Below are 144,179 nucleotides of genomic sequence, written 5' to 3'. Positions count from 1 at the left end.
TAATAAGGCAAAAATTGAGTACAAAAATAAGCTTGCAGGGAACATAAAAACTGACTGTAAAGGTTTCTACAGGGACATGAAGAGAAAAAGATTGGTGAAAACAAATGAAGGTCCCTTACAGTCAGAAACAGGGGAATGTATAATAGGGACAAAGAAATGGCTGAGCAACTAAATACATACTTTGGTTCTGGCTTCACGAATGAGGACACAAATAAGATACCAAAAATGTTGGGGAATGCAGGGTTTAGTGAGAGGGAGGAACGGAAGGTGATCAATATCAGTAGAGAAATGGTGTTGGGGAAATTGATGGGATTGAAGGCAGTTAAACCCCCAGGGCCTGAAAATCAACATCCCAGGGTACTGAAGGAGGTGGCTCTAGAAATAGTGGATGCATTGGTGGTCATCTTCCAGGATTCTATAGACTGTGGAACAGTTCCCGCAGATTGGAGGGTGGCTAATGTAACTCCACTATTTAAAAAAAGAGGTAGAGAGAAAGCAGGAAATTAAAGACCAGCAAACCTGTCGTCAGTAGTGGGGAAAATGCTAGAATCCATTATCAAAGTTTTATAGCAGAGCACTTGGAAAACTGTGGCAGGATCAGACACAGTGAGCATGGATTTATGAAGGGGAAATCATGCTTGACTGGAATTCTTCGAGGATGTAACTAGTAGAATCGATGAGGGAGAGCCAGTGGATGTGGTGTATTTGGACTTTCAGAAGGCTTTTGACAAAGTCCCGTATAAAAGATTAGCGTGTAAAAATAAAGCGCATGTGATTGGGAGTAGTGTATTGAGATGGATAGAAAACTGGTTGGCAGACTGGAACAAAAGAGTAGGAATTAATGGGCCTTTTTCAAATTGGCAGGCAGTGACTGGTGAGGTACTGCAGGGATCTGTGCTAAGACCCCAGCTATTCACAATATATATTAATGATTTAGATGAGGGAGCAAATTTGCAGATGACACCAGGTTGGGTGGGAGGGTGAGCTGTGAGGATGATGCAGAGATCCTTCAGTGTGATTTGGACAAGTTCAGTGAGTGGGCAAATGAATGGCAGATGCAGTATAACTTGGAGAAATGTGAGGTTATCCACTTTGGTAGCAAAAGCAAGAAGGCAGACTATAATTTGAATGTCCATAAATTAGGAGAGAGGAACGAGACCTGGGTGTTCCTCGTACACCAGTCACTGAAGGTAAGCATGCAGGCGGTAAAGAAGGCAAATAGTATGCAGGCCTTCATTGCAAGAGGATTTCAGTACAGGAGCAGGGATGTCTTGCTGCAACAATACAGGGCCTTAGTGAGGCCAACCTGGAATATTGTGTGCAGTTTTGGTTCCTTAAAAAAAAAAAATCTGAGGAAGGATGTTCTTGCTCTCAAGGGAGTGCAGCGAAGGTTTACCAGACTGATTCCTGGGATAGCAGCACTGACGTATGAGGAGAGATTGAATCGGTTAGGATTATATTCACTGGAGTTCAGAAGAATGAGGGGGGATCTCATAGAAACCTATAAAATTCTAACAGGACTGGACAGGGTAGATGCAGAAAGGATGTTCCCGATGGTAGGGGTGTCCAGAACCAGGGGGTCACAGTCTGAGGATACGGGATAGACCATTTAAGACAGAGATGAGGAGAAATTTCTTCACCCAGAGAGTGGTCAGCCTGTGGAATTTGTTACCACAGGAAGTAGTTGAGGCCAAAATATTGTATGGTTTCAAGAAGCAGTTAGATATAGCACTTAGGGCGAAGGTGATCAAAAGATATGGGGGAAAGTGAGATTAGGCTATTGAGCTGGATGATCAACCATGATCATAATGAATGATGGCGTGGGCTTGAAGGGCCGAATGGCCTGCTCCTATTTTTTCTATGTTTCTATGTCTGTTCATTTTCCAACAACTTCCTCAAATTCCCTGCAATACAGTGTTGATATTCTCTTCATTCCTCGTTCACTTTTTCCTTGAAATCTTCCTTCGATACCACCTCTTACTCATTCATTTCCACTTCAGATGTGCTCTGCTCAATCTCTCTGTCTTTTCCTGATGATCTTCAGCAAACATTGCTCGAGGCAGCACGGTGGTGCAGTGGGTAGCACTGCTGCCTCATGGCGCCGAGGCCCCAGGTTCGATCCCGGCTCTGGGTCACTGTCCATGTGGAGTTTGCACATTCTCCCCGTGTTCACCACCACAACCCAAAGATGTGCAAGATAGGTGGATTGGCCATGCTAAATTGTCCCTTAATTGGAAAAAATGAATTGGGTACTCTAAATTTTTTTTTAAAAGAGCAAACATTGTTCATTTGCTCTCCTCAGCACTTTATCAAGTGTTACGTTTTAAAATATATATTTTTATTAAACTTTTGTCATTTTATACAAAAGTACAAACAGCGGTAACCATAAATTAAAAAGAACAATAAACTAATCAGCGCAACCCCTCACTCTAGAAACGAGTCTCCCCCTTCCCCTCAGTGCTCCACGCGAGGCACTCGGTGGAATCGCCGACCTCCAACTCAACAGGACTCGCCTCCGAGCAACCAATGAGGCAAAGGCAAAGACATCTGCCCCCACACCTCCCTGCAGCTCCCGCACATCCGAGATCCCACATATAGCTGCTAAAGGACAGGGCTCCTTAACCCCAACAAATAGCGACTCGTTCCAGCTTTGGTAAGGTGCATCCTCAACACTACCTTGAGTTGGATCAGGCATAACCTCACTCACAATGATACTGCATTCACCCTATGAAGGGACTCACTCCACAACTCTTCCTCTACATTGGTCACAACTCCTCCCACCATTTGGCCTTCAACCTCTCCACTGAGACCGAATCCTCCCTCAAAATTCATCCATAAATGCCAGACATATACCCTCTTCTGACCTTGAACAGGAGAGGATCCTCTCCAGCAAGGAAGATGGTGGCGCTACTGGGAATGCTGGAAACATCCGTCGAACAAAATTTTTTATCTGGAGGTACCTAAACGAGTCTGAGCCCGAGATCTGGAAATTCTCTTTCGATTCTTCCACGATAGTAAACCGCCCCTCCAGGAATAGATCACACAATCCCTCCAGCCCCTTCCTCTTCCACACCCCAAATGTGACATCCAATCTTGCCAGCTCAAACAGGTGGTTAACTCAAATGGTGGTCAGCCTTAACGCTGACCCCAGCTTGAAATGTTGGAGGAGCTGTCTCCATATTTTTAAAGTGAAGCCAACAACCGGGTTTGACCTTGCCGGAGTAAATGAAAGAGAGGCGGCCACTAATTCCCCCAAACTGGACCCTTTACATGACCCGGACTCCATCCGCACCCAGGTAAGCCCGGGTCCCCACACCATCCCAACACCTTCTCCGTCTTAGCGGTGTAGTAATAAAATGTAAAATTAGGCAGCTCAAGGCCCCCCCCCGACTTTCTGTCCCTCTGCCGAACACCCCTTCAAATCCTTGGGGTTTTCCTGCCCATATTGTCAAATGTTACTTTATCTGTCCAACTGATCCTTTACATTTTCCTCCAAATCCAAATTTCAAAGTTATTCAGCAAGGTGGTCTTGTCTTTCTTCAAGGTCCAAGTCTGATATCAAAACATAACAACACATCCATACACAGGGCTTAATATAAATCCCGACTGTTTTGGGCTCAACTCTCTTTGACAGCACCCTCTAAAGCCATGACTTCAACCACTTAGAGAAGGACAGGAGCAGCTGGCGCACATAACTCCCCCATCTGCAAATTCCCCTTCTAGCAAGGTGGTTAGCACTGATGTTTCACAGTGGCAGGGCCCCGGGTTCGATTCCCGGCTTGGGCCACTGTCTGTGCAGAGTCTGAACGTCCCCGTGTCTGCGTGGGTTTCGTCCGGGTGCTTCAGTTTCCTCCCCCAAGTTCCGAAAGACGTGCTGTTAGGTCATTTGAACATTCTGAATTCTCCCTCTGTACCCGAACAGGCGCCGGAATGTGGCGACTTGGGGCTTTTCACAGTAACTTCACTGCAGTGTTAATGTCATTATTAAAATCACATCTCATCCGGATTTGGAAATATCGTGGGCTCGATTCTCCGCCGGTGTAATTCTCCGTTTTTGCCGGCAGCCCGGGGGTTTCCCGACGGCATGGGGCTGCCCCACAATGGGAAACCCCATTGACCAGCTGGCGAAACAGAGCATCCCGGTGGCGCGCTGAACCAGAATTCTGGCATGGCAGGCTGTAGAATCCAGCCCCATAGATTTCTTCATCATTACTGGGTTAAAATTCTGGAACGCAATGCAGCACCTATGGGCACACCTTCAGCACATCAACAGCATTTGTTCACCATTGATCAACTCAAGGGCAGTTGTGGGTGGGTAATAATTACTGGCCTAGCCCGTGATGCCTAAATCCTCAGGATGAGCATTTTTTAAAATAAAATTTGTCATAGCCTTTAGAATATTTAGTTACTGCACATTTACCACAGTTAATTTGTATACTGCTCTATTTTGCCTGGCAACTTATGGCCAGTGCTCAAGGAACGCAAAGATTCCTGATGTGTTGGGTGTTCTGGATCACAAACAGGTCAGCAACACTGGAAATGGTGCAACTCTATTTTATTATAAGGTTAACTATATTAACATACTTGAACTGTGGGTAAATGCAATACTAGCTTTAACTGTTGACCCTTGCCTAGTCCTAACCAGGTGATGCACTCAGCACATGGTGAATGTCTGTGTTGCAGGCTGTGAGCTCTGTGCTCCGAGCTGGCTGCTACTAGAATGAGTGGGAACTCTCCTGTCCCCTGTCTTTATAATGCGTGTGCTCTCACTGGTGATTGGCTGCGGTGTTGTGTATGCTGATTGGTCCCACTGCATGTCCATCAGTGTGTGTGTCTGCACCATAATATACTGGTGTATATTATGACAATTACCTTCCTCTTCTTTTCATCCATTCAGAGAATGTGGGCGACGCAGTCAAGATTTGAAATCATTTCTCAACCTATTTGCCCTGCCAGGTCTTTTCAGAGGGCAGTTCAGAATCAACAACATTGCTATAGGTCTGGAGTCACATGTAGGCCAGACCAGGTAAGGATGGCAGATTTCCTTCCCAATAGGAGATTAGTGAACCAGATGGGTTTTTCAAACAGGTCCCCATTATTGAGACAATTTTAGATGTATTGAATTATCTGAATTTGAATTGCGCAGCTGCCATAGTGGGATTTGTACTCATGTCTCCGGATCATTAGTCCCGGGCCTAATTGACTATGGGTACAGTAAAATAACCACTGTTCACCCATTCCCTATCCCATGTAAAATATTTCAACCAGACAAAACGTAAGCTCTTGGGGAAGATGGTGCTTTTAACTTTTATTGGTTGTGTGAAGCAGATGTCGTTAGCTCAGCTACCTTTTCAAAACTCCTCCAATTTTCCTGTCCAGTGAAGTTAGTGCAGAGAAAAAATGAGCAGCCAAGCCAATTTTATCGAGTTTTCATATCATCACTATCCAGCACCCATACCGGCCGCTGTGGCTGGGTGCCCAGGCCACGAAGGTCACCAGCTACCCACTCCAGTGCTGCATGCATCTGACTATCTAACACTGAATTTTCTGTCTCCCCACCACCCTCCCCCAGGAGAAGGCGGCCACATTTGCCGGAAAGGGAAAGGTCTTGAGGGAGGACTGTCAGACCTGTGGCCACTCACCACAGCAGAGCAGCAGGCACTGGACCTGGCTGGTAGGCCTGGAGAGAGGGCAGTCGCCAGGATGTACGACGGCAGCGGCCAAGCCCCCAAAACCATCCCACACCTCCCTCTGCACCACCCGCCACCCAACCCACGATCCAATCATGCTTCATGTCTTGTGTCTAGCAGAATCTCCTGGTGACGAGGCAGGAACTTCTGGTGTTCCCCAGCCCCAACCACGACCCCAACCCCATTGGATAGCAGTGAGGAAGAGAACACGGACAGCGACGAGAACCCTCGAACTGTAGCCCGAAACACCCCGGAGCACCAGTCTGTGGACAACACTGACTTCCCGACACAGCTGTCTCCAACACCTTCTACCATCTCAGAGACACTCACCTCGGTTGGGCACTTTAGTAAAGAGGCTCCTGGGACACTATCTGGTGTGCACGACACATGTGCAGTGGTACAGCAGGTGGAGATAGGAACCACCGAGGGGGCGAGCGGTTTGAGGGCAGCCCATTCTCAGAGACTAGCCGCTGTAAAGGTCGGTTTTGGGCTTCTGGAAAGGGCGGTCCCATCGATAGTGGAGATGCAGTCGCAGAGCCAGGGACTACATGAGGAGGTGCCAGCAACCATCCAGTACCTGCAGGAGTAGCTGGAGGAGTCAAAGCGCAGAAGAACAATAATCATAGGGGACTCTATAGTCAGGGGCACAGATAGGTGCTTCTGTGGAGGTGAAAGAGACTCCAGGATGGTATGTTGCCTCCCTGGTGCCAGGGTCCAGGATGTCTCAGAACGGGTAGCGGGCATCTTGAAGGGGGAGGGCAAACAGGCAGAGGTTGTTGTACATATTGGTACTAATGACATAGGCAGGAAGGGGCATGAGGTCCTGCAGCAGGAGTTCAGGGAGCTGAGCAGAAAGTTAAAAGACAGGACCTCTATGGTTATAATCATGGGATTACTCCCTGTGCCACGTGCTAATGAGGCTAGAAATAGGAAGATAGAGCAGCTAAACATGTGGCTAAACAGCTGGTATAGGAGGGAGGGTTTCTGTTATCTGGACCACTGGGAGCTCTTCCTGGAAAGGTGTGACCTATATATGAAGGACGGGTTGCATCTAAACTGGAGAGGCATAAATATCCTGGCTGCGAGGTTTGCAAGTGTCACACGGGAGGGTTTAAACTAGTATGGCAGGGGGGTGGGTAGCGGAGCAATAGATCAGAAGGTGAAAGCATTGAGGGAGAACTAGGGAATAAGGCCAGTATGACTCTGAGGAAGAGCAGACAGGGAGATGTTGCTGAAAACAGTGGGTCTGGTGGCCTGAAGTGCATATGTTTTAATGCAAGAAGTATCACGGGTAAGGCGGATGAACATAGAGCTTGGATTAGTACTTGGAACTATGATGTTGTTGCCATTACAGAGACCTGGTTGAGGGAAGGACAGGATTGGCAGCTAAATGTTCCAGGATTTAGATGTTTCAGGTGGGATAGAAGGGGATGTAAAAGGGGTGGCGGATTTGCGCTACTGGTGAGGGACAATATCACAGCTGTACTACGGGAGGACACCTCAGAGGGCAGTGAGGCTATATGGGTAGAGATCAGGAATAAGAAGGGTGCAGTAACAATGTTGGGGGTTTACTACAGGCCTCTCAACAGCCAGCGGGAGATAGAGGAGCAGATAGGCAGACAGATTTTGGAAACGAGTAAAAACAACAGGGTTGTTGTGATGGGAGACTTCAACTTTTCCAATATTGACTGGGACTCACTTAGTGCTAGGGGCTTGGATGGGGCAGAGTTTGTAAGGAGCATCCAGGAGGGCTTCTTAAAACAATATGTAGATAGTCCAACTAGGGAAGGGGCTGTACTGGACCTGGTATTGGGGAATGAGCCCGACCAGGTGGTTTCAGTAGGGGAGCATTTCGGGAACAGTGACCACAATTCAGTAAGTTTTAAAATGCTGGTGGACAAGGATAAGAGTGGTCCTAGGGTGAATGTGCTAAATTGGGGGAAGGCTAATTATAACAATATTAGGCGGGAACTCAAGAACCTAGGTTGGGGGCAGATGTTTGAGGTAAACCAACATCTGACATGTGGGAGGCTTTCAAATGTCAGTGAGAACAGACCGAGTTTATTCAACCGCTCCTCATAGCTAATGCCCTTCATACCAGGCAACATCCTGGTAAATCTCTTCTGCACCGTCTCTAAAGCCTCTACATCCTTCTGGTAGTGTGACGACCAGAATTGAACATTTGAAGGTGGCACAGTCACAGCATGATGTGGCGCATTCCCCGAGAAAGGTGGCTCACTCCCTGTGCTCCATGGTCGCGAGCACCGAGACCCTGGTTGGGACAGGGGCGAGCCTCCAGGACTGGCAGTGCCAGGTGGCGTGGAGCCTCATGGGTTAGCTCCACTCGCACCCTATCGCATGGAGTAGCGCAGGGGCCATTGGGCACCCTGAGGGAGGAGGAGGTGATGGGGCCCATGTGGTGACCCTCGCAGGGAGGTGCCAGAACACAACAGTGACTCAGAGCCCCCCCCTCCCTCCCCCCCGCCCCCGCCCCCTTCCTGACCCTCCTGCATCACATGGGCAGCGGGCGCCACACTATTTGGAACACCCCAGCAGCGGAAGGCCCGGTTCCCCAGAAGATGGCCTCCAAAGGGACCCAGGTCACTGAGTGGGAATTGCAGCAGGCTGACTCCACTCCTGATGTACCACCTGGGGATCCACCTTGGTGTAGTGTTGGGGCCATTAAGGCCAGAAAGGTAGACACCAGTTAAGTTGGCATGGGTGCAACATACAGTATAGCGTTAGGGGCTAGGGCACAAACCTGCATATATATGCTTCCACAATAAATACCTGTTCACAACATTGCAACCAGCTTTGCTGCTCTGTCAGAAGAGTGTGAGGGATGGACTAGGCTGGGCAGGCTGCAGAGGGGGTGCTGTGGGCTGGGGGGTAAATGGGCAGAGGTTGGGAGTGGGCATGTGCAAGGGGCCACAGTTCAGCCAGCACTCACCATGCCGATGCCGCCTCTGGGACCCCTCCACCCCGCATCACCACCAGCCGCCCCCACTTGCCCCGACCCCACCTCTGCCACCCCAAGGGTTCGATGGGACCGTGTGATGGAATGGCCGGCTCACATGCAGGGATCACCCAGGTGGACGGTGGGAAGTGCTACCGTGGGCTGGTGTCAGCTGTAGTCAAATGATGTGGAGCACCAGAGCTCATCCAGAGCGGGTTGTCATCATTCCCCATTTCATGGACCAGACCCGCTGTTACTGCCAACTCAGGTCACCGTAGTGAGGCAGATAGTAATCACAGAGGGGGTTGGTGGGCAGGGGGGTGTTCATGGGAGTGGATGGTCGGCCATCGGGGTGGGATTTGGGGTGGGATGTTAAGACCGTGCCAATGGCCATGTCCACTAGTTGGTAAATGTGGTGGCGATTAGAGCGTCCCATGGTCGTCAGCCCTGGCAGAAATATTGTGCAGCCTCCTGTGCCACCCTGGGCCCCATGTCCTGCCCTTCCCCAACTTCCTCTGCATCCTCCTCAATGGACAGAAGTTGGGAGAGAGCATGTGCCTGGTTTTGGTCCTCCTCTTCCAGCACGTTGCCCCCCTGCTGCGCGATGTTGAGGAAGATGCAGCAGGCTGCCACAAAATTGATTGATTGGTTGATTGATATGGGAGACTCTCCTAGCGCTATACTGGAGGGTCCCTCCCGTGCAGTCCAGATACCTGACCCATATCTTCAGGTTGGCAAAGCACCACTCGATCACGCTCCTGGTTGCTGCATGGGCGTCATTGTAGCGGGTGTCCTTGTCGATCTGTGGCCTCTGGATAGGTGTCATCAGTCTCGGCCAAGCGAATAACCCTGTCGCTCAAGTGCCAACCCCTCAGCCATGGGTGCGCCTCGAAGAGGTCAGGAACCATCGCGTGTACCAGGATGAAGGCAGCGTGCACACAGCTTATCGGGCGCAGACGTGCATGATGTGCATCTCATGGTTACACACCAGCTGCACGTTCATCGAGTGGAACCCCTTTTGGTTTGTGAAGACTGGTCTGTCATGGGCCGAGCTCTTCGGAGGACATGGATCCCATCAATCACCCCTTGGACCTGGGGAATCTCGGCGATGACAGTTGTAGCCATCGGGGATGGCCACTTCCAACTAGGTACAGAGCAACTCGCAAAGACTGATGGGTAAAATGGACAAGCCAAGAATCAGGCAGGCTCAGAGCCTGAAATGCATATTTGTCAGCCAAGTGGAAACCCGTCCCATTAGCATGTTAATCAGGCCGATTAGCAGGTGATGACCCATCTTCACCAAAACAAAGGACTGGTACTCTAGCAACCGGGACAGACCCAGACATTTCGGCGCCACTCCCTGTCCAAGGGAAATGCAAACAACGGGGTCAATGACCGCTTGGGACATGCCCAGCCATCCAGATTCCCGCCCACTTATTGGCTAAGGAATCGAACAGAGTGATCAGGGATCACCCAATTAGTAAGGCCCAAATCGAAGGACTGCCCAGAAGAGCGCTAAAACCCCCCCGAGTATAAAAGAAGAGTTCGCCTTATGTTAACTCTCTTTTGGCCTTGGTACCCCGGTCACGGCCATTGTCAACTGCAGCAACACCAGAACCAAGTTCGAGTTCAACGCCCACTACCAGACGGATGAGCCCAGCTGAGCAGCAGTTACCACTTCAAATCCAAGAGATCTAGAATTGAACAGCGGCCACTGTTTCCTGACCTAAGCCGGGTGCCCGAATTAAGTACAGGTTGTCTTAGTCGATAAGTGTAGTTAACGAGTAGTGTTTATGTTGCATGACTGATTGTTTGTAAATAAAGTACCCTTGACCTTGAACTAACTAACTGGTGTTTGGCTCTTTGATCGATAGCCGGTTGAAACTTGTGGTGGTATCATTCGATACCTGGCGACTCTGAGCATTCGGACATAGACAATATAGAAAGAAGGCAAATCCACTGTTTGCCCTAATTGGAAAAGAGCCACAGAAAAGACCAAGTAGTAGAAAAAACGCACAACAGTTATTGGCGACATCTGACGGGACTCGACCCAGAAGTGACCGTGTCACTCCGAGAGAACCCACAAAAGCATTTGAATTAGAATCCAAATTGGCAAAGTAAAAGAAACCACAAGCGAAACCAGTATCGATCAAACCTCCAAAATTCAGAAGTATGTAATTTGCATGCATATGAACAAAGGGATATAAACCTGATCGATTTTGTAGCGTGAAACTTTCGGGAGTTGCGTAAACCGGAAAATAGCTTAAGCCGTACCCGTGTTTGCACCACCGCTTTATTCCCCCTTGTTTCAAATTTCCGGTAGAGACAGAAGTAATTGTAGGGATGGCCATGAAGGCAATGGAACGCATTGTGCATCCACATGAGCCCGAGGTCGCAGCGACCAACAGATCAGAACAGTGTCCCGTATGGGAAGAAGAGATCAGGAAGTACCTAAAGGGGAAAGGATGGCCCCTGTGGTCTGAGCTTTGCGCGAATGTAGAGGCAGGTCCTGGAAACATAGGACAGACTTGGCGGGACAGCCTGACCGAGATCCATAAAAAGAGTTTGACTAAGGTTCGTAAGCCGATGGCAATCGTGTCCTGTCTGGCACAATTGCGAGGCACAGAGGAGGTCGTGAAGACGCTCCGCAAGCAGCTAGAGGAGAAGGAGAAAAGCAGAGGAAGAGTTAAGTGAATGTGAGAGATTAAATGTACAGCTCCGGGAGCAGTTAGCAGCGAGGGACAAGGAAATGGATGATGTCAAGAGGGCACATCAATCCTGTCTCACCCACCTTAGCAGCTTCCAAATCCAATATGATAAGGCCTACCAGGACACGCAGCGTGCTGTACTGGTAAGAGAAGAGACAGAGAATCAGGTATAGCAGCTAAAGAAACAATGCGATGATTTAAAAGCAGCCCTCTGAGTACTCCACAGTTCCAACACGGAACAGAGGCAGAGTTCGGTGGACCAAGCCAAATGCAGGCAGCAAATTGCAAGGTTGCAATCCCTGCTATCCGTTCAAAATGGGTTTAGAGACACCTTTGGCCCACAGCTAGACCAGGGAGATGGCCCCGGTTGGCAGGAACTCAGTGAAACAGCCCAACGGTACGTAAGCGAGACCGAGAATCAAAATAGAGCCCCTCAGGCGCCGAAGAGGAAAGCACCCGCACCACCGACTGCACAGGCAGCACCCAACCCAATGAACCCCATCACCACACAGCGCAGGGTTACTACGGAAGACCAACCCGATTTCGTCTACACCACCCCATTATCGATCACCCAGTTATGAGACACCCAAGAGAAGATAGAGACTTTCCACCCCAAATCGGACCCACATCACTTTTTCGAGTTAGTAAAACAACAAACCCTGATGTATGGTTCAGACGAGCCGGAGCAGGTTAAGCTCACAGTTATGTGCTTACACCCCTCAGTTAGTTCAGCCCTTCCCGACCCACAAAATGTAGGAGGAGGTAGCCTCCAAGAAATGAAAATGGCCATCTGAGACGCCATAGGGTACAATAGAGGAGATCCGGTAGACGGACTCAACCGGTGCAAGCGGAAAAAGGGAGAGCATCCAACAGCGTTTGCTGGACGCCTTTGGATCCATTTCACGGCGGTATTCGGTGAGTTAGCCCGCGCCCATTTATCAGCAGACAATACGGCCAAATGGACCCGTACGTTAGTGTCCCATGTGTCATGCGAGAGTGCCTTTAAGAATTGGATGTTGAAAAAATGTACCTTTAACAAATGAAGCTGCTCATATTACTGAAGTGATGTCACAGGGGGGAGCTGAGCTCACTTCTGCTTTTGATTTCAGTTTGAGAAAGCAGCTTGTGTGTGTCTGTGTGTTTCCAGAGAGCTGCAGGAAGAAAAGTCAACCAAGCTGATATATCTCTGCCATAATACAGAATATATATATATTCTATGTCCTGGTGTGTTACTGTTTTGAAGGTTTGAAGCCTTTTGGATGTTTGAAGGAACATTTTGAACAAAGAACAAAGAAAAAAGAAAATTACAGCACAGGAACAGGCCCTTCGGCCCTCCTAGCCTGCGCTGATCCAGATCCTTTATCTCAACCTGTCTTCTATTTTCCAAGGATCTACTTCACGCTGTTCCCCGCCCATTCATATATCTGTCTAGATGCATCTTAAATGATGCGATCGTGCCAGCCTCTACCACCTCCGCTGGCAAAGCGTTCCAGGCACTCACCACCCTCCGGGTAAAAAGCTTTCCACGCACATCTCCCTTAAACTTTCCCCCTCTCACCTTGAAATCGTGACCCCTTGTAATTGACACCTCCACTCTTGGAAAAAGCTTGTTGCTATCCACCCTGTCCATACCTCTCATAATTTTGTAGACCTCATTCAGGTCCCCCTTCAACCTCTGTCTTGCCAACGAAAACAATCCAAAGCTACTCAATCTTTCTTCATAGCTAGCACCCTTCATGCCAGGCAAAATCCTGATGAACCTCCTCTGCACCTTTTTTAAGGCATCCACATCCTTCTTGTAATGTGGCGATGCAGTATTCTAAATGTGGCTAACCAAAGTCCTGTACAACTGTAACACGACCTGCCAACTTTTGTACTCAATACCCCGTCCGATGAAGGCAAGCATGCTGTATGCCTTCTTGACCACTCTTTCGGCCTGCATTGCCACCTTCAGGGTACAATGGACCTGAACTCCCAGATCTCTCTGTACATCAATTTTCCCCAGGACTCTTCCATTGACCTCTTGAATTAGATCTTCCAAAATGCATCACCTTGCATTTGCCTGGATTGAACTCCATCTGCCATTTCTCTGCCCAACTCTCTAATCTATCTATATTTTGCTGTATTCTCTGACGGTCCTCCTCAATATCTGCAACTCCACCAATCTTAGTATCATCTGCAAACTTGCTAATCAGACCACCTATACCTTCGTCCAGATCATTTATGTATATCACAAACAACAGTGGTCCGAGCACGGATCCCTGTGGAACACCACTAGTCACCTTTCTCCATTTTGAGACACTCCCTTCCACCACTACTCTCTATCTCCTGTTTCCCAGCCAGTTCTTTATCCATCTAGCTAGTACACCCTGAACCCCATACAACTTCACTTTATCCACCAGCCTGCCATGGGAAACTTTATCAAACGCCTTACTAAAGTCCACGTATATGACATCTACAGCCCTCCCTCATCAATTAACTTTGTCACTTCCTCAAAGAATTCTATTAGATTTGTAAGACATGACCTTCCCTGCACAAAACCATGCTGCCTATCACTGATAAGTCTGTTTTCTTCCAAATGTGAATAGATCCAATCCCTCAGTATCTTCTCCAACAGTTTGCCTACCACTGACGTCAAGCTCACAGATCTATAATTCCCTGGAGTATCCCTGCTGCCCTTCTTAAACAAAGGGACAACATTAGCAATTCTCCAGTCCTCCGGCATCTCACTTGTGCTCAAGGATGCTGAAAAGATATCTGTTAAGGCCCCAGCTATTTCGTCCCTCGCTTCCCTCAGTAACCTGGGATAGATCCCATCCGGACCTGGGGACTTGTCCACCTTAATGCCTTTTAGAATACCCAAAACTTCCCCCTTCCTTAAGCCGACTTGACCTAGGGTATTTAAACATCCATCCCTAGCCTCAACATCCGCCATGTCCCTCTCCTTGGTGAATACCAATGCAAAGTACTCATTAAGAATCTCACCCATTTCCTCTTTCTCCAGGCATAAATTCCCTCTTTTGTCTTTAAAAGGGCCAATCCTTTCTCTAGTTACCCTCTTGCTCCTTATATACGAATAAAAGGCTTTGGGATTTCCCTTCACCCTGTTAGCCAAAGATATTTAATGACCCCTTTTAGCGCTCTTTATTGCACGTTTGAGATTTGTGCTACTTTCCCAATATTCCTCCAAAGCTTCATCAGTTTTAAGTCGCCTTGACCTTATGTATGCTTCCTTTCTCATCTTAGCTAATGTCATGTGAGGGTACCTTTAATACACAGCAGCTTGAGAAGTTCTGGTCTGGAAAAGAGTTGGGTGTGTGTCTGTGTTTTGCAGTGAGCTGGATCTCTGCCATGAAAGACCATCTCTGGATCATTTGGGTGATTTAAAGTAAAGCCTTTAACCTGATGTGATTTTGTTTAAAGGTGTTAAGTCTCTTGGAGGTTTGAAGGAGCATTTTAAGGAATTATTTACTGTTGCAATATTTTCTGAGTTATCTTTGAAGTTAAGAGATCCAATGTTTATTTGAGATGTTAATGTTGAGTTCATGGAATAAACAGTGTTTTGTGTTTAAAACCCACGTGTCCATAATGGTAATCCCACACCCAGGGAAAAAGCCGTGTGCCAGGAAAAGCAACAAATCCATTGAAGGGAGAGGTTGGTTGAACTCCATGATACATTTTGGCGTTCTGAAAACGCCTCGCCCCATAACAATTGGAGGCTCGAGGGGGATAAAAGTCTATCTATTGGATTGGCTTTTGTGAACTTAAAGACAGTGAAGAATTGTTGCTTATCCGGTGTGGTATTTTAGTTTAAATAGGGAGAGTGTTGTGAACAATGGCTCTTTCAGAGGCTCAGAAGTTTTTGGGGGTGGAGAATGTCACACGTAGTACTTTACGGACAGAAACGAAAAGCAGACTGTTAGATTTGGCAAGAACATTGCAGTTAACATTACCTGACAAAATGCGAAAAGATGAGGTAATTATGGTGGTGGTTAAGCACTTAAAGTTGCCTGAGATAGAGTTTGACTCATTGGAAATGGCAAAAATTCAGTTGCAAATTAAACAAATGGAACATGAGAAAGAATTAAAGCGGCTGGCATATGAGAGTGAGAGAGAGGAAAAAGAAAGAGAAAGAGAGAGGGGTAAAAGAAAGGGAAAGAGAGAGAGAGGAAAAAGAAAAGGGGAGAGAAGAAAGGAGAAAAGAAAGGATAGCCCTAGCAGAACAAAAAGAAAAAGAAAGGGAGATACAGATCAGGGAAAAAGATAAAGAGAGAGAGTTTGAACTTCAGAAAATGGCTATGAAACATGACAATCAGTTAAAATTGGCAGACGTAAAGGGAAACGTACAGTTGGATGATAGTGATGAGGATAGTGAGAAAGAGCGTCATAGTCGAAGACTTGGTGGGAATCTATTTAAATATGTCCAAGCATTCCCAAGGTTTGACGAGAAGGAAGTGGAAGCCTTTTTCATTTCATTTGAGAAGGTAGCTAAACAAATGAAATGGCCACAGGATATGTGGGTGTGACTCATTCAAACAAAGCTGGTAGGTAGAGCTAGTGAAGTGTTTGCATCACTACCAGAGGAGGTATCTGGAACGTATGAGGAGGTGAAGAAATCCATCTTAAGTGCATATGAGCTAGTGCCTGAAGCTTACAGACAAAGGTTTAGAAATTTAAGGAAAGAATTTGGTCAAACATACATGGGGTTTGAAAGGCTCAAACAGAGTAATTTTGATAGGTGGATAAGGGCTTTGAAAATAGACCAAACGTATGAAGTGCTCAGAGAAATTATAATTTTGGAGGAGTTTAAAAATTCAATTCCTGATGTAGTGAGAACTCATGTGGAATAACAGAGGGTTAAAACTGTGAGATTAGCAGCGATTATGAATTATGATGATTATGAATTAGTTCTTAAATCAAAGATTGGTTTCCGAAATCAGTTTCAGCCAGTGAGGGATAGAAACTGGGGACATGAGAAATACTCAAAGTGGTAAAGGTAAAGGTGATCTGATGGGAGACAATAAAGAGAGTGTACCTCAGATTAAAAAAGAAATCCAGGAGGGTGGAAAAGAAATGAAAAGTTTCAAATGTTTTAACTGTAATAAACTAGGCCATGTAAAGTCACAGTGTTGGTGGAAGTGCAATTATCAGAAATGATTTTTGATCAGATGGTTGAAAAAGAACAAGAACAGGTGGAGGATGAGGCGGATATTTTTAGTTCAGGAAAATTGGCGAAGTTACAACAGAAAGATGTAGAAATAAAACGATATATCAGAAAGCATATTTGGAAGAGGATTCTGAGAGTATACCAGAGTGTTATTACTGTAGAAGTGATGTCTTGATGAGAAAATGGAGACTTTTACATATGCAGGCGGATGAAAAGTGGGCAGAAGTTCATCAAGTAGTATTGCTGATAGGGTATAGAAGGGAGGTATTACGTGTTGCACATGGGGTACCAGTGGGAGATCATTTGGGAATAAGGAAAACTCAAGCTAAAATCCAGAATTTTTTTTATTGGCCTGGACTACATAAAGATGTAGTTAAATTTTGTCAATCATGTCACACATGTCAAGTGATAGGGAAACCTCAATCAGTGATAAAACCAGCACCCTTAATACCCATTCAAGCATTTGAGGAACTTTTAACGAGGTTCCTAATTGATTGTGTAGGACCACTTCCTGAAACAAAAAGTGGGAATCAATATTTTTTGACTATAATGAATATGTCTACTAGGTTTCCAGAGGCTATTCCAGTACTTAATATTACAGTTAAATGGATTGTGGAGGAGTTACTTAAATTCTTTACTAGATATGGACTACCCACAGAAATTCAATCGGATCAAGGATCAAATTTTACTTCAAAGTTATTCAAAGAAGTTATGGATAGCTTAGAAATAAAACAATTTAAATCAACTGCGTACCATCCAGAATTGCAGGGAGCGTTAGAACATCAGACATTAAAGACAATGTTGAGGGCGTATTGCCAAGATTATCCAGACGATTGGGATAAAGGAATTCCATTCATATTGTTTGCAATTAGGAATGCACCGAATGAGTCTACCAAAATGAGTCTTCCTTTTGAACTAATTTTTGGTCATGAGGTAAGAGGACCACTTAAATTGATTCAGAAAAAATTGGTGGGTGAGAAATCGGAAATTACACTATTGGATTACGTGTCAAATTTTAGGGAATGATTAAATAGAGCAGGTGAATTGGCTAGACAACATTTGAAAGTTGCACAAAATGTGATGAAATGGGTAGTGGACAAGAAGTCCAAAGTCGTAGTTTTGCCAGTGGGGATAAAGTTTTAGTGTTGTTACCAGTGATAGGGGAGCCTTTAAAAGCTAGGTTTTGTGGACCGTATCAGATTGAAAGGAAATTAAGTGAGGCGAATTATGTGGTAAAAACACCAGATAGAAGGAAGACTCACCGAGTGTGTCATGTGAATATGCTTAAAAGGAACTTTGAAAGGGAAGGAGAGAAAAAGGAGGTTATAATGATTCTAACTCAAAGTGATGAACCAAATCCAGATGACTGTGAATTTGACATACCTCAAATTAAATTGGAAAATTAGGATGTTCTTAAAAATTGGGATGAATTGTTACGTTACCTTCCAGAGAAAATCGAACTGACCTGAAAGAGTTATTGATATCACATGGGCAAGTTTGTAGAGTTAAATTGGGAAGTACTAAAATGGCTATGCATGATGGAGATGTGTGAAATGCTGTTCCTATCAAACAACATCCATATAGACTTAATCCTTTAAAATTGGCACAGGTTAACAGAAAGATTGAGAGTATGCTGAAGAATGGCATAATTGAAGTGGGTTGCAGCCAATGGAGCTCACCCATAGTGACGATACCTAGACCAGATGGTACCCAACGGTTGTGTGTGGACTATAGAAAGGTGAATGCAGTTACAAGAATGGACTCTTATCCTGTCCCACCATTGAAGGATTGCATGGAGAAAGTGGAACAATCTGCTTTTATTTCCAACTTCCGGACATGGAAAGAACATTTAAAACATCGTATGGAGTTCTTCGATTGACTTCAGGGGGCAGGTTTGATGATGAACCTTGCCCTAAGTGAATTTGGAGAAGCCCGAATCACTTTCCTTGCAGAGTTTCCGATACCCTCAAGACGAAGGGAAGTAATGCGATTTCTTAGCATGGGTGGATTTGATCGAACATTTGTGCAAAGGTTTTGTCGCGTGATTACTCCACTGATGGACTTGCTGAAGAAACGTCAAAAATTTAAATGGACAGCGGACTTTCAACAGGCATTTGACTGCCTGAAAGCTGTGATAACCAATGCTCCTGTGATGGAGAATTGTAAGGGACTCTGTGATCAGATTGAACTAAAGTATCTGATTCTAAAGAGAAATGCCGAGGAGTAGAGGAATGGATGGATCGTGCAGAGACTTTGTTCAAAGAGATTGTCAATTGAGGAGGATTTTGGTTGGAGGAAGAAGAACAAAGAAAAATGGACTGTATTATTATACCTGTTTGCGTGTGCTGTTTTTATTTTTAAACGAAAAGGTATATTTACTGTGTACATTTCTTAGTGGATGGTGCAAAAGTGAAAAATGATGTTGATGGGTTTTTTTTCTGGGGGGAGGTGTCATGGAGAGTGCCTTTAAGAATTGGATGTTGAAGAAATGTACCTTTAACAAATGAAGCTGCTCATATTACTGAAGTGATGTCACAGGGGGGAAGCTGAGCTCACTTCTGCTTTTGGTTTTAGTTTGAGAAAGCAGCTTGTGTGTGTCTGTGTGTTTCCAGAGAGCTGCAGGAAGAAAAGCAAGGTGCTGGAGCTGAAGTCAACCAAGCTGATATATCTCTGCCATAAAACAGAAAATATATATATTCTGTGACCTGGTGTGTTACTGTTTTGAAGGTTTGAAGCCTTTTGGATGTTTGAAGGAACATTTTGAGCGATTATTTAGTGTTGTATTATTTTCGGGGTTATCTTTGAAGTAAGGGGTGTTAAGAGATCCAATGTTTATTTAATAGGTTAATTTGAGTTCATGGAATGAACATTGTTTTGTTTTAAAAACCACGTGTCCATAATTGTAATATCACACCTGCGGAACAAGCCGTGTGCTTCAAAAGCAACAATCCATTAAAGGGGGAGGTTGGTTCAACTCCATGATACATTTTGGGGTTCTGAAAACACCTCTCCCATAACACATGCCACAGAGGCAGGACAGAAGGCATGCGCCAGTTATGACGCCTCAGACCCAGCACACAATGAAGTGTGGATTCTGAAACGATTGTCCAGAGCTTGGGAACAGTCAATACAGAAAAAGACAGAACATGAGAGAGTAGACGCCACAATGAACCCAGTAAGGGCACATCAAGACCCCGCATGGGTAAATGAAGGCAGAGATACAGCGCAGCACCCCAAGACACAGGAATGCTATAATTGCGGACAGAAAGGACATTATGATCGTGAATGTCAAGCCCCCCCCCCCCCGAAGCAGCAAAGGAATCAGCACCCAAACCCCCCCCAGAAACAATACCCGACCCATTCACAGCGTTAGCGCCCGAGCAGATAATTCGGCCACGAGTGGCACTGATTGACGTTGTTCGGGCTCCACAACTTGGGTCTGCGATACCCTTTGGGATAAGTCTGGAAGACCGGTAGTTGCAGGCACAGTCCGGGGCACCCCGGAGAGTTCCTTTGGGACACAGGAGCGTCCGGAACCACGTTAAACTCCTCCATCATGTTCCAGGAAGAGATTTGGCCCACTACAGATACCATTACCCTTAGTGTCTTTACAGGTCACCTCCTGCAGGGACACATCACAGCCCCTGTGGACGTACAGCTCGGTAATATTCGGACAAAACATTTGGTTGTTTTAGTAGACTTGCCTCAGGCAGCAGAACACATTCTAGGTATCAATTTCATGAGTACACACAACCTTTCATTCGACTCAGTTAACCGATGCATCTGGAAAATGGCTAGAGCAGTGCGAGCCCCCGCCACGCTCACAGTAGGAGATTATGCCCACAGAATCAGCTCAGTAGGAGAGTACTGATTTGATCCACAAACCATTACCACAGACAAAGCAGTTAGGGAGGTCTTGAAAAGACATAAGAGAGCATTTGCCCAGCACAAGCACGACTGCGGTAAAATCCCAGGTGTTGTAAACATTACAGGTCCCGATCCCAAGCCCCAGAAACAGTACGGCTTCCCCCAGCAAGCCGAGGGAGAGATAGCCAAGGTAATTCAAGGCTTATTAAAGCAAGGCGTGATTCGACCCGTTGCATCGACAAATAATGCCCCGATTTGGCCAGTAAGAAAACCCGATGGATCATGGCGACTGACCATTGACTGCAGAGAATTGAACAAAGTGACCCCAATAGCAGCCCCCACCATTGCCACGAGTCCCGAGACCATGTTGAAACAGCCACTCCAGTCAAAATATTTTTCGGTATTAGACATCAGTAATGGCTTTTGGTCCATTCCACTTGACAAAGCATGCCAGTATAAATTTGCGTTCACCTTCCAGGGACAGCAGTACACGTGGACGTGTCTTCCACAAGGCTTCCACAACTCCCCCTCCATTTTTCACAGAAAATTGGCAAACGGATTATCTGAATTTTCCCACCCTGAATGCCTTTCTCAGTATGCGGACGATTTGCTCCTACAGATTGACACTAAGAGCACATCTCGCTTCTTTCTGAATTATTGGAACTCCTAACAATGTTTGGATGCAAAATTAACCCCAAGAAAGCCCAAGTTCTTCAGGAAAAGATCACTTATTTAGGTACAGTCATCACGCATGGGAAGTGTGAAATAGAACTCAAACGGATTGATTCCATCGTAAATTTGCCCTTAGCCCAAAACGTTACAGCCCTCTGGCCATTTTTAGGACTGGTTGGTTATTGTCGGAACCATATCGACGGATTCGCCACAAAGGCAGCCCCACTCTCCGATTTACTAAAGAAACAGGCTCCATGGAAATGGCTTCCACAGCACACGGATGCCGTGGATGCATTGAAACGCGCCCCGATCCCCACCCCCCATACGCGATAGAGGTAGCGACCACAGATGCATCGGCCGTACTCCTGCAGGAAAGGCACGATCATCTGGGACCCGTAGCCTATGCCTCACGAGTCTTAGATTGGGTCGAACAAGGATTTTCAGCCTGCGAAACGCACCTATTAGCAGTTTTCTGGGTGGTACAGTACTTCGCGTACATAACCGGACTCTACCCAGTAACCATTTTGACCGAGCACACCCCGACACAGCTCTTATTGGACGGCAGACTAAAAGACGGCACAGTAAGCCAAATTCAAGCAGCGCAATGGACCCTACTCCTACAGGGATGCGACATCACTGTAAAACGGACCAAAACGCACATGTTTCTGGCCGATAACTTTCATTATTCAGGGACCCCACATGAGTGCGAGATCATAGCCCCAAAACACACCACAGGACCCTTTGTTCCAAAGTCGGTACCAAGAAAGACAGGTATCGGACCCCAGCCCACAGACAAAGCCCTCAGAATTTTGTAGATGGATCTTTCACAGTCCTTGAGGGAAAAAGGATAACAGGCTGTGGCATTTATGTAAAGGACACGCAGGGACACGCTTTAGAAGAGACAGCTTTAAAGTTGCCTGGACACTGAGGTTCGCAGGCAGCCGAGTTAGCAGCCATCGCTTACATTGTCCAGCACCTCGATTCATTCCCGACCCCTGCAGACATATATTCAGACAGTTTGTACGTCTGCAACAGCCTTATGGAATTCCTACCCCTGTGGGAATCGAAAGGATTTATTTCCGCGGACGGAAAACCTCTACCCTCAGCCCCACTACTCAAACATATCCTTCAGACAGCTAAAGGCAGAGAATACGGCATCATCAAAGTAAGAAGTCACTATCACTCCTCCCCATCCGTTAATGTGAAAGCTGACGCCCTAGCAAAGGCAGTCTCATGACATGGCCACTTTTGGCAACTCCCAGAGAGTGCTCCAGTATACACAGTTCAGGTCTCACAGACCAACATCCAAGACCTAGCCCAGGCACAAAAGGAAGACGAAGCATTAAAGGATATTTTAAAAGGAACCTTCCCAGCCCCCTATGAAAAATGTAGAAATTCTTTGACGGTCCATGAGGGAATCGTTCTCAAAGATGGAGTTTATGTAGTCCCCACCCAGGACAGAAGCAAGATAATTTGCAAGTTCCATGACGGACATGGACATCAAGGGATTGAATCCACCCTTGCCCACCTCCGACCGCTCTGCTGGTGGCCCGAGATGAAAATCGACTTGTCGCACTACGTCGAAAACTGTTTAATTTGTGTCCAAAACAACCCCGATAGGTATGCGAGAAAAGCCCAGCTCCGCCACACCCGCCCTGTAAATGGTCCGTGGACAAACCTCCAATTAGATTATATTGGCCCCCTCCCCCCCTGCAGAAATGGTTACAAGTATGTGTTAGTAGTGATAGACACATTTATAAAATGGGTCAAAGCGTTTCCATTGAGAACAAACACAGCCAAGGCCACCGCAAAGGTCCTAACAGAACAGATTTTTACAATATGGGGACTCCCCCGTAGTATTGAATTGGACCAAGGTTCCCATTTTACGGGGAGGTTCATTAAAAATGTAATGGCGATATTTGGAATTAAACAAAAGTTCCACATTGCCTACCACCCGCAGTCCAGCGGCATCTTGGAGCGCATGAATCGGACGCTAAAGGCCACCCTTAGGAAAATGGTGCAGCAGCACAATACAACATGGGACACAGTGCTCCCATTCGCGCTGATGCTTATTCAGAACACAGTGTCGAACTCTACAGGATATACCCCCCATACCCTCAAGACCGGACGATCCATGAAGGGTGCCGAATACTTATTCGGACTTGATTTGGCCAGCCCCGCAGTCACCGTCCTGACCCATGAGAAAGCAGTCCAGCATATCGTAGAGAATATTAAAGCAGCACAGCTCACTGCAGCTGTTCGACTAGGTGCTAAACGAAAGCAGAGTAAGGCCTGCTGTGACAAAACAGTACACCCAACAGAGTATACAGTCGGACAGCAAGTAATGATCGCCTTGTGCAACCCTAGTTCATTCCTCTCCCCGAAATTTGCAGGACCCTATTCAATTTCAGACAAAGTAAGCCCCTCGGTTTATAAAATCTCGTTTCCAAACGGAAAATCAGGATGGTTCCATGTAAATCAGCTTAAGGTTTATGGAACACAGTGCAGCCACTCGCACCACCTCTCATTGGCGATGGCAGACACTGAGGACCCGCCCACTGACAACCCGAGTTCACCCTCCCCCAGCAGCAGCAGCACGTCCACAGACACGACCTTGACCACGCCCCCCAGAATCAAATTTCACCCTGACGCTTGATTCGGCTGCTAGCGACAGCGACAGTACTACCGAAGCCCCTGAGAGACCCGAACAAAGATACCTCGACCCAGGCCCCAGTCACTACAGGCCCAAAGACCCCGACCACAATACTCTCAGTCCCTTTGAAACAATTTATCTGCTCAATCCGGAACCTGACCCACCACCCGACGATAGCGATACCCCCCTGACAACCTCCCTACGGACCATGAAGCACTGGCACCGTGACAATTCCTGTCGCTTGACGAGAAATGACAAAGTGGACCCCACATCGGCACATGCCGCGTTAGCACGCAAACTCTGTGAAATAGTTTGGCACCCGGGAGATGGTGACAGCTACGTGTCTAACTGCCACCATGGTAACCCCTTTGCACATCTTTTTGAAATGGAATCTTGAGGTGTCCTGATGATGAGAGTCAGGAACCGATGGAGATTTACAGTGTCCTGTACCCTGATGGAGTCTGCCTGCTTTTCTTTCTTTAATTTGTTATTTTTAAAAATGTTGAATGTTTCTTCTTTGTGCAACTACTCGTGTCGATCTCAATGAATTTCTTGATACATTTTATTCTTTCGGCCTCACACCAAAGTTCTTGATGCAGCCATAATTACTCATCTGACTCCACATGGCAGTTAGTGAAACAAGTTTGTCTGGAATCCATATCATTTCAAATTCGTACCGCTCTTGGATGGTCACTCAGGCAGTGGAGTAACTGCACTGATCCCCGCCCTGCCTGGGGACCCCCTATACATTTGGTCAGCCAAGCTTGGGTAGTGGAGCAACGGCACTGATCACCGCCCTACCCGGGGATCCCACCCATTCTTGCCCTGCCGCGGATCATACGCACAACCCCATTCGACTACTTGGTTTCGAAACTCTTTTTCTGTTTTGTTTTTTCGAGTCCTGTGGTTTAAAGAATGCTCTTTGCCACTACTTTTGCCCTTCCCGGCAACCCTTCGGTTGCTATCCCCCCACATACTATTTACATGTAAGAAACACTTGGTTGGAAAAACAAGTTTGCAGAGGACTGAGAAATTGTTCGCCCACTCAGCTCATCGACCACAGGCTACGAGAGTGCTCGCGCTGTGACACGGAATTTTTTTGGGGATGTCTCATCTCCGCAAATGGTTGTTTAAAAAAAATAATTGAGGGAGTCACATATGGTGACGATTATGGGAAAATTGACTTTACGGAGACACAGACGGACATACGAGATGTTAAGCAACATGATGATAACAGACACTATGCTTCTTCCCTTAGAGAGATATGAAGACACTCGACGGTGAAGGAAAACCGAAACAAGATGAAGATGACCCTGATGAGCGGCATCATGATCGTCGCTGGAACAGTACAATTGCGCGCGTTACCCACTTCTATCCCCTTCACCACACAGGCCCCGAACACGATCACCCAACACAACATCCCCAGCCCGGACACTACACCACACACACACACACACAGCCACCGATACCCCCACATGGTGTGAGAACCTCATCAAGTGGTATTTACTGTCCTACACAGTGGGAGCCTTACTAGTAATAACCATATTGTACAGTGTCATTCAGATCATTAGATTGCGGAAATGGAGACGGAGAGCCTCCTGCCCCCCCAGTATATACATTTAGAGCCCCTTTCCTCGGACTCCAGCAAACCCCACACTCCTTCTGAACTTTTTTCTTTAATAAATTCCACGGTTGCTGTTTTTGTTAATAAAGTGTATTTTCTGTGTCTGTGAATGTCAGTGATAGGCAAAAATATGTTGCTGCTATCGGATATTTTTTGTATTGTAAGATAAGTTCTTTGATTGTAAATAGCAGCATGAGTGTAGTCTAGTGAGAGACAGTTAGAGGTTCCCCTTTTACTGAATGTTAAATGGCTACCTAGAGATTCTTAGACATGTGTTGCTCAGGGAAATTAGGTAAATGTTTTTGGACCCATAGGACAGAGTAGAGTAGAACCTGTCCTTGGTTAAGGGTACCCGGCATCCCAAGAGAACAAAGAAGACCCAGTATTGCAGACTCAGAGCCTGAAATGCATATTTGTCAGCAAAGTCCAGACACCATTGAAACTCCGTCCCATTAGCATGTTAATCAGGCCGATTAGCAGGTGATGGCATATCTTCCCCAAAACAAAGGACTGGTACTCCAGCAACCGGGACAGTCCCAGACATTTCGGCACCACTCCCTGTCCAAGGGAAACGCAAACAACGGGGTGAATGACCACTTGGGACACGCCCAGCCATCCAGATCACCGCCCACGTATTGGCTAAGGAATCGAACAGAGTGATCAGGGATTACCCAATTAGTAAGGCCCAAATCGATGGACCGCCCAGAAGAGCGCTAAAACCCCCCGAGTATAAAAGAAAAGATCGCCATATGTTCACTCTCTTTTGGCCTTGGTACCCCGGTCACGGCCATTGCCAACTGCAGCAACACCAGAACCAAGTTTGAGTTCAACGTCCACTACCAGACGGATGAGCCCAGCTGAGCAGCAGTTACCACTTCGAACCCAAGAGATCCAGAATTGAACAGCGGCCACTGTTTCTCTGACCTAAGCCGGGTGCCCGAAGTTAAGTACAGGTTGTCTTAGTAATAGGTGTAGTTAACTAGTAGTGTTTATGTTGCATGACTGATTGTATGTGAATAATGTACCCTTGACCTTGAACTAACTAACTGGTGTTTGGCTCTTTGATCGATAGCCGGTTGAAACTTGTGGTGGTATCATTCGATACCTGGCGATTCTAAGCATTCGGACAGAGACAATATAGAAAGAAGGTAAATTCACTGATTGCCCTAATTGGAAAAGAGCCACAGAAAAGACCAAGTAGTAGAGAAAACGCACAACACAGTGAACCCAGCTGCCCGGGCATCCTGGTGGGCTTGGTCCACATTGAAATTGATATATTATAGGCGGAGCGGTGGCACAGTGGTTAACATTTCTGCCTCACGGCGTCGAGGACCCGGATTCGTTCCCGGCCCCGGGTTACTGCCCGCGTGGAGTTTGCACATTTTCCCCCTGCCTGGGTTCTCCTTGAGCAGCTCCAGCTCATAGATCCTCAGTGCATCCGACAGCGCTTGGCGACTAGGATGAAGGCCAGCATTCCTGGTTGGATTCCGAAGTCCATTGTCTGTAGAGAGTGAATGTCAGACATGCTAGCATGGTGCAACCATGTCCACTGGGCTACACTGCAGACTCTGCTCCTGCATGTCCCCCTCCCTCCCCCATCCCCATCTCCACACCCAGCCTTTCCCCTGGCACTCTGTCCTCCGCACCCGTGTCCCCGTCGGTGCCCAGCACCATGGGGCATCTGGCGCTGGAACATATCCCTGTTGCTGAGGATACTGGTGGCAGGTCCTACCAATGCCAATGGTAAGCTCCGGGCCCCTCTCCCACGCTCTCCTGCAGTGACGACTGTGGGTGGGACGTGTGCTGCCTCACCAGCAAATGGCGGCCGGTTGGTGGGGGGGATTTGGTGCGGTGGAGGGTGGAATGCAGGGGTGGTGGGCTGGGGGTCATTCTGCTCAACCAGGGGCCACAGAGGGTGGTCAGTGGGGTGCGCAGCAAGATCCTGTCTGAAGGCCGGAGCATTCTGCCAGGAGCATGGGGTAGGCCACGGTTTTAGCGTCACGATCGATTCACCGCCCAATTGTCTTTTCCGTTTCAGCGTCGGCCGACAGAGAATCTGGCCTAGTATCTCTGCAGGCTGCAAAAGCAGAATAACTCTCCAGGGACTTCCCCGGTCAAACCACAGTCCATCAGCCGACCCTGAAAAGCATATTCCTTGTCACTTTCACCTGCTGTTTCCTGGAAACAAAACAAAATACTTTAAAAATCCATGACCACTGCAGGAAAACACACACTAAACCCAAGCTTTTAACCCTTAATACTTAGAATTCAATATTCCTAAAGTCTTCCAGTCATCACACAGTGGAGCCAGCAGCTGTGAGCCAATCTAATCAATTAGGAAAGCAAAGAGAGGGCGTGAAATAATATTGGCGAGCAAAATCAAGAAGAACCATAAGATAATTTATCAATACATTAAGATGATAATGAAGGAAAGAGTATGGCCCATAAAAAAGCAATCGGATAACTTATCTGGAGGCAGAGGATATGGGTATTGTTGTTTTTTAAAAAAATGTAGGATATCCAATTCATTTTTTCCAATTAAGGGGTAATTTAGTGTGGCCAATCCACCTACCCTGCACATCTTTTGGGTTTTTGGAGCGAAATCCACGCAAACACGGGGAGAATGTGTAAACTCCACATGGACAGTGACCCAGGGCCGGGACTGAACCTGGGACTTTGGCACCGTGAGGCAACCATGCTAACCACTTGCGATATTGTTCTTTTAAAAAAGTACCCAATTCTGTTTTTTTCCAATTAAGGGGCAGTTTAGCGTGGCCAATTCACCTACCCTGCACATCTTTTGGGTTGTGGGGGTGAGACCCACGCAAACACGTGGAGAATGTGCAAATTCCACGCAGCGAGTGACCCAGGGCCGTGAGGCAGCAGTGCTAACCACTGCGCCACCGTGCCTCCCCTATTGGTATTGTTCTTAATGAATATTTTGTGTCTGTCTTCACAAAAGAGGGGGATGTTACAGACATTGTAGATAAGTAGGAGGAGTGTGAAGGGAGCAATTATTAAGGGGATTTGCATCCTTATAGTGGGTACATAACCAGGGCTGGCTGAAATGGTAAAAGAATTCAGGAAGGAAATAGCGGAAGGTCTGACCACCGTGTTCCAATCCTCACTGGATTCAGGCAGGGTGCTGGAGGATTGGAGGTCTGCTAATGTTTTACTTTGTTTAAATAGGCGCGAGGGATAGTCCAAAGAATTACAGGCCAGTCAGTCTGACAGTAATGGGGAAATTATTGGAATCAGTTCTGAGTGACAGGATAAATTGTCACTTAGAGAGGCACAATTAATCAAGAACAGTCTGCATTGATTTCTGAAAGGAAGGTCATATCTGTCAATTTGGATTGAGTAACAGGGAGGATTGATGAGGGTAGTGCAGTTGATGTGGACTGGAAGTCTCCGGCCATTGGGATTCTCTTTTCCCGCTGCACGCAGCCCTGTTTTCCCTGTGGTGTGGGGTAGCTTCAGTGGGAAATCCCATTGACAAATGGCGGGAGGATAGCATCCCGCCACCAGTTTTTAGTGTGCCACCAAGAAACACGAGACTGGGGGATCGGAGAATCTAGCACATTATTTACGTGGATTTTAGCAAGGCTTTTGATAATGTTCCACATGGCAGACTGGTTTAAAAGAAAGTCCATGGGATCCAGGGGTATGTAGCAAGCTGGATATAAAATTGGCTCAGTGGTAGGAAGCAAAGAGTAAAGGGCATTTTTGTGATTGGAAGGCGGTTCCAAGTGGCAGTCTGCAGGGATCAGTACTGATATTTGCGGCATATTGTAATGATTTGGGCATTACTGTAGGGGGAATGGTCAAGATGTTTGCAGATGATACAAAAATTGGTTGTTCTGTTGATAGCGAGAAGGATTGCTGTAAACTGCAGGAAGGTATTAATGAACTGGTCAGGTGGAACAGAAAAATGGCAAATGGAATTCAACCCAGTGAGGCTATGCATTTGGGAAGGCAAAGGATTACACAATAAATAGTAGGAGAATTAGAGGTACAGAGGACGTGAGAGACCTTGGAGTGTGTATCCACATTTCCCTGAAGGTAGCAGAACAGGTCGATAAGGTGGTTATGAAGGCATATGGATACTTTCATTTAAACACCGAGGCATAGAATATAAGGGCAAGTAGGTTTGCTGGAATGGATAAAATAATAGTTAGGCCATAACTTACGTACTGTGTGCCGTTCTGGGCACCTCATCACAGAAAAGGTGTAATCTTATTGGAGAGGGTACAGAGGAGGTTTATGAGGATCTTGCAAGGACTGGTAAATTGCAGATATGAGGAAAGATTGGTAAGACTGAGGTTGCTCTCCTTGAAACAGGAGGCTGAGGGAAGATATGAGCGAGATGTACAAAAAATGTGAGGACCCTGGGTAGAGTCGATGGGAAGGGCCATTAGCAGAGAGGTGAATAAAGAGGGTGAATAGGTTTAAAGTGATTGGTAGAAAGATTAGAGAGGAGGGGAGAATTTATCTTTCAACCAGAGAGCTATGGGGGTCTGGAACTCAGTGCCTGAAACGCTATAGTGCCAGAAACCCTCTACTATTTTAAAAGGTGCCTGGATATGCAGCTCACGTGCAGTAACCTGCAGAGCTACTGATCAAATGCTGGAAAGTGGGATTAGGCTGGGGGCTCATTTTCCGGCCGGCCTGAACACGATGGGCCAAGTGGCCTCTTTCTGTGCTGTAAACGTTCTATGATTATGGTAAGAACAGAAGCCTACACATTCTGTTGTGAAATGGCTGAAGGCAAAAATGTTCCAGGCACCAAAACACCTCCATTACCAACAATCCAGCTCAAGTCACGATTGACCAGAAGAGGTTGCTGTGCTTGTGCTCTCCACCAGCCATAATTCTATAATCAGTGGGGTATCAGCCAACAAGCAACTATAAGACCATAAGACATAGGAGCAGAATGAGGCCACTCGAGTCTGCTCTGCCATTCAATCATGGCTGATATTTTTCTCATCCCCATTCTCCCGCCTTCTCCCCATAACCCTTGATCCCCTTATTAATCAAGAACCTAGCTATCTCTGTCTGAAAGACACTCAGTGATTTGGCCTCCACAGCCTTATGTGGCAAAGAGTTCCACAGATTCACCACAGATTCCTCCTCATCTCTGTTTTAAAGGATCGTCCCATTAGTTTGAGATTGTGCCCTCTGGTTCTAGTTTTTCCTACCAGTGGAAACATCCTCGCCACATCCACTGTATCCAGGCCTCGCAGTATCCTGTAAGTTTCAATAAGATACCCCCTCATCATTCTAAACTCCAATGAGTACAGACCCAGAGTCCTCAACCGTTCCTCATATAACAAGCTCCTCATTCCAGGGATCATTCTTGTGAACCTCCTCTGGATCGTTTCCAAGGCCAGCACATCTTTCCTTAGGTATGGGGCCTAAAACTGCTCACAAAACTCCAAATGGGGTCTGACCAGAGCCTTATACAGCCTCAGAATTACATTCCTGATCTTGTATTCTAGCCCTTTCGACATGAATGCTGACATTGCATTTGCCTTCCGAACTGCTGACTGAACCTGCACGTTAACCTTACGAGAATCTTGAACAAGGACTCCGAAGTCCCTTTGTACTTCTGATTTCCTAACCATTTCCCCATTCAGAAAATAGTCTATGCTTCCATTCCTCCTTCCAAAGTGCATAACTCACACTTTTCCACATTGTATTCCGTTCTGCTACTTCTTTGCCAACTCTCCTAGCCTCTCCAAGTCCTTCTGCAGCCCTCCTGCTTCCTCAATACTACCTGTCCCTCTACAGATCTTTGTATCACCTGCAAATTTAGCAACAGTGCTTTCAATTCCTTTTTCCAAATCGTTAATGTATACTGTGAACCAACGTCGCAGTCAGACTAAATACATGGATCTCAGAGCAGATGTACCAAATCAAACACATGCTGCAGAGGCACACCATTGTATTTCGGAGTAGACATTTATAGCAGCAAATATATATTAGCTTCAGTAAATTGTGTGAATTTGACAAACTACATCCTGCAAACTACAATAGAAATATTAATTGGCATGTGCAAGTCTTGTTTATACGTAACTGAGAAATATTAAGGAGGTACTTTCTAACGTTGCATTTGAGGTATTGTAGATTGAATCTTACAACTGATATTGAGGCTGTCGCAGGACTTCGTGAATTATTTTTTCTCTTGGAGGTATCTGCTGTCTTGATGTTTCTGTTAGTTTTTTTTTCATCAATCCTTGTAAAAAGTCTCCTGGATTTAAAAAGAGACATTTTTCTTATTTGCCCAGGCCCTACAAAGCCATCACCTGCATGAACTGACTGCGATAGTTCTGTATTTGTCGTTGCCAAGGCAAACATTGTCTCTTCTGAAGCATCCAGACTAACGTCACGTTGTTTGGCCAAAACACGAAGGAGACAGGATACAATGAATATCTTACAGATCCTCTGGAGGGGCACACTGCGGGGAAACATCAAATCTGTCCAGGCAACAGAATCAAAATTTGCACAGACCGAACGTCCTTTTGATCACTGACCTTGTGCCTGTGTGAGCTTCATTGTGACAATGTTCAGCAGAACTGTGTACTGGTGTCATCAGCCCATAGCTTGGCACCATATCCATGGTTACCAGGCTTTAAGACTATCACCTCCCTAAAATGATGTTGCAATAGCTGACTGGTTTGGAATGAGCAAGTCACAGGTTAACTATGAGTTGTTGTCTTATCAGGTATGGTGTCAGTTCTAGGCATTTACACAGCTGGTACAGAGCTAAATATGTGGGCAGTCAACTACAACCATAATTTTAGAGAAACTTTGTGTGGCACAGATCCCTTGTGGGAAATGATTGAATCTAAAGCTATCTATAACAGTGCACCTTGCTTTTCCTGGTTACTGCAACATTACAGATTATAAATAGGGTTTAATCACATTTTAGAGCCAGTAATTTAGGATGGGAGTTTTTTTGGCTGGGTGGGGGGGGGAAGGGGGGGCATGATGGGGAGGGGGGAGTGGGGAGGGGGGAGTCTAGGAGGTGGGGAGAAAGCTTGAATCGTAAGTACTTCAGGTTAGTTCCACTGCTATAGAATTTGTCTACTGTTGGTGGACATATAGAAAGAAAGAAGCAGGAACATGTCCATCTTCAAAATATCAGGGCCTCCCAAAGTGCTTCATAGCCAAGGAAGAACTTTTGAAGTGTAGTCACTGCTGTAATGTAAAGAGCATAGCAGGCATGTTTGAACACAGCAAATTCCTATAAACAGCAATGTGGAAATTGTCATACTATTACAATGATACAAAAGCACCGATCACACTGAAGGAATTGGGAAACACATTGTGGGTTCATTTATTTAGACTAGGCACATGAGAACATTCATACAAAGGTAGAAAGCTTGAAGACATCAGCAGCAGAGCTGTGTGTGGGTATGTGCTCTGCTCAAAAGCAAAAGTGAAACTAAGATGGATGACATGACACACTTCCCTTCTCGCGATGTGATGAAATGAAATGAAAATGGCTCATTGTCACAAGTAGGCTTCAAATGAAGTTACTGTGAAAAGCCCCTAGTCGCCACATTCCGGCACCTGTTCGGGGAGGCTGTTACGGGAATCGAACCATGCTGCTGGCCTGCCTTGGTCTGCTTTCAAAGCCAGCGATTTAGCCCTGTGCTAAACAGCCCCTGATGCCATCCCTGACACAGATATAAGAGAGCTACTCATTGAGCTCATCTTATACCTGCAGAGATACAAATGTTGAGCTGCACAAGACTCTGAATTACAGCCACCTAATTTCAGAGACAAAGTACAAGAGAACAACATACATTTAAAAAGTGCCTTTAACATAGTCAAAAATCCCGTAGTGCCACGGAGATGCTATAGATGGATATGGCCACAGGAGCAGATAGAAGTCCATGAGGGTCACCAGCGCATAAGGTTGTTGGCGGGGTGGGCGTGAGGGGGTGGTGAAAGGTGGGTGAATATGGTAGAAGACCAAGTTAGGCACTTCATGAATCTATTTTTACATCTGCTCACTAAACAGACAAAGTGTGGGTGGTTGAATGATGACAAAACCTTTGAGTGGGTTAAAAAATGGAGTAGAAATGATTTGCAAATATCATGTGGGGGGCATTAGCCTGAAGACCAGGTGCATTAACGTTAATACACCTGGCCAGATTAAATCAGTGAGACTGGGAAAGATGAGTTGTAAGGGAAGAGGTAGGTTTTTTGTGGAGATACAACTCAATATCTGAGACTGACCCCAATGTCTAACTTTTGGTGTGGTATACACTCAGCCATTTTGTTGATGAAATATTTAGGATGCACTATAAAGTTTTCAGAATCTGAAAATCAAAGTGTGTTTGAAATGAATAATCGAGCACGGTTCTGTTACCTAAATTGTCTACAAAACACAAAATGATCTGATAAATCCTTGTGGTTGAGGGTAACAACATGCTTCTTGCTGTCTTCATTAATTTAATCTGACCAAGAGTGATTTTGCACAACAGGTCGTGGTTAGAAGGTAGTGGTTAGAAGAACAACTAGTGGTTAGAAGGTGGTGGGTACAAGTCCACCCCAGAGACTTGAGCACAAAGGCAAGGTTTACATTACAGAGCAGCAGTGATGGAGGGAGTGCATTTTTCAGATGAAATGCAAAACCAAGGCCACATCTTCTCTCTCATGAGGCTGGACATGCCACAATTTGAAGAAAAGCAGAAACATTTTGAATCAACCCCTAGAACAGATGATCTGATAACTTCATTCTTTGCTGTTTGAGCGGTACCTAAATTGGCTACACCATTGCCTTCATGACAACAATGACTACACTTTAAAAATACTTAATTGGGCTGGAACAGACTCTTTGGGACACACTGAGGATGTGAAGGGCAATTTTTAAAAAATATATAAATTCTTCTTTCAGATATGCATCTGTTTCTTTTCTACTTGTAGCAGTAGATTTTACTGATTTGTGTGTGCCATCTTTTGTTATTTTATCACACAACTGTACCAGTCTGCTTTTTGCAATGGCCCACTCCATATGTGAGAGAGTTGCTTAAGGAGATTCAACAAGCCTTTTGAATCCTTGCTCTTGTGGAGAGGCTCATGGAGTCCTGTCGCCCCTGTCCTTTTGTGCGCAACTGAACTCAGGAAGTTGCAAAACGTGGAGCTCTTGGCCTTCAACTGCATCCTGCCTCTGAGTGGCACAGAGCGTTGGCGTACTGTGTGCTGACGCCACCAAATCAGCTTACATTCAAACATTTCTGGTTATGACTGAGTAGAGCAAACACTGATATTCATTGCAAAATAAATCATAGTTCATGTCAAACTTGATTTAAAAAAAAAATGTACCTTAGTATCAATCGGAGCAAGTCAACTTTGGACTGAATCTTGATACGAGCTCTATGAAAGAAGCATAGCAAAGGCACAAGATTCAGTGAAGGCATCAGGTAAGGCAGGAAAATTGGAAATATATGCAAATGTGATGTTGTTTATTGCAAGGGGAATGGAATAGAAAAGAAGGGACATTTTGCTGTAGTTGTAAAGGGCTTTGATGAGACGTCGTCCTGAATACTGTGTACGGTTTGGTCACTTAACTTAAGAAAGGGGAAAATTGCATTTGAAGAAGTACAGAGAAGGTTTATTCTACCCATTCCTGGGATGAATGGATTATCTTATGAGGGAAAGGTTGAACAGGTTGGGCTGTATCCATTGAGTTCAGAAGAAGGAGAGGTTATCTTACTGAAGCAAATAAGATCCTGAAAGGCCTTGACAAGGTGGAACCTGAGGTGATGTTTCCCTTTATGGGACAGACTTGAACAAGGGACATAGTTTAAAAATAAGGGGCGGGATTCTCCGCCCCCCTGCTGGGTTGGAGAATCGCCGGGGGGTGGCGTGAATGCCACCCCGCCACTCCGACACCAGGTGCCAAATTCTCCGGCGGCGGTTTTCGGGTGGGGCAGGGGTCGCGCAGCGATAGTTGGGGGCCGATTGCAGCGGCCGCCCCGGCAATTCTCCGGGTCCCTGATTTGTTATGTTGTAGGTGTAACATAAGCGGCTTCCTTGTGGTGCACTTGACAAAGGAAGGTTCAAACGTGGAGATAACTTCAACATGTTTATTAAACTATTTACATTTCTATTACTCGGGTTCGACACTACTGCTAATCCGACTATAGCTTCCCAGACTGACTAACCAGTTGCTGCAATCCACGTGGTGGGTGTAATATTGAATCAACCCTGTGTCTGTACTCACTGACTGTCTCCACTGGAAAGAGGCAGATCATGTGTGTGGTGTCCTTTATATATGGGTTGGTATAATGCCCCCCTGTGGTCGTGTCACCTCCGTGTGTATCGTGAATGTCTATTGGTTGTGTCCTATCTACTTGATTTATTGGTTGAGTGTGTGTGTGTGTGATGTCTCTTGTGCTCCCTCTAGTGTCCAGCTAGCCTACATGTATTTACATTGATGCACATCACCACAGTCCCGATGGGCCGGCCGGCCACCCGTTTTAGGCCAGCCCAGCCGGTGTGAAATAGACATGATCCATCCCGGCGGGACCTGGCTTGGAGGGCGGCTTGCGGCGTCCTCAGGGGGCGCGGGGGATCCGGCACAGATGGGGGCTCCCACGGTGGTCTAGCCCGTGATCAGGCCCACCGATCTGCGTGTGGGCCTGTGCCGTGTGGGCACTCTATCCCTCCGCACAGGCCTCTGTAAGGCTCCGCCATGACCGGCGCGGAGAAGAAATCCCCTGCGCATGCACCAGAACACGTCGGCTGTCCTGCACATGCGGCAACTCGCGCCGGCCCACGGCGGCCCTTCGTCACCGGTTGGCGCGGCGCCAACCCCTCCAGCACCGGCCTAGCCCCTGGAAGTGCGGCGGATTCCGCAACTTCCAGGCTGCACGACGCCCGAGTGGTTCGCGCCGCTCTAGGCTCCGGTACGGGCCGCCCCGCCAATTGCGGGAGAATCCCGCTCAAGCAGTGGGATTCTCCGTTTCAGAGACTAAGTGCTGACACCGGGACTGAATCATTGGTGTTTTACGGCCACAGAAGCAGCACCGGTCCTGGAGCAATTCAGGGTTTGTTAATGGTCTAGCACTGGCGCCACGTGGAACCTGACCGATTCCAATAAAAAACGGTGTCTGATCCGCCGGGGTCAGGATTGGCACTCTGGAGCCTGACATGCTTCAGGCTCATATCAGCACTCCACTACCCACATTCCAGCAAACAAGATGGCAACCCAAAGAGCAGCACTCCATTTTGCAGATGCAGAGCTTGAGAATCTGCCAGATGCCAGTGGGCACCCTGTTCTCTGGAGTGGGGAGGAGGCTGCCACCCGACGCCATACACCGGTGGCCTGGGTGCAGATGGCAGAAGCGTGTGTGCCAACCACCGGGACCGGCCAGCAGTGCAGGAAAAAGCTCCCCAACCTCCTCAAGGGGGCAATGCCCCCGACACCAACCCCCCAGTCCCACACACCTATAACTCCCCACCCACCGCGCCCTTCCCCCCTCACCCACCAGACCTGGATGGTGACTGAACCCCACACGGTGGTTGTCTGCTCGTACCACATCCTGCCCAACATGCCAGTACCCATGCCGTCCACCATGGCCAGGTTCCCTGGTCACAAAGGCCACCAAGCCCCTGTGCTGTCCATGGCTGACTGCCTAACACCATGCATTTGCTATCTCCACCCCACCACTCCCACTCCCCACCCTGACCCAAGTAGAAGGCTGCACACAAGCACAGGGAGAGAGCGAAGACTGGATGGGGCCTGCTGGACCTGTGGACCTGGTCGATGGGCCTGGAGAGAGCAGTCGCCGAGGCGGAGGTCAGTATCGGGGAACCAAGTGAACTCCTGCTGAGCTGTGGTGTCCCTATGGAACGTGTGGCACCACCCTCACACTACCCTTACACTACCCACACTCCACCTCCCCCACCTGCCCCAGATTGAACGGCACGTTTTCCAGCAGAGGCTTCAGGGTAAGGATGAACCTTCTCAGTCCTTCGTCACCCATCTCCGCATCTTCGCGCAGTCATGTAACTATGACTCGACGGCTGATTCCATGATCCGGGATCAGATCGTTTCCGGGGTCCACTCCAACTCCCTTTGGGAGCAGCTCCTGAAAGTCAAACAGTTGACCCTCTCTGTTGCTATCGAGACGTGCGTTGTCCATGAGCATGCTAAGAATCATTACTCCCACATCAGGGCGGCAGAAACAGCAACGCTGGCCTCCCACGAGATGGAACGGGTGCAGGCCATTGCACAAATGCAGGGCCTGAGCATTGAGGAGAGTGGCCGTTTTGTATGCTTTTCCCGGGTCCCTGCGCATGCGCGCCACGACCGAGTGGACGACGAGCCCGACAACCCGACTGCGCAGATGCGTACGTCGACCGACCGCACTGCGCATGTGCGATGGTGCACGGAACGCGCTGACATCGGTATCATGACGTGTCCAAATTGTGGCTCCGCCCATTTAAAGCGGCAATGTCCGGCAAAAGGACGCCGGTGTCTACAGTGTGGCAAGCTTGCCACTACGCAGCCCTTTGCAGATCTGCTCCACCGCTTAGCAGCCAGCGATCCCAGCTGCGGCGCAGAAGTGTCCGCTCAATACAACAAGGCATGCCAGATTCCGATCCCGACAGCCCAACAGACCCTGATGCTGAGTGCCTCAAGTCCCCACACCGGGTGGGCATCATAACTACACATGCACTGCCTTCCACCACAATGGCGAAACGCCTCTCGATCCTCAGTGTGGATCCCGACGACAGGTGGTGACTGTCCTCAGAGTTAACAAGGCTCGCATCCGATTTAAACTGGACACCGGCGCATCAGCGAACCTCATCTCAAAATCCGACCTCAACACCATCCGCGCCAGACCAAGCATTCTTCCATCGGCCTGCAAGCTCCTTGACTACAATGGCAGTGCCATAGCTGCCAGTGGCTCCTGTCAACAAGGCGATCAAGGCAACACTGAGGTTTGAAATCGTCGGGCCTGACAGAGCGCCCCTGCTCGGTGCTCGAGCCTGCAAGCTCCTGAACCTGGTTCAGCGCATCCACACCATGCCATCATCACCGGCGACGGCCTCGCCTGATGGAAACTTGCAAGCCGCCATAGATGACATTATCACGCAGTACCACAGCGTATTAGATGGAATGGGCACGCTCCCATACCGATATAAAATCCTGCTGAAGCCGAACGCCACCCCTGTAATTCATGCACCACGCCGGGTGCCGGCACCCCTCAAGGATCGTCTGAAGAAGCGATTACAGGACCTCCAAGACCTGGGCATCATATCGAAGGTCATGGAGCCAACAGACTGGGTCAGCTACCCGCAATCAAACTGGAAGGCCGAGAAAGGGGTCCATATTGTAAAGCGGTTGCTGTGCAAAGCTGCAGACTCAGGCTCCGACTTCAACCTGGCGATGCTGGCATACAGGGCAACCCCACTGTCCACTGGGTTGTCTCCAGCACAGATGCTCATGACTCGCACTCTGAGGACCACAGTTCCAACCATCCATGGTCCAGACCTTGACCACCTCACGGTCTTACAGGAAACGCAGCAGTCACGGGCCCAACAGTTGGCCACATACGATGCTCATGCCACGGATCTACCCGAGCTGGCCCCAACTGATCATGTTCGTGTCCAGTTGCCTGAGGGCGGCTGGTCAGCCACAGCTATTGTGATCAAACAAGTGGCCCCAAGATCGTTCCTTGTCCGCATGGCTGATGGCTCCCTGCTAAGGCGCAAGAGACGGGCACTGCGAAGAGTTCCACGGCCGCTACCTGACCGAAGTGCCCCCGCCGCCTACAATGCTTCCTCCGGACCGTATCCTGCCACGAGGCCACCGATATACCAGCAATCCTGCCAGCCCAGGCGACCACTGCAATGGCAGCGATCCTGCCTATCCACGTGCAGGCGGCTCCTGATCCACCTCTGCGGCGATCGACAAGAATTCGGCGCCCACCACAAAGACTGAATCTGTAGACTGATCATTTGTACATTTTGTGACTTCATCGATTTAACCTCTGTAAATATTGTTTCGTTTGCCATGTATCTGCACTATCGACACCTTCCAATGTATATACGTTCATTTTGACACCTTTTGTATATAGTCAGGCATATATATATATATATACGCATACGCACCTTAATATTTATTTATCTAAAAAAAAAGGGGGATGTCATAATATCCACTCATGTATATAATGAGATGCAGACAGGCAGTGATTGACACACAGGATGACCAGTAAGCATACAACACAGTGCAGCCAATCACCAGACAGGACAGTACCACTATAAAGCCATAGGGCACTAGGTTTCCCGCTCTCTCGGGACCCAGCCACTGAGACAGTCAGAGTCCACGAGCTAGCAAGTGCAAACACCATGCGGTAGCTAGTAAGTCTGGTCAGGCTACTACGAGGTCTCCAGTCAGTTCAGTATAGTGTAGGCCCACAGCTGAATATGGAAATCAGTTCTATCGTTGAATAAAACAGTGTTGGATCTTCTCCAGTGTTAGACGTCTGTTTCTAGCTTCTCTGCATCGAGTGCAGTCCACATTGAACCTACCTGCCTAACACATCACACCACACCACCACTCCACCATCACCACCCCACAACCCCCACCCCACCCCACCATTCCCACACTAGGGACTGGGTTCTCCATTCCTGAGACTAAGTGTTGACATCGGAGTAGGCTTTGTGCACTTCCACGACAGCAAAATTGGCGCCTCACCTGAACCAATTCACTGACCATTGAGGGGTTACGATCGGCACCACATGGAACACAATCGATTCTAATGAGAAATGGTGCGGGATTCGCCGGTTTTGCGATGGACACTCAGGAGGCTGACAAGCTGCAGCCCCATATACACACTTCACTCCCCACACACACCATCCCAGCCAACAAGAGGGCAGCAAGTAGAGCGGCTCCACACTTCACCAATGCTGAGCGCAAGACTCTGGCAGACGCTGTGGAGAAGAGGTGAATGACCCTGTATCCCGGGGTGGGAAAAAGGCTGCCAGCTTTGGCTTTTCGCCATGCCTTGACGGAGGTGGCAGAGGTTTGTGAATGCCATGGGCAAGACCGTCTGGACCGGCCAGCAATGCCATAAAAAACTGCACGACCTCATCAGGGCGGTCAGGGTGAGTAGGCAGCACTGTGGTCCCAGCACCAACCCCCACACCTCCCCCCATAAAGTCGAGACGAGAGAGGGCTTCCAGGCCTGGCAGGGCCTAGTGGCGGCGGATCCTCAGGGGTTATCACCGGTCACACCCCAATCCCATGGAGTAGCGCAGGGCTATCGGGCACCCCGAAGGAGGAGGAGATGCTGGAGTCCCTGCCGGTGACTCCTGCAGAGGAGGTGCCGGATCACTGCAGCGCTTCAGACTCCTCTCTCCTATCCCTCACGCATCTGGTAGGCAGGGATCAGCACAGGGCAGCACCATACCATCTGGAACACCTGAGCAACAGCCATGCCCACCCAGACCCGGTTGCCGAAAGACACCCTCCAGTTTGGACTCAGGCTGCAGGACGGGAATTGCAGCAGGCCGCCTCCACTCCTGATATAGCGCCTTGGGATCCACCTCGGCATAGCATTAGGGTCCGTAAGACAGAAAAGTAGACACCAGTTAGGTTAGCACGGGTGTAGCACATAAGATAGTGATAGGGGCTTGGGCACAAACTTAATTTTTACGTTCACATGCACCCCCCCCCCCCCATCACCCCCTCGCCCCTGACCCCACCTCCGCAACCCCAGGGGTTCGGTGGGACTGTGTGAAAGAATGGCCGGCTTGCATGCAGGGTTCACACAGGTGGATGGTGGAAAGTGCTCCTGTGGGCAGGAGTCAGACGTTGTCAAACAGTGGGAGCACCAGAGCTCATCGCAGAGCGGGTTGTGATCACCCTCCATCACGTGGATCAGAGCGCTGTTACTGCCAAACCAGGGCCCGCCACCCATAGTGGGGCAGGTAGGTATCATGGAGGAGGTTGCAAGGGGGGTAGGGTAGTCCCGGGGGGGGGGGGGAGCAGTGAGGATGGGATGGGTGCCCCTGGTCAGGCCCCCTAATCGGTGAACCTGGAGGCGCTTAGAGCGTCCCGTGTATTTTGGCCCTCGCTCACACAAGGGGCGGCCTCCCGTGCCTGCCCTGGCCCCATGCCCTGCCCATCCCCGCCATCCTGCTCGTTCGATGAGGCCTGACGTTCATCCCCCTCCTCCAGCACAGCGCGATGTTGTAGAGGGCACAGCAGGCCACCATGATGTGGGAGACTCTCCTAGTGCAATACTGGAGAGCCCCTCCTGAGCTGCCCAGGCACCTGAACCGCATCTTCAGGATCCCGAAGCACCACTCAATCATGCCCCTTGTCGTTGCATGGTCTCCACGCCGGTCTGTGGCCTCTGGATAGGCGTCAACAGCCATGACTGCAGTGGATAACCCCTGTTACCCTGGAGCCAACCCCTTAGCCAGGGGTGCACCTTGAAGATGAAGGCATCATGCACACTGGGCAGCACGGTAGCATTGTGGATAGCACAATTGCTTCACAGCTCCAGGGTCCCAGGTTTGATTCCGGCTTGGGTCACTGTCTGTGCGGAGTCTGCACATCCTCCCCGTGTCTGCGTGGGTTTCCGCCGGGTGCTCCGGTTTCCTCCCACAGTCCAAAGATGTGCAGGTTAGGTGGATTGGCCATGCTAAATTGCCCTTAGTGTCCAAAATTGCCCATAGTGTTGGGTGGGGTTGCTGGGCTATTGGGATAGGGTGGAGGTGTGGACCTTGGATAGGTTGCTTTTTCCAAGAGCCGGTGCAGACTCGATGGGCCGAATGGCTTCCTTCTGCACTGTAAATTCTATGAGAAAATGAAAAACACTGCCTGGGTATTGGGCACAGGCGTACATGCTGTGCACCTCATGGTCACACTGTTATGGGCCAGGGTTTAGAAAACTCCAAAGTATATTATGGAGTTCACCTGACCTACAACTGTTTATCCATTTTGGTTACGATGAGCATAAGGGCCTGCCTTTCAGGTGTTATTCAACAGAGGCCTTAAGCACTTTGAATTAAAAACAAAGTTTATTCTACGAATTTAGTTAAATTTTTTATAAACACACACAGTAAGCATTTTTATCAAGTACCAACATAAATACCCCACACAGCGACAGTAATCTATGTATAACCCTTCATAAATTCCCCCCTTTAACTGTTCCAATTTAATAACAAGATCCCATAAACCAGTACCCTCTTTTCAAAGGTGTGGCCCAGCACATAGCACTCAAGACCTGGTATGGATGCTCCTGTTTCCTTTCCACAACAGCAGGTTTGAATTTCTTCCAGAAAACAATTATTTGTTTTCAAGTTATCAAAGAGTCTGGAAACAGTTTTTAAAATGCAGATGGAGAAAAAAACCTTCTTTCAACCTGTGCAGAAACAAACCAGTTCAAACTCAAAGCAAAAGTAAAACCATCTCCCAGAGCCACAGCCCAGCTCCACCCACACAATGACATCACTGAAGCCATGTGATAAGACAAAAACATTTCTTAAAGGGACACTCCCATGACAACAAACTATCTGCAAGTTCTTCGAGTGGAACCCCTAACGGTTTGTCAAGACCGGCCTGTCATGGGCCGGTGCTCCTAGGGTGCCATGCATCCCATTGATCATTCCTATACCTGGGGCATCTCAGTGATGGCGGCAAATCCCAGTGTCAGGTATCCTGGTGGGCTCGGTCCACAGTGAATATGAATGATTGTGCCGACCGAGTATATAGGGCTACCGTGATGGCGCGGATGCATCTGTGCACTGTGAGATCCCGGACACTCGGCTCTTGGAAGGACCCCGTGACCTAAACGTTCAGGGCAACCGTCACCTTGACAGCCAATGGGAGCGGGTGTCCTCCCCCATTCCACCGCGGTGCCAGGTGCACCATGATCTGGTAGATAAGTCACACTGTCCCCCTGCGCAGTCGGAGTCTTCGACGGCATGCCCAGTCTGGTAGGTCCTCGAAATACAGGCACTGCCGGTACACGCGAGGTGTCATGTGGTGCCTCCTGCCCACCTCCTCCTCGCCCTGTTCGGCGGCCGGCTCTGCATCCTCATCGGCTGCCTCCTGTTCCTCTGGGGCATATTCTGCTGCAGCACACTCCGCTGCTGCAGGGTTCTCCTCCTCGGGCAGCTCCAGCTAGTACAGCCTTGGTGCATCCCCCAGGTCCGTGGCGACTAGGACCACCATTGCTGGTTGAATTCCAATATCCATTGTCTGAGGGGGTGGACGTCCGACCTGTTAGCATGATGTGTGCCCCTGTGCCCAACCAGGCCCACCGGCTACATGTTGGCCCCGCTTTGCACTGTGGAAACTTTCCCCAAATGTCCCCCACGCCTCCTCCTCCCCCATCCCCGCACCCCTGGCCCCGTTGGTGCCCAGCACCATGAGTTGGCACTGATCTTGCCAGCAGTACACCGTCCGGCCCCGTCCGGCTCCACCTGTAGGGGATACTGTGAGTGTTGCCCTCGGTGGCCTGCGTCATGCCCTGCTGGTGGGTGGTTCCAGTTGAGGGCGGGGTTGTATGCCGGGGGTGGAATGCGGGGGTGGTGGGATGGTAGGGTGGAGGGAGTGGTGCGGGGGTGAGGGGTGGAGGGTTGAGGGTGGGGGCACCCATACGGCCGATATCACTCTGCAGAACCATGCACCATGGTGGGTGGTCAGTGGGTTGTGCAGCAGATAGCTGCTTTGCAATAGAGGTGCGTGCCTGGGCACCGTGGTGTTGTGGGGGGTCACCCTGGCCTCACAGCTCATCCCCTGGTCAACCCGTCACCACCCCCCCCCCCCCCCCCACCTCCTCCCCCTCCTGGCCCTGTCAGGACCCTCTACCACCCGCCCCGGGCAGGACCGACAGCCCACAGTTGCGCCTCTTTATCTCTCTCCCTCATTAGCCACGGTTTTGTCATCAAGACCAATTCTCTGCCCACTCGCCTGTCCCAATTTCGACTTCAATCGCCCATCCCTCTTTGACTGGCTCAGGTGCCAGTGCCTGGGCAGTGTCGTTGACACCCACAGCCATGGCCGTTGTGACTGGGCACTGGGCCAAGCTCTGGAGTGCCGCTGCAAGGTCCAGTTGGTTCTGGTACATAGCTGCCTGTGACAGGGACACCCTGTCATGTGCCTCGTCCACCGGCCGTACAGAATTGCCCCTCTGCTGCACAATGTTCTGAAGGATGTAGCAGGCCACCATGATGTGCGAGATTCTTCTCGGGCTAAACTGGAGCACCCCTCCAGAGTGGTCCAGGCACCTGAACCACATCTGCAGGATGCTGATGCACCACTCGATCATGGCTCTGGTTGTGGAGTGTTGTTGTAGCGGGTCTCCGCGTTGGCCTGTGGCTTATGGATAGGTGTCATCAGCCATGACCACAGTGGCTAACCCCTGTCACTGTACATCCTACCCCTCACCGGGGATGCTCCTCGAAGGTGTTGGGAACCATCAAGTGTGTGAGGATGAATTCATCATGCACATTCCCTGGATGTTGGGCGCAGACATGTGTGATATATGCATCTCCGGGTCACACACCAGCAGCATGCTCATTGAGTAGAACTCCTTTTGGTTTGCGATGGCCACCCACTCTTGTCTGTACTCGTAGGAGGACATGCGTCATGTCCATCACCCCCTAAACCTGGCAATGGCACCCGACTGCCTGGAGTTGGGGCTTGGAGGATGGGGTGGGTGCATCCATAGGGTTGGTGTTGCTCTATGCAACCACAAGCCATGGTGGGAGTTCAGTGCGGTGCGCAGCAGGATGGCTGCCTTGCAGACCGTGGAAATGCCGGCCTGTGCCTGGATACCCCAGTTCCGGGGTCGCACCACGACCCCATGGCCCATCCCCATGGTCACCCGCAGCTACTCCCCCTGGCCCTGGCAGATGCCAATCGCTCCCCCCCCCTCCCTGCAAGGCACCAGCCATGCCAGCAGCAGGACCGGTTGCCCACGGTTGTGCCTCTGGGAACATGTCCTACCTCCTCTCTCTCCCTCAGCAGCCACTGCGCCCATTTCTCGATTTTTAGACTGCAAGTGAACCTCGCCGTCAATAATTTCTCCTGGCGGGGCATCGTGGGAGTCCCGGAGAAAACCGGGACGGGCCCATTAATGATACGCCATCGGCGGTTACTCTACATGTGGCACAGAATGCATTCACACCGCTGTCGAGGCACCGGAGCATGGCATTCCGTCAGGTGCCCGGCGCCAGCCTCGATCTTTGGCTGACGGGCAATTTTCCGCCTGAACGTGCCTCGTGATTCTGGCATCGCTGGACAGAGAATCCTGCCCAAGGCGTCTCCCAGTTAAGATGCAGATTCAGAGAAGATTTTTATCTCCGAGAGGATTGTTAGTCTGGAATTCCCTTTCCCAGAGAGCAGAGACTGGGTCAGTGAATATCTATAAGGCTGTATTAGTTGGATTCCTGATTGAAAAGGAAATCAAAGGATATAGGAGCTGGACAGGAAAGTAGAGCTGAGGTTACGTTCAGACCAACCATGGTCTTATCAAATGATGGCGCAGGCTTGAGGGACTGAATGGCCGACTCCTGTTCACAATTCAGATGTCCGTACACATGTTCATATATCATGGGAGTATCCTCCTCTGAAGGATACCCTTGAGTATGACATAACCACCATTCTTTAATTACAAAATCAATTTAATCTAGTTTTGACTTTGTATCAAATGTGATTTCAGAATCAGGGGCAGGATTCTCCCGCAACTGGCCGGATGGCCCGACGCAGACGCCAAGAGCGGTGTGAACCACTCCAGCGTTGGGCCAACCGGAAGGTGCAGAATCCTCCGCACTTCCGGGGGCTAGGCCAGCGGCGGAGGGGTTGGCGCCGCACCAACCAGCGGCGAAGGACCGGCACGAGTTGGCGCATACGCAGAACCGCCGGTGTGGTTCCGCACATGCGCAGACCGCCCGACGTTTTCCTGCGCATGCGCAGGGGGATTCGTCTCCGCGCTGGCCATGGTGGAGCCCTACAGAGGCCGGTGTGGAAGGAAAGAGTGCCCCCACCGTGGGGGCCACCCCGGGGCCGGATCCCCCCATGCCCCCCCTGAGGACTCACCTAGCCAGCCTACAAGCCAGGTCCCGCCATGATGGACCATGTCCATTTCACACCGGCAGGACTGGCCAGGAAATGACGGCCGCCCGGTCCATCGGGGCCCGGAGAATTACCGGGGGGGGGGCCGCTGCCAACGGCCACTGACCGGAGCGGCATGATCCCCGACCACGGCCGAAAGCTGGCGCCGGAGAATTTGGCAGCCGGCGTTGAAGCGGCGGGGCGTGATTCACGCCGCCTCCCGGGGATTCTCCAACCCGGCGTGGGGTTGAAGAATCCCGCCCCCAGTCTCACCCCAAAAACCAAGAACCAGTGTTTTTATTACAATTCTTAAAGGCACCATAAAGAGTAACAGCCAGGAATATCCTCTGAGCTGCTCACACTCGACATCCATGAAGTTGGGAAACTCCAATGTAGATGTACGAAGAAGGCTTTCACTGCACCTCCAACAAAGTTGAGGTGGTGGAGCGGGAACATGACCCACGGAAATTCTCAATCATCATTTTCACCACAGAAAGGAAGATGTTGCATTTATTTAGCACCTTTCACATCCGCAGAATCTCCCACAATGATTTTACAGGCAATTATGTATTTTGATGTGTACTCACGGTTGCAATCTAGCAGAAACTATTTGATTTCCTGGCCTGTTATCCTTATTCCTTCCTTCCCAGAGGCAAGGGTCTAATTGAACAGCTCCACCAAAGAGCTGGCATAGGTATGACGGGCTGAATGGCTTCCTTCTGTAATGCCTCATGACATGAAGATAGATTTTGTGGGAAGATTCTGCACGTATTGGCAGTTCTCCAGTATGACACTCGAGTGACGACTTATGCATTTCTAGTCAGCGGGAATTATCAGGCAACTTGACCACAGGGAGAAAAACATTGCGGGTCCTGGCTTTAGCATCACCGAACACCCGGACACAAACACACACGCATCACTGCACAAGTCACTGGATAGTAACCAAGTATGGAAATTCATCCTGGTTGATTTTCTTTCCTCTCCCTAGCCACCGGAATCAATCAGAGCGTTTCCACTGTTGCCCCCTCTGTAGCCACAAAAAACACAAAATGTTACCCCAGCTTTTACTTTGGGAAGATTGACGGGTACAGCACATTCTGCTCATGCAGCGCACATGCCGAATGCATTTACAGTTGAAGAAAACCACAGCACGGCATGAACAACCTCCCGGCATCACATAAAGTAATGAGATACCCCCACTTTCACTGTCTCAGATCATTCTGGAACATTAAGAAGCAGGGGCAAATCCTTCACACCTAAATTCTTGCACACCGAAGCTGGTATTGATAACATGACCGTCAGTGCCCAGAATTGCTGTGTCGGTCATGTGGTTCTCATGGAGCATTCCAGCCTACCAGAGGCGGTATTCTACAGACTGCTGAACACAAGAACCCGCAATACAAAATGGCCCAAAACCAGATGCAGAGTCTGAAAGCCAATCTCAGAGACGGTAATTACACCCCTTTCGAGGGCCGAGAGAAACAAGCTTGGGCAGGCCTAAATGGAGAAGGCTCAGTCATCAAGCAATCTCAACGCCCGAGGGGAAGAAAATCAGGTCCCTATAGAACAAGCGGGGACGCCACGGAGATCCCGTGTTCCCACCCTTCCAACAGCGACTTCTTATATAATATATCAGAACGACAAATCAGGAGTTGGCTCAACATCACGGTTGAGGTGACATAGAGATGGCGAACAATTGGTTTTCTTGCTGAACATTCAACCATCAAAACCACGAGAGAATCCATCAGAGGGAGGTTCCAGCCGGCTCTGCCCCAGCACGAGTAAAGCAGGCATATGATGCAAATAATGGTGCAAAGATTTACTATCCACTACAATCCAATTCAGCTTTCTTTTTGTTCCGAGTGAATGAGAGACAGAAACATGAAGGTTAAATTCAAGCTTTGGTAGGGCACATTGCCCAGCAAGCTGCACCACCTCAATGATGAAGGGGCTGTTTAGCACAGGGCTAAATCGCTGGCTTTGAAAGCAGACCAAGGCAGGCCAGCAGCACGGTTCAATTCCCGTAACAGCCTCCCCGAACAGGTGCCGGAATGTGGCGACTAGGAGCTTTTCACAGTTACTTCATTGAAGTCTACTTGTGACAATAAGCAATCTTCATTTCATGAAGAACCATCCAAAAACTCACACTTTACAATCCAAAGTACAAATCTCTTCAACCATGACACAAGAAAATATGCTTTCAATCAAATTGGCACAATTTCTGCAGGAGATGAGAGTGAAGGGACTCCATCCACCATAGTTTCTGACCTATCTCAATTTCCATATTAAACTTGGGTCGCAATCTCAATTGGCACATAAGGGTTCAAGAAATGCCAACTTGGATCACTTCTGAAGTATACCTCTAAAGTCATCAGCTTAAATATCACCAGACTGCAATTAACAACATGCAGCAGTCAAACCAATGACAAAGCTGGGTTTTATCATATTCACCTTTCATAAAACTATCCTCATCATTGTTAACACAGTAAACAATTCCACTGGGTAGATACACCACCTGGTACAGTAATAAAGTCTTACAGAACAGAAAGGCCCCTAGTTTGATCAGAAGTCTCTACTGAATATGTGAAGTGGCAGTAGGAGCACTTTGAAGCCTTTGTCAAGCAGAAGATCATCCAAGGTTTCCACTTATTATTCTGTGTGTGTTTATTATTCTTTTGCAAAGCCAGAATTTATTGCCCATCCCTTATTGCCCTTGAGAAAGTGGTGGTGAGTTGCCTTCTCAAACCGCTGCAGTCCATCTGATGTAGGTACACCAACAGTGCTGTTCGGAAGGGAGTTCCAGGATTTTGACCCAGCGACAGTGAAGGAACGGATGATGTACTTCCAAATCAGGATGATGAGTGACTTGGAGGGGAACTTGCCGTTGTGGAGTTCCTACATGTCTGCTGCCCTTGTCATTTTAGTGGTAAAGGTAGTGGGGTTGGAAGGTGCTGTTGAAGGAGACCATGGTGAGTTGCTGCAATGCATCTTGTAGATGGTGCACACTGCTGTCATTGTGCATGGGTTGACGGACTGTAACCAGGAGACTGTTGAAACACAAGCAACTATACTTCAGCATGAGGCAGCAATTTCAAAAGTGGAGTGGAATTTCTTTGAAAAGTAGATAACTTGAAATTATGCTGAAATAATAAATGGATACAATTGTCCTATTCAAAAGGCCAACACATTCACCAATAATATCTCACCTTGTCATCTAAATAAAGACCTGTACTTACACAGCGCTTTGCATAATCCCAGGACATTCCATGGTGCTTTTCAGCAATTAAGCACTGTTGAAGTCTAGTCACTGTTATAATGTGGAAAATTAGTACATAGCAAGCTTCCATGTGCAGCAATGAGATCAAGATCAGATTATCTGATTTTATTTTAGTGGTGTTGGTACTGGGATGAGTTTTTACTCGGATAGTGATGAGGACATACCTGTCCTTCTTTAAAATAGTTGCCACGGCATCTTTTATAGTCGAGGCAGACGAGGCCTTGGTTTAATATTTAATACAAAAGACAGCCCCTCTGATGGTGCAGCACTCCCTCATTACTACGTTGGTGTGTTAGCATGTATTTTCTGCTCAGGCCTCTGGCGTTGGGCTTGAACACGCAACCTTCGGAGTCAGAGATGCAAATCTTAAGCAGAGAGGGGACCCTATTTCAAACAAATGGTTTCATGCCCCCATGAAGGCTGCAGAAAATGATCTTTTGACAATGAATTAATTGTGTTTTAAAGTTTTCAGCAATTTAATTTCAAGGTCATAAGTATATGTCTGACTGAAATTCAGCTTTTGTTTCAATGTCATTGCTTCAGAAAAAATTATATTTGCGCAGCAAAGGTCTTCCGCCCATAGTATAATCTGTCATGCAAATCATTTTATCTGCAAATAACAGGTGGCAGGCTCTTTGTTTGGGTCATACTCACCTTCATGTTTGCACTGGAGAGGTGTGGGGAGAAACTCAGAAATAAGCAAGCCAAGTTGCAATGTGGAACATTTTGATGTATACTGTGACGCAGAATTGAACTTTGGTGTGTGTGAAACAGGATGTCCACGTCCTGTTCCCAGGTCCGATGTCCCCGGGCAAGTTCGGAATATCAAATGTTATATTGGGAGACGTCTGCTCACTCGGAAGGGTACTCGGAAATGATTTATGATTGGGTTCGGCGGGGTGGGGTGTGAGCATGTTCTACTTTCACCTCTGGGGCTGGATTCAAACATGGTCCAGGGAGATGTGATGAAAGTAATAATAATAATCTTTATTTGTGTCACAAGTAGGCTTACATTAACAATGGAAGTAACTGTGAAAATCCCCGACTCGCCGTACCAAGGCGTCTGTTCGGGTACACTGTGGGAGAATTCGGAATGTCCAATTCACCAAACAAGCACGTCTTTTGGGACTTGTGGGAGGAAATTGGAGCACCTGGAGGAAACCCACGCAGACACGGGGAGAACGTCCAGAGTCCGCACAGACACAGTGACCCAAGCCGGGAATCTAACCCGGGTCCCTGGCGCTGTGAAGCAACAGTGCTTTCCACTGTGCTACCGTGCCACCCATAAAAAGGTGAATGTCAGGAATGAGATGGGGCCTTGGTTTTGCATTTCATGTGAAAGATGGTGCTCTGACGGTGTCTCTCCTACACTGGCTGAGCATGTATTGTTGCTCTTACCGTACCTAAGGCAGACGTTCATCTAATTCCAGAGCTAGTTTTTCCTGGAACAGGTTGCTAGCGGTTTAGTGGTCAGCGGTTTATAGCTTGAGGGACATGGCTGACCAGGAGTCTCTCCCACTCTCACTGCCTGCCATTGGTGTGTGTTGGAAGGATTTTGCAGATTGATACTGTAAGGCCCTTCCTGTTGATTCCCTTTTTAACCTTTTATTTATTTTTGCTGTTATCATTTTTATCCATGGATGCCTATTGCACACATATCTCTAAGTCGAGCAGGGGAAGTGAGGAACTTGAAAGTTACAACATTATACACTGTGCTAGTTCTGGATAGCAAAACTCAGACTTTTTTTGCACCCGATAGATCGGTGGGACTCAGTTTGATTGGTTTTCATAGAATTTACAGTGCAGAAGGAGGCCATTTGGCCCAGCGAGTCTGCACCGGCTCTTGGAAAGAGCACCCTACCCAAGGTCAACACCTCCACCCTATCCCCATAACCCAGTAATCCCACCCAACACTAAGGACAATTTTGGACACTAAGGACAATTTATCATGGCCAATCCACCTAACCTGCACATTTTTGGACTGTGGGAGGAAACCGGAGCACCCGGAGGAAACCCACGCACACACGGGGAGGACGTGCAGACTCCGCACAGACAGTGACCCAAGCCGGAATCGAACCTGGGACCCTGGAGTTGTGAAGCAATTGTGCTATCCACAATGCTACCGTGCTGCTGGTGACCAATGAATTGGCCAAAAGGCCGCATCTTGCCCAGTAACAGGTGGTGATTGGGTCCTGCCTGAGTGGGATGATTTTCAGAGAGCCAGGGGAAACACAGTTGGAGACCCTGGACACTCAGAAAAAAGGACCTGCTCTCTCTCCCTCGTGTTTTCTCCAGAAGAAAATTCTGAAACTGCAGAGACCTGAATGAATCTACAGTCATAGATATCATAGAATTTACAGTGCAGACGGAGGCCATTCGGCCCATCAAGTCCGCACAGGCCCTTGGAAAGAGCACTCCAGCTAAGCCCACACCTCCACCCTATCCCTGCAACCCAGTAACCCCAATAAACCTTTTGTTTGGAAACTAAGGTCAATTTATCATGACTAATCCACCTAACCTGCACATCTTTGGACTGTGGGAGGAAACCGGAGCACCCGGAGGAAACCCACGCACTCACGGGGAGGACGTGCAGACTCCGCACAGACAGTGACCCAAGCCGGGAATCTGGGACCCTGGCACTGTGAAGCAACAGTGCTAACCACTGTGCTACCGAGTCAAAACCATTACAAATTGGAACCAGAAATTTTGATCTGAAAGCCTTATAGGAAGGTGTGCCAGAAACACCCACCTGAAACAGGAATGTCTAGGTCTTCACTTGGCACAGTTTGTTGTGGACTCTCAGTTGACTCTGCCTCTGGTAAACTAGTTCTAGTTGGTAAAAGTTTATCATCGAGTCTTCTCAACACCACATCATCCCGAATTTGACCAGTGTAGGTCCTGTCTGTGCTAAGAAGATGGCAGGTATCTAGTGGTATAGTTCCTTACCAATGCTTCATGACCTTCCTGAAAATCCCAGCATTTAGCCCTGTTCTCACGTTGCAAACCTGACTTTTCTGTTTCCTCTCATCAACTTCCCTTGTCTTAGGCGGCTTCAGCAGATCAAACGCTGTGCATAACTGACATTTTATCATGAGTAATGCTGGAGAACTCCAGATTACCGTATTCCTGCATGTCATCAGGAGTTGGCTTAATTGTTTTGACAATGTTTCTTGCTCACGAGTTACCTTCAGCGAATGCTTCATTGTCTAAACAGACCCTTCAGCCAGTCCATTTGTGGCAGGATGATAAGGAATGGATCGGATGTGTTGATTTCTATTCTCCTTTAGATAATTTGTAACTTCTTGTGAAATGAACTGTGACCCATTGTCACTAACAAGTTGTTCAGGGTATCCGAATCTTGCAAAAATCTCACCCAGTCTCTCTATTGTCCTCTCCAAGGGCGTAGTCTTCACAAGGGCGACTTCAGGCCATTTTGAATGCGCATCTACCGCAATGAAAAACATTCATCCTTTGAATGGTCCGGCATAATCAGTATAAACTCTTTGCCATGCCCCTTCTGGCCATTCCCATGGGTGTAATGGCAGTAGTGGCGGCAGGTTTCGAACCTTTGCACAAGTCAAAAATAAGCCCCCCTTCTCCTCTATTTCAGTATCGAGCCAAGGCCATCAAAAATAGCTTCTGGCTAGCCCCTCATCCCTGCTTTCCCACAATGACCTTCATGAAGATGGTTTAGGACACGTTACCTGAACAATGGCGGAATGACTCAACTTCCGGTGACGGTGATGTGCTGAATAGACACACAAAAGGTGGCTCTCCTCCAGACCAGAACCAAATGGGCACTTTTTGGCATATTTTGCCCCAAACTTTGAAAGCAACTCACCCTAAACCAAGAAAGGAAAGGAATAGAACCAGCATGCCAGCGAATGGGAGATCGAATGATCAAAGGGACAGCAGGAGAGATGAGAAATGACAAGAGCACCAGCCGGATGAGCTGGCGGACCCACGAAGTGAGGGGGTCTCAGCCACCCAAGAGAGAAGGAGACTGATGGCCTGAGCATCAGCCTCCCCCCACCTCCTGGAGACAGATGGAAGGCATTCCTTATGAAGGAACTGATCGCAATGAGAGAGGCGATAAAGGTCGAAAACCAGGTGGCGGTCAAGGTGGCGGTGACAGAGGCAATGGTCTCCATGCAAAAAGCGATCGATGGGGAAGAAGGTGGAAGAGCAAGAAAAAAATGATCCAGGAGTTGGGGAAGGCGTCAACGGACTAGAGCGATAGGATTGTGGCCCTGGAGGCAGAAGTCAAAAGATTGGTGGCGGCCCAGGGGAGCTTGAAGGGGAAAGTCAAGGACCAAGAGAATAGATCTCGATGCCAGAACATTCAAATTGTGGGCCTGCCAGAGGATATCGAGGACATGGATCTGATGGGCTATGTTGCCCAAATGCTGGGCAACCTAGTCAGGAGACAGCGTCCCCAACCCCCTGGAGATCGACAGAGCGCACAAATTGCTCAGGTCGAAACCCAAGGCGGGGGAATATCAGAAGGCAGTCAGCGCGAAGCTCCATCGATACCAGGATCATGAGATGATCCTGAGGTGGGTGAGACAGATGAAGGGGAGTAGCTGAGAAGGACACAAAACCGGGTATATCAGGACATTGGGGCAGGCTTGGCAAAACGCAGGGCCGAATTTAACCAGGCGAAATCGGCCCTGTACAGGAACGGGGTAAAATTTGGAATGCTGTTCCCAGCCAGGCTCTCGGTCACGTTCCAGAATGAGGAACACTATTTCAACACCCTGGTGAAGGTGGACGAGTTTGTTAATTCAAACGGCCTGGACAATGGGCAGGCAAGGCAGCGATGAAGGTGAAACAGAGAAGGAAAGAAAGAGAGAAAGAAACCTGCTGGACAAATGATATGTTTGTGCAGGACCGTGTTGCCTTTTTTTGATCAGAAAGACCGGGTTACAGGGAAGGCCGAGGGCAGGGAAACGCAGGTGAGGGTGAGGCATAGGTAGAAGGAGTGGACAGACAGTGGGCATAAGGCAGGGGTAAGATCAGCCCCGAGAGTGGGGCCACCACACCAGCAGGGATAGCTATTGCAGGAAGAAAAACAGCAAGGGGGGCCATGGCCCACCTCCCGGCAGGGAGGGAGCATCTAGCTAGGGGGGCAGGGACAAAGGGACAGTGAGGGGGAGCACTAAGGGGAGACAGGGAGGGGGGCGACACAGGGAGGGGGGCGACAGTAGGGGTGGGTGGGGGCAGAAGAACACAAGGGGAACATTAAGGGAAGAAAGGGTTGGTTTGCAGATTGGCTTCAGCAGGTAAGGTGCAGGTTGAAGGAAAAGATGGCGCCGCAAGCAGCCATTTTGGAGGGTCCCTAAACAAACGGAAACCCCGGAGTGCTGGGGTGCACCCACATGGTGTACACACAGTTGGCGGCCATGGTGGATGCCCCTGGACAAAGGGAAACCCCGGAGCGCAGGGGCCCGGGCTCATGGTGAGAACGGTCGCCACTGCCACTTTGGACGACCCCCTAACAAAGGGAAACCCAGAGTGCAGGGGTGCAACCATGAGGTAATTATGGTTGATCCCGCAGGAGGGGTGGGGGGGGGGGGGGGGGGGTGGGGGGTGGGGGGCGGACAAAAAAGCCCCAACAGGATTATCACCTGGAATGCCAAGGGACTTAACGACCCAGTGAAAAGTTCCAAAGTCTTCGCCCATTTCAGAAGTTTGAAAGCCAACATAGTCTTCCTGCTTGAGACACACCCAAAAGAGAAGGGCCAACTTTGGGCAAGGAAGGGCTGGGTGGGACAGATGTATCATTCATGTTTCGGGACGAGGGCTAGGGAGCAGCCATACAGATTAGCAAGAGAATGGTGTTCATGGCGACAAAGGTTCAGGGGACAGTACAGCATGGTCAGCGGTGTCCTAGACGGGGCATCGGTAGTTCTGGTAAACATGTACGCTCCCAACTGGGATGACAGGGACTTCATAAAAAAAACCATGGCGGAAATCCCTGACATTGACACACATCGTTTGATCATGGGGGCGCCTTCAACTGTGTACAGGACCCACTGACAGACCGGTGAAAATGACAGACATAGCTAAGGAACTGAGAACGTTTGTGGAGCAGAGGGGGGCAGGGAACCCAAGGCGGTTCCTACACCCTGGTGAGAGGAATTTGCATTATTTTCGTCAGTGCACAAAGTGTACACACAAATTGACTTCTTTGCAGTGGGGAAATGGGTGCTTCCAGAAATGGTAAGGGCGGAATACTCCGCGATAGTCATCTCTGACCATGCTCCACAGTACATGGATGTGAGGTTGGAGACACGGATCTTTTGGCTGACAAGGTCTTCGGCCAGAAAATATCATTAACAACCAAACAAAGAACAAAGAACAAAGAAATGTACAGCACAGGAACAGGCCCTTCGGCCCTCCAAGCCCGTGCCGACCATACTGCCCGACTAAACTACAATCTTCGACACTTCCTGGGTCCGTATCCTTCTATTCCCGTCCTATTCATATATTTGTCAAAATGCCCCTTAAATGTCCTTATCGTCCCTGCTTCCACTACCTCCTCCGGTAGTGAGTTCCAGGCACCCACTACCCTCTGCGTAAAAAACTTGCCTCGTACATCTACTCTAAACTTTGCCCCTCTCACCTTAAACCTATGCCCCCTAGTAATTGACCCCTCTACCCTGGGGAAAAGCCTCTGACTATCCACTCTGTCTATGCCCCTCATAATTTTGTATACCTCTATCAGGTCGCCCCTCAACCTCCTTCGTTCCAGTGAGAACAAACCGAGTTTATTCAATCGCTCCTCATAGCTTATGCCCTCCATACCAGGCAACATTCTGGTAAATCTCTTCTGCACCCTCTCTAAAGCCTCCACATCCTTCTGGTAGTGTGGCGACCAGAATTGAACACTATACTCCAAGTGTGGCCTAACTAAGGTTCTATACAGCTGCAGTGTATCCAAATCACCGCCTTCAATGCCCCCCAGAACGGGGATGTCTCACCTTCTACGTTCTGGGAGGCATTGAAGGCGGTGATTTGGAGAGAGATTATAGCCTACAAGGCATATAAAGACAAGGAAGGGAGGGCTGCTAGGTGGCAACTGATCGACTCCATCTTGGAAGTCGACAGAAAGTACTCCGAGGCCTCGACTGTAGAGCTTTTGGCGGAGAGGAAAAAGCTACAAATAAACTTTAACCTGCTATCCACCAGGAAAGCAATGCACCAACTCCGCTCGACATAGGGGACCTTCTACAGACTTAGGGGGAAGGCTAGCTGCCTGTTGGCTCACCAGCTGAGACAGCAAGCAGCCGCAAGGGAGATAGCGCAGGTGAAGGATAGCAGAGGTGGATTGGTAGCCGAACCAAAAAAGGTCAACCAAGTATTTGAGGCTTTCTTCCGAGGACTGTACACCTCTGTGCCCCCCCGACGGGATCGCTGGGATGAAACGGTTCTTGGGTAGACTGGACATGCGAGCCCTGGGGGATTATAGGCGATGGGAGCTGGAAGCACCAATAGTACTGGGAGAGATCATGGAGAGTATCAGTTCCATGCAGGCGGGGAAGGCTCCAGGGGCCAATGGACTTCTACATAAAACCCACACCAACCCTGGCTCCACACCTAACGGAAATGTTTGCGGATTCCCGAGCAAGGGGCACTCTGCCTCCAACACTAGCTCAGGCCACAATATCGCTGATACCCCAAAAAGACAAAGACCTGATGGAATGCGGATCATATAGACCATTTTGCTACTGAACGTAGATGCAAAGATACTGGCAAAAGTCCTGGAGAAGAGACTGGAGAACTGCTTACCACAGGTGGTCACGGAGGATCAGTCGGGGTTTGTCAAGGCTATGCAGCTAACCGCGAACATCAGGCGGCTGATGAATTAATAATGACCCCATCTGGGGAGGGAACACCAGAGGTGACCGACTCCCTGGACGTAGAAAAGGCCTTCGACAGAGTCGTAACTCATTGAGGTACTGGAGTGGTTTGGGCTAGGGATGGGGTTCACCTCGTGGGTGAGGCTCCTGTACAACACCCCCAAGGCGAGCCTTCAGACTGACACCACCAGCTCTGAATACTTCCAGCTACACAGAGGCACAAGGCAGGGATGCCCACGGTCCCCGCTCTTGTTCGCCCTGGCAATCGAGCCTCTGGTGATCGCTCTGCGAGACGCGAAAGACTGGAAAGGCATCCGAAGAGGAGGCAGAGAAGACAGAGTCTCACTCTCTGCAGATGACCTGCTCTTCTATATCTTGGCCTGAAAATAATCATGAAGCTCCTGGAAGAGTTCGGGCCATTTCAGGCTACAAACTCCATCTGGGCAAGAGCGAGGCATTCCCAGTGAACCTGAATGGGGAAGGGAGAGAGCTGGGTGATAGACCATTCAAACTAGCACAAAGCAAATTACGCGACCTGGGGATCCAGATAGCCCGGGATTGGACACGGATCCACAAGTGGAATCTGACCAGTCTGGCGAAGGAAGTCAAAAAGGACTTACAGAGATGGGATGCACTCCCACTTTCCCTGGAGGGGAGGGTGCAGATGATCAAGGTGAACGGGCTGCCAAGGTTCAGATTCATACCAATTTTCATCCCCAGAGCCTTTCTCCAAGGACAGACAAAATGATCATGGCCTTTGTGTGTGTGAGGAGGTAGGTGGCAGAGAGAGACATTGGAAAAAAGGGAAGGAATGTGTGCAAAATGTGTACATAAGAAACATCATACAGTGCAAATATCAGATGCACTATGTTATGTGCATATGTTAAACTGTTATACTGTAAAAACTGGAAAGTGCCAATAAAAAAACATTTGAAACAAACAATGCCGGATTGATGGCCTTCATTCCCTCGAGGAGATTACCAACCTGCACGGATAGTTTGAGTCTCCGGGTAACATGTGGCTCCACCTCCATATTTGGTCCCATGGTCTTGCCACGAAGTTCCATGTCCATAACCTCTGACAGGCGTGCATTACTCCTGGTATACTTCTTAACTTGTCTTGCAGGAGTACTAGCGATTTCTTTGAAACAGAAAATATTATCGACTTCTTTGAAATAGAAAATATTACCACTAAAAGTATTCATTGACGGCTTGTTAGGTAAAGGTAATCGAAAGAGTCCATTAGTGTTCCCATGGAGATTTGATTGAAGATATTTGGACTGTCTGTGCATGTGCTGACAACAGCAGCGCCCATCTCTGCATCCGGCTCACTGCTAGAGATGGAATACACAGGTGTGCATCCCCAGTATTGTTGTCAGTGGTCAATGATCCATTAGTAAAGTAAATTTCCATCCATATAGGTATTGGTAAAACATTTGATTCCGAAAAATGATACTGAGAACTTCCATAACTATTTGTGCATAATTTATTTCTGCTTTAGAACATAGAACATACAGAACAGAAGAAGGCCATTCGGCCCATTGAGTCTGCACCGGCTCACTTAAACCCTCACTTCCACCCTATCCCTGTAACCCAATAATCCCTCCTAACCTTTTTGGTCACTAAGGGCAATTTATCATGGCCAATCCACCTAACCTGCACGTCTTTGGACTGTGGGAGGAAACCGGAGCACCCGGAAGAAACCCACGTAGACACGGGGAGAACGTGCAAACTCCGCACAGACAGTGACCCAGCGGGGAATCGAACCTGGGACCCTGGCGCTGTGAAGCCACAGTGGTATCCACTTGTGCTACTGTGCTGCCCCGATCCTTTGTTCAAGGATCTTGATGCAAATGCTATTGGCTTCTCTTCACCATTGGGCATTATATGACAAACCACTGCTCCCACCCCATAAAGTGATGCATGGCAAGCCAGTTGCAATGGTAACTTCAGATCAAAATGTGTTAGGACTTCTGAGTTTAGTCGTACCTCCTCAGCTTGTACAAAGGCCTTCTTGGTTTTCCATTTAATAGACTTGGTTCTTGCTTTCTATAATTCTTGATTGGAGTTTGTTGGTTCTTTCTGCAACACGCATGTTATGCTGCGCAGTGTTTGTCAGTCAAATCTGAAACCTTTGTTCCTGCACAAAATGAAGGTAAGTGTCGCAGTCCAGAGCCTCTCCCCTGTGCAGTGTGAAACCTTGGCACAGTAAGTGACTGGCTTCAAAGTCCCTCTCCAAATCAGTGCTGTAACTTGATGTGACTTGTGTTTTCTGCAACATATCCAAGCGTCACAGCATTCTTTAATGCTCTCTGTGTTCACAGAGGTGGGGTTGTATCGCAGCTCAACTGATAGGTGAAGGTGTAGTGTTGAAGGCAACAGGTGATGAAGCCTGCCAAAGAATCCAGTGCTCTTAAAGTCCATGTGCTCATTGTCTCTCAACTGCGTCTCCATGATATGTTCCTCTTCACAGAGCATCTGCACGATGCCCTCAGCCAGACAGGTTTCCGGAACTCCCAGATTCAGGGTGTGATTCTACCATCGTGTCATGTTCAGCGGGACGTGTGCATCGCAGGCGAGGCCCAAATCAGGCTGCGTGCCAGGCATGAAACCTTGCGCGAGTCACTCGATTCATGGCACCTGGTGCAATCTAGGTGTGATCCCGATAATGATATTCAAATGAGCTATTAAGCTCATTTAAATACGCACAGCCATCGTGACACCGCATTCACCCAGTGCCTGGGAGTCACTGGCCACACAGGCAAGGCCTCAATCAGGAGCCGATTAGTGTTGGTCTCCACAAGCAGAAACCAGTCATAATGGTTACTCGGAGGCCATTGGAGCCCCCAGGTGGTCGTGACAGGGCCGGGCAGTACCCTAGCACTCTCCCTGGGGCCTGGCAGTGCCAACCTCACACTGCCTGGGTGCCAGGCTGGCAGTGTCAGGGTGTCAGGTTGACAGTGCCAAAGGTCGGGGCCATGCCCATGAAAGGGAGGGTAACGGCAAAAATTAAGGGGGGGGGATGAAGGGGAAATGAAGGCACCCCATAATGTTTGGGGTGGTGAAGGGGAGTAGACGAAAGGAAGGGTTGGGGGGACCTGAAAAGGGGGGGGGGGGGGTGTGCCTCAGCAATCCCAGAGCCAGGTGTCCTCACTTGGAGGGGGGAATAATGCCCATATCTGTGACGGGTGAAACTGTCCGTGGGAAGGGGGTGTGGGGAACCCTCAAACTCACTGAGAAAATGGGGCACCCTTTCAAAATGGTGCCCGGCCCTCTGAGGAGCTGGTATCACCAGCGGATTCGCAGCCCCTCTGCTGAATACATTTTTAAGTGAGGGCTAGACCGAGGAGAAACTTCCCAAAGCCCAAATAAATGACCAAGTGTGGGTGAATCAAGGTCTGAATCTCACCCAAACAGCCAAACACGCCCAAATAAGACACTGGCGTGATTCTCCGGCCGTGTTGCGCTCCCACTCGCGCAAAACGAGGCCAGTGAATGGCAGGAGAGGCAGAAAACGAGAACCGGGCCAGGCGCCAATCAGTTTGCGAAGGAGCCGGCCTGCTCCCGTAGGCAAAATCGGGGTCTTGCCGTGACATGGCCAGAAACCAATTATCACCGCTTCAGCCCTATTTCCACACAGTTAATGAGAGCCACCTGTCATTCAGCGGCATCCTCAGCAAGTGCTCACGCTGGCGCCGATTAGTACTCCTTTTGAAAAGCGTCAACTTGGCAGAAAGGCTTCTGTGGGGAGCCGAGGAGGTAAGTAGCCACCTTTTCTCACAGGCAAAGAGCCCGGGGGTGCCCGGCGGGGTTTGAGGGACCCTCGGCTGGGGATGGGGGGCCCTCCGCAGGGGTGGGCCGCATTGGGGAGTGGGGAGCTGCTGGGGGGGCAACTGGGGGGCAACCGTGCGCGGCACCGCCATGCCAACCCCTGGATCATGTGTACCCGTTCCGGGGGCAACTCCAGTGCCTACCCATCTGCCCCACTGACCACCCATAACCCTATCAACTGCCGAGGCCTCTTGGCCGTGCGGCTGAAGGCTATTGCTAATAGGGAATTGGCAATCATAGTTAAGTGAGCACTTCATACAACCGAAGCGGGTAGGCAGGCCATGTAGCCTAGCATCCCAATCACACCTTGATGCATGGACACTGTGCCTGACCACTGCGGGAGGCAACACCACACACGCAGCAGCCAACATCCAAACAGCCAGGTTATGGGACTCAGCTCCGGGAACATGTCCACAGCCGGAGGGTGGGTGGGTGCCATGTGGAGGGGGGGATGCCTGAGAGATGGGCCAAGGGATCAGAGGTGACAGAGGCATCATACTGGTTGTGCACAAGGGTGCTTAATGTGTTTTACAATTCCTCTCTCCCCCGGTGCCCTCAGTGACCCTCGATGTGCTTTGCCCCCCCAGCTCTACCACTATGTCTAGGTGTGTTTCAGGATGCACATCGGAGGTGGAGGCAGGCAGCTCCTTACCTCGTCCCATGGCCTTTGATGCCTCTGCCGGGCGTCCTCTGGGGGCCCTGAGGCCAGAGGGCCCCGCCTCAGTTGCCAGCGGCACATGCCCAGCCGTACCGTCCTGTCCTATGTACTGGCTGTGAAATGCTGACTCATCAGAGGGGTGGAATTTGGGGGAGCTGGTCGCCACGGTCGCCATTCCATGGGACAGGCACGGGATGGCACCCAGCGTGTCGGATATTCTGTCGACACCCTCAGCCATGGCCGTCACCAACTGCGCGATGCCTTGGACACCTTCTCTAATGGTGCCGACGTCGTACACCAGGCTCTCCCCTGCGGTCGCCACCATAGCAGTGTTGGCCTCGGTGCCGTGCATTGCAGGCGACATCTCCTGTACCCGTAGCCTCTGGGACTCCTCCAAGCTGCTATGGATCTGCTGGAGTGATGCTGACATCTCCCTCTGAATGTCCCGGCTGCTCCCTAACGCCTCCATCAGCTCCGGGACGACCTCTTCCACAGGCTCCGGGTTGGGGATCGCATGGAAAGTTGGGTGTGGACGTTCCCATGGCGGGGGGGGGGAAAGGTGTCCGGTGGTGGTGGTGGGGGGGGGGGGGGGGGGCTGCATTGGGGGGAGTGGAGACGTTGGTGTCTATTCATTTGTGCTGCCCAGTTAGGTTGTTGACCTTTCCGGCACTGGAGGCCAGTCCTCCTGGTCACACGACTGGCGCTCCACATCCCAGGCAGCACTGGCTGTTCTAAGGCTGAACCTCCTGGGAACAGGACATCCCTCCTGGCCTCCACAGCGTCTAGCAGCCTCCCCAGATCTGCATCCCCGAACCTTGGGGCGGTCTCCTCTGTGCCATTTTTGTGAGCTGGCTGGGGTTGGCTGAACAAGTGCAGCTTAAGTGCTGCTAGACGTTGTTAGCGGGGGGCTGGTGAGCGTGGTGCCGGTGAATCAGCTGGTGAACCTTCATTTGCGGCGAGAAGCCCATGAGGCCTCGTTAAGTGGGCCAATTAACGTTGAATAGCATTGCCGGCCTTGCTGAGTCGAGCGCCGGGAAGCTCGAGGCAGTTCCCATTCGCTACCACACTTTGAAATCTTTCTGGAGAATTGCGCCCACAGTGAAAGCTTTTGTGTGAAACACACTCTCAGTGTGAAAATCTCAGAATTGTTCTCACTACATCTCTATCACTACAGTGCAGAAAAAGGCCATTCAGCCCATCGAGTCTGCACCGACCCTCTGAAAGAGCCCCCACCCTACCCCCATAAGCCAATAACCCCACCTCACCTTTTGGCACTAGAGGAAATCTATCATGGCTAATCCGCCTGACCTGCACGTCTTTGGACTATGGGAGGAAACCGAGCACCCGGAGGAAACCCACGCAGACACAGGGAGAACGTACAAACTCCACACAGTCACACAAGACCTGAAGCGAACCCGGGTCCCTGGCGATGCTAACCACTCACTGAATTGGCAAGCATATCGTTTTTTAAAAAACTTGTTATGAACCCCACCGCCTGGCGGTTCCCCTCCAAATCACTCACCATCCTGACTTGGAAATATATCGCCGTTCCTTCACTGTCACTGGGGCAAAGACCTGGAACTCCCTCCCCAACAGCACAGTGGGTGTACCTGCATCTCAAGGACTGCAGCGGTTCAAGAAGGCAACTCACCATCACCTTCTGAAGGGCAATTAGTGATGGGCAATAAATGCTGGGCTAACCAGCAACACCCATATCCCATAAATGAATCAAAAAAAAACAAAGGTACAATAGCCATAGCAATATCAATAACATGGGGAAGGGTGATCAAGGTTGCCATGGAGAGAGAGGGAGGGGTTAGAAGCTGGTTAGAGATGAGAGAAACAATTTCTATCAGGTGTGGCTTTTCTCTGTCCGGAACTATCGGTTGGGAGGAAAGCCTATGGAAACTGTCCCCAAGTCTTGGGTGGGCCTATCCTTTACAGAGAGGAAAGGTCTATTGATGGGAAACCAAGCATCTGGCAGAAAGGTGAAAGCTATTTCATGACATTAAGCTCCAATAACTAGTGCATTCTGAAACCATGGCTGACTTTCACAGACAATAATGTTGATAGCTCAGGACATTGGAAAGGGTGGTTTACACCATGTGTAAACAAAAAATAAATTAGATCATAAGAACAGTTGCTGCAAAATTTGCCTGACACAATTGTTCCAGGGGAACAGCATTCAGCAGCTGGACTGTATTGAATGGTAAAGGGCAATAAAACTCCCAAGGACACAAGATTGCCAGTGTGGCACTAGAGGCAGGGTGACTTAAATTAGTGCAATGAAAACTAGTCTAATGGCCTTACATCAACCTATTAACAATTATAATGGTGGTAATAATAGATCTGCTACGTCATTGCTCATGGAGAGTGGCAGTTTAAATGTCAACCATCTCTTGTACATTATTGTAATAAAACATTGACTATTGGCACCAAAAACCTGGGTGGGATTCTCTGATCCTGAGGCTAAGTGTTGACGCCGTTGTAAACGCCATCGCGTTTCTCGATGGCGTCAACATGGACTCAGGACCAGCGATTCTGACCCCTACAGGGGGCCAGCACGGCACTGGAGCGATCCACGGCGCTCCAGCTGCCGATCCCGGCAGTGGGACTGGCGCCAATGCACGCATGCGCAGTGGTTCCCTTCTCCGCGCCGGCCCCGACGCAACATGGAGTAGGGCTACAGAGGCCGGCGCGGAACAAAAGAGGCCCCAGCCCGAGAGGTTGGCCCGCCGATCAGTAGGCCCCAATAGCGGGCCAGGCCACAGTGGAGGCCCCCTTCCCCGGGGTCAAACCCCCCTTCCCCCTCCCAACCAGGCCGCCCCTGGATGCATGCACGCTGAGGTCCCGCCAGGTAAGACCAGGTGTGAACGGCGCTGGCTGGACTCGTATTTTTTTACATGGCCGCTCAGTAAATCCCGGGCGGTGAATCAGTGGACCGGCGTCGGGGCGGCGTCGCGCGATTCGTGCCCGTCCTGGCGATTCTCCGGCCCGGCCTGGGCTGAGAGAATCCCGCCCCTGTTGTCTGTCCTGAAACTCTTTGCAGTAACTCCAACAAGATTTGAATGGAATTCACACATTAGGCTTGTGCCTATTTTTCTGGATCGATATTTCCTGACAACCTTTCGAGGTGTGAGGCTTGCGGCAGAGACATTCAACTCTGGGTGATTTTTGGTTTTTGTTTTAATTAATTTTTTAAAAATTTAGAGTACCCAATTCATTTTTTCCAATTAAGGGGCAATTTAGCGTGGCCAATCCACCTACCCTGCACATCTTTGGGTTGTGGGGGCGAAACCTACGCAAACACGGGGAGAATGTGCAAACTCCACACGGACAGTGACCCAGAGCTGGGATCGAACCTGGGACCTCGGCGCCGTGAGGCCTCAGTGCTAATCCACTGCGCCACCATGCTGCCCTCGACTCTGGGTGTTTTTATACCCCTGGCTTCGGTAACTGGGATGATCATGAACAGCTGATTTTTAAATAAATAATGGGATATGGGCATCACGAGTTAGGCCAGCATTTCTTGCCCACCCCGAATTTCCCTTGAGAAGGTGGGGGTGAGCTGCATTCTTGCCTTGGAGGGGAACTTCCAGGTGGTGGTGTGCCCATGAATCTGCTGCCCTTGTCCCTCTAGATGGTAGTGGTCATAGGTTTGGAGAATTCTCTCTAAGGAGCCTTGGTCAGTCCCTGCAGTGCATCTTGTAGATGGCACACTGCTGCATTGTATATTGGTGATGGAGGGATTGGATGTTTGTAGGTCGGGTGCCAATCAAGCGAGCTTCTTTATCCCTCAATGGTGTCGAGTGTCTTGAGTGTTGTTCGAGCTGCACTTATCCAGGCAAGTCCATTACACTCCTGGGGCGAAATTCTCCGTTATCGGCGCAAAGTCCGCCGATCGGCGCAAAAAAAGGCGCAAATCCGACTTTCATCACGCTGGCAAAAACGTCGGGAAGTCTCCGGCCCGAAATGGGCTAGCAGCGACGTGACGGGATCCGCGCTGGCTCACGTGGTTCATGCCGTGCAGCGTCATACACGCTGCATGGCGTGACGGCTCATAAGACGCGCTGCTGTCCTCCACCCAACCGGAACACCCGACCGGAATGGCCGGCCGCCGCTCAGCCCCGAGGTTCCAGTCACGGGATGTGGAGGCGCTCCGGGACGCAGTGGAGCAGAGGAGGGAGGCCCTGTATCCCGGGCACGGCCGCAGAGTTGCCCCACGCCACAGCCGGCGTCTGTGGAGGAAGGTGGCAGAGGCCGTCACCGCTGTGGCCCTGACACCACGGACAGGCACCCAATGCCACAAGAAGGTGAACGACCTCGTCAGAGCAGCCAGGGTGAGTCTCCCCCCCTGCCCGATATCCATATCCCCCATATCCCCCCTCCCTCATATCCCCCCTCCCCCATATCCCCCATATCCCCCTCCCTATATCCCCCATATCCCCCATATCCCCCCTCCCCCATATCCCCCCTCCCCATATCCCCCTCCCCCATATCCCCCCTCCCCCATATCCCCCATATCCCCCTCCCCATATCCCCCCTTCCCCATATCCCCCCTCCCCCATATCCCCCTCGCCCATATCCCCCCTCCCCCACATCCCCCCTCCCCATATCCCCCCTCCCCCATATCCCCCCTTCCATATATCCCCCATATCTCCCCTCCCCCATATCCCCCCTCCCCATATCCCCCCTCCCCCATATCCCCCCTCCCCCAGATCCCCCATATCCCCAAGTGAATCCAGCCCTAACCTTAACCTCTGCAATACACGCGCAACCGATGGCGTGCATTCATATACCTGCCTAACACTGTTGCCTTTTACCCCTGCCACCATCCCCCACAGGAGAAGCGTGCACACAACAGTAGGGAGCATGTGAGGACTGGAGGAGGCCCCGCTGATGAGAGGCCACTGACCGAACACGAGGAAAGGGCCCTGGAACTGGCTGGCGGACCTGAGGACCGGGAGGTTGCTGATGCAGAGGTCGGGGGCGTACTAGCAAGTGAGCCACCGACAGCCCGTCCCCATATCCCCCCTCCCCTATATCCCCCTCCCCATATCACCTGATCACTGCCCGCGTGTCTAACCATGCATGCTTCATTGTGTATCGCAGGAGCAAACGTCCAGGCACCCATCCCCGCAGATGCAGACCGCCTGCAGGATGTCCCTCGGAGGCCACGGGAGACGGAGAGATCCGGACCCTCCGGCATGCGACGCCCGCAGGATGCCCCTCGCACACCACGGGAGACGGAGAGACCCAGACCCTCCGGCATGCGACGCCCGAAGGATGCCCCTCGGAGGTCACTGGAGACGGAGAGTCCCGGACCCTCCGGCATATGACGCCCCCATCTCGTGCGGGTGCGATGACGCAGGCGTGTGCCACCCAGTAACGAGAGGGGCAGCCACAGGCCCCCATCACAGCCGAGCCAGGACACCACTACCCAGGACACCACTACCCAGGACACCAGTACCCAGGACACCACTACCCAGGACACCCCTACCCGGGACACCACTACTCAGGACACCCCTACCCGTGACAGCACTAGCCAGGAAAACAAAATACTGGACAGTGACACAGATTGGATGGGCGGAGACGAACCGCCACCCCAAAGTGCCATGGACTCAGAGTGGGATGAAGAGCACGACACAACGCCACTGCTGTCACCAACACCCTCCACCATCGCAGAAACACTCATCTCGGTTGTGCACTTTAGTGATGAGGCGTCTGGTACACTCACTGGTGCGCACAACACAGCCGTCCCGGTACAGCAGGTGGAGGTAGGAGCAGCAGAGGGGCCGGGCGGTCGGAGGGCAGCCCAGCCCAAACGAACATCTGCCGCCCAGATGGATCCCGGGTTCCTGGAGTTACCACACCCACCCATAGCTCCGATGCAACCACCGAACCTGAGACGAGCGAATAGGGTGACGGGTGGCTTGCGGCGGCTGCGGTCGCAGGTGGAGGAGTCCACCCGCGTCCAAGGAGCTGGGAGTGGTGCCGGTCATGCGTGCCACCCAGGCCGACACCGCACGGGTGGCGTCCGCGGTGGAGGCAATGGGTGCGACGGTGTCAGACATGGGGAACGGTTTACGAGGCCTGGGGCTTTCCGTGCAGGCGGCGTCTGTGGCCCAGGACATGGCGGCCCTCTCACATGAGGCCATGAGCCAGCGCCAGCGCCAGATGGCAGAGGCGCTCAACGCCGTGGCCCAGTCTCAGCAGGCCATGGCCCAGTCTCAGCAGGCCATGGCCAAGTCTCTGCAGGCCATAGCCCAGTCTCTGCAGGCCATAGCCCAGTCTCAGCAGGCCATAGCCCAGTCTCAGCAGGCCATGGCCCAGTCTCAGCAGGCTATCGCTGAGGGCATCGGCGCCATTGGCCATGTGCGAGCCGGCGTCGCACAGTCACAGACAGGGTTTGCCAATCCCCTGAGCTCCATGGCTGCAAACCTGCAGACCCCTGTCGATACCAGCACGGGCCTCCAGGACTGGCAGCGCCAGATGTCGGGGGGACGTCGGATGGCCAGTCCGTTCGCATCCCCCACCCATGTAGAGGCCTGGGGGTCATCGGGCACCCCGAGGGAGGAGGAGGTGCTGTGGTCCGTCCCGGGTCCCCCTGTAGGGGTTCCTACAGGGGAACACCGCGACACCTCGGACTCCCCCCCTTCCGTCCCAGGTGCATCGGGTGGGCAACGGGCAGGACAGGCTGGCAGCTCGCCATCCCAGTCGCCCGGGCCGCAGCCTGGCCCATCTAGGCCAGGACGCCCCAGGAAACGGCCGCCAAAGGGATCCCGTGTCACAGGGCAGGAATCACAGGAGTCCACCTCCAGTTCTGCTGTACCGTCTGGGGAACTCACCGCCAGGAGCTCATCGCAGGGCGGGTTGTCATCATCCTCCATGGCCTGCAATAGACACGCGTCCAGCGGCAATTGTGTGAGCCCGGCCGTTGTGCCGCAGGTGGATCGGCAATGGGGGGGTGGTGTGCATGCGGGTGGGGTGGGTGGGGTTGGGGAGGGGGGTTAGGGTGCTGGGTGGGTGGATGGGTGGGGGGTGTGGGTGGTCAGCTGTTGCCATGGTGTGCGATCTGTGGCCATACTACCCGATTCCCACGCCCATCTAGTCAGTGAAGCGGGCGGCTATCAGCCTGTCCCGTGCCCGCTGGCCCAGCCAGTAACGGTGGACAGCCACCCGCCCATGTCTAGCCCGTCTGCCCTGACCATTGCCCCCATCCCCCTCATCTGGGGAGGACTGCGCCTCTTCCTGCTGCTCCTCCACTCCGCCCTCCTCTGCCTGCGGCACATCGCCCCTCTGCTGGGCTATATTGTGCAGGACGCAGCACACCACAATGATGCGGCCGACCCTATCTGACCGATACTGGAGGGCGCCCCCAGAGAGGTCCAGGCACCTGAAACGTATCTTCAGTACGCCAAAGCACCTCTCGATCACTCCCCTTGTCGCTACATGGGCATCATTGTAGCGGTTCTCCGCCTCATTGCGTGGCCTCCGTATAGGCGTCATCAGCTATGATCGCAATGGGTAGCCCCTGTCGCCCAGCAACCAGCCCCTCAGCCGGGGATGGCGTTCCTCGTACATGCCGGGGATGGATGACCGCGACAACACGTATGAGTCGTGTACACTGCCCGGGTAACGGGCGCAGACGTGCAGGATCATCATGCGGTGGTCGCAGACCACCTGTATGTTCATCGAATAGGTCCCCTTCCTATTGGTGAACACGGCCCTGTTATCTGCAGGTGGCCGCACGGCGACGTGCATCCCATCAATCGCGCCCTGGACCATGGGGAACCCGGCCACGGCAAAGAAGCCCACGGCCCGGGCATCTTGGCTGGCCCGGTCCACAGGGAAGCGGATGTAGTGGTGCGCCATGGCATATAGGACGTCTGTCACTGCCCGGATGCACCGATGCACCGATGTCTGTGATATGCCGGACAGGTCCCCACTCGGTGCCTGGAATGACCCCGTTGCATAAAAGTTCAGGGCCACCGTAACCTTGACGGACACGGGGAGAGGGTGTCCCCCGCCAGTGCAGGCGGTGACAGGTGTGCCAGCAGGTGGCAGATGTGTGCCACGGTTTCCCGCCTCATCCGGAGTCTCCTCCTGCATTCCCGGTCCGTGAGGTCCTGGTATGACTGCCGGGGCCGGTACACACGGGGCGCCCTCATGTGCCTCCTTTGCCGTTGGGCCGCGACGTCCTCCTCCCCCTCCTCGTCCTGTCGGTCAGGTGTCCCTCCAGCCTGGGCGGCTGCCGCCTGACCCTCTGCGGCAGCCTGCGCCGCCTCTCTGGCACGCTCCTCCTCCTCCTCCACCTCATCCAGGGCAACATAGACATTAGCGGCAGCCGCCACGGCGGCCAACATCGCTGGCTGATCGGAAACATAACGGCCTGGTTTGGGGGGGGGGGGGGGAAACAACGACATGTCATCATTGCCCATATCCCCCTCATCCCCCCAGCCAGGTGACATGGACCGCATGGGTCCAACTGTTGGAGGCTGGCACCTGCCAGGTGGACCAACTCACTTGCACCCCCCCTCCCTCCCGGCACGGACCCCCCCCCCATCCTCCACCCTGGCACGGACCCCCCCCATGCCTCCTCCCCGGCACGGACCCCCACATCCTCCTCCCGGCACGGACCCCCCCATCCTCCTCCCCGGACCTCCTCGGCACGGACCCCCCATCCTCCTCCCCGGCCCTCCCCGGCACGAACCCCCCCCCCTCCCCGGCACGGACCCCCCATCCACCTCCCCGGCACGGACCCCCCCCATCCTCCTTCCCGGCACGGACACCCCCCATCCTCCTCCCCAGCCCTCCCCGGCACGGACCCCCCATCCTCCTCCCCGGCACGGACCCCCCCCCCCTCCTTGGCACTGACACCCCTCCCCGGCACGGACCCCCCCATCCTCCTCCCCGGCATGGACCCCCCCATCCTCCTCCCCGGCATGGACCCACCCCCCCCTCCCCGGCACGGACCCCCCCTCCCTCCCCGGCACGGACCCCCCCATCCTCCTCCCCGGCACGTACCCCCCCCCCTCCCCGGCACGGACCCCCCCATTCTCCTCCATGGCCCTTCCCGGCACGGACCCCCCCCCTCCCCGGCACGGACCCCCCCCCCTCCCAGGCACGGACCCCCCCCCCCATCCTCCTCCCCGGCACGGACCCCCCCATCCTCCTCCCCGGCACGGACCCCCCCTCCCTCCCCGGCACGCCCCCCGCCATCCTCCTCCCCGGCACGGACCCCCCCCCCCTCCCCGGCACGGACCCCCCCATCCTCCTCCCCGGCCCTCCCCAGCACAGACCCGCCCCCCTCCCCAGCACGGACCCCCCCCCTCCCCTCCCCGGCACAGACCCCCCAACGGACCCCCGCATCCCCCTCCCCGGCATGGACCCCCCTTCCCGGCACTCCCCCGGAGCCCAGCCCACTCTAACCACCCCCCAGGCCGTCACCCACCTCCACGCTGGTCGGCGTAAACCTGGAGCACAGGTTGACGCCGATGAAAAGGAGGTTTGATTTACGTCGACGTGACCCGTGATCGGGGCGGGGGCGGGATTCACGGCGGCCAACGGCCATTCTCCGACCCGTTGGGGGGTCAGAGAATGACGCCCCTGATTTGTGCCTTGTAGATGTTGGACAAGTTTAGGGGAGTCAGGAGATGAGTTACTTGCCACAGGATTGCTAGTCTCTGACCTGCTTCCATACCTGCAGTATTTATGTGTCTGGTCCATTTCAGTTTCTGGTCAATGTAACTCCCAGGCTATTGACAGTGGGGGATTCAGCGAGGGCAAGCCATTGATTGTCAAGGAGCAATGGTTAGATTCTCTCTTAAAGATGGTCATTGCCTGGCACTTGTGTGGCATGAATGCTGCTTAACACGTGTCAATCTAAGCCTGGATATTGTACAGGTCCTGCTGCATTTGGACATGGAGTACTACAACATCTGAGGGATCGCAAATTGAACAATCATCAGTGAACATCCCCACTTCTCATCTTATGATAGAAGGGAGGTCATTGATGAAGCAGCTGAAGATGATTGGGCCCAGGACACTACCTGAGGCACTCCTGCAGTGATTTCCTGGAACTGAGATGATTAACCTCCAACCACAACCTTCTTCCTTTGTACCAGGTATGACTCCAACCAGTGGAGAGTTTTCCCCTGATTCCCATTGACTCCAGATTTGCTTGGGCTCCTTGAAGCCATACTCGATCAAATGTTGCATTGGTGTATACTAATCATGACTGGGAACACGAGTCCACTGAATAGCTAGCTCACCTGCATCGTGGTCTGGACCTTAAGAAGGAGCCAATTATTTTTCAAGACATTTCGGCTCCCTTACAAAATAGGCCCCAACTGTTCATTTCCCAGCCACTCCACCCCTATGACCTGCCAACCACAACCACACACTGGGATAGGAAGGCATCCTAGGCTTGTTTCTAGTGGCATGGTGCTAGCAATTGGAACCAAAGAGAAAAACCTCTCCTGATTTAAAATGCCTTCTAGGGGCAATGGCAAATGCTTTCATTATGCATAGCCAAGCAGTTATACTGGATTTTTGGTACCTTCATGTGATATTAAAATAATGCACATGACTTAGTATGCCTGAAGGTTACAGGCCTCACAGATATTACCTGTAAATGCTACTTAATGTCTAATTAAACAAAACTCGCTTCATGTAAGTAGCCATGTTCTTCCCTCACCAAAACCCTTATTCTTAATTATATCAGTGCACCACAGGTATAATTTGCCTTCCCTTTCGCAGTTGATTTGGAGTATTCTCTAACGATGCAACTACCTCAGTTATTTCCTTCTTGTTCTCTTGTCCCTAACCTGAACCCTCCCTCTTTTTCTCAGTTGCTTACACAATTATGTGTTGGTACACCCACTGTGCTGTGAGGGAGCGAGTTCCAGGATTTTGCCCCAGCGACAGTTAAGGAACGGCGATATACTTTCGGTCAGCGTGTGAGTGACTTGGAGGGGAGTCAGCCTCGAAACAAACTTCCGCTCATCCACCAGTGGGGCTTCTTTCCTCTTTCTCATTCCAGACATCCTGTGATCTCACCAAATGGGATTGCCAATTATTGCTGATTCATTGTGTAGTAAGCCATTGTCCACTGGAACTGGATCGAGATTGTCCAACTGCATTAATAATCAGCAAACAGAGAACATATTTCATCCCATCAGCCAGAGATAAATTAAGAATCCTAGTCCCATAGGTGAAAGTCCAGTGCCTAACCAACAGCACAACATGCTTCTATCCACCCTACATCTCTCTATCTATCTAACTATCTAACCATCTATCTATCTATCTATCTATCTTTCGAGCTATCTATCTATCTATCTATCTATTCATCTGTCTATCCATCCATCTATCCACCCATCCAGCCGTCCATCCATCATGTACATTGGTAAATGCTGACCAGAACAACCTTCAGTCAGAGAATGGCTACAGCACAGAAGCAGGCCATTCAGCCTGTCGTGTCTGCGCCAGCTCTCTGCAGGAACAAGTCAGCTTGTCTCATTGTCCCGCTTTTTCCCTGTCACCCCGCAAACTGCTTCCTCTTCTGCTAATTATATAATTCCCTGTTGAAAGGCTCGATTGAATATGCTTCCAACACACTCTGCATTCCAGATCCAAACCCACTCGCTGAGTAAAAGGCATTTTTCTCTTGTAGCCTTTAGTGAGAATCTTATTTTAGATGTGGATCAATGCATTTTGCCTGGGAATTCTAATGCACCGTGTGGCCATGGAATGAGCAACCATGAATTCTGGCCTCTGAGTCACCATCTGGTGAGTTAAGAAATAGAATTGTGGGTTATGAAATAGATTTAGGCCTGTAAATCACCACACAGTGATTTAGAACATGGCCCTGACATGCCCCTCCCCCAGAGAGATGGGGGTAAAGTTAAGCGAGATCGGGGTAATTTACATTTTTGGCAATTGTGCAGAACACATTTGTCAGCCTATTAAACATTGTTGCCTGATCTGATATTGTTCATTTATATTATCGCCAAAAAACTACCATGACCCCTGAGACACTGAGACAGTCACTGGTGCCTCCTGGTGGTCAGTTACACCGTCTATCGGCTGCAATTGAGCAATTGGTTATGTCCCCACTGTCTCAGTGGTAGAAATATCAAGACCACGCTGAAACAATAGAAGAAAATGCAAATGAAATGGCAGAAACAAAACTGGCAAGGGTGGGTCAGTGTCTGACCATTTAACTTGCCAAATTGTTGGCATAGCAAGACTGGCAGATGGGGGACAGGAAGCAAACAATAAATATTCCCCCAAAATATAAGTAATGTTCAAAGATAATTCAATAATGCATTGGATCATCAAGAAATCAGCCTTCACACCATCTCATGGAGAGGGCTGCAGATTCATTCATACAGTACGGGAAGGTCGGGAGATTTATCATTACAGGGAGGTGTCACAACATCACACTGCTTTCTGCCGGATTAAACCGATGTCTTCTCCCTGTGGTACATGTAAAAGATTTCATGGCACTGTTACAATGGAAAGGAGGGGAGCTCTCCCAGTGTCCTAGCCAATACTTATCCTCAACCAACATCATCAATAAACCAAATTATCTAATTAATATGGTTTGCCGTTTGTGGGCACTTTGTGTGTGTCGGTTGGTTGCTGTGTTTCTTGCGTTACAACAGTGATTGCACTTTAAAAAGTTGTTGTTGGCTGAATAGATGCTTGGGATGTCTTGACGTCATGAAAGGTTGTTTGCAACTGCAAGTCTTTTCATTTTATATATCGTCATGACTAAAGGCAGATGACTGCCTTTGTTTGGTTCTCCTTTGTCCCATTCTGCTTGTTCTCTCAGCCACCTGTATTATAAATGTGAGTGCAGGAAATTTCTGCAGGGGCATTAACAATACTTTCATTTTGGAAAAGGATGCACAATGAGATTAAAAGGACCGCAAAATCCTTTCTGAATGACAGTAAAGAACGTTCTGGTTAGATTTCATGTTGAGTATGGTGTGACACGAGGTTTAGTGCTGCATCAATGCCAAGTTTACAATATAATGGTAATTAAACAATAAATTAGAGCTAGACCGTTCAGGGGAAATGTTCGAAAGAACCTCTTCACTCAAAGGGTCGTAGACATTTGGAACTCTCTCCCACAAACAGCAGTTTGAAATCTGAGATAGATAGATTTTTGTTAAGCAAAAGTATTGAGGAATATGGGCCAAAGGAGTTCGGCCACATTGATCTCAACGAATGGCAGGACAGGCCCAATGGGCTGAATGGCCTACTCCTGTTTCAATGTTCATGAAGGTTTTGCGCAATTGTTCGTCTGCAAAGTGAGACTACCCTTAAGAATGGCCATTCATTCCCATCATATTATTAATATCATTACAACCAGTGTGCAGCTGACCGTTTAAGATTCTGTCAGCTATTCGTTATGTGATAATAGTTGACCTTTGACATTCTTTCCAATGTCAGAAGATTGGCTGTGATTGAAGACTCAGCAACATTTCATGTCATTGATGTGAATAAAGAGAGTTAAGGCTGATTCTGACAGAACTCCTACTTTAGATGTGTTCCCGCTATCCTCCCATTTAGCACCATTTCCCCATCATGGGATCATTTCTGGTATGTTATTGGACTTGAGCTGCAGTCACAGGAATGCATTCTATCTGCGCACAATTGAAGATATTTTAATCACTGAGTGTTATCTGACAAGCAGGCAAAGGCAAACGTGACAATGCATCAGCATTGGCATGGCTCTCTGATGGATATGAATTTGTGGCTAGAATCAAAGACCATCATCGTTGGAGTCTACTTGCTGCAACGTAGAAATACCTTTATGTGGCCCAAAAACAGCTGCCAACGGCCTGTGATTTGTCAACAAGGTGAAGTGATGACCACATATGTATTTGGTTGGTTAAATATTCTCATACGAACAATAATACTCAGTGCCTCCTTCTCCAACTGAGTGTAGTTTGATTCAACACTTGCTCCACTCTACCTCCGTGCAACGAAGCATCACAGGCAAGTTGTAGTGGTAACTTTGGGTTGAAATGTACCAACACGTCTAACATTTTCAGTGCTCGTTTAACTGACTGGTATGCTTTTTCACATTCTGGTGTCCATTGTTAAGCTTTTTTCATGCACAATAATGTGTGTAACAATTTGAGTAGGGTTATTAGATTTGGGATGAATTTCCCATAGCAGTTAATTAACTCCAGGAATGATCTTAACTGTGTCATATTTGTTGGTGGAGCTCTATGGCACATCTTCTACAGATGTGCCATAGAGAGCATCCTATCCGGTTGCATCACAGCTTTGTATGGCAACTGCTCGGCCCAAGATCGCAAGAAACTGCAGTGTGGTGAACTCAGCGCAACGCATCACACAAGCTTGCCATCCGCACATTAATTCTGTCTACACCTCCCGCTGCCTCAGGAAGCAGACAGCATTATCAGAGACCCCTCCCACCCAGGTTTTGCCTTCTTCCAGATCCTTCCATCAGGCAGACGATACAGAAGTCTGGAGACCAACACATCCAGACAGAAGAGCAGCTTCTTCCCCACAGCTACTCGACTCCTCAACGACTCCCCCTTGGACTGATCTGTTCCCTGTAAGAACACTATTCACGACGTCCCATGCTGCTCTTGATCATGTATTTGCTTTGTTTGGCCCCTTGTTCCGCACTGAGACCAATCACTGTTTGTCGATGAACAATTTGTCAATGTACTCTGTCGATTATCCTTTTTTTGTCTACTATGTACGTACTGTGTACGCTCCCATGGCCGCAGAAAAACACTTTTCACTGTACTTTGGTACATGTGACAATAAATCAAATCAAATCAAATAATAATCACTTATTGTCACAAGTAGGCTTCAATGAAGTTGCTGTGAAAAGCCACTAGTCGCCACATTTCGCCACCTGTTCGGGGAAGCCGGTACGGGAATTGAACCCGTGCTGCTGGCCTTGTTCTGCATTAAAAGTCAGCTGTTTAGCCCACTGTGCTAAACCAGCCCCAGTATAACTGCCATCCTCTTAGGTGCCTTGTGTAAACCCTTACTATCGATTCAATGGGTGGCATGGTGGCACAGTGGTTAGCACTGCTGCCTCACAGCACCAGGGACCCAGTTTAAATTCCAGCTTTGGGTGACTGTGTGGAGTTTGCACTTTCTCCCCATGTCTGCGTGGGTTTCCTCCACGTACTTCGGTTTCCTCTCACTGTCCAAAGATGTGCAGGTTAGGTGGATTGGCCATGCTAAATTTCCCCTTAGTGTCCAAAAGATGAGGTTGGGTTACAGGGATAGAGTAAGGATTTGGGCCTAGGTAGGGTGATCTTCCAGAGGGTTTGTGCAGACCTGATAGGCCGAATGGCCTCCACTGCACTGTAAGGATTCCAGATATTGGACTGATGCTTGAAAGAAACCACACTTATCTTTCCTCACATGAAAACATGTATCTGAGCCATTTTGATTTGGCTTCTCAGTGTTCTTGTTCATTGGTACCAGTAATTAGTCTGTCATCAAGTTAACACTACACCCTCTGCAAACCATAAGGATCTGGTCCATGGACAGTTTAAAGAAAGCTGGTGCTGACATTATTCCTAAAGGTAACCTCTTGTAAAGGAAAAGGCCTTGATGTGTAATGGTGAGCAGGTGTTGCGAATCAGCTGCAACATTCACTTTCGGTAAGCCTGTAATAGATCGATCTTGTTGAAATTCTGACCTCCTGCTTGGCCAGAAAAACAAATCATAGAATCATAGAATCCCTGCAGTGCAGGAGGAGGCCATTCAGCCCACTGAGCATACGCCGACCCTTTGAAAGAGCACCCTATTTAGACCTAATCCCCGCTCTAGCCCTGTATCCCGACCCAACCTTTGGATACTAAGTGGCAATTTATCATGGCCAATCCACCTAACCTGCACATCTTTGGACTGTGGGAGGAAACTGGAGTACTCGGAGGAAACCCACGCAGACACGAGGAGAAAGTGCAAACTCCACAGACAGTCATCCGAGGCTGGAATTGAACCCGGGTCCCTGGTGCTAACCACTGTTCCACCGTGCCGCCCCCAAATCCTCAATCAATGGTAATGCATATTGATCCGCTCATAGAACTGGATTGATAGTCATTTTAAATTCTTAGCAGATGCAAATTGTTCCATCTTACTTCACTACAGGCACGTTTGGGATAGCTCAGTCACTGGTAGTGATGGATTTTAAGACACCTGCATCCACAAGTCTCATTAGTTCATATTCTACCTTTGGATTTATAATGTAGGATACTACTCCAGCCTTCAGACACTCGGTTGGCTATTTTTCTTGATTTTTAAGTATACTTGTATTCCTTTCATGGAGCCCAGTGTGTTGGTGAGTACACTGCTGTATTTTTCTAGGATGGTCTGTAAGTCCCCCTTTAATCAACTAAGCTATTAACTGGACTGCAGTTTAATTGATCTTTTCCTGCCAAGAGTGGCCAGAGAGCTTGGCAGTTAACTGTCAGTCAATTGGTGCGTTCTCCATGACAATATCTCTATCAATCAGAGTCCACTGGCCAATCAATCAGCACTCTCTTCTCATACAGTATAAATTGGTGTTTTCTCCTCAAACTGGTAGTCTTGCAAAGTGTCCTGACAAATGCAAGATGAAAAGATCGATAAGTCACTTTTTTCATCAATACTATGAAGAAGAACAAAGACATTTTTCGAGTGACCTGGTCAACATTAATTCCTCAACTAAGGTTGCCAAAACATATCGTTTGGACATTCAACTCAGTACTGAGTGAAAACTGACTGCAACGATTCCTTTTGTGACAACAGTAATGACAAGGCAAAAGTGCTTAAGCAAGATTCTGCAGATGCTGGAAATCTGAAATAGAAATAGAAAAGGCTGGAAATAGTCATCCAGTGGGCAGCACAGTCGCACAGAGGGCAGCATTGTTGCTTCACAGCTCCAGGGTCCCAGGTTCGATTCCTGCTTGGGTCACTGTCTGTGCGGAGTCTGCACGTTCTCCCTGTGTCTGCGTGGGTTTCCTCCCACAAGTCGTGAAAGACGTGCTGTTAGGTAATTTGGACATTCTGAATTCTCCCTCTGTGCACCCAAACAGGCGCCGGAATGTGGCGATGAGTGGCTTTCCACAGTAACTTAATTGCAATGTTAATGTAAGCCTACTTGTGACAATAAAGATTATTAATTAGTTGGGAAGAAAGTGAAAAGTTTATACACTTGAAGAGTGAATGCATCAATGCAACTTCTTACTTCTTTACACAGGCACACAAATCAAATTTCCCTAATTATAATGTCAGGGATTCAAAGGCAAACTTTACATGCGAAATAAAAACACAGAAATGCTGCAAATATTCAAAACGTTCACATTGGTGTCTAATGCAGGATCCGCACACATGTTTGCTTATCTTTTCTTTCACAAATGCCCTCCACTTGCCTGGGTGAGTGCAGCAGCAACACTCAAGAAGTTCAATACCATCAAGGAAAAAACAGCCCACTTGATTGGCACTCTATTCACCACATAAACACTCACTCTATCCACCTCCGGAACATAGTGGTAAAAGTGTGTGCCATCGACAAGATGTAGTGCAGCACATTGCCAAGGCTATGGCTGCATCTCCCAAAAGCTTGCCCTCCTAGCACCTTGAAGAACCAGAACAGCAGGCACATGGGAACCCCACCACTTGCAAACTCCCTGCCAAATCATACACCATCCTGAGATTGCAACTCCATTCCTTCACCATTGCTGCGTCAAAGTCCTGGAACTCCCTCCCTAACAGCAGTGGGGGTGCCCCTACAACATGTGGACTGCAACAGTTCAAGAAGGTGGCTTTCCCAGCCTTCTCAAAGGCAAACAGGGATGGACGATAAATGCGAGCCTTGCCCTAGCAATGCTCACCACCCCACGAATGAATAGGAATAAAAAATTATAATGTGCTTCCAGAACTTCCTGCCATCATTGCTGCTCATATGCTCTGCCCCCAAGACACACCAGGCATTTTTCCACTTGAGATTGTGGGAATGACATTATGGCCACCCTGCACCTGAAAAGCAGCTCGTCGTGGCGCAGTGTGGTCAATACAAGCTGGAAGACCCCGTTCCCAGGATCTACCTTGCTCGCAATGACTCATGGGATCTAACATGATCTTGCGAGACGTTGCGATGTAAATGGCGGAATCACTTTTTAGCAAATTTGCGTATTAAAGCAAGATTGCTTGTCCCACTTTATTGTGCAGATTTCTGAGGCATGGCATCTATCTCCTTCGCCTCGGAGACCTCGGGTGAGTTCCATTCAGCACTGGTCTCCACCTATGGGAACCAGATAGAACAGCACTCATGGAGTTTCCCGGGAATTAGAGGCCCCCAGATGCATGCCCTTTGGGAAGGATGGTATTACCCAAGGACTCTGGCACTGCCAGCCTGGCACTCTGGCAGTGCTACCTGGGTGCTAGCCTGGCACTGCCAAGGTGCCCAGGTGACACTACCAGCTGGCAGCGGCACTGCCAGGGTGCCATGTTGGCACTGCTAAGGTGCCAAGCTGGCATTTTTTGCACGGTGGCATTCCGGCTGGGGGTGCCCTGCACAGGTGTTGGGGAGGGGGTGGCGTGGCGTACCCTCCCATAGTGCATTGGATTTTGGAGGAGGTCTGGGGTCGCTTCGGGAGCTTCACAGTCCCGGATGCCATTTTTAAATGGCACCCGTCTCTCGCTGCACTAAGGTGTTCCAGCGAGCACAGTGCACAAAAAATGGGGCTATGTGCGGCCTCGGCCGCACGTTCCCCTCTGAGGCCCCCTAGCTATCGCTAGTGCCAATTTATAGCGTTTCGTTTCACGGCACTGTGGCCGCTGCGAAACACGCGGCTAAATGCACTCGCTATGGGACCTTGTTCCCATTTAGTTAAATCCCGTCCTAGGTCTTCAAGTTTGTTGAACACAGCGAATGACATATACATTAGTGTGACCTAAAACGATCAGTACAATCATGGGAAAGAAGGGTCATTCTTCACAATCCATGAAAGAGGTTAGCGCTTTGTCTTCATTTCTTTATTCCGTTTGCTTTTTTCCCAGTATCACAATGCAGATTTTAACTTTTCATGGAATATGTAGAAGCGGAACCAAAGTCAAAGCTGAAAGGGTGATCGACTTTCATCTGCAGAACAAAACGCAAAGGACTCTTTGATATATTTTGGACACGGTTACAATGACAAGTGTTTGCACAGACGGACAAACCACAGGATATTAACTAAAAAGCTGATAATGCCGACCTGTTTATTGCTTTAAGCTACTCAGGTACAAATGTTGGCTGGTTGTTCTGGTTTCCCGAACTGCTTTATCTGCCTTTTTACAACAGGTATTCTTGTAAATGCGTGTGACTTTTTATATATATCTAGGTACAGATACTTGAAAAACGTTGTATGTATAATATATATCTGATATCTGACAGGCATCTCTGGTGTCTCGTGGACAATCGACAGGTGCATGCTCTTCATAGAGCAGGCAGGTATGGACCCCGCCTCCCTCTCCCAGGCTGGCGTTTTCTGCCAATCTGTCAGCTGTCTTGGCTCAATTATCCGAAGGAGAATCAGCTTCATAACGAACAAGCCAATTTACATCGGAGTTCGAGCAAAAAGCAATGCACACTGTGATGGAGATGATGGAAGCGGGGGTGGGTGAGGGGGCAGGGGAGAAGTTGCAGATGTGAGGGTTCTGGTTCAGCAGCCCTGAATGAGCCACGCTAATCATAGCGCAGAAGCATTGTTTTATAGTGGCCTAGTGTAGCACAGCTGCTGTATCTGCATGTTTCTGATCGTTAATATAAAATATGTTTTTGCAGAATATTTCTTTGCGTTAGATTATCGTGCACTTAATTGCATTTCCAATCACTCTGGTTTTGTTTTTCCACAGGTTGCAGTTGCTCCTGGCTCTTTGAGAGTTCAGCATATTTTAAATATGTCTCCAGCCTTGTGGATGACTCTTGTCAGCAGCACTGACTCTTGATTTGTTCTTCAACCTGATTTTTAAAAAATGTGTTCTACCATGGGATATGTTTGACGTAGACAAGGTCAGCATTTGTTGTCTATCCCTAATTGTCCTTGAACAGAGTGGCTTGCTCAGCCATTTCAGAGGGCAGTTAAGAGTCAACCACATTTCTGTGGGTCTGGAGTCACATGTAGGCCAGACCAGGTAAGGATGGCAGATTTCCTTCCCGTAAGGACGTGTGAACAAGATGGGTTTCTACAACAATCAATGATAGTTACATGGCCGCCATTAATGAGACTAGCTTCAACTCCGGATTGATTAATTGAATTTAAATTCCACAAGCCTCCGTGATGGGATTTGAACCTGTGTCTACTGAGCATTAACCTGGGCTTACTATGGCACCTTCTTCCCCAAGAGCTGGAAGTAAACTTTCTGGGACTCTTTAACCAAAGCGCAATTAGAATGTGGAACTTGCTACCAAATGGAGTAGTTGGGGCAAATAGCACAGATGTTGAGTTGTAGCTTGATAAGCACAAGCAGGGGAAAGGTATGGAAGGATTTTCTGTGAAGGTTAAATGTATGGGGTATTGGGATGCTTTTGGAACCTGGATACTTCCATAGGTCATTTGGCCTGATGGTCTGCTCCCCAGTTATAAATATGTATAATATATAATTTTAGGTAAGGTTATTGACCTGGAAAAGCCACAGGCTTTCTCTTCAATGTTTTGCCAAATTAATTCATGGGATCTGTGCGTCACTGGCTCGGCCAGCATTTATTGCTCATTCCAAATTGCCCTTGAGGAGGCGGTGGTGAGCTGCCTCTTGAACCACTGCAGTCCATGTGGTGTAGGTCCACCCACAGTGCTGTTAGGGAGGGAGCTCCAGGATTTTGACCCAGTGACAGTGAAGGAACAGCAATATCTAATTATTTATATCTTTATAAGTCAGGGTGATGAGTGGCTTGGAGGGGAACCTCCAGGTGGTGGTGTTCCCAGGTATCTGCTACCCGTGTCCTTCGAGATGATAGTAGTCATGGGTTTGGAAGGTGCTGCCTAAGGAGCCTTGGTGAGTTCCAGGGATCGTCCGCCTTGGGGAATTTCAACAAATTACTTGTGGGTTGTAGCCTGCTAGTGTACCATCTTGTGATGGTAACTAGTGCTTGTAATCCCCAGCCTCACGCAATGTAATAGCAGCCACATTTCTTAACACCTTACCTCACCATTCTTATATGCTCCATTCCTGAAGCCACTGTTGAATCAATTCTCCAGTACCTTCTGCAAGCGATTACATGCACACACTTGAACATAGTGTGGCAGTGGGCTCTTTGATTACAATCCTCTTTGATGGAGTCATCTGTGGATCTGTGAGAAGCACTCCCACCTCCGGTTCAGAAAGTTTGGAGCTCAGGCCTCACTCCAGAATTTTGACCCGTAATATTTAGGCTGACAGTGCACTGCAGTACTGATGGAGTGCTGCACTGCCTTCAATGCCATCTTCAGATGGGACATTAAACCCACACCCTGCATGCTCCGCTCAGGTAGACAGTATTCTTTTGAAGAAGGGCAGGCAAGATTTTCCTGGTGTCTTTAGAATTATTTGTCTTTCAACAAATGATTCATGGAATGTTGGCGCCGCTGGCTGGACTGTTACCCATCCCTAATTGCTCGGGAACTGAATGGCTTGTTTGGCCATTTCAGAGTTAACAGCTTTGCTGTGGGTCTGGAGTTACATGTAGGCTAGACCAGGGAAAGACAGTGGATTACCTCCCCAACAAGATATTAGGAGATAAAGGTTTTTAGCCAATCATTACACTTCTATACTCAGAATTTTATTGAATTCAAAATTTACCATCTCCCATGGTTGAATATGAATCTAAAGTGTTATCTTGGATCTCTGGATTGCTAGCCCAGTGACAACACCACTATGCCTCCACCTCCCCGGCAAAAATTATCTAGTCATTCCCACATTACTGTTTGCAGGACATTGCAGTACAGAGAAATGGCGGTTGGGTTTCCGACATTGCAACATTCACCACATTTTAAAAGCACCTCATTAACTGTCATGAGAATGTTGCTTTAAGAAATGTTTGGCTGCTCATGTTACTGCAGTGATGTCAGAGTGTGGGTGGAGCTGAGCTCTGGTTCTGCTTTTTAGTTTCACTTTAAGAAAAGCTTGGGTGTGTCTCTGTCAGAAAATCAGACAACTGAGGTGTTGAAGGACGAATATCCTGGGATTTTTCCAGATTGTGTGGTAACAAGGTCACAAAGTCACAGGTTGAGACAAGAGGAGAAATCAAAGAGTGAAGATGACGTTGAAGTGCAATTATCAGAAATGATTTTTGATCAGATGGTTAAAAAAGAACAAGAACAGGTGGAGGATGAGGTGGATATTTTTAGTACAGGAAAATTGACAGAGTTACAACAGAAAGATATAAAAATAAAACGGATATATCAGAAAGCATATACGGAAGAGGAATCTGAGTGTATACCAGAGTGTGATGACCATAAAAGTGATGTCTTGATGAGAAAATGGAGACCTTTACATATGCAGGCGGATGAAAAGTGGGCAGAAGTTCATCAAGTTGTATTGCTGGTAGGGTATAGAAAGGAGGTGTTGTGAGTGGCACATGAGGTACCAGTGGGAGGTCATTTGGGGATAAGCAAAACTCAAGCTTAAAATCCAGAAACATTTTTATTGGCCTGGACTACATAAAGATGTAGTTAAATTTTGTCAATCATGTCACACATGTCAAGTGATAGGGAAACCTCAAGCATTGATAAAACCAGCACCCTTAATACCCATTCCAGCATTTGAGAACCTTTTACAAGGGTCCTAATCGATTGCGTAGGACCGCTTCCTAAAACAAAAAGTTGGAATCAATATCTTTTGACTATAATGGATGTATCTACCAGGTTTCCAGAGGCCATTCCAGTACGTAATATTACAGCTATAAAGATTGTGGATGAGTTACTTAAATTCTTTACTTGATATGGACTACCCACAGAAATACAATCGGATTGAGGATCAAATTTTAACTCAAGGTTATTCAAAGAAGTTATGGATAGCTGAGGAATAAAACAATTTAAATCAACTGCATAGCATCCAGAATCGCAGGAAGCGTTAAAAAGGTGGCATCAGACATTAAAGACAATGTTGACGGCTTATTGTCAAGATTATCCAGAGGATTGTGATAAAGGAATTCCATTTGTACTGTTTGCAATTAGGGATGCACCTAATGAGTCAACCAAATTTAGTCCTTTTGAACTAATTTTTGGTCATGAGGTAAGAGGACCACTTAAATTGATTAAGGATAAATTGGTGGGTGAGAAATCGGAAATTAAATTATTGTATTACGTGTCAAATTTTAGGGAATGATTAAATAGAGCAGGTGAATTGGCTAGACAACATTTGAAAGTTGCACAAAATGTGATGAAACGGGTCACGGACAAGAAATCCAAAGTTCGTAGTTTTACCAGTGGAAATAAAGTTTTAGTGTTGTTACCAGTGGTAGGTGAGCCTTTAAAAGCTAGGTTTTGTGGATCTTATCAGATTGAAAGGAAATTAAGTGAGGTGAATTATGTGGTAAAAACACCAGATAGAAGGAAGACTCATCGAGTGTGTCATGTGAATATGCTTAAAAGGTACTTTGAAAGGGAAGGAGAGAAAAAGGAGGCGATTTTAATGATTCTAACTCAAAGTGATGAACCAAATTCAGATGACTGTGAATTTGACATACCTCAAATTAAATTGGAAAATGAGGATGTTCTTAAAAATTGGGATACATTGTTGAGTTATCTTCCATGAGGAAAAACGAACTGACCTGAAAGAGTTATTGATATCACATGGGCAAGTTTGTGGAGATAAATTGGGAAGTATTAAAATAGCTATACGTGATGTAGATGTGGGAAATGCTGTTCCAATCAAACAACATCCATATAGACTTAATCCTTTAAAATTGGCACAGTTTAACAAAGAGATTGAGAGTATGCTTAAAAATGGCATAATTGAAGTGGGTTGCAGCCAATGGAGCTCACCCATAGTGATGGTACCAAAACCAGACGGTACCCAACGGTTGTGTGTGGACTATAGAAAGGTGAATGCAGTTACAAGAACGGACTCTTATCCTATCTCACGTTTGGAGGATTGCATTGAGAAAGTGGGACAATCAGTTTTTATTTCCAAATTGGATTTACATAAGGTTACTGGCAGGTACCTTTATCCGAAAGGGCAATGGAGATTTCAGCTTTTGTGACTCCAGATGGTATATACCAATTCAAAGTTATGCCATTTGGCATGAAAAACGCACCAGCCACATTTCAACGGTTAACTGACACAGTCGTTTCAGGATTACCCAATTGTGCGGTATATATCGACGATCTGGTAATTTTCAGCCAGACATGGACAGAACATTTAAAACATCTGATGGAGTTATTCGATCGACTTCAGGAGGCGGGTTTGGTGATAAACATAGCCAAAAGTGAATTTGGAAATGCCCAAGTCACTTTCCTTGAGAAGTTTTCGATACCCTTGAGACAAAGGGAAATAATGCGATTTCTTGGCATGAGTGGATTTGATCGAACATTTGTGCAAAAGTTTTGTAGCATGATTGCTCCACTGATGGACTTGCTGAAGAAACGTCAAAAATTTCGATGGACAGCGGACTTTCAACAGGCATTTGACAGCCTGAAAATGTGATTGATGCGCGATCAATTACAATCAAAGACGAAGTAGTATCATAACTGAAGGCTTTAATCAACTAGAACTGTTCCCCAGCAGCTTCGGTACAGAAATGAGGGCTGCTGGGACGGCACCGGTTCTTATACCCCGCCAGTCAGGGCGGAGCTACATACCAACAGCCAATGGTAAACTCCTAGGTTTAACCAATGGTCTTCAGCCTCTCGGGTACTGTAATACTGTAATACCTGATAATACCACAGTGATAACCAATGCTCCTGGAGAATTGCAAGGGACTCTGTGACCAGATTGAACTAAAGTATCTGACTTTAAAGAGAAATGCCGAGGTGTAGAGCAATGGACAGATCGTGCAGAGACCTTCTTGTTCAAAGAGACTGTCAATCATGAAGGATTTCAGTTGGAGGAAGAACGAAACAAAAATGCTCTATTATTATACCCATTTGCGTGTGCTCATTTTGCAACGATAAAGTATATTTACTGTGTGCATTTCTTAAAGGATGGTGAAAAGGTGAAAAATGAAACCATCTTGAAGTTGATGGGTTTTTTTTTCTTGTGGGGAGGTGGCATGAGAATGTCGCTTTAAGAAATGTTTGGCTGCTCATGTTACTGCAGTGATGTTAGAGTGTGGGTGGAGCTGAGCTCCGGTTCTGCTTTTTAGTTTTACTTCGAGAAAAGCTTGGGTGTGTTTGTCTTTTTGGTTTCGTTTTTCAGTGTGTTGCAGCTGAAGTCAGCCAAAGCAGTTGTATTGTTGAGCTCTCTGCCATGAAGGACTATCTCTTAATCATTTGGTGAATTCAGAATTATAAATGTTTTCAGTATTGAATGTAAACCCTGATGTGCTTCTGTTTAAAGGTTTGTTAAGTCTTCTGGGTGAAAAGGACAGTATACAGATTACTTAGTGCTGTATTCTTTGGGGTGTATTTGATTTACTGGTTGCTAAGATGTTCACTGTTTGTTTTAGAAAGGTTAACTTGAGTTCATAGAATAAACATTGTTTGTTAAAAAAAAAATACTGGTCCATTTCTGCTGTACCATACCTGTAGAGTGGGCCGTGTGCTCCCCATACCACAATCTATTAAATGTTGTGGGTCAGGTGAACTCCATGATACACTTTGCGATCCTCTAAACCCTGGCCCATAACATAACTGTAAAGCTCATTCAGATGTTCTGAGGTCATGAAAGGTACTACAAAAATGCAAGTCGTTCTTTCTTTAGCAAGGTCAGCATAGGGCGGCACGGTGGCACAGTGGTCATCATTGCTGCCTCACAGTGCCAGGGACCCGGGTTCAATTATGGCCTTGGTTGACTGTGTGGAGTTTGCACGTTCTCCCTATGTCTGCGTGGGTTTCCTCCGGGTGCTCCGGTTTCGTCTCACAGTCCACAGATGTGTGCGTTAGGTGGATTGGCCATGCTAAATTGCCCCTTAGTGCCCTAACGCTGGGTGCGAATACAAGGCTAGAACAGGGATTATCACTTGGAAGAAGCACTGAAAGTAGCAAGGGCACAGAATTGAGGATTGGGGAAGACCTAAACGTTCCTCACCAAGAGTGGCTCGGTTGCACCATTACTGACCAAGTTAGGTCAGTCCTGAAGGACATAACTGCCAGTCTGCGGCAGGTATTTAGAGAATCAACGCAAGGAAAAAAACTTACTTGACCTCGTCCTCATCAACCTACCAGTCGCAGATGCATCTTGGCATGACAGTGTTGGTAGAAGTGACCACCACACTGTCTATATGGAGGCGAAGTCCTGGCATCACATTGCCCTCCCTAAAGACACTGTGGGTGTACCAACACCACACGGTCAGCAGTAAGACCAGAAGACCAGAAGACAGAGAAGCAGAATTAGACCATCTGCCATTCGAGTCTGCTCCGCCATTCAATCATGACTGATATTTTTCTCATCCCCATTCTCCTACCTTCTGCCCAAAACCCCATATCCCCTTATTAACCAAGAACCTATCTATCTCTGTCTTAACGACACTCAGTGAGTTGGCCTCCACAGCCTTCTGCGGCAAAACATTCCACAGATTCACCACACTCTGGCTGAAGAAATTCCTCCTCATCTCTGTTTTGAAGAAACGTCCCTTTAATCTGAGATTGTGACCTCTGGTTCTAGTTTTTCCGGCAAGTGGAAACATCCTCTCCACATCCACTCTATCCAGGCCTCGCAGTATCCTGTAAGTTTCAATAAGGTTCCCCCTCATCCTTCTAAACTCCAACGAGTACAGACCCAGAGTCCTCAACCGTTCCACATACGACAAGTTCGTCATTCCAGGGGATGGGGTGAAGGTGTGGGCTTAAGTAGGGTGCTCTTTCCAAGGGCCGGTGCAGACTCGATTGGCCCAATGGCCTCCTTCTGCACTGTAAATTCTATGATTCTATAATATAAATTGTGAGAAATGTAATTCAATGACTGATTGAAAAGCTCCTGTGTGGATTATACTCATTCCTGATGGACAAGGAATGTCACATCCTGTTTTCAGACAGGGACATTTCAAAGAAAGCAGCAATGCAGAAACTGACTGTGATCTCCTGTGGAGATAATGCAAACGGAATATTGTCTCAGCAGGAATCATCTCCTGCAAGTTATGTCTCGGAACTGTTTGTGGTTATCCCCTCGGAGAAATACATGAGAAAAGGAGTTTGAAAAATCCAATTGCAGCTCAGGTCTCCATGTGCTCGCGTGTTGTTCTAGTTCCACTGTGCTCGGGTGACATCAACTGTGCTGACAGGTTAAAAAGTCTTGCTCCCTCTCTGAATGCTGGAAGCTTGTCAAGTCTGCAAAGCCACAGTTAAAAAAAAAACCAGGACAACTCCTCTCAGCTAACTGCAGAACCAAGAATGTCCAAACTAAAATCAACTGCTGAACTCAGAGCAATCGGATCCGTACAACTTAATGGCTGCAACCTTTCACCATCTACTCCTCACGGACAAGTCAAAAATTGATTAGTAAATCTGTTTTTACCTTTGTTTTTGGACTCATTTCCCATTTCTGGGGCGTCATTCTCCGACCCCCCGCCGGGTTGGGGAATCGCCGGGGGCTGCCGTGAATCCCGCCCCCGCTGGTTGCCGAAGTCTCCGGTACCGGATATTCGGCGGGGGCGGGAATCGGGCCGCGCCGGTTGGCGAGCCCCCCCCCGCTCGATTCTCCGGCCCGGATGGGCCGAAGTCCAGCCGATAAATTGCCTGTCCCGCCGGCGTAAATTAAAGTATCAACTTACCGGCGGGACAAGGCGGCAAGGACGGGCTCCTGGGTCCTGGGGGGGGCGCGGGGCGATCTGGCCCTGGGGGGTGCCCCCACGGTGGCCTGGCCTGCGATCGGGGCCCACCGATCCACGGGCGGGCCTGTGCCGTGGAGGCACTCTTTCCCTTCCGCCTCCGCAACGGTCTCCACCATGGCGGAGGCGGAAGAGACTCTCTCCACTGCGCATGCGCAGGAAACTGTCAGCGGCCGCTGACGCTCCGCGCATGCGCCGCCCCGACATGTCATTTCCGCGCCAGCTGGCGGGGCAACAAAGGCCGTTACCGCCAGCTGGCGGGGCGGAAATCCCTCCGGCGCCGGCATAACCCCTCAATGTTGGGGCTCGGCCCCCAAAGATGCGGAGCATTCCGCACCTTTGGGGCGGCGCGATGCCCGTCTGATTGGCGCCGTTTTGGGCGCCAGTCGGCGGACATCGCGCCGTTTGGGGAGAATTTCGCCCCTGATCTGTGTGCATGTATGCCACGTTTTTATTATTTTTGGAGGATTTTAGTAACTAATAAAATCACTCTTACTTTAACTCAAGAAAGCCTAGTTTAATTGGCTCCTTTTAAAACATAAATACATTTTGATTGAGAAAAGTGTCGGGATTCTCCGATTCTGGGGCTAAGTGTTGACAATGCCGTAAACGCCGGAGCGTTTTTACAATGGCGTCATCTTGCCCCAAGGTCATCTTGCCCCAAGGAGCAGCAATCCTGCTGCCGCACAGGGGGCCAGCACGGCACTGGAGCACTTCATGCAGCTCCAGCTGCCGCTACGGGCTCGAGCACGGCCGGCACGAGTTCGCACACGCGCGCCACGACCGGCGCTAATTTGCGCATGCGAATATAATTCTCCACGCCGGCCCCCGGGCAACATGGCGGAGCCCTCCAGGGGTCCGACACGGAGGAATATAAGCCCCTCCCGGGATAAGCCCGCCCGTCGATCGGTAGGGCTCAATCGCGGGCCTGGCCACCGTGGAGGCCACCCGCCGGAGTCGGATCCCCCCTCACCCACACCAGGACGGCTCCCGCAACATGAACGCCGAGGTCCCGCCGGGTAGGACCACACGTAACCCATGCCGGCGGGACTCGGCCGAATTCAGCGGGCACTTGGCCTGTCGAGCACGGAAAATCATCGGGGGCGCCGGCGCCATTGGCCGAAGAATCGGCGGACTGGCGTCAGAGTGGCGTCACGTGATTCACGCCCCCCCCCGGGGCGATTCTCCGACCCGGCGCGGAGTCGGAGAATCCCGCCCAAGGTATCCACAAGTGAAGGGATCCTTTTTAAATTAACCTTGTGTCCAACTAAGTGGGCTGAATAAAGACAGGGAGCCAGTTCATCCCTCCTGACACGAGAGATAACAATTTGGGAGTTTCCTATCTGGAATCATAACAAATTGAGGCTTGAGCTGAGTTAGTTCCCCACAGAGGGAATGGAGAGAAGCAAACTGGCGGACCTCGCTTGGGGACCAATCGTAACAACACACAAATGAGAATTTTAAAATTGAGACATTGGTGGACTAAGAGACAGTAATCTTGCAGTCCATTGTTTAATGCTAAATCCTGAACAAAATTCTGTTTGTACAAATGCAACACAGTGTGATTCCAGTGCATTAGATACATTATTTCACTGGCAAACAGAACTATCTTCAATCCCATAAAATGTAGGCAAATCCTGACCTAGTTTTTAACAGGGATTTAATTACAAAAAGAGTAAAATCTGCTTGTGGGGCAGCACAAGAAACTGGTCTGTGAGATGCAGGAAGATCTGCTTTAAGATACAATGGATAAGATACAGCATAAAAGGAACTAAACAATGACGGGTGTAAGATAAAGAGGTTAAGTGCATCAGTCTTACAATCGTGTCTCTTCCTCAACAATGGTGGAAATACATTGCCGGCTGATCGACATGCAAAAGAAAAAAGGCAGGTTATGATTGTGCGCGAAACTTGTAAGAACACCCTTTCTAAGTAGTTCCACCTGAACTATTGACCTACCCTTATCTGATGTTAATTGCATTTCTATTTTTTTTGGTTCTGTGTTTATTTAAGATTTCTCATCATCTCTGCTTGGCTTTCCAGCCTGCCAATAGTTAGAAAGAGTCCATACACCGACCGATTAGCAGGCTGGAGTATTGGCGTATCCGCGTTCCGGCGGAGTAACCAGCAGAGTTGCGCTTGCTCCATGATTACGTGGACATGGCAGCAGGAAGAATGAGATGACAAACTGCTTAGGATCCTCATACACTTGAAAGTATTAATTCACACCCCGAGAGGTTATATTTATAATTAGAGTCATAGTCATAGAGTTTCACAGCATGGAAGGAGGGCCTTCGGCCCATCGTGGCCGTGCCAGCCATCAAGCCCCTATTTACTCTAATCCCATTTTCCAGCCCTTGGCCCATAGCCATGTATGTTGTGCCATTTCAAGTTCCCATTTCAATACTTCTTAAATGTTGTGAGGTTTCATGCTTCTACCACCTTTTCAGGCGGTGAGTTCTAGATTCCCAACGCCCTCTGGGTGAAAATGTTTTTCAGCACATCTGTAAACTTCATGCCCATTACATTAAATCGATGCCCCCTGGGTATTGACCCCACCTATCAGCCTACTCACCATCATCAGAAAAGTGATAGAATGGATCATCAACAGTTCATCAAGCAGCACTTTCTCAGCAAATACTGCTCACGGACACACAGTTTGGATTCCACCTGAGTCACTCAGCTCCTGACCTCATTACAGCCTTGGTTCAAACATGGACAAAAGAACTGAATGCCAGAGGTGAGGTGAGAGTGACTGCCCTTGACATCAAGGCAGCATTTGACCGAGTATGGCATCAAGGGGCCCGAGCTAAACTGGAGTCAATGGGAATTCAGGGGGAATACTCTCCACTGGTGGAGTCATACCCGGCACAAAGGAAAATGGTTGTGGTGTTTGGAGGTCAATCATCTGAGCTCCAGGACATTAAAAAAATGTTTCTTAAAATTAATTTACAGGATGTGGGCAACGCTGGTTAGGCCAGCATTTATTGCCCATCCCTCGTTGCCATTCAGAAGGTGGTGGTGTTGCCTTCTTGAATTGCTGCAGCCCTTGAGGTGTAGGTGCACCCACTGTGCTGTTAGGGAGGGAGTTCCAGGATGTTGCCCCAGCGACAGTGAAGGAAGGGTGGTATATTTCCAAGTTAGGGTGGTGAGTGACTTGGAGGGGAACCTCCAGGTGGTGGCGTTCCCAGGTATCTGCTGCTCTTGTTCTTCTAGATGGTAGTGGTCATGGGTTTGGAAGGTGTTGTCCAAAGAACCTTGGTGAGTTACAGCACCTTCCAAACCCACAACCACTATCATCTAGAAGGACAAGAGCAGCAGATATCTCTTGACCAAAAATCACTCACAAATTACCTGGTCACTATCGCATTGCTGCTTGTGGGACCTTGCTGTGTGTCAATTGGCTGCAGCATTTCTGACATTACCACGATGACTAGACTTCAAAAGTGCTTTATTGGCTGCAAAGTACTTTGAGATATCCTGCGGGCATAAAAGACGCTGCATAAAAGCAAGGTTTTTCTTTCTTTATACATTTCCCAACATGATACTTAAAAGATTATGTATTAGATTCTGATTAAAGCTTCTGGGTAAATAAGGAGAGTGACTGAAGTGAGCATGGTGCAATAAAAATATAATACAATGCAAAAGTAGTCGGATTGGACAGAGCGGCAATATTTGAAAGCAGCGAGTGGGAGCACTCCAGCTATTCAGCAGCTGCCAGCCCCTGTGAGCCATTCTCTCCTCAGCGTGCAATTAGCAGCTGTAAGACAGGTGAACTGGCAACAAAGGAACAAGTAACTCTTTAAAAAAAACAGGTTTAACGAAAGGTTGGTGCATGTTTTTAATAGTTTCAAAAGGGCTTTCTTCTGACAGACAGTAAAACTAGCAATAAATGTGCTGTAAAATTTTATAGGGGGACCTCACACTACTGGATAATCCACAACGTATGGTTTATGGTACAGTAGCCTTGTGGTTGTGATCCTGCAATAGGATGTTTAGAGGCTACGGGCTCAAATTCCACCTGAAAATCTCTCTGTCAATCTATGTTGCTCTCCTCCTTTAAGATGCTTCTTTGACTTATGATCATCTGTCCTAATATCTCCTTACATGGCTCGGGATCAATTGTAGGTTGCCAATGCTTCTCTGAAGCACAAGGTGTCATTGTTGAATGGTGGGCTGTCGCCAAATTTACAATAGAAATCCCATGGAAATGGCCAGGTTGCCACAAAACCCCAATTGTTTGCGAATGCCCTTCAGGGAGAGCTGCCAACCATACCCAGTTTGACTTAGATGTGACTCCAGCCACACTCTACATGGCTGACTCTCAATACTGCCTGCACTACTACGTACACGGTGCGGACAATATGCTGGTGGCTGTTCTACCCTCGGGCTGTATGACTCACATTGAATGAGCACGGTGAATATTACATCTATTACAACTGTATGGAAGCACCTCAGAGTACAACTCAATCTATGTAAACAACTTACATTTTAAAAAAATCATTCTTGGGATGCGGGTGTCACTGGGCGGGCCAGCATTTGTTGCCCATCCCTAATTGCTCTTGAACTGAGTGGTTTGTCAACCCATTTCAGTGTGGGGGGGGGGGGGGGGGGCAGTTAAGACTCAACCACATCGTGGTGGATATGGGGTGACATGTAAGCCAGACCGAGTAAGGATGACAGATTTCCTTCCCTGAAGGACATTAGTGAACCAGATGGGTTTTTACAACAATCGGCAATGGTTACATGGTCATCATTAGGTTTTTAATTACAGATTTTTATTAAATTCAAAATTCTCCATGTGCCGTGGTGGGATTCGAACTCAGCACTCCAGAGCATTACCCTGGGTCGCTGGATTACCAGTCGAGTGACAATACCACTATGCTGCCTCCCCAACCTTTGCGCCATTTGTAATGGCCATTTTGAAATGTCTCTAACGTTTCTTTGACTGCTCTGAAGCACCTCAAGACTACAACATGATCTATATAGAGAACCTGAATATTATTGCACTTTGAAATGTTTGTAATGTTCTTTCAGATGGTTTATGAATAAAGTATATTCTAGAAAAAAAATTGAGTCAAGTGAGATCCTAAAGAGGGTAGTGGGAGTCTGGAATTCGTTGCCCGTGTTGGTGGTGGAGGCAGAGAACCTAAACTCTTTTAAAAAGTGCCTGGAATAGCACCTTAAGTGCTGTAGGATACAGGGCTGAGGACCCGGGTTCGATTCCGGCCCCAGGTCGCTGTCCATGTGGAGTTTGCACATCCTCCCCATGTCTGCGTAGGTCTCACCCCCACAACTCAAAAAGACATGCAGGGTAGGTGGATTGGCCATGCTAAAATTGCCCCGTAATTGGAAAAAAAGAATTGGTTATCTAAATTTAAAAAAAAGATACAGGGCTATAGACTGAATGCAGGAAGGTGGGATTAGAAAGGGTACCTGGATGTCCTTGGGGTGGCATGGACGAGATGGGCTGAATGGCCTCCTTCTGTGCTGTAACTTTTCTATGATTCTGTGATTCTATGTCTTTTGGCGAATATAGCGATGGTCAGTAAATGGGTGGTAGGGGAGGGGTCGGTGTGGGAGCAGATGGAGGCAGCCTCAGGTAAACACAACACCAACCTGCTTGGCTTTTCTTTTGAGGAAGTGGCACCCCAAGAAGCTGATGTGAAACCATATGTGTGCTGTGGTTGGGTCTCCAAAAAATAATTGACACTGTTCTGTATCAAAGCCTATGTGTTAAGCTCAAAGCAGTTGGGGTTCAAAGCAAACCTAAGAATGATGAAAAGAGAGAATGAGAGTGGTTTCTGTGAGGAGTTACATTTGAGTAGAGGAGAAATACTGGGCTGGATTTAATGCTCCCCCCACAGACAGGTTTGAGAATGGAGTGACATGTTAAAACCTGCCGCCTACCTCCCCTTTCCCCAACTGCTATTGGCGGGTTAGCCTCATGCAGCTTGCCCACCAATAGGCTAATTCAAACCCTTGAGTAGACGATTAAATTCTACTTAAAGGCCTCCACTCCACCACTGCCGGCATTTAACAGGCAGTGGGAGAGACCCATGCCAAGTGGCCAAATTGTTTGCCCTGCATGGGCGAGTGGTGGGCAGGAAGAGGTCCCTCTTTAACTGCATCCCCGGGCCTATCAGAGAGTCCCCCCAAAATATAACATTCCCAGGTTTCCCTCCTCACCAACTCCTCCACCCGCCAACATGGCCTCTCAAACCCCAGTCCCCATCCTCTTGTCAACCTCCAAGCGCTCACAATGTTCTGTTTGGTCGCAGCTCGCTTCTTCATCGCAATACCACGAGTGGCCACTGCTCCTGTTGGCACTACCAGTACATCCGATACACCAGAATAAGTCAGGACTACAGGACTACCCCCCCCCCCCCCCCCCCCCCCACCACCACCACCACCACCACCACCACACCCAGCCTAATAACGGCTAATTGGGCATGTAACAACATTGGGGCAATTGTTATTTCCTTGGCTGTACTTTTTCTGCTGCGGGACAGGAGCCTCAGCACCCATATCATTCATTCTAGTGAGTGAGATGTCTCAGGAATTGGCATTGGATGCATTAAAGTTCCTACTGATTTACTCCCTTTATCCCTGTGTGCCAGTATCAAAATAAACTCCCCTCTCACCACTGCCTTCAATGCCTCAACGTGACCACCGAAACCTCCCCTGTGTCGTTTAGCCCCATATACCGCTGAATGACCTCCCTCACCCGCTCACACACCTCCTCATCCGACTAAAGCCCCACATCTAGCCTCCATTGTGGGCACTGGCCCCCATCCTTATTCACCTGCAAGTCCGCACACTGCGGAGCATGATCCGACACAACTATCGCCGAATGCTCCATGTCGGCTACCCCCGCCAACACCGTCCTATCTAGGACAAAAAAAAAATCAAATCGAGAGTACACCCTGTGCACATGCGAGCAGAATAAAAAATGTCTTCGCCCTTGGCCTCGCAAACCTCCATGGATCCATGCGACCCCCCCCCCCCACTGCCCCCACCCCCATGTGCTCCATAAACTCCCCCCCCAGCACCTTCGCTACCAGCAACACCCTCCCCAACTTCGAACTCGACCAGTCCAACCTTGGGTCTAAAACCGTTTTAAAATCTCCCCCCATTATCAATCGATGTGAGTCCAGATTGAGAATGTACCCCAACACCTGCCTCATAAACTCCACATCGTCCCAGTTCGGAGCATAAATATTCAACAGCACCACCGGCATTCCCCCAATATCCCACTCACCATCACGTATCTCCCCCCAGAGTGAGTCACTATACTCCCCACTTCGAACGCCACCCGTTTATTAATCAAAATTGCTACCCCTCTCAATTTAGAATCTGGGGCGAGATTCTCCGACCCCCCCCCCCCCCGCGATTCTCCGGCCCGTATAGGCCCAAGTCCCGCTGCTAAAATGCCTGTCCCGCCGGCGTAGATTAAACCACCTACCTTACCGGCGGGACAAGGCGGCGAGGGCGGGCTCCGGGGTCCTGGGGGGGGCGCAGGGCGATCTGGCCCCGGGGGTGCCCCCACGGTGGCCTGGCCCGTGATCGGGGCACACCGATCCGCGGGCGGGCCTGTGCCGTGGGGGCACTCTTTTCCTTCCGCCTTCGCCACGGTCTCCACCATGACGGAGGCGGAAGAGACTCCCTCCACTGCGCATGCGCGGGAATACCATCAGCGGCTGCTAACGCTCCCACGCATGCGCCACACGGAGATGTAATTTCCGCGCCAGCTGGCGGGGCACCAAAGGCCTTTTCCGCCAGCTGCCGGGGCGGAAATTAGTCCGGCACGGGCCTAGCCCCTGAAGGTTGGGGCTCGGCCCCCCAAGTTGCGGAGCATTCCGCACTTTTGGGTCGGCGCGATGCCCGACTGATTTGCGCCGTTTTGGGCGCCAGTCGGCGGACATCGCGCCGATACCGGAGAATTTCGCCCCAAATCCCGAATGGAATACCCTATCCACCCATTCCTCAACCTAGTCTCATCCAGCATCTTCGGATGTGTCTCTGTAACAGAGCTACGTCCGCCTTTAGACTTTTTAAATGTGCAAATACAGGGGCCCTCTTGACCGGCCCATTCAACCCTCACAAGTTCCATGTGATCATCCTGGTTGGCGGCACCCCACCCTCTCTCCCCTTCTGCCGATCAATCATAGCCCTTCTTGGGCCAGCCTCCAGCCCATGGCCCGCACCTCCTCAGGCCCCTCCTCGGGCGTCCACCGTCATCGACCCTTCCCATGCCACATTTTAGAAACCCCTCTCCTTTCAGCAGTTCCCCCCTCACCTCCCCCACCATAAAATAACAACCCAACCCCCATCAACACACATACCACCCGCTCACCCGCCCCCCCCCCCCACTGAACTTCCGTGAACTAGCCCACCCAGCTAGCCTGGTAGCCCCCGCCCATGGTGCATAGCATCCTACCCCCAACGATTCTCCTCTCCCCTTGCTCAAACATTATCCCGGTGCAAACTTAGCAACACTCACCAAACAAAGAAAAGAGCAATCCACCATCCCCCACCAGGAACAAACATAGAGCAATGGCCCCAAACACAATACAAAAATAATCCAAACAAACCCAAAGGAACAGAAAGGGGACATCTCCTCCAAAGTTCAGTGTCCTCCATTTACTACCAGTTCATTGTCCCAGACTAATTCCATCGCTTCCTCAGGCTCTTGGGGAGCATTAATCCGGTGGTGTTAGTTACTGGCCACTCGCACACTGAAAGGTCCACCTCCTTCCACTTACTGCTTGGGAGCAAAACTGAACAACAAGGAACAGTGGCCATGTGGGGGAAGGGTGGGATTGTGTTGGGACAAGATGCTGAGTTGAAATGGCAAGCGACAGGAAGGTTGGGATCATGTTTGTAGATAGAGCGAAGGTATTCTTCAAAGTAGTCAACCAGTCTGCATTCAACCCAATGTAGAGGAGACAGCCAATGATCTTATACCTATTGGGTCTTCTGCTTATTAACAGTTACTTACTTACCGGATCAAAAACTTTCGTCATTTTGAACACCTCGATTAAATCTCGACTTAACCTTCAGTGCGTTCCGCATCCATCACTGTCCCCCTCCCATTTTGTAATGTTAGCTTCTACACGTACACTGACAACACCCAGCTCTACCTCACCCACACTTCTCTTGGTCTCCCCATTCCCTCTATCTTGTCATACCGCTTTCCTCTGATTAATTATTGAATTTGGTCACCGCCACAAACTCTATTCATTAGCCACCAGTTCCATTCTCCTGTCTGACCCATTTTCTGAGCCAGATTGTTTGCAACCTCTGCATCCTCTGTAACCTGAGCTGACATTTGATATGCATATTTCCTCCATCACCATGACCGCCCACTCCCACCCGCAGAATATTGCCCATCTCCACCCCAACTCATTTTTGTGCTAAAATCCCTCCACGGTCACACCCCTCACTATCTCCAAAACTATCCCCAGCACATGTGGGATCTGTGCGCTTCCAAACCTGCCCTCTTTGCATTCCTTATTTAAATCATATTTGGAAGTTGAAATGAAGTGAAAAGTAAAGAATTTGCTACAGAAAAAACTGAGGGATTTTGCTGCCTTGAGGATTTGTGAGATGCAGATTAGACAAGTAGCAGGGTGAAACAAATACTTTGTTGAGCAAAGTGGAAACTTGCAGTTTAGGGACCTAGATCATAGTCACACTCAGTTGCAAAGCAGAGCTCTCTCAGAAAATTAATTGTTATGCAAAAAGGTAAGGAGAAGACCTGTCTGTGTCAGATCCCAAACGTTCTACATTAAGCTAGAAGAATAGATCCCAAAAGAAAGCTACAGGCCCTTTGTGGTAATTATTTACTGGATTTACTGGACGTGATTTATTCAGATTTCCAGAAGGCCTTTGACAAGATGCCACATAGGAGACTGTTAAATAAGTTAAGAGGGTAAGGTCCTGGCATGGATTGAGGATTGGCTGACTGGTAGTAGGCAGAGAGTGGCGATAAAGGGGTCTTTTTCAGGATGGCAGCCGGTCACTAGTGGTGTGCCTCATGGGTCTGTGCTGGGACCACAACTTTTCACAATATACATTAATGATCTGGAAGAAGGAACTGAAGGCACTGTTGCTAAATTTGCAGCTGGTACAAAGATATGTAGAGGGACAGGTAGTATTGAGGAAGCAAGGGGGCTGCAAAAGAAGTTGGACAGGCTAGGAGAGTGGGTAAAGAAGTGACAGATGAAATACAATGTGGAAAAGTGTGAGGTTATGCACTTTGGAAAGAGGAATTTAGGCATAGACTATTTTCTAAATGGTGAAATGCTTAGAAAATCAGAAACACAAAGGGACTTGGGTGTCCTTGTTCACGATTCTCTTAAGGTTAACATGCAGGTTCAGTCGGCTGTTAAGAAGGCAAATGCAATGTTAGCATTCATGTCAAGAGGGCTAGAATACAAGACCAGGGATGTATTTCTGAGGTTGTATAAGGCTCTTGTCAGACCCCATTTGGAGTATTGCGAGCAGTTTTGGGCCAAATCACTGAGTGTCTTTAAAAGACAGAGATAGATAGGTTCTTGATTAATAAGGGGATCAGGGGTTATGGGGAGAAAGCAGGAGAATGGGGATAAGAAAATATCAGCCATGATTGAATGGCAGAGCAGACTCGATTGGCCGAGTGGCTTAATTATGCTTATGGTCTTATGGATTTGGCTCATAGTGTTAAAACCTATGGGATGTTGATTTGGGGACGGTGTATTCTCTGAGTTTAGGAGAGTAGATAGATTTCTATGGGGAATGATTAAAGTATACTATCTGGATACCATTATTGTAGCTAATTGTATAAGTTGTTCTTTCTTGTTACATTTTAAAGATTTTGTTATTTGAATAATTTTCTAACAAGGCTGACCCCTTTCCTCACCGGGTTATATCTCTTTACTCACATTGTTTCCAAATCTCAAAAAATAATTGTTAAGAATTGATGTTCTATGTTTCCATTCTGGGATTTGGGATGTCCTCGCATTGAATATCAGTGGAGTTCATAAGAATCTCTACACCATTGGTGGCCTTGCCTTCAATTGTCTCGACCATGAACTCAAAATTCCCTCCCTTAACTTCTTCACTGCTCCATCTCTCCCACCTCCTTCATGATACTCCTCAAAACCTACCTGTCCTCAATGTTGGTTGGTCCCTTGATTTGAGGATAAAGTCGCAAGTTTCTGCCATGACTGAACAGGTCGATTCTCAGCTCACAGATCCTTGGGAAGGTGGAGCAGCACATCCTGTGTGGTAGGGGATCCAGAGTACAGGACTTGCTTCCTTTTCTTTCCTTCTCAGTTGCCTTATCATTAAGCTGTTGGGACTCAAAACGTGCTGTTGATGGACAGGTTGTTGCCATTGGCAACAAGCTTCTCCCAGTCATCAAGATCAATCCTGCCATGCTTCAGAGTTTCAGAGTGATTTTGAAGATTTTTTCTCTGTCCTTCCCTGAAATGTTGGCCATTTGAAAGTAGAGAGAACAGGATTTGACAGGGGGTGGGCGGGGGGGGGGGGGGGGGGGGGGGAGGGGCGACAGTTTTCAGGACACAGTGTCCAGCCCATCAATAATAATAAAAGTTGATCTCATAGTTTGGAGTTTTACATGAAGGTTTGTAGAGCTGACCTCAATAGAACATGAGCTTTTGTTCGATGGTCCTCTCATTAAATCTGGAGGGTGTGTAGAAGCTGATGGAATTTCTCTAGCACTCTTATGTGCTGCTGATTCATAGTACAGTCCTCGCTACAGTACAGGAGTGTGGCGATGACAACTGCTCTGTGCACCATGACCTTTGTTTACTTGCAGAGGCCTTGCTGGTGAAACACTCACTGCTCTAGTTTGTAGAAGGGTGAATTGATGTAGCTGATCTTGGTTTGGATCTGCTTGTCAATCATGGCCTTTTGAGGATGATTATCTGTCCCAGTATCTTTTAAAAAATTATAATTTACAGGGTGTGAGCTTCGCTAGCTAGGCCAGCATTTATTACCCATCCCTAGTTGCCTTTGAGAAGGTGGAGGTGAGCTGCCTTCCTGATCCGCTGCAGTTCCTGAGGTGTAGGTACATTCATCATGCTGTCAGGGAGGGAACTCCAGCATTTTGACTCAGCGACAGTGAAGGAATGGTGATATATTTTCAAGTCAGGATGGTGAGTGACTTGCAAGGGAAACTGCAGGTAGGTGGTGGTGTTCCCAGTTATCTGCTGCCCTTGTCCTGCCGGGTGGTAGAGATCAGGGGTTTGGAAGGTGTTGCCAAAGGATCCTTGGTGAGTTACTGCAGTGCACCTTGCACACTGCTGCCACTGTTTACCGATGGTGGTGGGATTGAAGTTTGCAGAAGGGGTAGCAATTAAGCGAGTTGCTTTGTCCTGGATGATGCCGAGCTTCTTGAGTGTTGTTGGAGCTGCACTTAGCCAGACAAGTGGCGGGTCACTTCTGATCTGTGACTTGTAGATGTGGACAGGCATTGAGGAGTCAAGAGATGAGTTACCCACCTTATGATGCCCACCATTTAACCTTCTCTTGCAGCCACAGCATTTATATGGTTAGTCCAGTTGAAGTTCTGGTCAATGGTAACCCCCCCAGGATGTCTCCTTATGTGGCACGACATCAAATATTTCCTGATAACGCTCCTGCGAAGGGCGTTTCTTCTATGTTACTGGACAGTTTTCTCTACTAAATGCCTTCAGAGTCAGAACGGTCTATCCCATACTGTGAACGAACAGAGAATGCTAGGAATACCCAACAGGCCTGGCAGCATCTGTGGAGAAAGAAACAAAGCTTGTCAATGCGTTTTCATCAAAACTTGGAAAAACCAACGCTGTTTCTCTCTCCCCAGCTTGGGTTTGACCTGCTGAATACCTCCACCATTTTCTGCACTCATTTCAGGCTTGCAGCATTCGCTGTATTTTTATTTTTGGTCTATTGTCATTGGTCACTGTTTGCACGGCTCTATCACTTGTGTCATTGATTCACAGGTTAATGTTTGACCTTGTTCAAATTTGTTTTGAATCTGTGTGGCGCAGAAAAGACAGTGGGACAAGAAAGGAGATCCAGTTGTGGGTATTGATGCATAAAATTCCAGAACTGAGGGGAAAGCAGAATGCATAGAAAGTGTTATACCCTCAGAGAAGCCTGCAATTGCTGTGAGTCTCAAAAAAAGCTGAGCACGTCTTTCAAAGCAGTGCTTTAGTGAGACGTGCTCCTTGCAAACAACGTATGTTTGCACTGAAAGCCACACTCACCAAGGGCTTTAACAAAGCAGCCTTGACTTCAGTGAAACCAAATGTGGCTCTGATCAAATGATTATCGTTGTCTGTGGAGGTCTGCAGAAATGTCTGATAGGATTGCACCAAAAGTTAGGGTTGACATAATTGCAGACCATTAAAAATGAAATCAAGGGGCTTGTTCCCTTTAAAAATAATGAGCAAGTCTGTCGTTGTGCATGTTTGCTTTCCGACCCGATCCTTCATTTCAAAATGAAGCGAGATATTTGGACGTCTTTAACTTGCAGCCAGTCACAGACGTTAATTTATCTTAACGCATTCTTTATCTCAGAGCCACTGGCACACGCACCCATCTGTTGACCACCCTCTCCTGCCTCAATGCTGAATAAAAAGGGGGCTCAAGGACTTACATATTCTCATCCATGGCACAAATTCGTCAACCCGCTGCATGTCTGTGAATGGTATGTGGAAGCAAATGATCAGCGCTGAACCAAACAAAAAATCCTGTGTCTCATTCTTAATAAAGTAACATTGGCTCTCTTAGTCTTTAGGGCACTCTCTTTCCCTGATGTCGGACCAATGGCCCACACTAGCCGAAAAGACCAAAACTAAATGGATGGGCAAGGAGGTCAACAATAACATTTTGCATTTATATAGCACCTCTAAGCAGTAAAACATCCCAACACACTTGAGATTGAGCCACAGGAGGGAACATGAAGACAGATCATCAAAAACATGGTTAAAGGGGTAGATTTTAAAGCAGCTTCTCAAAGGACGGGAGTATAAGGTGCAGACGTTGAGGGAGGGAATTTCAGAGTTTAATGCCTCTATAGGAGGTACGGCCAGCAATGTTGGAGCAATAGAAAGCGGAGAGGAGCACGATGCCACAGTGCAAATATCTCATGCGTTACAGGGCTGGAGGAGGTTACAGAGACACGGAGGGGCAAGGCTAAAGATGTGTCATAAAGGTGTCGCATTTTACAGCACAGAAAGAGGCCCTTCAGCCCATCATGTCTGTCCCAGTCATCAAGCACCTATCTATTCTAATCACATTTTCCAGCATTTTGTCCATAGCCTTGTACACTGCGGCATTTTAAATTCACATTTAAATGCTTTTAAATGTGAGAGTTTCCACCTCGATCACCCTTTCAGTCAGCGAGTTCCAGATTCCCCACCCTCTGGATGAAAACGTTTTCCCTCACGTCCCCTCTAAATTTTCTGCTCCTTACAGTATATCTATGTCCCCTGATCACTGACCCCTCTACTAAGGAGAGAAGTTTCTTCTTATTTACCTTATCTATAACCCGCATAAGTCTGTACACTTGGAGGTGTCCCCCCCTCAGCCTTCTCTGCTCTAAGGAAAACAACCCCAGTCTATCCTGCCTCTCTTCCTAGCTGAAACGCTGCAGCCCAGGCAACATCCTGGTGAATCTCCTCTGCACGCTTTCTCATGCAAACACACATAAGCGATTTTCATTTCATTTCATGTGTTTGAAAACAAGGATGAGAATTTCAAGATCGAGGCATCAGCGGACAGGGAGCCACTGTCGCTCAGCAAGCGCGACAAATCTTTGGGTTGGATGGAAGCCACTTTGACTTTGCAAAGAGGGAACTCAACCAATTCAAGAGGTGGTGTCTCGACATCAGCACGGCTATAGGCTGCCTCATTTACATTGATTCCCAGGGTGCGGTCCCAATATATAAACAGCACATGAGCCATTCCATGAATCAAGCTAAATGGTACAATGTGAGCACTGCATGGACTTAAACATGTCACAATGTCTTACTGAATTATAAACTAGATTTAAATAAAAAGAATAAACCAAACAATTAATTCTGAGTGTCATTACTTCAAGAGCTCTCTCAGGCTGGAGCGTCTTGGAGATTGGTTAAACTAGCAGATGATGATGGCAGACATGATAGGCATCTCACTGTCAATATTTATTTTTTGTTTACTGTTCACTCTCTCTTTTTATTCCTTGGTCTCATTTGAAGTGCTGAAGCCACAAAACACAATCCAAATATTTGAAGTTACTGAACATCAATATTTGGCTATTTTCTTTTATAATCCCCTCAGAGATACTGGCATTGAATAGTAAATTTGCACAATAATTTACACTATGCTGTGAATTACATTGGTAACAAACAGTTCAATTGATTTGCCTTCTTGTTTATATATGTTTAGGCGGGATATCATTTTAATGCAAAGGAAACCTCCCAGCCCTGGTAATGGGAGCCTGCAAGTGTCAATTTAAACTTTCAGACAAGATTGCAACACAATCGTGTCATGAATCTTAAAGGGATTCATCTGTGCTTAGATATCCAACTGATCTTCCTTTCTGCCATGCCCTCCTTATTCTTGGAAGAAGTACCATCTTTAGTTAAGGATGCCTAACAGGGTAGGGACATCCCCAATGTGGCTAACAGGCTTTAAGCCACTGGGTTTAGTCACAGGAAGATATTTGACTGTTGCCATCAGTTAAGTATCATGATTAAACCATGTCAGGGTGAAAAACCCTCATGAAATAAGGGGCACTTGGAAAGTTGGTTCCGGAGGCTGTGGGGCACAAGAGACCAGAGCGTGGGTGGTTAAAATCAACCGAAACTTACAACTAAGCTTGTGGAATTACAACATTATCATCTCTCTCACAGACCTGCCGCCCCACTCAAGTCATTTAACGGAAATGCACAAACTCAGCCTCCAAAAGGCTATCCTAGAAATATCGGGACAAAAGGAGTCCCTTAAGGACCAGAAGACGAACAATGAAAATCAGGGACAATCTCCTAAGATATGGGACAGTTGGTCATGCTGCCACACAAAATAAAACCTATGGAGCTGACAATCAAATACACAACAGCTTTGAGGAAGACCATAAAGAGAAAGGAATTCTGTCTTACTCCTGCATCCTTGACCCACTCCACCCCTATAAATAAAAGGGTTGGCCACGACTGAGGGCTCGAGGGTGCTGGCCAGGACTGAGGACCTGGGGTGCTGGCGAGCATCGAGGGCCTGGGGTGCTGGCTAGGACCGAGGGCATGGGAGAGTTGGCCAGGACAAGGGCCTGAGAGGCTGGCCAGGACTAAGGCCCTGGGCTCTAACCAGGACAGAAGATGTGGGAGTGCTGGCCAGGACTGAGGGCCCGGGGGTGTTGGCCAGGACTGAGGGTCTGGGGGTGTTGGCCAGGATCGAGGGTGCTGGCCAGGAATGAGGGCCTGGGGGTGTTGGCCAGGACTGAGGGTGCTGGCCAAGACTGAGGGCCCATGGGTGTTGGCCAGGCCTGAGGGTGCTGGCCAGGAATGAGGGCCCGTGGGTGATAGCCAGGACTGAGGGCCCGGGGGTGTTGGCCAGGAATGAGGGCCCGTGGGTGTTAGCCACGACCGAGGTTGCTGGCCAGGACTGAGGGCCCATGGGTGTTGGCCAGGACTGAGGGTGCTGGCCAGGAATGAGGGCCCGTGGGTGTTAGCCACGACCAAGGGTGCTGGCCAGGACTGAGGGCCCGGGGGTGTTAGCCAGGACTGAGGGCCCGGGGGTGTTGACCAGGACCTAGGCTGCTGGCCAGGACTGAGGGTCCGGGGGTGTTGGCCAGCACTGAAGGTCCAGGGGTGTTAGCCAGGACAGAGGGTGTGGGAGTGCTGACCAGAATTGAGGGGTCAGGGATGTTATCCAGGATTAAAGGCTCGAGGATGAAAGTCTCTGCCTTTCCCAAACTGTTAGCAGTTTTGAACAGAGACTTTTGTTGTAAACTTTGGGTATAGGTATTTTTGTGACATAATGAAGTTTTGCTCAATGGAAATTTGAATGGAGATGATGGTCAGCATACTATCCTTGGTCTCAATATGCTAACATAGAACGTTCACAGAGTCTGGTGAGGTAAGGAAAGCATTAACTTTATTGGAATGTCTCCTATAGGCTTTATCTCTCCACAACAACAATAGAGAGCAAGATCACAAGACATTGCATCACTTTCTGTGATGATGTCTCATTAACTTCTCACACAATTAGAATTAACCCATTATATTACAGTCAGGGGCGACTGCCAAAGCAACAGCAGCAATTCTGGTTTAATGTTCACTTCTTAAAATAAAAAGTGTCTATCTGTGGTTCAGATGATGAATCAGCTGGTCAGTGTGGTGAAGGTCCCAGTCCTGAGCATGATAATGGAATGAAAGGCCTGCATTCATAACAGAAGCCTTCCGCATCTCAGAATGTGTCAGTGCACTTTACAATTAGTGAAGCACTTTAAAAGAGCAATCCGTGTTGGAGGGCAGGATTCTCTATCCCGGGACACCTGATCACGTTTCCCATGGGACTGAGAATCGGGCGTTAGGGCAACATCAGGATCGACGACAGACGGCGACCCGATCGCAATACTCCGATTCCCCCCCCATTGGTGGCAGGAAAGAGATCCACGCTGCACACCAGCTGGAGCAAGTAAATAAATACAAATGGGTTTGCATCCAATTAGCTGACCTGGCAACCTACGCTCAGGCCTTCCATGATTCCCCGGTTCCCACCAGCTGGAAATCACGTGGGGGTGGATCACTTGTGCTCTCTACCAGCGTGGCCCTGGCATAGTGGAGGCCCACAACGCCAGGGCCACCCTCCCGCACCCAACAATGCACTGCCTGCCCACGCCTCCTCTACCAGACCCCCTACACTCAAACACAGGGACCCCTGGAATAGGAGGACACCTCCCAGGGACCCTTGTGATAGGAAGACCCCCATAGGGACCCCTGTAATAGTGAGATGTACCATGGGGGCCCTTGTAATAGATACATTTGCATGGCAAGGAATACAGAATTGGGTACTGGTTTGTGCTCCGGGGGTGGGGTATTGTAAACCAGTTGCATTTCACCTCCGGCGGGAGAACAGTCTCCCAAACGGAGAATCTAGCCCGTAATGTGATCTGTTTGGCAACACAGAAACTGATAATCTGTTTTGAGACACTGCGCAGACTGGAAATGTTGGGTGGAATTTTCCCAAAATCTGGAGTGTCAGGTGCAGACAGTAAAACGGTGTGCATCTCTGCAGATGCACAGCCAAGTTTTCACTCCAGATTTTCTGGCACTCAATGTACTCAAAATCTGGGGCATGGTTTACGGCGTCACTTTGGAAGGCCTGATAGAGCCGGCAAGGCTGGCTGCACAGAGATCAGGATGCCATCTTTAAAAGGGGGCCCAATCTCAAACTTACATTTCAGGCCTCCCTTACCCTCACAGAGATCAGGGCACCCCCGTCACAATGCTAACTTTGGAACTCTCCCCTCTTCCCCACCCACCCCCTCACAGGGATCGGGGCTTTCCATCCCACCCTCCACCCCTCGTAGGCATCGGGGCTCTCCCCTGACTCCCCACCGCACATTAGAGGAATTAATTCCACCACCCCTCCAAAGTTACCCCTGCCAGAGCCCCCTTGGCACTGCTCCCAGTAGTGAGCTCTGGCACTGCCAAGGTATACTGCCTATGTGCCAGGGTGGCAATATCCAGCCTTATCCCTAAACCCCAAGGACTTCCAGACAGCTCTGCGCCCATGGCATGGTTATCACCACTTACTTCTCTTTTGAAAACCTGTAGTGATTCACACCGGTGTGCGTCACGCCGCTAGTGGCTGGCACATTCATCGGTGGGTGGATGCTATGGCGACAAGCCCATTAATGATATTAAAATGTATTCAAATCTATGGAAATCAGATGCATGACCTTTATGGGTGTGAACCTGTTTACATCACCGGCAGGAGTGCGGGGAAGATCTGAAACTGAGATTTTACCGGTGCAAATCATTTTTTTGGCTGCTTGGGAGATTCAGCAGCCATGACGGGATTTGCGCCCATGGTTAATGGGGCCATTAGATCATGCCGGTTAAATCTGTTTCTCTCTCCACAGATGCCGCCAGAACTGCTGATTATTTGCAGAATTTTCTGTTTACTATTATTATTAATAATCTGTTTTTAGATCTCGTCTGAGTTTTAAATATGGGAGAACTCCCTGCTACAATGGTGCAGGGCAAATGGTGTTTTTGTTTTATAGCCCAGCTGAAAGACAACCGCACCCCAACGCTGAAATTGTGGCTGGTGGCGGGGCGAAGAATCCATTTGCCCGCATAGAATTGGGACTGGCGCGGTTCCCTGATTCTCTGGGCCCCGAAAAGACGCTGCTCCGCATATCCCCTACCAGCGGCCATTGCTGGAGGCCTGCCCCATCATTCCCCACCCCCGACTGGCCTAAGCCCCGGCGGCATGGACCACACATGGTCCTGCCGGTCGGGATAATAGCGCGGCGGCTGCGGACTCAGTCTGCGGCCGCCATGGTCGGGGGCGGGCCGATCGGAGGGCAGGGCGTCCTCATATGGGCCCGGGGTATTTTTGGCCGGGCGGTCAGGGTCCGCCGCAAGGCTGATCGGGGGCAATATATTTAAGGTCCAGCTCCGCGGTCCGAGTCCGCCAGGGAGTACGACGTGGCCGCTGGAGGTCGCCGCCGTGCGCATGCGCGACCTCTGACCCGGAAGTGCGGGTGTCCGTCTCTGCAGCAAAAGCTGCTAGTTTTACGATGGTTCACTGCTAGCCCCCTGCAGGGCTATGAAAATGTAGCCCTTTCACGCCAGTTTTTCTGACTCGAAAGACAACAGTTTTTATGACGGCGTGGGGGACACAGTCCCCAAAACAGAGAACCCAGCCCAACACCTCTGTCAGTGCTGCACCTCCTGAGTACTGCAGTACAGTACCAACCCAGATAACTCAAGCCTCCACAGGGATATTTTAAACCTCAGCTTATCTATGAGTTGGAAGAAACCAGCTTCCATGATCAGTATCCAGTCCGCCTTTCTGGATAGTGCACGGATTTCAGCTTAAGATCACACCAGGACTGGTTTCAATTCACACCCTGGCAATACTCATTGCCTGCGTTGCCCGATGAATGCATGCCTCACCTCCAGGAAACCCTAAGCCAGTGGTTCCCAACCTTTTTAGTAACACGGCACACTTCAATGAGGCAAACAATTCCACGGCGCACCCAGTAGACTATAATGAAATCGGAAAACGTTTTCCCCACACAAAGGGGGATTGGTAATCTGGAAATCTCTTCCCCCAAAAGGCTAGGGGTCTCTCAAGGCTGCGAACAATAGATTGTAGTTAACTAAGAATATCAAGATCAATGGGAGGTCTTATGACATAGAAGTGTCCCTGCCTCTGGTCCAGAAGCTCTGGGTTCAAGTCTCCCTTCAACACTTGATGGCCATGAAAGGTGCATCGATAACCTTGTCAAACACTAGGTCCTTCCAATACAAGTAGTAAGAGCAGGAGAGGCTCCAGGTCAGCCATGCTGCAGAAGGCAATGGAAAACCACTAGTGGTGCTTTGCTGACTACCAATCCAGAGGAAGTCCAAGGTTGCCAAATGCCCGTCTTAGGACATTGTATCTGAAAAAGTGTATTGAATGATAAAAAATAAATGTCAGGGGTTCAGGGTTAAATCCGTCAGAATGCAGTTAAATACTAGATCAGGCTCAAGGGGCTGAATAGAATTCCCATACTCGTATTATAGCGAATAATTTTAGTTTAATTGTGAAATGTTGCCATTTCCAGTGAGTCTTTATTCTTCAGAGATTCATCAAACCCATAAACAATGTGCTCTGCATGGCCCCGTGTTGATTTTAAGAATGGTATGGATTCCAGAAACAAGTCACAATGTCACATTCAAGATAACTGTAGACTGCCTTTGCTGCTCTCGCCTTCACACCCACGCTCTGCTCATTGAACTCTCGATTTTATTCCCCACATCTCGCTAATTTCTTGCTCATTTAATCTCACTCTCCTCACTGATGCCGTCTTACTGTACCCATCACCTCGCTGATATCTCCCGCATTACCGCCCTGCTCCCTCACTGAAATTTCTCTTTATTGCAGCCTCGCTTTGCCCTCTGTAAGTCCACTCTTTAAAGACCAATCTCTCACTGAAGTCTTGATCAATGCCATCTGCTAAACTCGCTGGGAACTCACACTTGCTACCTCGCCTGTTTGCTGAAGTATCTCTATTTACAGTTACGTTTTACTGCCTCAAATCACACTCTTTGAGCCCTGCTATTCGAGCTGAATTCTCATTCTTTATAGAACGGCTCTCCTCGCTGAAGATTCTCTCCTTTAAGTTCAGTTCTCCTCGCTGAAGATTCTCTCTCACCAGCCCCGGCCTCCTCGCTGAAGATTTTCTCCTTCCAGCCCCGGTCTCCCCGCTGAGGTTTTTCTTCCTCCAGCCCCCTCTCCTTGCTGAAATCCAGTCTGCCGCCCAACAGTCCTCACTGACAACTCGTTTTTGAAAATCCTCAGTGAAGTCTGACTCTTTACAGCCCCACTCTCCGGGCTGAGTCATCACTCTTTATGCAGGCTATCTATGATTTATTCTCACGTGTTTGTGAAGCCAGCGAGATGGTAGGAAATTAGATCGAAGATATAATGGGCAATTTAGGGGTTAACAGCCTGAGGGTAAAACTGCTAGCACTGAGTCAGAGGTGTACGCCCACACCTGGCCTGAGTTACATTGTCCCATTCAGACTTAAACTCATTAATTGGAATAAACAGGGTACCCCTGTTCAGCCAGGATAATTCACCCAAGATCCATTATCCTCTGGGACACTCTTGTCTGAGCAACCACGAGCCAATTATGGAGTCCTATGGCCTCTTTTGACCGTAAGTCAGAGGTTTGTTGCATATTCATAGCATAGCCCTGTTCTTTTGTCTAAATGAGAGTGGGTAATCAAAAGTACAGGTAGCAATGGTGAGTTTCAAGTCTGGTCATGTCATGATAGAACCATCTTTGAAGGGCTGGACAGAGCTCAAAGAGATAAAAGAATTTTGTTCAAACAGGTGGGAAGCAAAAGGATTTGGAGAGCGATTTAGAGAAACCATGAAGAAACTGCCACAGAGACAGGCTTTTGGAAAGGGTCTGAAGGAGACACATGAACAGCAGGAATATGTTCTTTAATGCAAGTATCATTTTTAGCACAGTGGGTTAAACAGCTGGCTTGTAATGCAAAACAATGCCAGCAGCGCGGGTTCAATTCCCGTACCGGCCTCCCTGAACAAGCGCCGGAATGTGGCGACTAGGGACTTTCCACAGTAACTTCAGTTAAGCCGACTTGTGACAATATGTGATTATTATTATTTTGTGCCTGTCTGTACAAGTGGAGTTGAGAGCTGTATGTTCATTTTACCAGCTGTCTAATGGGAAATCATGTGTTAGGGTTAAGAGATACATGGAAAATGTTCTTGTTAGGTTTGAAGGTTAAAAGTTTAAATATTGTTTTTATTTTGTTATAATAACATTTTGTTTGTAAAAATAACCAAGCCCTATTTCTCATGCAATCACTCCTGGAGTGAATCGATCTTTCCATAGACTTAAAAATACAAAAAAGCATTGCAGGGTTCTGGTCCCGGATCTTAGCCTGGGACACACTCAACAACGGAGCCTTCACAGCCCTCTGGGGCAGGGAATTCCAAAGATTCGCCAACATCTGAGTGAAGGAATTCCTCATCTCAGTCCAAAATGGCTTGTCACTTTTTCTGAGACTGTGGCCGGAATTTTCCAGATGGTGGGGTTTCGCTTCCCACCATCCGAAGACTCAGTGGGGAACACATCCCTGCCGACTCCACCTGCCCTGCAGCCATTTCATTCCCGAATGAGCGTCAATTGGCGGCAGGTGGGAATTCCACCCCTCACTCGTGAGGATGTCCTATCTTGGAGAGCTGCTGGCCAATCTGATTGCCTGGCAGCTATTCAGTCCCTTCAATGACAAGAGCTGCAGTGGACTGAAGAGGAACTTCAGGGCGATGACTGAGCCTAAGTCCTGGGACTGGAGTTCAAGGACTGTTTTGGGGCCACTGCTGTTTGTCATTTTTATAAATGACCTGGAGGACGGTGTAGAAGGATGGGTGAGTAAATATTGCAGATGACACTAAAGTCGGTGGGGTTGTGGACAGTGCGGAAGGATGTTACAAGTTACAGAGGGACATAGATAAGCTGCAGCGCTGGGCTGAGAGGTGGCAAATGGAGTTTAATGCAGAAAAGTGTGAGGTGATTCATTTTGGAAGGAATAACAGGAAGACAGAGTAGTGGGCTAATGGTAAGATTCTTGGCAGTGTGGATGAGCAGAGAGATCTCGGTGTCCATGTACATAGATCCCTGAAAGTTGCCACTCAGGTTGAGAGGGTTGTTAAGAAGGCGTACGGTGTGTTAGCTTTTATTGGTAGAGGGATTGAGTTTCGGAGCCATGAGGTCATGTTGCAGCTGTACAAAACTCTGGTGCGGCCGCATTTGGAGTATTGCGTGCAATTCTGGTCACCGCATTATAGGAAGGATGTGGAAGCATTGGAAAGGGTGCAGAGGAGATTTACCAGAATGTTGCCTGGTATGGAGGGAAGATCGTATGAGGAAAGGCTCAGGGACTTGAGGCTGTTTTCGTTAGAGAGAAGAAGGTTAAGAGGTGACTTAATTGAGGCATACAAGATGATCAGAGGATTGGATAGGGTGGACAGTGAGAGCCTTTTTCCTCGGATGGTGATGTCTAGCATGAGGGGACATAGCTTTAAATTGAGGGGAGATAGATATAAGACAGATGTCAGAGGTAGGTTCTTTACTCAGAGAGTAGTAAGGGTGTGGAATGCCCTGCCTGCAACAGTAGTGGACTCGCCAACACTAAGGGTATTCAAATGGTCATTGGATAGACATATGGACGATAAGGGAATAGTGTAAATGGGCTTTAGAGTGGTTTCACAGGTCGGCGCACCATCGAGGGTCGAAGGACCTGTACTGCGCTGTAAAGTTCTATGTTCTATGTTCTAAGGTAAATTTGACGAGTCCCAGGGAAGAGAGGATAGGGAAGGGGGTGCAAAGGGGGCGACCAGGGTGACAAGAGAGAGGTCAGGGAGAGGAGGGACATCCAGCAGTGACTGGTGCTTTAAGGGGGCCCGTTGTCAGAAGACGGTTTCTGATGGTGCCACACATCCCCAGCATCACCCTTCCCACCCAAACCTAAGCATGTTCTTTTCCAGACTTCCTTTGCAGGCCAGTTAACTTCACCTACCAGCCTAAACATTGAAGCCAGGCAGGTGTCCCATCCATGACCTTGTCCGCCACAGGTTACAATCGCTGTGGGATTGGGTAGGGCGGGAACGCAGAGGGGTCCCGTTCCTTCAATTTCACGCACCCCCATTGCCTTAAAAAAAAGTGTGGGGGGTGTGTGGGGGGGGGGGGGGGGGGGGGGGGCAGGCAATATGGAATTCAGGCCAGTGCCCTTGGTTCTCGAACCACCCATGCTGACGTCCAACTGGGAAAAACATCCTTCCTGAATCTACCCTATCATACCCGTAAGAATATTGCATGTTTAATCTCGTCTTCCTAAACTACATAGAATAAAGGCCCAGTCTATTTAATATTTCACCATAGACTAATTTCTCCATTCCAGGAATTAGTCTGGTGAACCTTCTTTGCAGTCCCACCATGGCAAATATATCTTTGCTTAGGTAAGACCAAAATTGTAGCCGAAACTCCAGCTGTGGTCTCACAAAGGCTTTTATAATTGCAGTGAGACACCTTCACTCCTATTCTCAGAACCCCTTGCAATAAAGGCTAATTTACCATGTGCCTTCTTAATTGCTTGCTGTACCTCGATGTCAGCTTTCAGTGACTCATGGACCCCTTTGAAGTTCAACACCTCCCAGTCTCTCATCATTTGAGAACTAATCTGTATTTCTGCTTTTCCTACCAAAGTGGATAAGCTCACCTTCAGCCAAATTCCTTCACACTCACCCGGCCTCTCTAAGTCCCTTTGAAGCCTCTTTACATCCTCCTCACAACTCACATTTCAACTAAAGAACAAAGAACAAAGAACAAAGAAATGTACAGCACAGGAACAGGCCCTTCGGCCCTCCAAGCCCGTGCCGACCATGCTGCCCGACTAAACTACAATCTTCTACACTTCCTGGATCCGTATCCTTCTATTCCCATCCTATTCATGTGTTTGTCAAGATGCCCCTTAAATGTCCCTATCGTCCCTGCTTCCACCACCTCCTCCGGTAGCGAGTTCCAGGCACCCACTACCCTCTGCGTAAAAAACTTGCCTCGTACATCTACTCTAAATCTTGCCCCTCTCACCTTAAACCTATGCCCCCTAGTAATTGACCCCTCTACCCTGGGGAAAGGCCTCTGACTATCCACTCTGTCTATGCCCCTCATAATTTTGTATACCTCTATCAGGTCTCCCCTCAACCTCCTTTGTTCCAGTGAGAACAAACCGAGTTTATTCAACCGCTCCTCACAGCTAATGCCCTCCATACCAGGCAACATTCTGGTAAATCTCTTCTGCACCCTCTCTAAAGCCTCCACATCCTTCTGGTAGTGTGGCGACCAGAATTGAACACTATACTCCAAGTGTGGCCTAACTAAGGTTCTATACAGCTGCAACATGACTTGCCAATTCTTATACTCAATGCCCCGGCCAATGAAGGCAAGCATGCCGTATGCCTTCTTGACTACCTTCTCCACCTGTGTTGCCCCTTTCAATGACCTGTGGACCTGTACTCCTAGATCTCTTTGACTTTCAAAACTCTTGAGGGTTCTACCATTCACTGTATATTCCCTACCTGCATTAGACCTTCCAAAATGCATTACCTCACATTTGTCCGGATTAAACTCCATCTGCCATCTCTCCGCCCAAGTCTCCAGACAATCTAAATCCTGCTGTATCCTCCGACAGTCCTCATCGCTATCCGCAATTCCACCAACCTTTGTGTCGTCTGCAAACTTACTAATCAGACCAGTTACATTTTCCTCCAAATCATTTATATATGCTACAAAGAGCAAAGGTCCCAGCACTGATACCTGTGGAACACCACTGGTCACAGCCCTCCAATTAGAAAAGCATCCCTCCATTGCTACTCTCTGCCTTCTATGGCCTAGCCAGTTCTGTATCCACCTTGCCAGCTCACCCCTGATCCCGTGTGACCACCTTTTGTACTAGTCTACCATGAGGGACCTTGTCAAAGGCCTTTCTGAAGTCCATACAGACAACATCCACTGCCCTACCTGCATCAATCATCTTAGTGACCTCCTCGAAAAACTCTATCAAGTTAGTGAGACACGACCTCCCCTTCACAAAACCGTGCTGCCTCTCACTAATACGTCCATTTGCTTCCAAATGGGAGTAGATCCTGTCTCAAAGAATTCTCTCCAGTAATTTCCCTACCACTGAAGTAAGGCTCACCGGCCTGTAGTTCCCGGGATTATCCTTGCTACCCTTCTTAAACAGAGGAACAACATTGGCTATTCTCCAGTCCTCCGGGACATCCCCTAAAGACAGCGAGGATCCAAAGATTTCTGTCAAGGCCTCAGCAATTTCCTCTCCAGCCTCCTTCAGTATTCTGGGGTAGATCCCATCAGGCCCTGGGGACTTACCTACCTTAATATTTTTTAAGACACCCAACACCTCGTCTTTTTGGATCACAATGTGACCCAGGCTATCTACACCCCCTTCTCCAGACTCAACATCTACCAATTCCTTCTCTTTGGTGAATACTGATGCAAAGTATTCATTTAGTACCTCGCCCATTTCCTCTGGCTCCACACATAGATTCCCCTGCCTATCCTTCAGTGGGCCAACCCTTTCCCTGGCTACCCTCTTGCTTTTTATGTACGTGTAAAAAGCCTTGCGATTTTCCTTAACCCTATTTGCCAATGACTTTTCGTGACCCCTTCTAGCCCTCCTGACTCCTTGCTTAAGTTCCTTCCTACTTTCCTTATATTCCACGCAGGCTTCGTCTGTTCCCAGCCTTTTAGCCCTGACAAATGCCTCCTTTTTCTTTTTGACGAGGCCTACAATATCTCTCGTCATCCAAGGTTCCCGAAAATTGCCGTATTTGTCCTTCTTCCTCACAGGAACATGCCGGTCCTGTATTCCTTTCAACTGCCACTTGAAAGCCTCCCACATGTCAGATGTTGATTTGCCCTCAAACATCTATGTTCTTCAGTTCCCGCCTAATATTGTTATAACTAGTTTTGTTTCACCTGCAAACTTGGAAGTATTTAATTTAATCTCTACATCCAAATCATTGACATAGGTTGTGATCAGCTGGGGCTCAATTACTGATCCTTATGGTACACTAGGCACGGCTCACCAACCTGAAAATGAATCATTTATTCTTATCCTCTGATGTTTTCTTTTCATGAATGAGTTCTCAGTCCATGCCAGTATATTCCTCCCAATCCCATGTGCTCTAATTTTGTTGACTAACTTCTTTCTTGTGTGGGACCTTATCAAAAGCTTTCTGAAAGTCTAAACATAAACCACATCCACAGGTTCACTCTTATTTTTTCTGCTAGTTACATTCTCGAAATACCTCCAACACGTTTGTTGAACATGACTTCCCTCTCATAAATCCATGTTGGGCGGGATTCTCCAATCCGCCAGTCACGTGTTTCTCGACCGCGTGTGTTTGCTGGTGGCGGGATTCAATCTTCCTGCCGCTTGTCAATGGGATTTCCCATTGTAACCAACCCATGCCACCACAAAATTGACTGGCGGGATACGTTGCCGGTGGGAAAATTGAATGGCAACAACTGGAGAAGTTTGGTTGTTGACACTGCCAAATCTCATCATTATTTTCTAAAGGTGGGATTCTCCAACCTCCCAGGTGCGTGTTTCTCAGCAACGGGAGGCGGCTTGCCATTCGCTGGTGGCAGAATCTTCCGTTCCCGCCGTTGTCAGTGGGAGTTCCCATTGAAGACACCCCGCATCTCCAGGAAACCCATGGATGGGGGTGCGCTGCCTCTGGGAGCAGAGAATCCCGCCACCAGCAAACTGCCGGAGAATTCCGGCTTAAGTGCCCTGTTATCGCATCCTTTATTACAGATTCTAACTTTTTCCCTATGACTGATGTTCAGCTAACAAGTCTGTAGTTTCCTATTTTCTCTCTCACTCCTTTTTTAATTAATGGGTTATATTTTCCACCTTCCAATCTGCAGGAACCATTCTGGACGCTATGGAATTTTGAAAGGTGGCCATCTACTATCTCTACATCCATCTCTTTAAACACTTAGGGTGTAGATCATCAGATCCAGGGGATTTATTTACTTTAAGTCTCAGTAATTTCTCTAGTACTAGTCTTTTCTAACTCATTTACAATAGTCCCCTGATTCTCCATTATTTCTGGGAGAATTTTAATATTTCCCTCCGTGGAGACAGACACCGTGGGTGTGATCCTCCAGTCTACTCCATGGCGGGACCTATTCCAAGCAAGAACGGAAAATTTGACGTTCCAGCAAAAACTCCTTTCAATTTCAGTGGCACCGGAAAGTCCTCAGCCGTGAGCGGGGATGGAAAATTTTGGCCCAAGTACTTGTTTATTTTCTCTGCCATTTACTTATACTACATTATTAATTCTCCTGACTCCGCTTGCAATGGACCCAGATTTGTTTTTGCCAATCTTTTCCTTCTTTACATCACAAAAGAAGATTTTAAAGTCTGCTTCAATGTTTCTCACTAGTTTATTCTCATATTTTGTTTTCCCTTCCTTAATGGGCAGCATGGTAGCATAGTGGTTAGCACAATTGCATCACAGCTCCAGGGTCCCAGGTTCGATTCCCGGCTTGGGTCACTGTCTGTGCGGAGTCTGCACATTCTCTCTGTGTGTGCGTGGGTTTCCTCCGGGTGCTCCGGTTTCCTCCCACAGTCCAAAAATGTGCAGGTTAGGTGGATTAGCCATGCGAAATTGCCCTTAGTCCAAAATTGCCTTTCGTATTGGGTGGGGTTACTGGGTTATGGGGATAGGGTGGGGTGTGGGCTTGGGTAGGGTGCTCTTTCCAAGAGCCGGTGCAGACTCGATGGGCCGAATGGCCTCCTTCTGCACTGTAAATTCTAAGATTGATCTTTTTTTTGGTGCATCTCTGCAGGATTCTAAAATGCACCCATTTCTCAAGCTTACCATTTTTTCTTGCAACTTTACACATCCCACCTCCTCCTTTGAATTTAAAAAAAAATTGTTCAAGGGATGTGGGCATCGCTGGCTGTGGCAGTATTTATTGCCCATCCTTAATTGCCTTTGAGGGGTCAATTAAGAACCAATCACATTGTTGTGCATCTGAAGTCACATGTAGGCCAGAATAGGTAAGGATGGCAGATTTCCTTCCCTGATGGGCTTTTACACCAATTGTCAAGTTTCTTGGTCACCATTGGACTTTTAATTCCAGATGTTTATTTAATCTAAATTTCACCAACAGCCATGGTGGGATTTGAACATGTGTCCTTAGAGTATTACACTGACCTCTGAATTGCTAGTCCAGTGAAAATACCGCTATGCCACAATCTCTCCATCTAATATAATCCAGATTTCTTTCATTAACCACGATTGGAACACTTTTTTTTGCTGGGTTCTTGTGCGTCAATGGAATGTATTTTTGTTGTAAACTCTGCATTAGTTTTTTTAAATGTTAGCCATTGCTCTGCTGTCATACTGTTCAACATAGTTTCCGGCCCCACCATAGCCAAATTTCCCCTCATTTGAAAAAAAATAATTTTAGAGTACCCAATTTTTTCCCCCAATTAATGGGCAATTTAGCATGGCCATTCACCTAACCTGCACATCTTTTTGGCATGTGGGAATAGGACCCACACACACATTGGGAGAATGTGCAAACTCCACATTGTCAGTGACCCAGGGCTGGGATCGAACCAGGGTCCTCGGCGGCGTGAGGCAGCAGTGCTAACCACTGTGTCAGCGTGCTGCTCCTAAATTTCCTCCCATACCTTCCATAGAGTTTTCTTCCACATTAACCCCCTAAGGTAATTGTGATCCGATCAGGCTGCTTTAAAATCGGCTCATCATTTTAAAGGCAATGCCATCATTAATCTCTGGATCCTCTACTGTCATCTTTCCTAGCTATGCGCACATCCCATTCACAAACACGCTTCACTGAAGGGTCTTTGAACAAATCACAGCAAAGTCCCCAGATCCAATCTTGAAAACAAATCCTCTTTTACAATTAATTTCTACAATTTTGTTTTCAATTTACAATCTTCCTTCATTATCGCATTTCCCTGCAATGTAGTCAGTTCTGTAATGATATGTCAAGGACCATGTGGGTAGTGCGTATCCTTTCCCACCTGGCAGCCAGTCTTATTGGGGAATACAAAAACATAGAAAATAGAAGCAGGAGGAGGCCATTCGGCCTGTCGAGCATGCTCAACCATCCATTCTGATTATGGCTGATCATCAAGTTCAATACCCTGATCCCACCTTCCCCCCCGCCCCATATCCCTTGATCCCTTTAGCCCAAGAGCTATATCTAATTATTTCTTGAAATTACACAATGTTTTGGCCTCAACTACTTTCTGTGTTAACAAATTCCACAAATTCACCACTCTCTGGGTGAAGAAATTTCTCCTCACCTCAGTCCTAAAAGGTTTACCCCTTATCCTCAAACTATGACCCCTAGTTCTGAACTCTGCCAAATATGGTGGCACAGAGGTGATGTCACTGGACCAGTGATCCTGAGGCCCATGCTGTTGCTCTGGGAACATTGATTCGAATCAGTTGGTGGGATTTAAATTCAGTCAGTAAAATCTGGAATTAAATGCTAGTCTCAGTGACAGTGACCACAAAACTGCTGTCAGTTGGTGTAAAACTCCATTTGCTTCACTAAAGAAATCTGTCGTCGTTAATTTGGTCTGGCCTACATGTGACTCCAGACTGTGTAGTAGACTCTTAAATGGCCTAGCAAGCCACTCAGTTCAAGGGCAATTAAGAATGGGCAACAAATGGTGGCCTTGCCAGCGACACCCACATCTTATCAAAGATTAAATTGAAAACAAAAATGCCGACTGACTGATGATGAAGTATCAAACACTCATGGCAGCTGCAGCACATGGAGATTTTACATGCCGGAGGTTATGTTTCCAGTCTCAATTAACCTGCATGTTTACGGAATGGGAACCTTGGCAATTCTGGTAAAGGTAGGACTCATATTTGGGGCTTGCAATGCCACAGGATTGCAGTCAATAGGTCCCACAATCCTCTGGAGCACATTAATTCTGAAAACACTTATAGCTCTCTCACTCAACTGTTTGGGTCCAACATTGAAGTGTATACAATAAGCTGGTCTGGGGACGATGGTACTGATGATTTGCCTTAAACATGACAGTCCGGGTGAATTGATTTGGCAGAAGAAGCTAGAAAATGCCCATCATCCATGTGTTCAGTTCTGCATTTACTTTCTGTGTCAAAGTAAGAGCTGTGTTATCCATGGACCTTGTTCGCAAATCTGACTACAGCCACAAACAGATTTCCTTCAATATTTGATGGTTGAAAGAAACTTCATGAGAATAACCTTGCCAATGTCACCTGGGCATTTATGGTCTGTTGCATAAGGATCACTGTGGTGATTTTATTAGTGTTGTCTGAGCAAAGTGGGATTCCCATTGGGAAGCCCATTTTGCAGTCTGAAGATATTTGCTCCTTAATTCCTCTTCTCCAGAAGATTCTTCACACTAATAGAGACTGTATGTGAAAGCTTCCTGCATAAGATTTTCAGTGTTAATTGTATATCAATTGTGCTTAATTATATCCAAGTGGAGGAGATGGACTGAACTTTCACTCCAGCGCATATAAAGAGACATTTATTGAAACGGTGGTGTGGTTGAGTTAAATGGTGTTCACTTGTAATGGTTTGCTCTGTAAATAAATATAAATCCTAGTAAAGATTGGCTCCAGCAACTGGCTTTCTGGAATAGAACAGATTATATCTACAGGTAATTCTGAGAACTTACCAAATGTTCGATAAGTTAATTTTATCTTTGACAGCTTCCCTTTAGTTTATCCTTCCTGCCTTGTTAAGGTGGCCGAATGTCTGTTGCACAGTAGCGTTCAACTGGAAGGCACCATCAGACGTTGGAACTCACAGAATGTAGAATGGGCAACATCATCATCTCCTAATTCCTTGATTTTCACATCTCTACCACTGAAAGCATGGCCGTTTCTTCGGAGTTCCCTCTATTCTGCTAGAATATTTGGGGTTGGGGCTTTGAGGTGAAAACTCAGTTAACCTAAGCTCCCGTTCCACACATGTATAATTGGTGACTTCCACCTTCTTCCCACTCTGGGATGTTTTAGGCTGCTGTATTCAGTGAACAGACTAACATTGGGTCAGTTGGATGCCAGGCCAGTGTATAATACAACTACGCCATCACTGTTGAGGACTGGCTGTCAGGGCTGTAAAGCCAAGCTTGTGTTAACGGATCCGGTTAAATTACAGGTTGTTCGATGAACCTATAAGAAATACATTTTTACATGAGCAGGCAATGCTAAAAGGCAACAGTATCAGGTAAACATCATGAATGAGCTGTACATTTGCACATAGGCAGGAAGCATGTTAAGCCTGTCAGATTCAAGCTAAATAAACACCGTTTGGAAAATAATTTCCTGTTGCCTCCCACATCTCCATCAATGAAAGGATATACAAAAAATAGTTAACAGGCAGTCTGTGCGACACATGGTCCCACAACATGAATTTACTTCACTGTGTTTAAGCCGCTACATTTCCCACTACCTGTACAGTCAAATCCATGATTCATAACATAAACATCAATTCAGATAACATGGTTATAATCTCGTAGGAAACACAATACAGACCAATATATTGAATAAACTCTTGTTCAAAGATGTTTCTGCAGTGCCCTTTTTTTGTCATGAAAAGAAGTGTCAGCACAATCCAAGGTTTTAGATTCATGAAGGGAGTTATGGAATAGCTCTTTCAGAACCAGAAAACATCTACAAATACAACTTAATTGCAAGTTAAAAGCCGTTCTAGAGTCAGCGCGAGGACTTGCAAATAGGTTCACTACCTGGGAGGATCACATGCTGAGGGAGCTGTCAATGAATTTACCTCATGGAATTATGTGTGACAAGATTCACTACCACAACCTGAGGCTTTTCAGATTCTGCAAACCATTTTTATTCTCGTTGCTCTCATTTTCAAAATGGATAACAGAGGCAAGGGGAGTGATAATTTAAAGGTTTTAAAAGTTAAATAGCACCCCCCCAAAAAAAAGTAGAAAATATAACATGAAATTTATAAATGGCAATAGGGTAGAGTGATTACAGAGAGATGAGGAAGAAAAAAGATTATTTATAATTGGGTTAATCTTAAATGCAGACCTAAAATTAAGACAATGCTTTTCCCACATCATCCTTTGTGGCGAATGTAGCAGTAATAAAGATAATTCTAACATTTGAGAATCTTTATTCTCACAACGATGATGATTACCTCAGCACCACTGTGCAAAGATTGAAAACAAAATAAGCCAGTTAGCTCAGCAAGGCAGGAGTTTACTCAGAACTATTGCCTAAAATTATTAATTCAGGGAAAAAAGGATACAACCTAATTTAGTGAACATGGATTTGATCAAAATGGACAGGCTCCTAATTCAACGACAAGAACAAATTCTCTTGACTTAGTGCCTTTAACAAAGTAAGATGTCCCAAGGCACTTGACAAAGAGCATGAGCAAACAAATTTTGACACCAAGTCACGTGGGAGTTATTAGAACCAGGTGGCCAAAAGCTTGGTCAGACAGGTAAGGTTTAAGGGATGTCTTCATAGAATTTACAGTGCAGAAGGAGGCCATTCAGCCCATCGAGTCTGCACCGGCTCTTGGAAAGAGCACCCTACCCAAGGTCCACACCTCCCCCCTATCCCCATAACCCAGTAACCCCACCCAACACTAAGGGCAATTTTGGACACTAAGGGCAATTTATCACGGCCAATCCACCTAACCTGCACATCTTTGGACTGTGGGAGGAAACCGGAGCACCCGGAGGAAACCCACGCACACAAGGGGAGGATGTGCAGACTCCGCACAGACAGTGACCCAAGCCGGAATCGAACCTGGGACCCTGGACCTGTGACGCAATTATGCTATCCACAATGCTACCGTGCTGCCCCAAATCCCTTGCTATCTTAAGTGAGAGGTAGAGAGTTAAAGAGATTTTAGGGACGGAATTCCAGAGATTCTGCCACAGGCAGCAGACGGCACAGCCACCAGTGTTGGAACAAATAAAATAAAGGGAGTGATATGGCAATTTGACTGAGTATTTCTTCTTTCACAGAACATGGGCTTTGCTGGCAAGGCCAACATTTGTTGCCCATCCCTAATTGTCTTTGAACTGAGTGGCTCACGAGGCCATTTCAAGGGAAAGTTGAGAGTTGTGACTCTGGAATCACATGTCAGCCAGAGCAAGTTAGGATGGCAGATTTTCTTCCTTCAAGGATATAAATGAACCAGGTGGCTTTTCAACCGATCATAGTTTCATGGTCATCAGTTCTTAGACTAGCTTTCTATTTCAGATTTATTTTTAATCACAGACGTATGACCTGATGACGGTAACTGAGAGGAAACACACAATTACATAAGTTGATACTATAAGTGTGATTTAACCACTACACTGTGCCCGGCATGGATCTAGGTGCACCAGTTAAATAGCGGGAAAGCCAAAATCGAGATTCACGCCAAGTGTGAATCAGCTTGCTATCTAACCAGCCCGCTCCCAATGGCAAGTTTCGGATCACACCCACATATGGCATACATATCATTGACACCAATTGGCAGCATGATGCTGCAGTGGTTAGCACTGCTGCCTCATGACGCCGAGGACCCAAGTTCGATCCCGGCCTGGGTCACTGTCTGTGTGGAGTTTGCACATTCCCCCATATCTGTGTGGTTCTCACCCCCACAACCCAAAAAGATGTGCAGGGTTGGTGAATTGGCCATGCTAAATTGCCCTTTAATTGGAAAAAATAGAATTAGATACTCTAAATTTATTTAAAAAAAATAATTGACCCCAATTAGCTTCAATTTCCATCTTATTAGTGAGATTGAAGTCGAATGTAACAACCTACCGGGAATTAACCAGGACCCCCAGCGATAAATTACACGGGCATCCTTTAGTACTCCTTTTTAAAAACGTGAACCAGGCTCAATGGCTGCTGAGGGGGAGCTGAGGAGGTCAGTAGCCATTTCCATTTTCAGGCATGCTGCCCTAGGATGCTGTAGCTGGCAGCCTCAGTTCTCAGGGTGGGCGGAGGAAGGTGGTGGGCACCCCTCAGGGGTTTGGGCTTGGTCGGGGTACAGAAGCATTCGTGGTCGGGGGTCATCCCTGGGCAGAGGTGGGGGGTGTTGAGGGGCTTTTCATCTGTGAGGCCTTCAAGCTATCTTTAAATATTGTGGATATCCATAACAGGAGCAACTACAGCTGCTGCCTGTCTGTCCTACCAAACACTTCCAGGACAGAGCCCTGTTCTTGTTTATATGCTGATGGTCACTTTAACTCCCCTTGACTGTGAGCAGCCTCTAGCTTCACAGCTGAAGGTTTTTCTAATAAGGAATTGGCCTTGTTAGGTGTGAGAGCACTTCACAACCCTCAAATGGCTTCTCGTGGGTACATGTACCATCTCAGACGATGATTATTGCATCGCATTTCAATCAAACTTTGAAGCCTGAACACTTTGCCTGACCTCTAGAAGCGTCAGCACCACAGAGGCAGGAACTAACAATCAAACACTCAAGAGCTGGGCTTCAGCACTCGGGATATCATCGTAACCAAAGGGTTTTGTGTGGATAAGGGAAGTGCACCTGAGCACGGTTTCCAAACGTTCCCAGCAGGGGTCTAGTGTCTGGGGTCTGGGCTCCTGCTGTGGCTGGGGGTGAGTGTACAGAGTGAGATTTTCCAGCACAACTGGCTCAGTGGATGACACTCTGAGAGAAGGCGGGGCATGCAAGGGTGGGGGAGGCTTGGGGGATTTGTTGGTCCCGGGATGGAAGCCCTGACTGTTGTTGATCTTTCTCCTTCTCCAATTCCTTACAGATACCAAAACGGATGGTGGCGGTGATCCCACAAAGGATGTCCTCATGGTGCTCATGGCAGCCCAGGCAGCCGGGCACCAGATAAGGCAGCAACGACAAGGCAGCATCCTGTGTGCCGGAGGCCACCCTGACGACCCGGCCGCCCATCAAACTGAGCAGGATCCCAGAGGGGGATGCCAGCAACGGCCCAAGCTGTTCAGGCGTTGTTGGTCTTTTGAGAAGATGACGGACTGCATGTGCCGCAGGAGACTCCTCAACAAAGGCACAGTGCGGCACCTGTGCCATGTCTTCACGGACTTGGCACTCTGTGTAGGAGGAGGACACCTGCTCCTGGTGCCCGTGAAGGTCATCACAGCCCTGAACCTCTATGCCACCGGTTGATTCCAAGCTCGAGTGGGGACATGTGCGGCATTTCACAAGCTGCAGCCCGCAAATGCATCCGTGAGGTTACAGATGCCCTGTACGCCTGGGCAGCTGTTTGTATCAATTTTGAGCTGGGCCGAGCCCACCAAGTTGTCTGGGCTGCAGGGTTCTCTGCCAATGCCTGGATGCCCCAGATCCAGGGGGTAACTGATGGCACACATGTCACCTTGCACACCGGGGCATTAGGGAGTGCCCTTCATTAAGAGGAAGGGGTTCCACCCTTGAATGTTCAACTTGTGTGTGACCATCACCCCCAAATCATGCACATTTGTGCATGCTTCCCAGGGAGTGTGATGACAGCTATATCCTGGGACACTCAGAGATCCCTGGAATCTTCAAGGACCACCCCAGGATGAAGGGTTGGCTCTTGGGGGATAATAGGTACACATTGAGGACCTGGCTGGTGACACCAGAGTGGAGTCGGAGACCGAGGCGGAGACCCGATATAACAAGGCACATGTTGCCACCCATGCCGTCATTGAGCGGTGCATCGGGCTGTTCCATTTTGGGGTATGTGGAGCTAAACGGCTGCTAAGCTGTGGGAGGCACTCAAGGCAGTGGTTAGGGGGGAGTTTACCTCAATTCGGGCAGACCAGGAGAAGGCAGAGTGGGCGGAGATGGCAAGGCTGCTAGATGAGATCCTGAGGGTGCTTTGAAGGTATTTGGAGACCCCGGAGGTGGGGTTGTTGAAGTAGAGGCAGAGGCTCCAGATGGAGTTTGGTTAGTGTCCAAGGGGAAGGCAGTGGGGCAGTTACGGAGGGCCAGAGGAGCAGTATATGAATACGGTGAGAAGCTGAGTAGGATGCTGGCCCACCAGTTGAGGAAGCAAGAGGTGACACGGGAAATTGGTAACGGACGAGATGGGAAGGGTGGGGTTGGACTCGGAGAGGATGAACGTCGTGTTTGAGGCGTTTATACCAGATTATATGAGTTGGAGCCCCCAGCCGGGGGGAGGGAATGCGGCAGTTTCTGGACGGGCTGGAGTTTACCCGGGTGGATGAGGAGTTGGTGCAAGGAATCAGTGGCCCAATCGGGCTGAGGGAGGTGATGGAGAGTGTGGGGCGATGCAGGCGGGGAAGGTCTCGAGTCCGAATGGGTTTCCGGTGGAGTTTATAAAAGATTTGGAGGGGACCTTGGGCCACTGCTGGTGAGGGTGTATAACACGGCTAGGGAGAGGGGGGAACTTCCCCTACACTGTCGCAGGCATCCATCTCCCTGATATTGAAAAAGGACAAGGATCCGGAGCAGTGTGGGTCGTACCTCCCGATATCATTATTGAACATGGGTGCCAAGTTGTTGGTGAAGATATTGGCCTCACAAATCGATGACTGCGTCCCGGGGGTGATAGGCGAGGATCAAATGGGTTTCGTGAAAGGGAGGCAGATGTCGGTGAATGTGAGGAGGCTGTTCAATGTAATCATGATGCCTTCGGAGGGGCAGGAGGTGGAGGTGGTGGCTGCGATGGACGCGCAGAAGGTATTTGACCGAGTGGTGTGGGAATACCTGTGCGAGGTACAGGGGCAGTTTGTGTTCGGACAGGGGTTTGTGAACTGGGTCCGGTTACTGTACAAGGCACCGGTCGCAAGTGTGCGAATGAACCGAGTGAGTTTGGGATATTTTGGTCTGCATCAGGGACGAGGCAGGGTGCACCCTCTGCCCGTTACTCTTTGCTTTGGCAATAGCACCACTGGCAATGACACTTAAGGCGTTGGAGAGGGGGTCGCCGAGCATAGGGTCTCGCTGGATGCGGACAACCTGCTGCTATATACTTCAGACCCATTGGGCAGTATCGGGGGCATTATGGGGATTTTGGAGGAATTTGGTCACTTCGCTGGGTACAAGTTGAACATGGGAAAGATCGAGATGTTCCCGATTGACACTGGAGTGCAGGAGGGGAGATTAGGTGAGCTGCCGTTCAAGGTTGTGGGTGCGAGTTTTAGATACCTGTGGGGTTGGGCGCAGCTGCACGAACTGAACTTGACTCGGTTGGTGGAGCAGATGAAGGGGGACTTTAAGAGGTGGGGCGTGCTGCCATTGTCGCTGGCAGGACGGGTGCAGACAGTAAGAATGACGGTCCTGCCCAAACACAACCTGCCCCTGTACCTCGCACAGATATTCCCACTCCACTCGGTCAAATACCTTTTAATGCTGACGGTTCCTGTTTGTGTTACAGTATCTCCCAATCTTCATCCCAAAGGCTTTCTTCAAAAAGGTTTGTTTAGGCGGGGAAGACCCCATAAATCAAGATGATTTTTTTGGAACGGAGGCAAGGAGGGGCGGGGCTGGCCAAACATGATGAACTATTACTGGGCAGCGAATATTGCTGTGGTCAGGAAATCGGTAGTGGGGGAGGGATTGGCGTGGGGGCAGTTGGAGGCGGCTTTGTGTAGGGGAACGAGCTCAAGGGCGTTGTTGACAGCGTCTCTGCCATTCTCGTCGGCCAGACACTCCATGAGGCCAGTACTGGCGCGGCCTTAAGGGTGTAGGTGCAGTGGAGGCAGCATTTGGGACTGGAGGGTGCCTCGGTGTGAGCACTGATCTGTGACAACCATTTGCACCGGAGGGAGTGGATGCGATGTTTCGGGGGTGGCGGCAGGCAGGGATTGAGCGATTCGGTGATCTGTTTTTAGGGGCAGATTCACAAATCTGGAGGACCTGGAGGAATATGAGCTGCCCACGGGGAATGGTTTTAGGTACCTGCATTTCTGGGTTTTTGTGAGAGAGGTGCCGTCTTTTCCTGGGCTCCCGCCCCTGAGGTTGCAATCTGAGGTACATTCGAAGGAGGAGATAGGGGAAGGGAAGGTGTCTGAGGTTTACAAGGAGTTGATGGACTGGGAGGGGGCCCTGGTCGGGGATATAAAGCATAAGTGGGAGGAGGATGTGGAGGTCAGGACTGAGGAAAATTTGATTTTGACTGTATTGAGAAGGCTGATGCCTAGAAATCAATTTTGGTTGAAAGCAGTGAACAAATGTTTAAATTATTGCAATTCCTATGGCCATCATCGCAACAGAGGCTTTTTAACTCTTTTTAAAAATTGGGTAAATGTCTCTGCCAACATGGCAGACAAAGGAATGTCCGGCAACCATGTTGAGGGCTTCTCAGTAATTCCAAATTTTACGATCAGCTGAAAGGAGTAAAAATGAAATTATGGGTTCTGTTGCTTTGTCAGGTCTGTGACAAAGAAGGCCATTCTAATCAATTATTTCAGGCCCCCTCTTTTATTGACAGAAGCGAGGTTGCTAAGGGAGAGCTGACGCTCAGTAGGTGAATTTCTGCAGCTGACAAAAAAAAGAGAACAACTGCATGAGTTTAAAGACTTAATTTGCAACTAATGCTGGAAAATGGTTTCCTGAAAAACAATCCAGAATAGGTGCTGCAATTGAGGGCTCTTGCTCAAGAAAGATCTTGCCATTGGCAGAGTAAAGTAGCTTCAATACTCATCGATTCTTGTTCTGTCTGGTGAATATGCAATATCACTTCAGAATCCTGCATAGTACTGGAACCAACTGAAATTCAGTTCATTCAAATGAATAATTAAATGAATCGTGTTTGAGGGCGTTTCTCCTGGTTAGTGTCTCCTGTTTCTCCATTCCTCTGCTCAGATTACTAACCCGTTCTGGTTGTAACTCCATAGATTCTGTGGAGGCAGCCATAGGAGGGCCATAAGCAAATTTTGACAGTGTACGTTTGGGTTGGATCTTTAAAGCGTCCTCGCCTCCGTGAACTGTCATGATATCCAGATCAGCATATCATGGTGCAATCACACACACACTGATGGACAGGCAGTTGGACCAACCAGCACACACATAACATCGCAGCCAATCACCAGTGAGAGCACACACAATATAAAACAGGGAATACCACAGTTCCCACTCATTCTACCAGGAAATAGCTCAGAGCACAGAGCTCACAGCGTGCCACTCAGACATAGACCATGTGCTTGAGTGCCTCACTAAGATAGTGATAGGGCTTGGTCCACAGGTTAGCTGGTGAAGCATGTACCCAAGCCAGCAGTTAGTTATTACCGTTGTTAAGACAATAAAACAGAGTTGTACCATCTACAGCGGTGTTGGATCATTTGTGCATCAGAACACCCAACACGACATGATACCAGTAGTGGACGCTAACCAGCGACTGTGAGACCTACCTGCACCCTTTCATAAATCCGCCGTCCCGCTCCATGGAAAACATCAGCCCGCCGCAGCCGCTCCGAATCGCTGGTAATCTCGGCGTAAACTGGAAGCTGTTTAAACAGCGCTTCCAGCTCTTCCTAGAAGCCACAGACAGGGAGAATGCATCGGACACCAGGAAGATCGCCCTCCTCCCTCCACGGCGGGGCAACACGCCATCCACATCTATAACTCCCTGGCGTTCGCGGAAGGCGAGGACAAAACAAAATATAAGACGGTGCTTCTGAAGTTCGAGGAACACTTCAGCGTGGAAGTCAATGAGAGCTTCGAGAGGTACCTCTTCCAGCAGTACCTGCAGGGTAAGGATGAGCCTTTCAAATCTTACTTGACACACCTCTGTATCCTCGCGCAGTCCTGCGGCTATGAGGCCACCTCCGACTCCATGATACGGGATCAGATAGTTTTTGGGGTCATCTCGGACACCCTACGCCAGCAGCTCCTTAAAATAAAGCGCCTCAGCCTAGCGACTGCCATCGAGACCAGCGTCCTCCATGAGAACGCGACCAGCCGGTACTCCCAAATCCAGGCGGCCGAAATGGCACGGCACGGGTCCTATGAGGCGGAGCGGGTCCAGTCGATCGAGTTCGTCCCGGCCCGCGGCCCGGACGAGGGTGGCCATTTTGTGCGCTTTCCGAGGCCTCCGCGTTTGTATGCGCCAAAAGGGGGGACGTTGACGCAGAGGGACGTGATGCGCAGGCGAGCACTACGCAGGACGGACCGCGCATGCGCGGTGGCGCATTGAACGCCATGACGGCACGACATGCGTCAACTGTGGCTCCGCCCACCTAAAGCGACAATGTCCGGCCAAAGCACGACAATGCCTCCGCTGTGGCACGATGGGCCACTATGCTGCCTGCTGTCGAGCAGCTCAACCTGCCAACTCCCAACAATTCTGCCAGCCTTGCAGGGACGTGCGGGCGAATCAGCCCCCTACACTGAGTCATATCCTGATAGTATGCAGACCAGCGATACCGAAGACAGGAAGCCCTTCGGCGTTGCAGAACCGGATGTCCCCAAGTTGGAACCACCAGCCGCTGCCAGTGCACAGCATTGATCTGGGCGATGAGTGGTGTGCCACTCTAACGGTCAACCGATCACAGATCACATTTCGCCTGGACACTGGTGCCTCCGCCAATCTCCTCGCATGGTCAGCCTTCCAGACCTTGAAGGTTAAACCACCGATTCTGCCATCCCACTGTCAGCTGGTTGACTACAATGGAAACGTCATCCCGGCCATGGGGTCCTGCCAGCTCGATGTTACACACAACTCACACAAAGCGCATTATCATTTGAAATCGTAGGATCATCGAAGGACTCTCTGCTAGGCGCACAGGCGTGCAAGCTCCTCCACCTCATTCAGCGGGTACACACTCTATCTCCAGAAGGCACGTCCGATTTCCCGGATGCAGACTTTAGGGCGCAGCTCCAGTCACTCCTCGCGCACAACCAGGAGGTTTTTGAGGGCATGGGCACACTGCCCTACATGTACAAAATACAGCTCAAACCGGACGCCACCCTGGTCATTCACGCACCTCGTAGGGTCCCAGCACCACTCAAGGACCGCCTCAAGCAGCAGCTGCAGGACCTGCAGGACCAAGGAGTGCTTTCCCGGATCACGGAGCCAACGCCATGTGTCAGCTCCATGGTGTGCGTCAAGAAGCCCTCCGGCGAGCTCCGGATCTGTATCGACCCAAAAGATTTGAATCACAACATTAAGAGGGAACACTACCCCATACCCAACCGAGAAGAAATCACGAGCGAAATGGCTCGGGCAAAAATATTCACCAAGCTTGATGCCTCAAAGGGCTTTTGGCAGATTCAATTGGATCAGTCCAGCAGGAAGCTGTGCACTTTCAACACTCCATTTGGCAGATACTGCTACAATACGATGCCATTCGGCATCATTTCGGCCTCCGAGGTGTTCCATCGCATCATGGAACAGATGATGGAGGTGTCATGATATTCATATAAACATATCATGGTGCAATCACACACACACACTGATGGACAGATCAACGGACCAATCAACACACACGCAACATCACAGCCAATCACCAGTGAGAGCACACACACTATAAAACAGGGAACACCACAGTTCACACTCCTTCCAGCAGGAGATAGCTCAGAGCACAGAGCTCACAGTGTGCCACTCAGACATAGACCATGTGCTGAGTGCCTCTCTAAGATTGTGTTCGGGCTGGGTCCACAGGTTAACGGGTAAAGTACAAACCACAGCCATGAGTTAACAGATGTAGTTATCAAGAGTAATAAAACAGAGTTATACCATCTACAACCGTGTTGGTTCATATGTATAGCGGAACACCCAACACGACATGGTACCAGGTTTGGAACCCAGCAACTGTGAGACCTACCTGCACGTTTTGACATCATCAGGGCATGTAAGGAAACCTTCGCTCGCCATGGCATTCCGCTTACCGTCATGTCGGACAATGGGCCCTGCTTTGCGAGCCAAGAATGGTCTTCTTTTGCCGCTTCGTATGGCTTCACACACGTGACATCCAGCCCTCTGCATCCCCAGTCAAATGGCAAGGCAGAAAAGGGCGTCCATATTGTGAAGCGGCTCCTCTGCAAGGCTGCTGATACTGGATCTGACTTCTGTTTAGCCCTGCTGGCCCATCGCTCGGCCCCACTGTCCACGGGCCTCTCACCAGCCCAGTTGTTGATGGGTCGCCCCCTCAGGACCACTGTACCGTCCATTCATGTTCCCAAACCCAACCATGCTCCAGTACTGCAAAGGATGTGACAGCAGCGTGCTCAGCAGAAAGTGGCACATGACACTCGGGCAACTGATCTTCCTGCCCTGGTGCCTGGAGACAACATCCGCATACACCTACCAAGGGTGGCTGGTCGGCAACTGCCGATGTTCTCCGCCGCATGGCTCCCCGCTCGTTCCTGGTTCGCATGCCCGATGGCTCCATTCGCCGGCGTAAACGGCGGGCCCTTCGGCTGCTTCCGCGCTTGCTACGTGATCATGCACTGGTGCCATGCCCTCCTGTTGTCCCTGATGTTGACTTCGTGGAGCTTCCTGCCACTCTGCCTATTCCTCTATCGCCAGTGGCCAGGCCCATTCCTCAGCCGGTGGATCCTGACCCACCCTTGAGGCGGTCAACCCAAATTCGTCGCCCACCTACTAGGCTGGACTTATGAGCCTGTTTGCACATTGGACTCACTGAATTGTTATGCAACAATGTTAATATGTTTCTCTTTTTGTCGTTTCAGGAGTTCTCTTTCGATATTTGATGATTGCACTTGTTTTGTTTGTGGTAGAACCTCTTTGCTATGTTGCACCTGACACCTTCCTGTGTATATAGTTTAGCCTCATGTACATGTTGTAGATACGGCACACACATATTCAGCTGCACTCAGTACACACCAATATTTATTACCATATAGGCACATAGTCTTGTGAAAAGGGGGGATGTCATGATATTCAGATAAACATATCATGGTGCAATCACACACACACACTGATGGACAGATCAACGGACCAATCAACACACACACATCACAGCCAATCACCAGTGAGAGCACACGCACTATAAAACAGGGAACACCACAGTTCCCGCTCATTCCAGCAGGAGATAGCTCAGAGCACAGCGCTCACAGCGTGCCACTCAGACACACACCATGTGCTGAGTGCCTCTCCAAGATAGTGTTAGGGATGGGTCCACAGGTTAACGGGTCAAGTATGAACCACAGTCATGAGTTAACAGATGTTGTTATCAAGAGTAATAAAACAGAGTTGTACCATCTACAACCGTGTTGGTTCGTTTGTATAGCGGAACACCCAACACGACAGAGGGCATCGAAGGGGTACCCGTCTACGTAGATGACGTTATCATCTGGTCCACCACACCACAGGAGCACAGCAGTCGTCTCCAGCGTATCTTTGCACGGATACGAGATCAGGGCCTGCGCCTCAACCGAGCCACGTGCTCTTTTGGCCAGACTGAGCTAAAGTTTTTGGGGGACCACATCTCCCGGTCGGGTGTGCGGCCGGATGCCGACAAAGTGGCAGCCATCGCAGCCATGCAGCAGCCGTCAGACAAGAAGGCAGTGCTGCACTTTCTCGGGATGGTCAACTTCCTGGGGAAGTTCATTCCTAACCTTGCTTCGCACATGAAGCTCTTCGCCACCTGGTCAAAAAGACAACGGAATTCCAGTGGTTGCCCGCACACCAGAGTGAATGGGAGGAGCTCAAGGTCAAGCTCACCACCGCCCCGGTAGTGGCGTTTTTCGATACCACACGGGAAACAAAAATCTCAACTGACGACAGCCAGTCTGGCATTGGGGCGGTACTCCTGCAACGGGACGACACCGCATCATGGGCTCCGGTCGCCAATGCGCCGCGGGCCATGACCCCCACAGAACAGCGCTATGCGCAGATTGAGAAGGAGTGCCTAGGCCTGTTGACTGGCATATACAAGTTTCATGACTATGTTTCTGGTCTTCCGCAGTTCACTGTGGAGACCGACCATCGCCCGCTGGTCGGCATCATTCAGAAGGACCTCAATGACATGACCCCTCGCCTCCAGTGCATTCTGCTCAAGCTCCGGAGGTACGACTTCCAACTTGTCTACACCCCAGGGAAGGATCTCATCATCGCAGATGCTCTGTCCAGGGCGGTCAACACACCGCCCGACTCGGAGGGATTCGTTTGTGAGGTCGACGCACAAGTAGCCTTCACATCGGCCAATCTGCCGGCCACTGATGCACGTCTGGCCCACATTCGCCGTGAGACTGCGGCTGACCCCCTTCTACAGCGTGATGCGCCACATGACGGAAGGGTGGCTCAAGGGGAGGTGCCCACAATTTTACAACGTCCGGGACGACTTGGCCGTCATTGATGGTGTCCTCTTGAAGTTGGACCGGATCGTGATCCCACACAGCATGCACCGGCTTGTCCTCGAACAACTGCACGAAGGCCATCTCAGAGTTGAAAAGTGCAGGCGGTGGGCCCGAGAGGCTGTGTACTGGCCGGGCATCAGCGATGACATCGCCAACATGGTGCTCAACTGCCCCACCTGCCAGAGGTTTCAGCCGGCGCAACCCCCTGAGACCCTTCAGCCCCATGAGTTGGTCACGTCCCCCTGGGCGAAGGTGGGCGTGGACCTCTTTCCTGCGCTCGGCAGGGACTACATTATTCTTATTGACTACTTCTCAAGTTATCTGGAGGTCATACGCCTGCACGACACAACGTCATCAGCTGTCATCCGGGCATGCAAAGAACCCTTTGCTCGCCATGGAATTCCACTCACCGTCATGTCTGACAACGGGCCTTGCTTTGCGAGTCAAGAATGGTCTTCCTTTGCCACTTCATACAACTTCACACACGTGACGTCCAGTCCCCTGCATCCTCAGTCGAATGGCAAGGCGGAAAAGGGCGTCCACATTGTGAAGCGTCTCCTCTGCAAGGCTGCTGATGCTGGATCTGACTTCTGTTTAGCCCTGCTGGCCTATCGCTCGGCCCCACTGTCCACGGGGCTCTCGCCAGCCCAGCTGTTGATGGGTCACACCCTCAGGACCACTGTGCCGTCCATTCATGTTCCTGACCTCGACCATGCTCCAGTATTGCGAAGGATGCAACAACAGCGTGCTCAGCAGAAGGTGGCACATGACGCTCGGGCGACTAATCTTCCTGCCCTGGCGCCTGGAGACAACGTCCACATACACCTACCGGAGGTGGCTGGTCGGCAACCGCCGGGGTTCTCCGCCACGTGGCTCCCCGCTCATTCCTGGTTTGTATGCCTGATGGCTCCATTCGCCGCCGTAATTGGCGGGCCCTACGTCTGGTTCCGCGCTCACTACGAGATCATGCACGGTGCCACGCCCTCCTGTTGTCCCCGATGTCGACTTTTTTGAGCTTCCTGCCACTCTGCCTCTTCCTCTCTCGCCCGTGGCCAGGCCCATTCCTCAGCCGGTGGATCCTGACCCACCCTTGAGGCGGTCAACCCGAATTCGTCGCCCACCTGAGAGACTTGACTTATGAGCCTGTTGGCACATTGGACTCACTGAATTGTTTTACAGTACTGTTAACGAGTTTCTTTTCTTGTCGTTCATTGGTCCAGAAGTTTTCTCTCGTCGTTTGTTGATTGCATTTGTTCTGTTCTTGGTACAACTTTGTTGTTCTGTTGCACCTGACACCTTCCTCTGTATATAGTTTAGCCTCATGTACATGTTGTAAATATTGCACACACATACTCAGATACACTCAGTACACATTTCTATTTATTAGCATGTAGGCACATATCCTTTGTGAAAGGGGGGGACTTCATGATATCCACATCAGCATATCATGGTGCAATCACACACGCACTGATGGACAGGCAGTTGGACCAACCAACACACACATAACATCGCAGCCAATCACCAGTGAGAGCACACACACTATAAAACAGGGAACACCACAGTTCCCGCTCATTCTACCAGGAGATAGCTCAGAGCACAGAGCTCACAGACATAGACCATGTGCTGAGTGCCTCACAAAGATAGTGATAGGGCTGGGTCCACAGGTTAGCTGGTGAAGCATGTACCCAAGCCAGCAGTTAGTTGTTACCGTTGTTTAGAGAATAAAACAGAGTGGTACCATATACAGCCGTGTTGGATCATTTGTACAATTACTGAGTGCTTCTCAGTAATTCCAAATTTTACTATCAGCTGAAAGGAGTAAAAATGAAATTATGGGTTCTGTTGTTTTGTCAGGTCTGTGACAAAGGAGGCCATTCTAATCAATTATTTCAGGCCCCCTCTTTTATTGACAGAAGCGAGGTTGCTAAGGGAGAGCTGACGCTCAGTAGGTGAATTTCTGCAGCTGACAAAAAAAAGAGAACAACTGCATGAGTTTAAAGACTTAATTTGCAACTAATGCTGGAAAATGGTTTCCTGAAAAACAATCCAGAATAGGTGCTGCAATTGAGGGCTCTTGCTCAAGAAAGATCTTGCCATTGGCAGAGTAAAGTAACTTCAATACTCATCGATTCTTGTTCTGTCTGGTGAATATGCAATATCACTTCAGAATCCTGCATAGTACTGGAACCAACTGAAATTCAGTTCATTCAAATGAATAATTAAATGAATCGTGTTTGAGGGCGTTTCTCCTGGTTAGTGTCTCCTGTTTCTCCATTCCTCTGCTCAGATTACTAACCCGTTCTGGTTGTAACTCCATAGATTCTGTGGAGGCAGCCATAGGAGGGCCATAAGCAAATGTTGACAGTGCACGTTTGGGTTGGATCTTTAAAGCGTCCTCGCCTCCGTGCACATTTGCCTGAAGCGGACTTTAAACAGCAGTTGCCTTCTCTCCCCGAACAGCAGACAGACATTTGGGGTCCATTATGGCAAGGTGCAGATGATGCTAGAAATTTGAGTTCCGAGGCCGACAGTAATTTGGAGGTAAATCCCGGTGACAGGCCAGTGATCCAGCAGTGTCTCAGCTCATCGGCTCCATTACCCTCATGAATTTAAAGGCCGCAACCTTTCCACGGAGGGTTTTCCTCTCCGCACTAGTGTTTCTAAGAGCTATGGTCCTTGCTCATGTTTATATTTTCAGCAGGCTACCGAGAGCACCTCCAATTTGAGATGCCCTTGCGCTTTCCTACCTGCCTCAACAGGACCTACCTCTCCCAGTGCCATCCATTCAGCATTACAGACCCTCTGATTGGGAACCTGCCCATCGTCCTGAACTGGTTGGGGAACATGGAGACAGCCTATCAATTGGTCACTTACCAGAAAATTCTACCTGACCAGGGAATTATAATGGGGAACAAAGAAATGGCAGAAGAATTGAACACATTTGGTTCTGTCTTCACAAAGGAGGGAACAAATAACCTCGCAGAAATGTTCGGCAACCAAGGGCCGAGTGAGAGGGCAGAATTGAATGAAATTAGTAAGAAAATGGTGCTGGGGAAATTAATGGGGTAAAATGCTAACAAATCATCAAGGCCTGCTGATCTGCATCCCAGACAATTACAGGAAATGGCTTTGAAATATTGGATGCATTGGTGGTCATCTCCCAAAATTCTATAGGCTCTGGAGCAGTTCCTACAGATTGGAGGTGTCAAATGTAACTCCACTATTTAAAATTGGGAGGGAGAGAAAAATGGAGGAATTACAGACCAGTTAGCCTGACGTCAGTGGTGGGGTGGATGTTAGAGTCTATTATGAAAGACATGAAAACAGAACACTTATGAAGTGTTAACCAGCATAGGTTTATGAAAGGCAAATCATGCTGAACAATTCTATTGGAGTTTTTTGAGGAACTAACTCGTAGAATAGATCAGGGAGAACCAGTGGATGTGATATATTTGAAATATCAGAAGGCTTTTGATAAGGTTCCTAATTAGAGGCTAGTGAATAGCGGAAGAGGCCAAAGACGACAACCCCGCCAGGCACCAAACCGTTTACGATTCAACCAGCTTGCCTCCAGTAAGCGAAATCGGGATCCCGCCATAGTGTGGCGAGAAACCAGTTATCACCACTTAAGCCCTATTTCCATACAATTAACGGGAGCCACCTCATATCCAACAGCCTCCCGCGATCCAGCGGCCTCCCCAGCAAGTGGTCATTCTGCTGCCGATTAGTACTCCTTCTGAAAAATGTGAACCTGGAGGATGGGCTGCTATGGGATGCTGAGGTGGTCAGCAGCCATCTTCACTCACAGGCAATGAGCCCGGGGGCACTGGGCATTCTGCCCCAGTGCTTGGGGGGAGTAACAAGGGGGTTGCGGTGCCAGTTGGGGGTGGGCCACCATAGGGTATCGGGGCTGGGAGGGGGCTCTGCTTGTGGAGGGCGGGGGGAGGTGGGGGATGCTGATGGGGGCTGGGAGGTCAACCGTGCACGGGTCCTCCATGCCAAGGCCTTAACCGTGTGTTCCCATTCCGGGGGCAACTCTAGCCCCTGCCTGTCTGCCCCACTGACCACGGAGGCCTCTGGCTTTGCTAATTGGCAATTGTGGTTCAGTGAGCACTTCACAGATCCCAAGTGGATCCCCGTGGGTGGGCGGGCCATGCAGCATGTGGGGCTCATTGCCTAGCATCCCAATCACATCTTGATGCATGTACACTGTGCTTGAACATTGCGGGAGGCAGTACCACAGATGCAGCAGCCAACGTTTGATCACCCAGGGGATAGGCCCCAGCCCAGGGCACATGTCCACGGCCGAGGGACATGGGGAGGGCGGGGGGTGGCATATCTGGGAGGATGGGACATTGGATTGGTGGTCGGCCTGCATCACGGAACAAAGAGCCAGAGGCGTCATACTGGTTGTGGTGAGGGCATTTTAATGTACCTCATACAAGTGTACATCACTGCCCCACTGTCCTGTTGGTGCCACCCCCCAATCCCCACCCTCCCTCCCCCCAAACCGCCCAATGCTCTGTGTCTCCCACCCTCCAGCGCACACAACGCTCCTTAACCCCCCACGTATAGCCACCCCCCCCCCCCCCCCACCCCCTGCCGTGCCCTCTCAGTGATCCTCAACATGCTTGGCCTTCCTTGCTCTACCGCTACATCTAGGCGTATCCCCTGAATGCACATCAGAGGTGGAGGCAGCCAGCTGCTTATCTTGTCCCATGGCCTTCAATGCCCCGGCGGTATCCTCTGGGGGCTCTGGGGCCAGAGGGCCGCGGCGCACTTGACAGCAGTTCATGCACAGCTGTGTCGCTGTACCGGGTGCTGGCTGAGAGATGTGGCCTCAGCAGAGGGGTGAAGCTCGGAGGGGCGGGTGGCCACCATTTGCAGTCCATAGGATGGGTCTGGATTGCCACTCTGCGCTTGTGCCTCTTACCTGATGCCCATGGGGCCCAGGGGTTCACCTTGAGATAGAGGAGCAGCTGAATTGAACCACAGCTGCCCCTGCGTCATCTGGCTCTGCCAGCCCTGGTGGCTTCCCATTTTCAGCACCATGGTTGAGGCCTTTGTGATGCTCCCCGGTCATTGGGCCATGCTCTGCAGCGCCTCAGCAATGCCCACCTGTGACTGGGACAAGCTCCGCATCACCTCGGCCATTCCCATCTGAGACCAGGCCATGTCCCTCAGCGCCTCATCAAGATCAGCCTGCTACTGAGTCACCTCCCCAAGCAAGGCAGATAGTCTACCGAGGCCCTCAGCCATGGCCATGCCTTGGACACCTTCACTAATGGTGCCAATGCCGTGTACCATGCTCTCCACTGCAGTTGCCACCGGAGCAGAGTTGGCCTCAGTGCCGCGCATTGCTGGCGACATCTCCTGTGCCCTTAGCCACTGGGGCTCCTCCAATCAGATATGGACCTGCTGTACTTTCACAGACAACCCCCTCTGAATGTCCCAGCCGCTCAGTAACGCTCCGGGATAGCCTGTTCCATAGGCTCAGCATCTGACTGGGACCCAGCTGGGATCTGGGATCCAGCAGACCTCTGACTGCTGTCTCAGCTGGGCATTTTTGCCTTCCCCTGATGCGCATCACCGACTGTGCGGTGCTCACCAGTTGTGCTCCAGAAGCCTGTCCAGTAACGTTGCTCACCGAACTGCATGTCTCTGCGCTGGTGGAGGGTGGGGATAACAGCTCTGAGGCATTGATTGTGGCATCCTCGGAGCTCTCTTCTAAGGTAGTCTCCTGGGAGGCAGGGGAGCGGGCCACCCTGGGTAGGCCGGCGCCGTCGGCTGGAGGACCAGCGGGAGAATGGACATATGTTCAGTGGGAGGGTTGGTCAGTCTGTTTGGCAATAACAGCTCACGTTTGACAGGTCTCCAGGTGGGGCCCAGTGGATCGTCACATCTGTGGCGTGCACCGACCTCCACATTGGCGACCGCTCTGTCCTAAGCCACCCCCATAGTCTCCAGGGCCCGCACCCCGAAGGACATGAGGATTCTTATGTCCGGCACCCTTATGCCAATCTGGGCCCTCTCCCAACGGCTATGGGAGAGCTTCTCCTGCAGAGACAGAGAGAGCATCGTTAGCCGTATGTGCGGTTCACATTGGTTCGGGAGTAGGGATGGTTTGGAGGAAGGTTTGCTGGGTGAAGGGAAGGGGTAAAGGGAGGGTTGGGGTGAATGGAGGATTGGGGTTAGGGGTGGGTTGGGGGGGGCAAATGGAGGGTTGCAGAGGGCTAGTCCCATGGAGGTGGGAAGGTATCAGGGAGGGGGTGTCAACTCATGCCTGTGACCCGGTGTAAGTCGTGAATTCTTGAACATTCCTCGTCACAATGGACGTCTCGGCACTCTACACCAGCATCCCCCATGACGACGGCATTGCTGCAACAGCCTCAGTACTCAACACCGACAACTGCCAATATCCAGACGCAATTCTGCAACTCATCCGCTTCATTCTGGATCACAACGTCTTCACCTTCGACAACAAGTTCTTCATCCAGACGCACGGAACAGCCATGGGGACCAAATTCGCACCCCAATACGCCAACATCTTCATGCACAAGTTTGAACAGGACCTACTCACCGCACAGGACCTTCAACCGATGTTATACACCAGATACATCGATGACATTTTTTTCCTTTGGACCCACGACGAAGAATCACTGAAACGACTACACGATGACATTAATAAGTTCCATCCAACCATCAGACTCACCATGGACTACTCTCCAAAATCAGTTGCATTCTTGGACACACTCGTCTCCATCAAGGACGGTCACCTCAGCACTTTGCTTTACCGCAAACCCACGGATAACCTCACGATGCTCCACTTCTCCAGCTTCCACCCTAAACACATTAAAGAAGCCATCCCCTATGGACAAGCGCTCCGTATACACAGGATCTGCTCAGACGAGGAGGAGCGTAACAGACATCTACAGACGTTGAAAGATGCCCTCGTACGAACGGGATATGGCACTCGACTCATCGATCGACAGTTCCAACGCGCCACAGCGAAAAACCGGACCGACCTCCTCAGAAGACAAACATGGGACACAACCGACAGAATACCCTTCGTCGTCCAGTACTTCCCCGGAGCGGGGAAACTACGTCATCTTCTTCACAGCCTTCAACACGTCATTAATGACGATGAACATCTTGCCAAGGTCATCCCCACACCCCCACTACTTGCCTTCAAACAACCGTGCAACCTCAAACGAACCATTGTGTGCAGCAAATTACCCAGTCTTCAGAACAGTGACCACGACACCACACAACCCTGTCATGGCAATCTCTGCAAGACGTGCCAGATCATCGACATGGATACCACTATTACACGTGAGAACACCACCCACCAGGTACGCGGTACATACTCGTGCGACTCGGCCATCGTTGTCTACCTCATACGCTGCAGGAAAGGATGTCCCGAAGCGTGGTACATTGGCGAGACCATGCAGACGCTGCGACAACGAATGAACGGACATCGCGCAACAATCACCAGGCAGGAATGTTCCCTTCCAGTCGGGGAACATTTCAGCAGTCAAGGGCATTCAGCCTCTGATCTCCGGGTAAGCGTTCTCCAAGGCGGCCTTCAGGACCCGCGACAACGCAGAATCGCCGAGCAGAAACTTATAGCCAAGTTCCGCACACATGAGTGCGGCCTCAACCGGGACCTGGGATTCATGTCACATTACATTCATCCCCCACCATCTGGCCTGCGAAATCCTACCAACTGTCCTGGCTTGAGACAATTCACACCTCTTTAACCTGGGGTTACCCCATCTCTGGATCTGTAAAGATTTAATCACCTGCTAATGCTCGCATTCCTAGCATTGTTTGGCATCTTTGAATTTGTCTATATATGTGTTTCTGGAACAGACCTCTTCATTCACCTGAGGAAGGAGCAGCGCTCCGAAAGCTAGTGACATCGAAACAAACCTGTTGGACTTTAACCTGGTGTTGTAAGACTTCGTACTGTGAATTCTTGAGGCACTGGACACCAGTCCTCCTGGTCACTCTTCCTGAGCTGACAGCCACTGCCACTTCATCCCAGGCGGCACTGGCTGCCCTGTGGCACCCGCCGGAACCCATGGGAGAACAGGACCATCCCTGCTGGCCTTGACCGCATGTAGAAGCCTCCCCAGGTCCCCGTCTCCAAACCTTGGGGCCAGTCGTCTCAGAGCCAAGGCTGTGGGCTGAGTGGGGTTGGGTGTGCAAGTGCTGTTTAAGTGCTTCTCGTCCTTGTTCACGGGAGGCTGGCAGGTGGGGCGCTGGCGAATTGGTTGGCGAGCCCTTATTTGCATGAAGCCCATGGGCTCTCATTAAGTGGACAAATTAACCTTGCATTGCGTTGCTGGCCTCGCGAGGCCAAACACCGAAAAGCTAGCGACAGTTCCTGTTTGCTACCACATTTAGAAATCATTCTGGAGAATCACTCCCAGAGTGTAGGAATAAATGGGTCCTTTTCCTCGTGGCAGGTAGTGACTAGTGGGGTACCACAGGAATCAGTGCTTCGGTCCCAACTCTTCATGATATGTATAATTGACCTGGATGAGGGAATCAAATGTA

This window comes from Scyliorhinus torazame, chromosome 1, assembly GCF_047496885.1.
Source record: "Scyliorhinus torazame isolate Kashiwa2021f chromosome 1, sScyTor2.1, whole genome shotgun sequence".
Taxonomy (NCBI): domain Eukaryota; kingdom Metazoa; phylum Chordata; class Chondrichthyes; order Carcharhiniformes; family Scyliorhinidae; genus Scyliorhinus; species Scyliorhinus torazame.
Note: the sequence above shows the minus strand (reverse complement) of the source record.